This window comes from Crotalus tigris, unplaced genomic scaffold (genome assembly GCF_016545835.1).
Source record: "Crotalus tigris isolate CLP2741 ecotype Arizona unplaced genomic scaffold, ASM1654583v1 scf7180000024506.7606697, whole genome shotgun sequence".
NCBI classification, from domain to species: Eukaryota; Metazoa; Chordata; class Lepidosauria; order Squamata; family Viperidae; genus Crotalus; species Crotalus tigris.
This window is the reverse complement of record NW_024100678.1, coordinates 4,983,399-5,127,577: the sequence shown is the minus strand read 5'-3', so window position 1 is coordinate 5,127,577 and position 144,179 is coordinate 4,983,399. Positions and strand designations below refer to the sequence as shown.

The following is a 144,179-nucleotide window of genomic DNA, read 5'->3' as shown; positions in this document are numbered from 1 at the left end:
CAGATCACCCAGGCAGCCCAGCAGCATTATGACGGCCACACCCTCCGCCCACACCCTGCAGTATCAACTGCATGATGGGGCGTGAGGACAGAGTCTTGTCTACGCTGCCTGGCTGCCATGTCCTTGGCTGCGCTGCTCCATGTGGGCCACACTCAAAGGCGAGTCTCCTTCAGGGGGGCTTCTGGAGAGGAGGGGGTCACGGGGGGTAAGGCTGGGACAACGGCACATGTGCCCACAAAGAGGGCTCTGAGTGCCACCTCTGGCACCCCTGCCAAAGATTCACCACCACTGGTCTAGGAGAAGAACAGATTACCAATGTTTCTCAGAGGCAGAAACTTTCTCACAGGAAAGAGGAAATATTAATTATGGTGCTGATAATCTTTCTTGAGCTAAAAGTCTGGCCCCCAAAAAGGAGGGGCTAGCTAAAACTGAGGAAAGAATTTAGGGAAAGAAGAGGTGATAGCTGATCCTAGAGGCTGAAGTAATCCAGTGAAGAAGAGGCGCAGATATCTCAATAAAGCCTCAAGAAAGGCTTAACAAAGAAGACCATATCTTTTAGCTCAAGAAAGATTATCAGCACCATAATTAATATCCTTGCTCATCTCTAAGTAGAAACAGTATTGCAGGGAAAGCTATAAATAAGCACACACTTATAACTACATTGCATATACAGAAATAGTTAGGTTAGAGTCTCAGCACAAGAAGCATTTTGCAGGAGAGAAAAAATAAGTAACGAAAAATGGTTAACTAAAGAATTATTAGAGCAGGGACATGGAGAATATAAGATGAAATCAGAAGAGCAATTGGCTGCAGATAAATTTAGTTTTCAATGGTTTTAGTTTTCAGTAGACAGTTGAGATAAAGATCTGAGAAGATAACAGGACATTAGGAATTTAGCAGTAGAAGACAGAATTTGAAATTGAATTATGTACAAGTGATGAACATATAATTGCTAAAATGTATAAATTTATACTGAAATTTAAAATGGAAGGTGTAGTGAAAGAATATAAGATAAAATGGGCTAAAACTTTGGATGCGATGTACTGATAAGAACAGTAGAAAATATGGTTAAAAAGATCAAATATTATATTATATTATATTGTATTGTATTATATTATATTATATTATTACTTTACATTACATTACATTATAAAAGAGAATTTTTATAAGATGATGTACCGTTGATGTATGACTCTAGAAAAATTGTCTAGATTGTATAAGTTACTTCAAATTTATGCTGGAAATGTGGATGACACGAAGGATCATTTTATCATGCCTGGTGGACTTGTAAAAAAGTCACTAATTTCTGGATTCAAATACATACAGTGATAAAAGACTTTTGAAGATCAATATTCAACGGAAACCAGAACTTTTCTTACTGGTATTAATGAACAATCAATTAGAAAAGAATCAAGAATCATCAATTATTTTTGTATATAGTGTTGTGAGACTATTATATGACAAAAATGTAAATACTCTGAAATACCACAACAGAGGAATGATTGGTGAAAATGACAGAACTAGCAAAGATGTCAAATTAAATTGTTTAATTTAATTGTTTAATTAGAGAAAGATCAACAACTACAACAACAATCATAATAATCAAACTTGTGATTGATGGGATTGAAGATTAGAAAGGGTAGTTTATGGAAAAAAGAAAATTATAAAATATCAATATATTTATCAGAGAATAAAATATCAACATATTTATAACTGCTGTCAAAATATTTTTCTTTTTCTAATTTCTTTCTTATTTGCTATTCTTTTTCATTTTGTTTCTTTTCTAATATTTGTATTTTTTATCTGTTAGAATATTCTTCAATACAATTCTATTTTTAAAAAAGATAAAATAGTTTTTTTCATATATATATATGATGACTTAAATGGGTTTTGCCGGCATCTGCACCCGGCTCATGGACCGCGTCACCGGTCCCGGCCGGTTAATTAGTGTTCCAGGTGTTTCTTTATTACTCTCCTTACGCTTCCTTCTATGGTTCTTCCGGATCATTCCTTCCACTATCTCATTACTGGTATTCATCTCCTCCACCACCCCTTTATCCTTATTTCCTTCCATAGCACTGACCCTCCTCCCCTTTTTGTTTTCATTCTCCACCCTGGGGGCATCTGTTTCTCCTCTATCAGTGTTACAAGCTTCCCTGGGCTCACCGACGCTCCCTCACACACACGCTTTTCCCAAGTGCCTCAAAACTTGTGTGGGGGAGCGTCGGTGAGCCCAGGGAAGCTTGTTTCCAGCATATATATATATATATATATATATATATATATATATATATATATATATGAGCGAGATGAGCCTCATATAAATTTTATAAATAAATATTAGCACATAATTAGCAACAAATCATTGTCATAATCTTTCTCAGAAGGAAGAGGATGTGGAAGAAAAGCAAATATGGTTATCTGGCTTAACAATATACTACATAACTTGTTTTAATGCCTCTAACTAAGAAACTGGTTTATTTCTGTTAATAAACAAAGGAAGAAAGGGAGTTTGTGTGCTGTATTTTGGATCATTTCCTACAGAGCTAAAGTCCTAACAAGAGGATCAATATTTAGCCTCTCAATTAAATGAGCCTGGATCTTCACATACTACACTTCCTGTCCCATACTAAACTTTGTCCTTCTATTTTGGCCAAGAACCATTATGGTCCATGGCCTATGAAAATGGATTCTGTCTCTTTACTGCTCGTGAAATCAATTCAGATTATTTTGAATGCTATTGACCATGTCATCAAGTTCTAAGAAGCATTGATAGCTCAATAAAAATAGATTGTAATGCATACTATTCAAAATTTCCTACTGTGAAAATATATTATTCAAATACTGTACTTATATTTTACAATAAGACAACAAAAGTCAAATAGCGATTTACTTTTACTTTTAATTTCATATTGGAAACACTAACTGGCCACATCTGATGACAGGAAACATATTAATCTTGAATTAAAGTGTAAAGTAAACCTCACACAATTGATAATATTTAATTGTTAAAGTAGGTAATGATGTCACATTTGTTTTTGTTTTTAGCCTAGCTGAGATGCAAGGATTTGCTCTACCTTGAAGGCTTCAGCTGAAACTACACATCTGCTATTTTAACTGACCTAATTAACTGGAAAGTTTTTCTGGAAATACCTAAGTATGGAAATATGAAGTATAATGAATTCATCATATGACTTTTTATAATATTTTATTGTTACTGAGTTATAAGCTTATCATATGATGTCTTAAAATATGTTTAGGTCAGTGAGTTTGAGGGAAAGATGTATGTTTTGTTCTTCCAAAATCCAGCCAGGCTTCTTTCCCTTCCTGACTTGTTCACAATCTCATTTTTTTCCTAATTGTCAAAGGATTAGATTTCATTTCTGTTCATCATTTTTTTGTTTCTCTAGAATTTCCCTCTTCCATAAACACTGACTGCTATTTCAATACTGTAAAACAGTCCTAAAATCAACATGCTGTAAAACTACAAAAGAAAATTTCTCTATGGTTCTAACATGTTTTTAAAAGATATACAAATTCCAACAATTTGTCAGGATGGAATATCAGCAACTAGTCACTGATAACAAATTCATATACAGAATCAAATATAGACAAGAGAGATGAATAAAAACAGTTTATATTTAATATCCCCCAAAAAGCAGATATTAATTTGCTTTATCAAAATACAACATATATTTTCTGCTTTTATATTTCCCTGATTCACTTGTACTGTTACAAGGAATAGAAACAATACACAATGTTCACAGTTCAAAAATAGATGGACCAACTTTTTCCAAAGTTCCCAAAGTTCATTGAATTGTTTAAAATTAGAGATTTTTTAAAATGTTAATGGATACTTGGTTCTAGAAAACCATGCCTTGCTAGAACTGACCCAAAGAGTTAGAACTATTCACCGTTTCTGTGTTAGAAAAAGTAATCTACATAATCATCTGAATGCAGAAATATACAATTTTTGTTTCTTAAGAACCACATAAGCTTTGTATGGCAAATCAGGGCTGCACTACTGCACTTCAGGATCAGACACATCTGAGGAAATTGCAGAAGTTTTAAGCAATGAACTGAAAGTTGTAAGCATCCACAAGGCTTAAGACTCTCATTCTATCCTTTAATCTCCCAAGGTCCCCTAAACACAAAATATTCCAATATTCTGGCCCCACAAACATTGCAGACTTTGGATGCCACAAAATGATCATGGTAGGCTACCTGTAGCCCTGGACATCACAACTTTGTCTTAATATAACAAATGGAGTATCATCTATTTATCTATCTAAAATGCATACATACACTCACACACAGAGGGACCTTCTGATACAAAGACAATTATACACACACACACACACACACACACACACACACACCATTCTCCATGGAATACAAAAGCTAATATTCATTTTAGTATATCCTATTTCAATTGCATTGCAAACTGGAAGGTAATTAGTAATGCTATTGCTACATCATCCGTTCCAAATTCTTTTTTACTCACCAATAGATTTAAAAAAATTTGCAGCCAGATACGTCTATGAAAGATGTTGTTTTTATCCATCACTTCAGCTGGAAGTACCATTTTCAGCACTAAACAAGTCTTTCAAGTCTATTGAACTAGAGATCTGTCAAGCCCAGTGATGTTTCACTGGGAAGAGAGAGTGAAATGAAAAAGTCAACCAGTCTAATAAATGAACAGCAGGAAGCAACAGGTTTATTATATAGAAAGTGAATGAGACTGCTTTTTTTCCCTAATTCAAGCTTTGAGTATCTACCATAAGGTAAAGTACTAGTCATTAACTCAGTTTTCCAGCTAGATTTGAAGAGGGCTTGTCCTAAAAGAAACTTGTGGAACGTGCTCAGTTTCATTTCAGAGTTCTCATCCTGTTCTAAAATCCTGGAGGGAGGAAAAAATAGGGTGAATTGGGATCAGAAATTGCCCTTCCCTCCTCAACTGCTAGAAGGAAATTCTTCTTCATTTCATAGAATTCCATCAATCTAGTTATGAGAAAGAATGCTGGAATGAGCTTCCAGCTGAAACAGTTTTGCTTACCAATGAAATCCTCGGTCCCCTCCATGAATGCCATTTGCTTATTCTCTACTTATTGGTTGAATATAATATAACTCTACCCTGTAGAATAGACACAACAGCTTTCCTTCATATTCCGTCCTTTTTGTCTAAGGTTTTTGAATGTCCCTTATTAAACACTCGCCAGTTATTTTAAACATCTGCCTTATAATATTTCTTTATAAACATAAGCATAAACATAAAAATCTTGTTTCAGGTTTTTTTCAGAACTGCCATGGCTTGCCACTAATTTCAGTTAGCTAGGATGTTGCAAACAATATGAGGACATAATCTCTACTGCAGATTTCTTAACTGGGTATTCTCAGTTTGTCCTTGATTTCTATATCCAGTTCATTTTAGTTTGCAGGTAATTAATCATTTCATCAAATTTTCACAACTTTGTATATATTGCTCCTGTTCCCACTACTTTTTTGCTTGCTCTTCATTTTGTTCCTTTTTTGTTAGTTGCGAAGTCGTGTCCGACCCATCGCGACCCCATGGACAACGTTCCTTCTATCCTCTACCATCTCCTGGAGTCCATTTAAGTTCACGCCTACTGCTTCAGTGACTCCATCCAGCCACTTCATTCTCTGTCATCCCATTCTTCTATTGCCCTCAATCTTTCCCAGCATTAGGCTCTTCTCCAGTGAGTCCTTCCTTCTCATTAGGTGGCCAAAGTACTTGAATTTCAGCTTCAGGATCTGGCCTTCTAAAGAGCAGTCAGGGTTGATCTTCTCTAGGACTGACCAGTTTGATTGCCTTGCAGTCCAAAGGACTTGCAGGAGTCTTCTCCAGCATCATAGTTCAAAGGCTTCAATTCTTTTGCGCTCAGCCTTTGTTATGATCCAACTTTCACAGCCATACATTGCAACTGGGAAAACTATGGCGTTGACTATATGTACTTTTTTTGGCAGGGTGATGTCTCTGCTTTTTAGTATGCTGTCTAAATGTGCCACAGCTTTCCTCCCCAGGAGCAAGCGTCTTTTAATTTCTTGGCTGCAGTCCCCATCTGTGGTGATCTTCGAGCCCAGGAAGATAAAATCTGTCACTACCTCCATTTCTTCCCCATCTATTTGCCAGGAATTAAGAGGGCCAAATGCCATGATCTTGGTTTTCTTAATGTTGAGTTTCAAGCCAACTTTTGCACTCTCCTTCTTCACCCACATCAAGAGGCTCTTTAGTTCTTCTTTACTTTCTGCCATTAGAGTGGTATCATCTGCATATCTTAGGTTGTTGATATTTCTCCTGGCAATCTTAATTCCAACTTTTGAGTCATCTAGCCCTGCCTTTCTCATGATGTAGTCTGCATATAAGTTAAATAGGCAGGGCGACAGAATACAGCCTTGCCAGACTCCTTTTCCAATTTTGAACCAATCAGTGGTTCCATGTCCAGTTCTCACTGTTGCTTCTTGATCCGCATATAGGTTTCTCAAGGGACAAATAAGATGGTCTGGTACTCCCATCTCCTTTGTTTAGGTAAGGAAATATCTCTAAAACAATGATCCAATGGAAAATGGGTTGACTAGTTCATTATTATTGCCTTCATTTATTAACTTCATCTCATTTTGAGCTTTTACCTAACACCTAACTCTACAGTTTCAAGGTATATGTACTGTTTCTCTGTGATGTGGCTGTCTTTCCATTTCTTATATATGCCCTGTTGTTGTTATCCCTCTTTAACCCAAATGCTTTCATTGCATTGTCAAGTTTGTATACATTATCATCAATATATAAAATTAGGCATTTTATAGAATAACTAGGAAATCTATATAATGCCAAAAATGGGATATCAAAGTATGAAACACTTAATGTTTCACACATTTCCTAGGCATTCTATGCAATGCCAAAAGGCAAACTAGTAAAGTATAAAACACTCTCTCTAAAATGCCTGTAGCGTTCCTTGTTGCAACAAGTAGGTCAATACTACTAGTGTTGAGTCCGTGGCGGGAAACAGACACGAGAAGCAGCTGGAGTTCTCAGTTTCTTTTATTCAGCGTTCAGCTTACAGGAAGATGGCTTCAGCCTCGCCCAAACGCCTCGCAGCCTCTTATATAGGCAACTCCCGGGTAAATGGGTTACTTTTCCCGCGCCAGCACCCGCGCATGCGCACGGCGCTGGCGACAGCCTGTCTGGTCCCGGGCAGCTTTGCACCTGCCCGGGACTGCCTGCAAACGCCCGAGCCGTTTGCAAGGCTCGGGACATAACACCCCTTTCCCCCGGGCTAAAACTACTACCAACATACAACATTTATTTTATACGACAATTTGCTCCCCAGTGCTCCCACTGTTTACTGGCTTTTGCCTTGCCAGCAATGTTATGTAATCTTCTAGGTACTTAGGAGATTTCTTTGCTCTCTGTGACCTTCTTAGCTCTGGGTTACTGGCATAAGTCCCCTGACTGGAGGGAGGCGTGAGCCTGTTCTCTCTATTGTGCCCTGGTGTCTTCCAAGGACTGTGCCCTGATGCCTGGCCTGCTTGCTTGCCCACCGGTCTCGTCAGGCCAGGGCTTCTTTGCTTTGTGACCTGGTTGTCCTACCTAGCTGTAGACCCTCAGGCCCCTTGAAGTGATAGCCACTGCTGGGCATCTCTGTAGAACCTCCTAGGTCAGTCCAAGACCTGTCAGGAGGCTGTCCATTCCCTGAACCCCATTCTGTGCTCGGGCTCGTGTGAGTTTCTGTACTTTCCCAAAACTCAGGTGTTCCCTGATTTGTGCTAGGGGTGTTGTAGTCGGGACTTGGCTCCTCGACTATCTCTGTGTATGTTTGACCCCCTGTAGGATTTGGGGTAAGGTCAGGCCAACCTTGGGAATTGTGTGCCAGCTCTCTTGCGGGGAATGATTTGTTGGGATGCCCCCGGGTATCCTCCGTTGCTGGAGTGCTGTGTGATGTGTGTGGAAAGTGAGTATGCCCCCGGGGTGACTCCCTGGCTGGAGTAGGCGTGAGTGCCTGTTGTGTGGGTAAGCTCCATGACTTCTTTTCGGAGCAATTGCGGAATCTTGGGACGAGCCGTTTGTGGCTCCCTCAGTGGAGATGGGCAGTAGCTCTTGCCCTTCCCTTTGCTCCAAAGGGTCCCCCTCCCCCCTGGAAAAGACCCAGGAGTCTCATCAGAAAAGTCCCGCCTAGAGCGGAGTTGGTCGATGTGCCGACGCAGGACACGACCGTTGTCCAGGGCTACCTCGTAGGAGAGAGGACCTGTGACCCTGGAAACAGAAGCGGGGACCCATGTATGACCAGGCCCGTAATTGCGAGCCCAAACCGGGGCACCCACAAGTAGTTGTCTAGGTGCCCTAGGATGTGAGGTAGATGAAGGCAGTCTGTCCGGATGCAACCGGTCAAGTCTAGTAGTAAGTTGGCGCCCCCAACGAAGTTCAGCTGGACTTCTCCCTGTAGAAGTGGACGGTGTGGTGCGATAAGAAAGGAGAAAGTCAGCCCACCTGTGATGCCAGTCCCCGTAGGTGAGTCTCTTCAAGGCGTCCTTTGCGATGCGCACCATGCGTTCAGCCATACCGTTGGTGGACGGGTGAAAGGGCGCAGACGTGGCATGACGAATCAGGTTTGCCTGTAAGAAAGCTTGGAATTCGGAGGAGGTGAATTGAGGGCCGTTGTCGGACACAATGACATCTGGCAGCCCGTGTGCAGCAAAAATCCCCCTCAGTACCTGAATAGTCTTTGCAGTGGTGGTGGATGAGACAGGTACAACCTCAAGCCATTTTGAATGGCTGTCAACAAGGACCAAGAAGAACTGGCCCTGAAAGGGCCCAGCGTAGTCAATGTGCACCCTAGACCATGGGGACTGTGTTTCCTCCCATCTATGCACAGGAGCTTGGGGCATCTCTGGGCGAGATCGTTGGCACAGGTGGCATGCGTGTACCTTAGCCTCAATATCTTTATCTAAAGCAGGCCACCACAAGTGGCTTCGTGCAAGAGCCTTCATACGAACAATGCCAGGATGACCCTCGTGGAGGGATTCTAAGACCCTAGTCCTCATTGAGGTGGGAATGACAACTCTGTTTCCCCAAAGCAGACAACCCTGAGAAAGGGACAGTTTGTTCTTTTGGACCAGAAACTCTGAAACTCAGGACTAGGGCAGTGCTCAGGCCACCCGGACAGGACCCAGGAGTGGACACGTGAAAGTGTGTGATCTGTACCTGTTTCAGCGGTAACATCCCTGGCACTAAGAGGGAGCTCGGGCAAGGCTTGGATTGATAGAATGTTGACAGCTGGCACGGGGTCAGCTTCTACTACTGGCAGAGGCAACCTACTGAGGCCATCAGCATGGCCCATTTCTTTCCCAGGCTTGTGGAGTAATGAAAAATCATATGCAGACAAAAAAATAGACCACCTAAGCATTCTAGGGGAAATGATGTGGGGAGTCTGCTTACGTGTGGTAAACAGTCCCAGCAGAGGCTTATGGTCAGTGAAGACCGTGAAATGCCTGCCATATAGAAAATCGTGGAATTTTTTAATTCCAGCAACAACAGCCAGAGCCTCCCTGTCTATCTGAGCGTAGTTGCGCTCGGCAGAAGACAGTGTTCTGGAGTAGTATGCAATAGGAACCTGAGTTCCATCAGACCTGAGGTGACTCAGGACAGCTCCAACCCCGTAGGGGGATGCATCACAAGCGATGCACACAGGAAGAGACTCGTTGAAATGTGCAAGAACACTGTTAGAAGTGAGCAAGGCCTTGACTTCTTTAAAGCAAGCCTCATGTGCTTGTGACCACAGCCACACAGCTTGTTTGTCTAGTAGCCTGTGAAGAGGCTCAGCTACACTAGCTTTATGTGGAAGAAAAGAATTGTAGAAATTCAGGAGGCCTAAGAAGGCCTGAAGGGCCTGACTTCTAAAATAGCAGTTAGTTTGGATTCAGCAGGATGAATCACCAGCAGCATCAATTTTGAATCCCAGAAATTCAGTAGAAGGCACCCCAATCTTGCATTTGTCTTTTCTGAGCTTGAGGCCTGATTTCCTGAATCTTAACAGGACAGCCCTAAGCCTTTCAGCTAGAATGTGTGTGGAGTCTCCTGCAATCAAGACATCGTCAAAGTAGGGGCAGACCCCTGGTATACCTCGTAGTGTGTTTTCCATTACGCTTTGGAAAATCCCAGGAGCGACATTCACTCCAAACTGTAGCCTTTTTACCTTAAAGGCTCCCTGTGGGTCACAATGGTCTGAGCTATAGCAGCATCATCATCAACAGGCAGCTGTTGATATGCTTGAGCTAGGTCAAGCTTTGCAAAAACACGCCCCCCCTTGAGAGAGGCCAGGATGTGACTGACCACAGGAACAGGATAGGCATGTTGCTGCAATGCCTTATTGAGTGTGCATTTGTAATCAGCACAAATGCGAATGTCCCCATTTGCCTTTAGAGGCGTGACAATGGGGGTCTCCCACGGGCTGGAATCAACAGGTTCTAGGATTCCCTGTTGGATTAGTTTGTCTAGTTCAGTGTCAATCTTACTTTTAAAAGCAAAAGGGACCCTTCTTGCTTTAATCCTAATGGGAGTGACAGTGGGGTCTAGCTTTAAGGACACAGGTGGTCCTTTGAATGTGCCCAGCTGGGGGCTGAAAACATCTGCAAATTCTTTGCAGACTTCCTGTAGGTCGAGTGTTTGTAAGCTGTTGAGTCCTGTGACGTGTATCCCCAGGGCCTCAAACCAATCGAGTCCTATGAGACTCGTTCGTTCACCCCCTACTACTAATAAGTCTAGTGGACCTTCAAAACTCTTGTATTGCACGTTAAGGGTGGCCTCCCCCTTAACACACACTCTTGAGTTCTGAAAATCTGTTAATACAATATCAGAAGGCCTTAACTTGGCCTTAGACCCACTACTGGAACAAATCTTCCTAAATGTATGCAATGAAATGATGGACAGGGCAGACCCTGTGTCTAGTTCCATAGATAATGGAACCCCTTGTAGCTTCACGTTGAGTGACAGCTTTTTCTTCATGGGCTTGTGTGTGCCTGTCCTACAGATGCTTCTTCGCGAAGCGCAAAAACCTACCCTATTCTGGCTGGGGAGTCTGGTACCCTTCAGGCGTTCTTCTTGGGGTTGTGCCTTTCGTCGGGCCAGACACACAGCTGCAATGTGCCCTTGTTTGCCGCATGCCCGGCAGGTAGCGGAGCGGAACTTGCAGTCGGTTCTCCTGTGGCGACCTCCACAGCCGATGCACTTGAGCGGAGCCGAAGAGCTTCCCTTCTGGTTCTCTTCCTTCGCGGGGTGTAGACGGTCGACTCTTCGTCCGGATCCTCCTCGGAGTTTCGTCGGACGTCTTCCTGGTGCACGGACGCACCCTCTGCACTGCTTCTGATCGGCCGCATGTTCTTGACGGCGCTGCCTGCTGCTTCTTCTGCGGTGACTTCCCTTAAGGCGTCTTGGAAGGATAATTCTTCCTTAGCGAAAAGTCTCTGTTGTAGCTCTCGATGCCTTAACCCGCACACGAATCGGTCCCTCAGTCGTTCCTCGAGGTCCTTGAACTCGCAGGGCTTGGCGGCCTTCCGTAACGCGGCGATGTATTCCTTGGCTGACTCACCGGACCGTTGATCCCTCTGTTCGAAGGTGTGGCGCCATGAGATAACGGACACCTTGGGGTGGAAGTGCTCCTTCAGCAGCTTCTTCAGGTCTGCGTAGCTTACAGACTCTACTGGAACAGGTGCTGCAAGGTTTTCTGCGATTTCGAAGGCGTCTTGGCCGCAAACGCAAAGCAGGGTGGCGCCTTCAAGCTATCTTCCCTCACTTGGTTTGCCTTGAAGTAGTTCTCCATTCTGGATACGTAGGACTCCCACCGCTCTGGATGTGAGACGTCGAATTCCGAAAGCCTTCCGATTTTCGCCATCTTCGGATCTTCAGGAGACGGGTCTATCAGCCAGCCTACCCCCGAATGCGCACCGGATTGGCGGGCAGCTGCCGAGTCGACGCCGTTCCTTTTCCGCCGCTCAGGACTCCTTGGGTAAGCTTACACTTCTTCCTTTCCAGGTAGTGCAAGGCATCCCACCCTCGTCGCCAGTGTTGAGTCCGTGGCGGGAAACAGACACGAGAAGCAGCTGGAGTTCTCAGTTTCTTTTATTCAGCGTTCAGCTTACAGGAAGATGGCTTCAGCCTCGCCCAAACGCCTCGCAGCCTCTTATATAGGCAACTCCCGGGTAAATGGGTTACTTTTCCCGCGCCAGCACCCGCGCATGCGCACGGCGCTGGCGACAGCCTGTCTGGTCCCGGGCAGCTTTGCACCTGCCCGGGACTGCCTGCAAACGCCCGAGCCGTTTGCAAGGCTCGGGACATAACCACTAGTATTTCTTTTTTCATTTTCACATGTTTTTCAATAAAGTGTTAAAGTTACCCTAATCCTTTTCATGACTCTGTTTTCATACTTTGTCTAAATAGTTCTTATCATTCTGCATAATGGCTAGGTATTAAATAGAATGCCTAGGGAAGGCATGTAATATATTAAAATAACACAGACATTTCATATTTTGCCTAAAAATATCTCACATTCTATAGATTTCCTAAGCATTCTACACTATGCCAACATTTCATACATTGCCAGTAACATATATATGGATTTCAAAACAGGAATCAATGTTTTTAACATACAGTGCAACTCTTCGTCTCTTTCCATTGCTTCTGTTTCATTTGAATGAATTCAAAATAATCTTCCAATTATTCTGTTTCAGTCAGATCTGTATAAGAGCTTGAAGGCCATGAACCTCAAGAGTCAAGGTTCTTTCTGATTTTTCTTGGAATGGTTTAAGAAACCTCATTTCAGAAATATCCCTGATTTCTGCAAGGTGCCTGCCTTTATCTGTGTTCCTTACTTCTTGAGTTTTATCAAATGTTTTACCAGTCCTTCTGAAGTCTCATCATGCAGAGGATTCAGACAATGATCTGATAAGTCAAAATTGTCCTGCCAATGTTATTTGTGTAGACACTGATTCAGTGGTGGGATTCAGCCAGTTCGCACCACTTTGGCAGAATCAGTAGCTAATATTTTTGTTGCCCAGGCCCAGAATGGACTTCTGGAAGTAGCATCCACACCGAGAACCAGTTGTTCACTTATTTGAATCCCACCACTGCACTGATTCTAAGTATTTGGGGAGAGAGGCCCCTTTCCAGGCCTCTTCCATGAACTGGAAAGGTACTGAAACAGTAAAAGATATGATCTAAAGAGAAATCAACATTGCACAACTCCCTTGTAGTGTCCCCTCAGGTATTTGGTTACACCACTTCCAAGCCTTTTACTGTGACCCTTATGCTAACACTTATGTGATGGATGTACCATTATCTCACTAGCATAGTAGCCCCCAGTCACATGCAAAGAAGTAAAAAATATTAACCAGCTTAAGTGTGATAAAGCCCCTGGTAGTGACAGTATCCTCCCCTGAGCTAATGAAATGAAATCCAATTCAAATTGGTGGACCCTTGTATTGACCTTTTTATTCTCTTACATATGCCACACATCAAGATTCTAGAGGACTAGAATTGTTTTCTTATATAAAAAGAGGGACAGTAAAGATCCAGCTAACCATAGGGTAATTAATTTATTGAACATCATTAGTAAACTATATGCCAAGTATGCATTTACCACACTTCAAACCTAGGTAATAGAAGAGGGAATAATTGACCCAGAGCAATCAATTATTCAACTATGCAGGTCTACTACAGACTATTGCCCAGTGCTTCAACATTTGGCATATACATATACAAACCAATTTGATTTGAATTTATATGCAGTCTTTATTGATTTAAAGAAAGATTTTGATAATATCCCAGGGGTAAAACGTTGAGGCATTCTGAGCAGATCCTCTATAGATAAAAGACTTTTGCTTCTAATTCATAAACTATATGATAAAACTGGCCTTAGAATAAGATGTAACCAGGGAGGGAAGCGGTCCAAATTTATTTAAATGGGTGGAACAAGAATGCATCCAAGCACCATTGCTTTTTAATATATATCTCAACTCTCTGATTAAAACTCTCCAGAGTTCCTAATTTAATTGACAGGTATCTCCCAATTTTACTCTATTTTGATGATGCTGTTCTTCTCTGTTCATGTCTTCTGTAGACATGAAGCAGGCACTGAGAATCCCAACATTCTACTATAATAAGGAACAATTAATAATCTATTATGACAAACCTAAAGTTGTAGGGGGGGTTTCTAGCAAAAGAAAAAGCATCAATGGATGATTGATTCCCATGAACTGGAACAGATTAAATATTTTTAAATACTTGGTCATAGTATTTCAGGCTTCCAAGAAATTAATACACCAGGTAAATTATGCCACTTCTACTGCCCAAAAGAGCACACAAACAATAATTAAATTTCATAGCAATGGGACAAATTACATTCCAACAGCACTTAAATCATTTATTGATGAATTGTTGTTCAATTATTATATGGAATACAAGTTGGCCCATACACAAATCGGTAGTTTATGAAGCCATTCAATCAAATTATCATAGATTATTTGGTACCCCAAAGTGCATCCCTAATGCAGACTTGAAGCTTAAAGCTAATGTGCAACTATTAAGATCAGGCCTGGATTAGGATTCTAATCTCAGGATTTAGAATCATGTTTGACCCTGAAGGCCTGATGCCTTTGCTACTGTCAAACAATTATCAGTCTCATTAACACTGCATCTGTACAGCAGAAATTGCAGTCTTGGCCTCTCTCCTGAACAATTAAGCTAATTAACCCTAGAGAAGGCAAAATTAACTTTGGAGAAGGAAAAAAGAGAAAATTAGGGATATTTTCAGTGCTCCTGAATTCTATTGCCAAATGCTAGACAGTTGCAAGCTCTCTACTCTAAGGTAGCTATACAATTTAATCCTAAGGAAATATAGATGGCCCTCTTACAGAGCCCACTTTGATACACTTCCATCAGCTCTACTGGCAGGAAGATTTCATGGGACTGTTTATTTGCAGAGATTTTGCCCTTGTGGATCCAGGGAGGTAGAAACTCTTGGTTATGTTTTCATATATCACTCTTTCTATGATGTCCCCCAAAGGTCCTCAAACCCTAGCATTCTAAAAGGTTCATAACACTGGCATTTGCTAACTTTTTCCCTTCCAGGGAATGCTAATGTTTCTACTCCTCTGGAGGAGAAAAAGCTAGCAAACACTAACATACCCTTCCAGAGTGATAGGGTTCACTTACTTTGTACCAAATTTGAGACCTGTTCCTCCAATGCTCCATTGATTTCCCATCAATCAGACAGTGTGTTGGAGGAACAAACCTCAAATTTGGCCAAAATGCTAGCAAATGCCATCATTCTTACCATCATTTCCCCAGTGGAGCAAAGAGAAAGCAAAGGCCTTCCTCTATACTTGGCTGACCTAGGCACTTTTCACAGCACTCCATTTAGCAACTGCATGGCTGAGTAACAACCATAACTAGAAGAATTGGCATTGCAGTCACCTGGCATCTTGCTTAACTGCTTCACTCAGTGATCAAAATTCAAGGCCCAATTGTGGTGGTAAATGGAGGACTAACTATAGAACAAGTGAGGCACACAATGTTTGTCCATTCTAATTATATGTTTTGCTCACCCCATCTGAGCTCTGATCATCAGGGATCCAATACTGGTGGATTTCACATGATCCAAGACACCCCCATGTTGAAGACATGGTCTTACCAACAAATGTAACAAATGTCAAGGGTGGAGTGGAAGGTGCTCATATGAAATTTCTCCAGTCACTAATACAGAGTCCAGGACTCAAATACATTTAAGATATAAGGGATAACCACAGCTCTTTAAGCTTTCAATTTTATGGAGATGCAAATGTTGGGTTGATTGAGCATTCTAAGATGCAACCACCCCAGACTTTTGCTAACCCTGAGTTAATTTCTTTTTCAAAACACCCATCACTTGAGATTATTCTTCCCAAGTACTTGAAACTATTTAAATTTGTCAGCAGGATGCTATCAAAAATGAGTTTTGGTTCTATAGGCTTGGTATTTGGCACAGTCTGGTAAAGTACTTCACTGTAGTTTAAGTTGATATACTGAAGAGCATAGCAGCATCTGAGACTCTGTTCAGCATCAACTGATGGCCAAAGTGCAAAATCATCAGCAAAGAATGTTTCTTAAAGACTGTGTGGAGGCACTTCATCCAGTAGTTCAAGCAACAAAAGTCAAAGAGAGAACCGTCCAATCAATACCTGAAGTATACTCCCTCCTTCAATCCTTGGACATATCACCACTGCGAAGGACCTGTCCTATCATTCCATCATAGAGCAGCTGAATCAATTTCACAAATTTCCTTAGGTATCCATAACATCCTAAAATCCATGCATATATACAGAATATTTGGATAATATGTAATTTACAGAGAAGGAACTTATGCACAGTATGAATTGGTGTTAAGTACAATGTACTTTCTGAATCTCCTGGCTCTGATAGTTATTTTGATATGCGCTTAACTTTCCCTTATTTCAAATACTTTATGTCTTCACATATATTTTGCTTTATTGATCTGACATTCTTGATTTTTATAATTGCCAGTTAACTAGCAAAATGATTCATTAATATGACTAAATCATAATGTAATTGATTTTTTTCTCATTTTGTGTAATTATTCCTTTCTATAAATTGACATGCCATCCCCCATATTTGATTCTGAGCAGCTTACAGGATCCACCTTTTATGGTGAATGTTTTTATTCAGACTCATCCTTTATAAAGTTTTATGGAAACCAAGCCACCTAATCTTGTTAAATAAAATGCACACTAATTTTACACAGAGTATTTGGTCATTTTAAAGAAACTCTTAGAATTGCAGTATTGGAAGGAGGCAGTTCATTGAAGCTAACTTTCTGGTTAAGCTAGGAATACAAATCCAAATTAAAACATCCTATAGATGTCTCTCTAGCCCCCACTTGCATACCTACATGAAAGAAAACCCATAACTACTATGGGTAATTGGTTCCATTATTGAACTGCTCTTATTATTGAAAGGTTGTTGTAACATTTCAGTAAAATCTGCCTTTCTGTAACTTGAATCCATTATTCCAGGTCTTATACTCTGGAATGAGGGAGAGTATGTGGAAAATTAAATCCCACAAACCACAACAATATTCTTTAAAGATAGGAGTTATTTTAGCCCAACAGTGTGCATTAGCCATAAGATTTTGTTTAGATCTTGATTTAGTATTTTTAAAACTATATAATCATCCTGGATTGATTTGGAGGTTACCCTGTTTGATTCAGTGGTGAAAATCCAAATCACAGTATGTAAATCTGGACTGTCATACTAATATCATAAGGAACTATCAAATGGCAAAAGATCCTGTTTTCATTCCACTAATTTGATTAAATGTGTAGGCGTATTATAAAATAAGTTCCAAGTCAGCAGATGGAGGCTAGACAATTTTGAAGTTCAATATGTATTTCTTTCTTCTGTTTCAGTTGAATTTCACAAACCTTTCTGAATCAACATCATTCAGTTCTGAATTCAGAAGCTGCTGTGTACATTGCTAGAGTTTTCTCCCTCTTCTTTCTTCCAAATGTCTCTACAAAGCCATTCTTGAGAAGTGAGCAGATATCAAGACTTGCATATAATGCAGCCTAAGCACATGGTGGTGACAGGATATGTGATGTGATGCAGTTAGCAGGAATGGAAAAAACAGGTACATCTCTTTAGTTTCCATTTATGCAAGGAAAGCCAGTTTGGTCTAGAGGTTAAGACTCCAGGCTAGAAAGTAGGAGACCGTGAGTTCAAGTCCTGCCTCAGCCATGAAAGCCAACTGGGTGATTTTCAGCCAGTCATTCCCTCTCAGCCCAATCCATCTCATAGGGTTGTTGCTGTAGGAAAATAGGAGGAAGATATGTTGGATATGTTCATCGCCTTGAGTTATTTGTGTAAATATAGGCAGGCTAAAAAAAAAATAAAGAACTCTAGATTAAAGTTAGGACCAATTAAACAGTAGGATAATATGCTATATAAGCATAATATTTGTATTCTCTTTCTCTTACAGTAGCAGTTAGCTCACAGGCTTCTTAAGAAAGGATCACTATTATAAAACAAGGCAGAGTTCTTTGAAAGTGTAATTCAGTGAGAATAAAGTCCTTCTCCCAGAAAGGAGTGCAGGTTTTAAAGCTGTGCTTGGGCTTGTTCTAGTTCATGAATATGGTGCCAAGTCATCCCTAAGAATAAGAGGAAGCGGAATGTTAGATTAGCAAGAAACCCAACCAAAAAAGGAATATATTTCCACCTTTAGCAAAGACTAGAAGAGCAGGTTAGGCCTGCTCAGCATTATTGCTTTTTGTCCTAATCATGAGTTGTTTCTTATGTTGGGCATGTTTGGTATCTGAATGCTCAGCCCTTGAGTGTGCCTCATTTCATCCTATAGAAACATCTCTAATACGTTAAGCATCATCATTAGTAAGATCCAAAGGTGTGCTGTTCATTTTCAACTTCTTGTGATAAAGCTTAGAGAAAGCAAGCTTCATGAGTCAGAAAACTATGTCTAGAAAAGGACATTCACAGATTTTGGCTAGGTAACAAGAGAAAAATAAATATTTCTTTGAGATTTGCAGAGCTTTTACACACCCTGTGCTCTCTAGAGTCAAGTGGCGGCAGCTTCAGCTTAATGTGATCAAGGTTTTAATTGGATAGAAATTCACTCATCAAGTGATTTGTGAAATAATATAAGGTGTTTATGCATTTGGAACACGTGTTATCATGCAGAGATTGCAGAAATTCTACATTAGACAGAAACTATAAAAATAAGTGGCAGAGAAACCACTTACACTGACTTCTCTGTTTGGTAGATCTGTGTCATACAATATCTCCACCAACTATTATATATGGTGAAATAAAGAATCATGGATGCCATTTACTTCTGCCTGTTGCAACTCATTTCATGGTAAACTGAGATTCTTTGGGAAACAGCAGACAGATGCCAATTTTTTTACCACATCTCTAATAGATATGCTGACAAGCATGCTTATCTTCATAAAAGAAGATATTAGGGCAACTAATTAAGTTACATTACTAATGCATAGTCTAATGCAGGGGTGTTAAACTGCTGGCCCATGGGCCAGTTACATCATATGGAGACCACGCCCACCCCAGCTCCGGCAATACAAAAAATATTGTGATACATTGCGACATGTCATGTGACATGGTGAGTTTGACACCTATGGTCTAATGCATACAGAAGCTTCAATAGGTGCAACCCTCTAATTGAGATGAAGCCCTGTCAAGATCCAAAAAGAGAGAAATACAGTACAGATGTGCTAACATCAACCAAACTTAACTGTAAATATGTACTTACAGAACAGAGAAAACTGATCAAGGCCAGCAGGTAAAAAAATGTATAAAAATTGTAAACCACTCAGTTTGCAAACCACTCAGTTACTGGGATTCAGGCAAAATTTAAGAAATGGTTATTATTACTTATTGCTGCAAAATGTGCACATTCATTCACATATAGGACCAACATACAATTGTCTACCATTTGGATTAGACCAATTCATACAGAAGCCACTCAAGCAGTTAAAATGATAGGCAATTACAAATGAATGATTTCCATGTATCACCGAGCTCAGACTTCAGAGTGGTCAGAGAAAGGATATGTTAAAATGCCAAAGATACTGTGATTGATTTATGCTAAGCAAAGGCTCTGCTAGACCCAAACTCCATCTCTACCAAATTCCTATTCATAAAAATGATAATTGCTCCTTCACCTTAATCATGTTTAATTTCCTCTTTCCACAGGAGTGCTAGAGTCCTGAGAAAATGACAGGTGGACCTCATAGATAGATTTCTTGTTTATCATAATAAAGTCTAGTGAAGACTCTGAAGTATTACTGGATGTTATATGATTTTTGACTGATGGAGCAAAATAAAAACATTGCAAGCAACTCACAACAACAGTAGGCAAAGACAAGTTAACTTTGTTTCATTTTAATTTTTATCCTCAGATTTAACCATCTTAATGTATGTACAATATAGATGATCCCTCCTTTTTACATGAGGTCACATGGGTGAGCTCCTTAAACTTGTATCATTGAAGCATTCAGGCTTTCCAAACCCATACAGAAAAACAATCTATATACTTCATAGCCCAAGTTTCATCTCCTACAAATCTCAATTCCATAAGTATTCCCCTTCGCTGCCTTTCAACCAGCAGCATAAACAAGGAATGGGGTGAGGTGGGACAGGAATAGATTATGAAGATAAAACACACCCACTGGATTTTGAATGCTTACTGTTGGGAAGATTGGAATAAACTGAAAAAGGATAAAGACTAGAAATAGAATTGGAACCCTCCTTTCTTCAACATTTTGTTACAAGTACCACTTGTTTAATATGAACCAATGCAGCATTCTGTCCTTATTGGTGAAAAATGTTCCCTTCCTAGGGGGAAAAAATAGTGATTTGTTCAGAAACATTCCAACCTGTGAGCCAAGTCACCTCCTTTCAATGATCATACCAAAGAAGCAACATTCCTACCACTAGCTAAAAAAACATTGTTATCTAATAAGCCAGTGTTTCCCAAACTTGACAATTTTAAGGCATGAGGACTTCAACTCCCAGAATTCCACAGCCAGCAACGCTGGCTGTGGAATTCTGGGAGTTGAAGTCCAAATGCCTTAAAATTGTCAAGTTTGGGAAACACTGTAATAAGCAATTGTAAAACATTTGTTTTAATTGCTAGGGAATCCAAATAGGCTAACATACTAGTAAATGTGTTTATCTGAAAGAGAGTTTTGTGAATGATGGAATTCCATAAAGCTGAGTTGTGGCCACTGAACGTGAAAACTAAATCTCATCAACTCAGTATTTTTAATGTAAATTTTAAAATTTGCAGAACAAATGTATACAAACATGTTCTAGCCAAGATATTAGTAACAAATACAATTTGTTCTTACCACCATCTCCCAAAAAGATACCAGAACCAGCATAACTGCATCTAACAGTATTTCTTTTATAGGTGTGGTCCAGAACTCTATTTTCTCCTGTCCTAATTCTCCCTAAACAAGATTTAAAGAGATTCTACAGACACCAATGACAAGATATATTATCATAGGTTGTATAGTATGTAAAAATGTCAATCAATGTTCTGAGCTAATCCCAACCTTTCCAAGTTTTTTCTAAAAATTCTGAATCTGAGAGTAGTACAGAGGAAGACAGACCTATAGATACACAGCTTTGCAGTAAAGATAAAATGCCTCCCTTTCTTTCCTGAAAAGAGGAAGGTAGTCTCAGAGATTCCTTAAGTTTCATTGCTGTCTAAAGTAATAAAAATACTAAAGTACAATTTTAGGTGTGTTTTGTATTTGAACAGGCTGTGCTAAAATATTTCTCTGGTTAATAGTGTGAATTTGACCTGAATACTTGAAGGAAATACTTGCCAAACAAAAACTAAGCGAAAAACTTGTTTATTAATTGTTGCAGTTTTATTCTGTGTGTGTGTGTGTGTGTGTGTGTGTGTGTGTGTGTGTGTGTTTCTGCATATAACCTATTCTTTGTCACTGTTGCATTTGGCTGTAGAACTGAAGAGTCTAAGAAGCAAACGCCACTGGAAATCTGTTGTTTTGCAATGAAATAATGTTGATATTTTTCTCTCATTTCTCCTGGTCAACGTGGTAACCAATCCTTGGTTAAACAGTACTCAAATACCAAGCCCAAAGCTAAAACCTATAAACAGAAGAGGGATTGATCTCCAACAAAACTGTTTCAGATGACAGCATATTATAATTTTGGCGATTTCCATTTATCTGAATGCAGAGTACCGGAAATGGTAGAAAACAAAACAAGACCTACTGTGAAACTTTCTTGATTTATTTTTCTAGGGCAAAATAGGACCTCCCTCCTAGACTGATTTACAGAGATGGGAAATGGTGAATATGGGTTACATCTTCTCATCTTTCAACAGGATTATACAAATGTACCTTATTAGCCATCTGAGTGCTAAGTACCTGGAGAATAGAAAGGTCACAAAATGGAGCAAAATTCATTTAACAAACATCTTAGCAACAGAAATTTTGGGTTCAATGGTGGTCGTAAGTCAAGGACTATATTTATGAAGGGCTGCCACAAAGAAGGGGGAGAGATCAACTTATTTTCCAAAGCATCAGAAGGCAAGACGAGAAACAATGGAAACTAATCAAGGAGAGAAGCAACCTGGAATTAAGGAAAAACTTCTTAACAATGAAAACAATAAACCAGTGGAACAGCTTGCCACCAGAAGTTATGGGTATTTCATCATTGGAGGGTTTTAAGAAAAGACTGGACAGCCACATCTGAAAAGATATAGGATCTCCTGCTTGAGCAGGGGGTTGGACTAGAAGACGTCCAAGGTCCCTTCCAGCTCTGTTCTGATTGATTGATTGAATGAATGAATGAATATTTTGAGGTTTTTTTCAAAATAATTGTACCATTACTAGTATTCTACAGAAAAAGACACTGATATTGTTCACAGAATATGTGAAATTGCAACATCCTGAGCCAATATCTTCTTGATGTGTATTTCCAAGGGGATGTGTTATTCAAGCCATCAATGTCAGCTAAGAGTCCCTTGTTTTATGTAAAACTGTGTTCTTTCAGGAGAAGGAACAGTATCAGAAGCCAAGACATTTGTGGCTGAAATGCCTTTTCCTAATCTCCTGCGTCTGTCTTTTCCTGTGTAACCTCACATCATGGCAAAAGTCCTGCAACACAGCTGTATCTAACAGTAGCAGCTATATTTTTGGCTAGCAGCACACTGAGAGACCATCTGCACTTCTTGTTTTTTCTGGCCTGGAACACAGCAAGATTCAAAATACATGCATAGACATAATTGACAAAAGGATGTTCAAGAAATTATTTCAGTGGAACAGATGGTAAACCATTTTAATGTGGCTGAAAATATTATCTGATTTACCATAAACATAGATATAAAAATGTCCTTTTTTCCTTAATAAAGAGAAGAAAGTCCAGTTCACAGCAGGACTATTGGAATGACAATGGAAGCAAGATTTCCCATCACCCTGGACAAAAGTAATTTGCAAAATAGCTGTCACGGATGAAATTACTCTCCCTCACATACAAGTGCCTAAGTATGTTCTTTATCATCTCATTTCTCCCTTTTGCGGTAGATGGCACGTTCAAATAAAGCACTAACTTTTAATTTCCTAAGGATGCTTGCAAAACCTATGCATGCTTAGATCATTCTTGTAATGAAGAAAATGTTAGAGGCTACTACTTTGCTTTGCAATTTGCCATTATCCCATTTATTTATTTTTAATTAATGTAACATTTTTCAATAAAGCCATGGGTGCCAAATGAGATATTTCTAGGCACATTGATGCCTACGGGCATCTTGTCGCCTATGCCTGTCTTAAAAAGCACCAAAGCATATGTAAAGCTCTGGCACCAGTCCAATTCACTTTGAATGCGTCTTGCTAAAGTGCCAAATGCCAATAAACCCAATACTTTTGTTTAGCATTTACTGTCAATGTTTTCGCTTTACTGGTTTGGGTTTTAATGTAATTTTAATATTTAATTTAAATGTATTTTATGTTTTATATTGCTTCTAAAGAAAGGCTTATGAAATATAGGTTATATTTTTAATTGCTTAGCTTGAAAATTGGGCTACCAATATTTAAATGTATGACTAACTTCAAAATCTGTAATTTATAAGGCAAGTATTAAGCATGGGAATAAGTGAGTACAAGTAGTCCTTAACTTACGACTTAGTGTCGCTTAGTGTCTGTTCAAAGTTATGGGGGGATGATCATGGCAATTAGCTTGTAACTATGATATTTTATTTATTTATTTATTTATTTATTTATTGCTGGAACTGGATTTTATTTCTGGTTTCCAGCAAAAATGTTCATTGTGATCTGCTTAATTACCACTATGTTCACTTTATGACTGCCACATTCACTTTGTTTACTTAATGACCACTGCAAAAAAAGACATAAAATCAGGCATGGGCCTGTGATACTCCACTTAATGACTGACATGATCTACGCCCATAATTCTCCGGCTCAATTACAGTTGAAAGACAAGGACACCCTGTAAAAGAGAGAAAGTTGAAGCCACCTTAAATCTGAAGTGGAGTTTCTTGTCTCAGATCTATTGCTGCTGGGCTATTCCTAGCTGTCTTTAAAGATACTCAGCTTCATGTCTCCCTGCAGACTCCCACATTTTGTTATTTAGCAACAAGGATACTTCTGAGAAATCTTTCATACAGTGAGATTTGCAAGAAGCAGCCCTGAAGTGCTGAGTCATTTGGGTCTGTCTTGCTGAGAGAAAACTTTCAGTTACTTTCAATGAAACTTTTCCAAGATTTATTATTTACTTTCTGAAAGCTTACATTAAACAGTTATACAAATAAAATAAGCAACAGAGCTTAGTTTTTCACCCAATCCTAAGTATGTAGAGACATTATATTACTGAGATATGTTTTTTGTCCCATTCTCCACATGGCCCACCCACAAATATTTCTTTGTGACAGCCAGTATTTATGAAGAGAGCTCAGTCAGCATTTTCACACAGTTGCCCTGCCAATTAAAAAAGGGCTTGGTACTGAGTCTGCAAGTTAATATAAACACTCCTCCTTCGGGTAAAGAAATGCTTCTAGGGAGGGTGGGGCAGGTACTTATTTTGTACCAGATGTCACACCTGTTTGGCTAAGATTCCAGTGATTCATCCATTTGTTGGCCCTGGGACTAGAGTTTGGTTTCCGTCTATTCTATCCCAGGCTCATGATTAAACAATAAAGATACCAGACTTACATTGCATGAAAGAATGTCCTTGAAACAACTTTGCTACTAGTTTCTTCAATACCATTCATTCGTTGATTCGTTCATTCATTCATTCTATATGTATTTGTTTTTAAAAGCCTCATACTTTCTAGATCTCTCTAAACCTATTCCTGCATAAGAAGTGGAATGAATGAATGAGTAGGGGAACAGTTTGCGAGAATGTAGCCAAGGGATTTGGTACCTTAATTTTGAGCAATCATACATGAGTTATATTTATTGCTATAGGAAAAGCAATAGAATAGAGAAGGCATCTGAGAAAGAGCTTATCTAGTTTTCTTCTGTGAATTGTTGCTACTGTCCTGATTACAGTGCACGAATAATAAGATTCAGTTTCAACAATTTAACAATTGGGTTAATTCAACAAATGAGTCAACTATTGGATTAATAAGAAGCTGCTCAGTTCAATTTAGGGTAGAGTCAGAAGCAACTCATAAGATTCAGAAATCCAAAATGATGTGCCTCTTATTCACCAGTATTGAAAACCCACAGATTACTGTCATTACTGTCATTTCTCTAACAATTTAATTTAATTTATTCACATGGAAAGATATTTGTATCTGAATTGAATCTCTCTCTCTCTCTCTCTCTCTCTCTCTCTCTCTCTCTGTGTGTGTGTGTGTGTGTGTGTGTGTGTGTGTGTTAATATGTTGTCTTCTTGACATGTCCTTTTGGCTGGAAGAAATTATCATGGCTTAATTACTCTCACATACTAATCAGCCATATAATCTCCTTTAAGGTAATTAACATATAAAATGTATTTGGCATTAACTGCCAGTTTTACTTTTCCCTATAATAGCAAAAATAAAGTCTTTTTGACAGAGTAACAGTGCTATTATTTCAAATAATTATACTAATTACACTTGCTTGTTACTAATAATCTGACAGGATTTAGAAAAGCACCTGTTCCACCCAAATGACACAAAGAAACAGCAGAGAAAAGCCACTGTGTGTCAACACTTCCCACTAACTTTTCAAAAGTCTGAATCTCTATATAGAAAGAAGCATAACTTCTTTGCTCTGTTGCTCTTTGTGATATCAATGATGCAGCACCGATCCTCACAAAAAATCCTCTAGAAGAAATTCGATCCAAATCTAATCCATTTGGTTTTATTCGACTTGATTTTTCAGTTGCAAAATAAATGGTATTACTCAACCAACTTTCTCTACTCAGGGGGGAGGGGCTTCTTTTGGCTGGTTTGCATTGCTGCTTTAGTACAGTAATAATCTGAGATGAGTCTGTGTCTTAGAAGAAATTCCAACTGTTGTTCATTGGGATTTAATAATGAATAATAAGATTAAAATAAATGAATGTTCTTACTTTTTCATTGTACTGAAGAATTTCTCCTCTGTAGTGTTATGCCAATAGTTCTGAACTACACCAGATTGACCTGGGATACATACATAAAACAATATCATTATTTGATATATATTTTAGTATAGAATAAATCTCAGGAATAAATATGACAAGAGCCATAGGCCTGCCATATTTTTTCATAAATTAGCAGGAAGACAACATTTTACACAAGAAACATGATTTCTGCAGATACTGTAGGCTCATTTTGTATACCTGGAGCAGTTCTCTAATCATGTGAATATAGATCACATGGTTCATCAGCCACAGCATGGCAGCAAGTAGGTCTGGACTTCCTTTCCATTGACAACTCCACCGAGCCAGCAGTCTGACATAAGGATGCAGCAAATCAGATGGAAATAGCTACCTGTCACCTGCCAAATGTCCTTTCACTCAAATGTTACCAAGGGCTAGAATAAATCCAACTCCTTCCATATGTCACCATTCTATGGTGCATCTGAAGGTGATCATAAAATTATCTAAGTTTCTGTCTTGACTGAATTGTAAACACAGACAGGAAACACTATAAAATATCTGTGTCCTCTTCAACTAGAAAGATGCAAAAATTATCAATCACTGCCCCACCCTGCAGTGATTATCCCTGCAGGAACAAGGATAATAATAATCCCTGAAGTAACAAAACTCTTTCATACATGCTCAAAAAAAGAAAAGGAGAAAGTAACACATGCTTACATGCAGTTTATCTGACTGATCATTTCCTCAAATTTACAAGCTGATGATGTTAAGGCAAAATCTGGCTAGCCATTAAAACATATACATTCCCATTAAACAATGTTGGCATGAGTATTTTTTTTTTATGTTAAGCACTTTTCATAACAATTGGAATAAAGTTTGCAGAACCTCTGGTAGGAAGAGCCTGGAAGTTGAAGTAAAGCAAAAGATAAATGTAAATTGCTTAGGTAAGCAGATTCTAATCAACCTTTTTAGAGGGATTGTGAGATTGATTGGAATGACTAAGATGGAATCTCCTGTACATTGCAGTATTGTAATATTGTAGAGATCAGTCTTTTTCTTCTTGAACAGGCATGAGAAATCAAATCTTCTTTTATCTTATATGATCATCAGAGTGTGTACATGTCTAAAAAATAGCACTAAGTATGGACTTACTCTAGGTTTTAGGAAAGGGCTTGGATTGTTCCACTCTGGAATTTTTACAAGTGTAAAACAAAATTTAGTAATTATTCTTCACCAAATTCATTCTACTTCAGGATCTCTCTAACACTAAATAATAAATTGAGTTTCACGGTCAAATCATAAATACATTTATAAATAGAAATTTGAAGAAAATAGATTATGTCAGAGCTCCTGTACTGTCTAATTCTCTTTTGTCAAGATTATCTTCAATGCAAATGATGAAGTAGTGCATGATTCATGAAAGCTGACGCAGTAATAAATGTGTTAATCTTCAACCAATAAATGAATTAAAGCATGTGATTCTGTTGCTTCTTGTGCTAAAGAATAATGCAAGTACTTTTCTAGAAACCATCTCACATTTTCTGTAATGGCATTCCATTTTCAGTAGTACAATGGAATGCAGGTCATAATAATTTTTAATACAGGCAATTGTTTTAAAATATAGTTTGCTGATATCCTTTTTCATTCTTTCATTCTTTATCTTGAATGAACACTTTATGATTGCCAAAGACTCCTACCATCCATTAAAATATTTACATTCTATCTAAAAGATGAATGAATGATTACAGGCAACTGATATCAGAGGCTTAACACATTCCCTCCCCTTTTTCTTTTATGTCTGTCTTTGCACAAGTTCCCCAAAATAAATCTGCCCAGTTAAGAAATCTGGTTTCTACAGAGCCAGTAATCTCCAACATGATCACTGTTGATTTGAATTTAACTTGCTATAGATTCATGGACAAAAAAAAATGATCATTCCTGCCAATCTATTATTCAATAAACAATGTTATATTTTCAGAAAAATGCAAAACCAGGTTGCTTGCTTGTTTGCTTGCTTATTTATAAATAATTCAAGGTGTTAATATATATCCTTCATTGTCCTATTTTCCCTATGAAAACAATCCAATGAAGTGGTTGATCTGAGAGAGAGTGTGTTCAACAGGATTCTGGATTCTTTCTCATTGACTTTTATACATATTGTCCTTGATCAGATCAACTTCCTTCCACATTGGTCTTAAATGTGATACATAGAGAACCATTTTTGTATAGTGGTAAAAATGCTGGCCCAGAAACCAGGAGACTATGAGATCTAGGCCTCCCTTGGGCATGAAAGCCAGCTGGTTAACTTTGGACCAGTCACACTGTCTCAGTCCAATCCACCCCAGACTATGTTGTGGGTAAAAGGAGCCAGGAGTATTAAACTTGTTTGCCTCCTTGAATTATATATTAAAAAGGAATAAATTTCATTATCATCATCATCATTGCTACAATCTCATGTTAGTGATTTTGCATAATTTTTTTATAAACAATGCCATAACACAATTGTCAGAATGATTCACTGGAATATCTGTAAAGAATGCCATATGCCTGTAATAAAAAAATTGGTGGGAACACAAGAGTTGAAAAGGTAGTTGGAAATGAGCAAGTTAAAATACTGTGAGATTTCTGAACACATAATTTTAAAATCTTGACTCATACCATACCAAATTTAAATGTGGTTGAAAAGAAGTATGGATAATTGATATGACAATAGCAAAGGATAATAGAATAGAAGGTAAATCACATTATCAAGTATCAAATCCAGTCTAAACATCTGGATGACTGGGCAACCAATAAGTCTAATTATCATGTGTGTTGACAAATGTATTGACAAATACCTGTTGAACTCCAGGTTCTTTACTCTCTATACAGAGCATTTATATACTGTTGCATCAGAACCATACCAATCTTTGTAAGTTGTTTACCATGATACCGCTTGTCACATTAGCAATAGGTCATTGGTTAATGATACAGAAGGCCCTCTGTCAGCATCCCTATTTTTCAGAGTTGAATGCATCTTTCTGTTTATCTCAGATATTTTTTTTTTTTTGAGCTGGGATGAAAGACGGATATATGTTTTTTTAACATAGGTATTTTGTTCAGGCTTCTTTAGAAGTTAGTTCCTAATATCCCATGACTCCACAAATGAGTCCCATATATCCCTATTAATTTGCATTAGTCAATTATTTTATCAAGGACTTGTGACTTACCTTTTCCTTCTGAGTATACAATGTCTGGAGAATAGACCTTCTGCCATAACAACTGACCATTTTGCAAAAGTTAACACAAAATGAGTTCTTCAGTTAAGGTGAATAGAATTTTGCCTTTTATTTCAAGAAGTATAAAAATGGTGGGAGGTACCCTGATTAATATTTTGCCTATCCCTTCTCAGTAACAGATCTATGTACCTAATATATTGAATGCCAAGCTTTATTTAATTTCACCTAACATGAAATAAATGTACAAGAATTCTGCTCCAAAATCTTATAATTTTCTTCTACACATTCCAGTGACCATATATCTATCTAATAAATAACAAGTGATCAGTTCAGATCTCTGGGGAGGACTATCCCATAGCTGCAATCTTTGGATGGGAAAAAGAATATCACTAATTAGTTCATGAATTTGAAACTTTCAAGGAATTCCAATGTCTTTTTTTGAATAGTCAGGAAAAATATCCAGAAGAAACCACTGGCAGGTCCCAAGAAAGCTGCAAGGATGTATCAGTAAAATCACCAGGAAATGAACTCGATCCAAAGCAGATCTTATTTCAGCCCTTTGCTCTGCAGACCAAAACAGTTAGCTCTTCCTATCAAGACACACAGAGAGGGCAGGGGGCAATGTGCAACTAATGCTCTTTAATATAATCATCAACTGATTTCTAGAAAATAGGCAGACTAGGCTACTAATACCTCATTAGGCTTATTTAGGTATAAGAGCAGTAAAACTGATAAGATTTGTATTTTCATTTGCTTTGTTCCTAAAGGAAGTCCAGAGGCCATACCTGTGCACATCTGCGCATTTGTTCACTTAAGAGATAAGCTTCATAAAAAAACCTGATGATGATTTAGTGTCCCTAACCTAATATTATAACCAGACTGAAAGAATAAATAGGGACTATTGCAGCACTACACATGGAAAAACCAAGAGTCAAAGAACTATATCACCAGTTTCACTCATCTCCAGGAGACTTTGAACTTGAATTTCCCAAATAGCACACATGCCTGTGTTTTGGTTTTGGTTTTATCCCTAAGAGAAAATTCGAAGAGTGCAGCTTCCTTTTTAAAGTTTAATTTAGTACTTTTTTTCATGTATTCCCCATTTCAAAGCAATAGAAAATCGTACTCTGATTTTTAGTCATTGTTGGGACTGGAGGACAATGCAAAAGCCACACAAAGGAGCTTAGCTTGCCCACCCTTAACTGGAACAACCTAATCAAACTGCCAAAACTCTACAAAGGAAAATCCCCTCCCAAGGAAAATCCCCTCCCCCCCAAGTTTCCTTTTGCTGGCAAATTGAAGAGGCCCCTTTACAAAATTCACTCATCCTGTCAAGAAGTCACATGAAGACCAATGTATTAATTACTACTTCTCAGCATATCACAAACTAAAGTCAGTGGGGCTTACAAGTACGTAGTAACCAGCAGTGGAATGCTCTGTGGGAAAACAAACAAAAGTCAGAGTGAAAAGGCAGTCTTGCTAAATCTCAGACCTACTGGCTTGCTTTGGTCAGGGCAGAAGCTGAGAGGTAATTATTTACTGTGGCACCCCAGGAGGAAATACTGGGAGCTTTATATCCATATTATTGTGCTTCTCAATTATGCATTATAGAAAACCTCCAAGGCTTTCACCAGTAGGATTGTCAGTAAGGGCAGTTTTGTTCCTGTGGAATTTCTCAAATGGAGACAGCATCTGGTAGGGGTAGAGAACTCTTTACTGTTAGCAGATCAATTCTTTTTAGTGGGGAGGCTAACAGAGAAAGCACCTTCTCCTCCATCTCCATCCTTGCTTCCTCTATCAAGTCACCTCTGGATTTTCAGTCTCAGAACTCAATGGGCAGCATTTATCTCAAAGAATACAATGCTTGAAATGTCTTCATTCCAATATACATTTATCTCTGAATATCTTTGACATGGGGAGGGGGAAATCAGATGAAGAAAAATAAAGCAATGAGCTATCAACACTGGATTTTTGTACCAAGGGACACTCCCTTTTTAATGAACCCAAAGTAGATCTTAAGATTATTAATCAGAAGGTAGCTATTAAATGCAAGTATCAGTTTTGACATGTTCAGTGCCTCAGGGATTCAACTGTTTATATTTTGGAAATAAGAATGCCATTGTCATTTAGCCAAGGAAGTAATTATTTCTGCAGCTACTGATTTGTATAATGACTAGTTTAAAAGGAGTGTACCTGCTACAGAAGTTCATGAATTCATTGAAGTGCTTGGCTTTTATTTTGTGCTTTTTGCTAGTGACTTTTTCAATCAATCAGAATAAAGTTGGAAGGGACCTTGGAGGTCTTCTAGTCCAACCCCCTGCTCAAGCAGGAGACGCTATCATTTCAGATAGGTGGCTGACCAGTCTTTTTTAAAAAAAACCAGTGATGAAGGACCTATAACATCTGGAGGAAAGCTGTTCCACTGGTTAACTATTTTCACTGTTAGAAAGTTTCTCCTTAATTCCAGGTTGCTGCTCTCCTTGATTAGTTTCCATCCATTGTTTCTTTTCTTGGCTTCTGATGCTTTGGAAAATAAGTTGACCCCCTCTTCTTTGTGGTAGCCCCTCAAATACGGGAATACTGCTATTTTAGTAGGTTGAATTCTTCCAGCATGGATACTACAAAGAATGTTACTTTACAAATGTTTCTATATGAGGTATTTTTATTTATAAAGCAGACACCATCAATGGCATTTAATTTGTTGGAGAATACGAAAATGCAGACAGTAAGAGCAATCAGCTATGAAGCAAATATTACAAAATACTTTCTCAGTCCTCCTTTTCTTATTTTATATGATATTGCATGTTTCATAGTAGTATACTCTTTGTATTTTAGGAATGAATTACTTATTCATCTTAAAGGATGTCAGATTGGGGCTAATTTCCCAAACATTCCAAGCATAATCATATTATCCTCCACATCAATTGCATTCCTAAGCCTCAAAGGGAGTAGTATATTGGGAACCTATATCAACACCTTCTGCCATAGTTCAGTAGCAAAGGAATGTGGAAATAGCTTTGCACAACGCTTAAGAAGTAGGACATCAAAGAGTTCTTGTGACCTTTAAGTACTCCATGTGTAAGACATGAGGCATGATTCTTACTTGACATCCTTCGATTCATTCTTTTGTACTGGATACAACAATCCAAAATTCTCTAAGTGGGATGTCATCAAATGCCACAATCATATTCCTTTGCATTAACTTGACAAAATTAGATATTTTGGAATCAATAATTTAAAAAATTTCCAGGAAGAAAAAAGAGAGAGATTTAAGATGGGAGAGTTACTTCAGTCTAGAAGATTTCTGCCACATTTTGAGAGGGAAATTCTGATAAAATGCTAAAGTCAAATGCATTTTAAGGGTTTTGAAAATAAATTTACTGTATATTTAGTGAAAGAGATCCTTAACTAGTGGTTAAGGCTAGTAATTGGGAAACCATGAGTTTTAGGGTAATAGAATGTGGGAAAGACCTTGGGAGATTGGGCAAAGAGATGCTGCCAAGGGAATAGTCAGATAAGAGACAGTATAGCTCAGAGGGATAGTGGGTGAGACAGGGGCTCACTCAGGAGATACCCTCCCTAGTTTCTCAGGTAATAATGTAGATGGGGGGGAGGAGAATTGTACTTCCAGACTTGCAAGATTGATGTCAACCTTGCAGAGTAAACCAGATAGCATTTCAACCAAATGAGCTCATTCTTCTTTATTGTAATGCTATATTCACAGAATCTTGCAAGTCTGAAAGTACATTTCTCCCTTTGACTTCTTTACCACCTGAGAAACTAGGGATGATCTCTCCTGATCCTTTTGCCCTTTCCACTATCCCTTTGCAGGCTACGGTGCCTCTTATCTGACTATCCCCTTGACAACATCTCTTTGTCCAGCTCCCCTCCCCTCCAAGGTTTTTTTCCCCACATTCTATTACTTCTAGTCCTGCCTCAGGCACAAAGCCAACTGGATGGCCATGGGCCACTCACTCAGTCCAGGAAGTAAACAATGGCAAACCATTATCAAAATCTTGCCAAGAAAACTGCAATGACTTTTCTGGACAGTCTCTGACCCAAAGGAATACGTACACAAACATATTTAATGAGGAAAAATGAAGCCTAAACTACATAAAAGTATCATGGAGTTGCCTTGTAGGGCAATGCAAAATACTAGTAGTAATGTCTTTCCAAAACCCTTTTTTTAAAGGAAAAAAAATCACCAATACTTTCCCTTATAGGTGCCTGCACAGAGTTATGAATTTTAAAAAAGGATTACCCTCATGCAATAGCTTCAAAGCAGATCAGAGGTGGAGAATGGAGAAAGAAAAGCTACATTATGCATACATTGTGCCTTATAATTTAGCTGAGTTTTTTCCTAATAAAAGGCATCTTGTTTTATACTTGCCATGAGACTTGCCCATCCTCAAAAAGTGTGAAGATGATTTGTAGAGAGCAATCTGCTCTCAAAAATCATTTGGCTTGATTAGCATGCTTTCAAGGCTGTTGGCAAAGTTAAACCAGTCAAACAACTTTTCTTGGGTGGAGAATTTTGTGAATAATTAGCCTTCGGCTGTGAAACTATAGAGCCACACCTGACTTCTCTTCTTGTATCTGGAACCACATGAAGACTAGGATAGCCCAGTTCTGATCATTCTCATGATAAAATCTTTGCCATTTACTGCCCTACATTTCAGCTGAAAGTTTTAAACATTCTTCGGTAGAAGTACCATATGACTAGTAACAATACTACCTTACAGTATATTGAAAATGACACTTTTGGCATGGTTTTTTCTTTTTTTCAAATACTTCTTCATTGTTTTCAGACTATCTGAACAATTTAGACTTCTGTGACATATACTTCTGCGACAATCAAGAATGCTGATATACAAAATGTATTTATTTGAGAAACACCCTAGTTCTAAAACACTAGAAATAATAGAGAAATCTTGTAATGAGACATTATGCAATTCATAGTACTACTGTATGCTATTGTATGTCTTCAAGTCATTAATCTACTTGAAGAGGGAAACTGAAGAAGCGCTTATCTTCACCTATTTTAATTATGTTGCTAAATGTTCCCTGGGAAAAAAAATGAGCACAATATCGTGGTATTCTTATTTTGTGATAATCTCTGAGCTCATTGAGTTCATCTAAGCCAGTGTTTCTCAACCTTGACAATTTTAAGGCATGTTGGACTTCAACTCCCAGAATTCCACAGCCAGCCAGCTGTGGAATTCTCCAATGCTGGCTGTGGAATTCTGGGAGTTGAAGTCCACATGCCTTAAAATTGTCAAGGCTGAGAAACACTGATATTCTAAGCTGTCCCACTCACATTGGTGAATGGGGCAGCTTGGATCTTCTTCCTGATTTACAGTTGCCTTGTGATTATATTTCTAGCTTGGAGTCCATCTACAACACTGCTTGATTGTTAGGATATCCCAAAGATGCTTTTTAAAAGGCAGCTGGGCTTTCTTGGTTTTTTCCTTGAAAATGTTTCACTTCTCATCCAAGAACCTTCTTCAGTTCTGAACTGATGAAGCTTCTTGGATGAGAAGTGAAATGTTTTCATGGAAAAAAACCAAGAAAGTCCAGTTGCCTTTTGAAAAGCCCCTTTGGGACAACCATGATCTAGATCAGTGGTTCTCAACCTTTTTATATGGTGACCCCGGCCATAAGGACACGCCACGCATGCGCGGCGCCACCCCCATGCGCAGCACCACCCCATGCGTGGCACGCATGCACGGGGGCGGCCCCCGTGTGCGGCACGCATGCGCAGCACGGCCCCCATGCACCGCGCGCATGCGTGGCACGGCCCCCATGCACGGTGCGCATGCGTGGCCCCGCCCCTGAGGGAAAAAATGGCGGATCGCGTTGTTTGGAGACCCCCGTAAAATGGTCGTTCGACCCCAAATGGGCTCGCGACCCAAAGGTTGAGAACCGCTGATCTAGATGATTGAGGATCTCCATAGATAGATTATTAGGATAGAGCTTGGAAAGGTATCTGAAAGGGAAAGTTTCCTCTATTCATCTCCTAGATCAAGGGTAGGCAACCTCGGCTCTTTTATGACTCATGGACGTCAACTCCCAGAATTCCTGAGTTCTCCTAGATCATACTGTTTATTGGATGCCATCATGTGGCTTTTAGCCCCTTTTAACCTACATTCCACCTTCATTTTTTTACCACTGTATGGAAGTTAATTGTCAATTAGTAAACCAATGTTCATTTAGGGCAGGGCATTTACAGGAATAGAACTTTTCTTGAATATTGTTACCTGAATAGTTACTTGTATTGCAAGTTACTTCTTCATAGTTGAAGGATAGAAAGTACTGAACCAGATCTATAAGGGACAGGAGCTTTAGCCTGTTGCAGCCTAATTGCTGGTAGCCTTACGTGCCACACCTCCATGTTGCAAATGCTCATATTTTTGTAAGGTCAAAATTCCTGCCACTCCCAAATCTAAGTCAACATACAGGCTAACTCACCAGCAATTGGGCTGTCCAGTGACCTGATCTGTACTCTGCATCGTAGCAAAATCAGAAGTCAATTCTACATTAACTTCATGTTGCACTCTTATTTTAAACTCTGGCTCTGTTTTTATTGCATCTGAAAGAAATTGATTTGGTTCTCACCATATCCCTATCTATATAATCAGATGTGAAAATAGGAATAAAGATTTATCTCAGCAAGATTGTATTTCATCTCAAGATCTCATGGATGTTACAGTTTACCACAATCTAGAACTTTTAATTGACTAATTTGGAGACCAATCCTCGAATTTCCTAACATGATCACTGATCAAATATCTAAACTCAATTCAGATGTATGAAACATTGATGGCAGCATGAAAATGCTGGATTAGTCAGTCCGGTATATACAGTATAGTGCAAATTCAGCCTTCTTTCTCTCCTAATGAATATAATTAACTCCCATTGTTCTGGCCACTACCTCCAGGAATTTTTTAAAGAAACCTAGCTAAAAAAAATATAAATTTCCTGATTAAAATTCAAGCATATTTTGCTATACCTTGACAATATTCCCATAAGGTAACATAATCAAGAACAATTGTGCAGCATGACACTCTGCTAACTTTTATCCTGACTGTCTGTTAAATAATCAGGATAAATGTATTTCTCTAAAAGTAACAAAATTTTGCTATATTATGTGTGTAAGCTTCACTCACAAATGATTGCTAATAATTCTTGTTGTTAGGGGATAGTTTTATATTGCTCATTTTATTGATTTCATTTTTATTGGTCAATGATCATAATAAAGTTCTGTCTGTCTACTATCATTACTGTAGCTTTATTTATTTATCAAATCTGTACACCGCCCATCTCATTGTCTAAGTCAGGCATGTCAAACTCACGACGTCACGTGACGTTGCTCAACGTACTGGGCCGGTTTTGCCATTGCCGGCAATGGGGTGGGCGCGGCTTCCATGTGACATGTCCACCCATGGGCTGGCAGTTTGACACCCCTGGTCTAAGTGACTCTGAGTGATTTACAAGTAAAAATCCTTTAAGCGCAATAAAACATCACATATTGCATTTTAGCATGTTCTACATCAGTGGTTCTCAACCTTTTTAATGCCGTGACCCCCCAACCAGTCGTAAGTCGAGGACTACTCAACCGGTCGTAAGTTGAGGACTACTCAACTGGTGCAGCACCGTTTGCAGAATGGGACTTTTGGCGGGCTCAGCAGGGCAGAGACAGCCGGGACAATTCCTATGGGCTTTTGAAAGCCAATAGAATTAGACTCTATTCAAGAGAGTCTATTCTATTGGCTTTCAAAAGCCAATAGAATAAAAGGGAGTAGCACAGCTAAGGAAAAGGGGGAAAAATGGCGGACTGCGTTATTTGGCGACCCCCGTGAAATGGTCATTCGACCCCAAATGGGGTCCCGACCCACAGGTTGAGAACCACTGTTCTGCATCAAGTTGGGAAACCAAGATTTCATGCAACCTTTGGATATTTTTACAGCCCCCCAAATATTTAATTTAAATTCTTCCAAAATGAACTGCTTATGAGTCCATGGGACTCCATTCTCACACCATTTAAAATAATAATAAAAAAAACAGTGACCCATATTAATTATAGCATCTGGGAAGGACCAGTTGAGAAGTTTATTAATAAACCATTATTTTTAATAATCTTAGACATGAGTTGCCTTTTTTATTTTAGCCTTTATTTTTTTACAAATTTATTTGCCGCCCATATTGTGGTTAAGGTGAAGCATTTGTAACATCTAAAAGTAAATCTAAGTATTTTATTTGCTTGGCCTCTTTTTTGTAATGAATCTTGGATTGTGCCATGGTGGTGCAATGGTTAGAATGCAGCATGCTAACTCTGTCCACAGCCTGGAGTTCGATCTGATGGGGCTGAGCATTGACTCAGCCTTCCATTCTTCCAAGATTGGTAAAACAAGGGTCCAGATTGTTGGGGGCAATATGCTGACACTGTAAACTGTAAGTAAAGACACTGTAAAGTATTATGGAGCAGTATATAAGTCCAAGTGCTATTGCAGAGAAAGATATAAGTAAAATGCATACCTTAAATGGAACATGAAATACATAATTTAAGACATAAAAGCAGATGCTTCTCTTAATATGATTTTTGCATATCCATGGGATTTGGGGTAATTTTCAGTTCTCAAGAAATGTTTAAACCTATCAGATTTGTTCCAATCAGTGCCTCAAAATTCAGAAATACTTTTCAAATGGAGGACAGTTATGGAAACTTCCAGTAAACAAGCAGTAGCCTCTGTACAACCCTTTCGATTTTATCCCATTTCATCCAGTTTAAACTGACTTCACAGTGAATTCTTTCGACTGCTTTTTCTTTCCTTCCATTTTGTAGTCATAAAATCACCAAAATAACTTAGACATTTTTTTAAAAAAAAATCTCACTTCTGGACAGATCATAAATAGCATCTCTCTTAAGTATTTATCATCAGTTGTTGCTGTAGCTTCAAAAACAATTCCAGATTTTTGGGAAAAAAAATACTATTCTCTTAAATGCACAGATTTAATTTAAAGGGTAAAACACGCAACTATATGGGGACATAAGGATTTATATCTCAACATTATTGGTTATTTTTGGATATTATTTTCATTTGTTTACCTATGGTATAACAATAACCTATTCATATCTGGAATACCACTTTTCTTTCTTTTTATGATCCTGTAATCCCTTTTATCAGGGTGGAGTCAGAGCAATTGAATGGTGCTGAGCATTTACTAGCTAGATGCCCTTCCTGACACCTACATGGAGTTCACAACATATAGTTTCTCTTTGTGCCTTGATAGAGAAACATCTGTCGCTACCTAGGATTGAGTGTGAGGTGAATGTCTTCACCTCTAGGCCACCTCACTGCTTGGCAATTGGAATATTACATAAGCCTAATAAAATATCAAAGAATAAATGCCATTCCTTATTTCCAAGATTCGACAAAATCCTCAGTGAGAGTGATAAACAGATAAGAAGGAAATATTTTTTAATCATTTTGCATATGTTATTTCATATGCAATTTTTGTAGCAAATGTATATCCCATTAAAGCAGACTATTTATAGAATTATTTCTGGAAAATATTAAAAGAAACTTGAAAAAAAAGTCTAAGAGCTCAATCTTATTCCAATCCACAAAAATAAAGAATTGTTAATCCATTTTTTCATTATCATTTACAGGGTGTGTCAGGTTCCATTCTTTCTTTGATCCTTCTCAACATTTAGATGTAGCTGCTAGATGAGGTAATCTATCAACATGGGCTGAGGTATCATCAAAGTGCAGATCATACCTAATTGTACATTTCTGTCTGGGTGATACTGTCAGGATTGTTTCCCAAAGTCTGAAAGACATAAGGTGCAAAACAACATGTTTCATCTCAATACTGGCAAAATCAAGCATGTGTTGGTTTCAATGCTCCCAAATCCAGAGATTTTCCATCTTTAGCTCTGAATGAGATAAACCCAGACAGAGTTGGTGTGCAATTTGGGAGTCCTCTAGAACTTGTGGCTCCTTCTCAAAGAACAAGTCGCAGTCTAGGTCAAGAAGACTTTATACAAGCCCATCTGGTGCATCACTCACATCCATGCCTAGTCTGGGAGGCCCTATTCATGATCATTCATTAGTCACCTCTCATATTTTGAAATAAAAATATGAAATAAAAAACTTACTGAATTAAATCCCTGATACCTCCAAGGTCCCTTTCACAGTTACTGTTTTTAAGCTAGGTCTCACCCAATCTGTATTTGTACCTTTGGTTTTTCCTGCCTAAATATAAGACTTTGCTCTTCTCCACATTGAAACTCATTTTGTTGGATAGGGCCCATTGTTCCAGTTTGTCAAGATCTTTTTGAATCCTGAGTTTGTCTTCTGGGGTGTTGACTACTCCTGTCAGTTTGGTGTCATCTGCAAATTTGATGAGTTCCCTTTCAATTCCCTCATCTAAGTAATTTATGAAGATATTGAAGAGTACTGGGCCTAAGACCCCACTGCTTATTTCTCTCCATGTGGATGTAGTGCCATTGAGGACTACTTGTTAAGTATGGTTTGTCAGCCAGCTACAGATCCATCTGGTGGTGATGTCCCACCTTTTCCTAGTTTACCAAGGAGTAGGTTGTGGTCTACCTTGTCAAATGCCTTACTAAAATCTAAGTATACTACATCAACTGCGATTCGCTGGTCTACTAATTTAGTCACTTTACCGAAGAATGAGATAAGATTGGTTTGGTGTGATTTGTTTTTAACAAGCTCGTGCTGGCTACTAGTTATAACTTTGTTTGCTTCTAATTGTTCGCAGATCTGTTTTTTGATTATCTTTTTTTAGGATCTTCCCAGGTATTGATGTTAAACTGATTGGTCTGTAGTTTCCTGGGTCCGTTTTTTTTCCCTTTCTTGAAGATGGGGACCACATCAGCCCTTTTCTAATCCTCAGGTATTTCCCTGGTGCTCCAGGATTTATGAAAGATGTGGTGCAATGATTCTGAGATAACATCTGCTAGCTCCTTCAGAACTCTTGGGTGTAATCTGTCGGGTCCCAGTGACTTATATTCATCAAAGTTGAATAGGTATTCTCTTACCATATTCTTGCTTATTTTAATTTTTGTTTCTAGTTTAATTTAATTTTTTTTTTTGCTACGTTGGGCTATGGTTTCTTTTTGTGTGAAGACTGATGCAAAGTATGAGTTAAGCAGCTCTGCTTTCTCCCTGTTGCCTCTAATTTCCTTCCCATCTTCTCACTTTAGTGGGCCTACAGTTTCCTTGACTTTTTTCTTGTTGTTAATATGTTGGAAGAAACTTTTTTTATTGTCCTTGATTTCTGTTGTAAGTCTTTGTTTGTTCTGAGCCTTTGCTTTCCTGACTTCATATTTGCATGTTTTGGCTGTCTGCTGATAATTGGCCTTAGTTATGTGCCCCTCCTTCCATTTTTTGTGTTTGTCCTTTTTGTCTTTTAGTTTGTTAGAGAGATTTTTGTGCAGCCATGCTGGTTTCTTCTTGGATTTCTTGTTTTTCTTTCTCAATGGTATGGATGGTTTTGGATGGTATTGGTATTGGATGACTTACTCTTGAAACTACCGTACATGCCAAAAAAGAAAAGAAAAGCAGTTTATAATATCATTACAAGGAGAAATGATGGTTTATCTGTTACATATTTATATTACTCTTCAGGCAAAATACTAAAGTAGATATGGCTGTAAGGCTCCTCCAAGATTCAGTAGAAAATTCAGTGTAATATTCATGAGATCAACCAAACCTGTAGTGTAACTTCAAGGATTTACCTAGTTTAAAGAGGAAAAGCTCTCGTTTCTTCAAAAAAACTGGGCAAAGAACTAGAAAATCCCATATCCATTTTACATCATGACTACCTTTTGTGATGTTCACCTCCATGATAATGTTAAATGTGGGCATCTGATCTGTAAAGGTAGCCAATCATACTGCTATTCATGGCTAGAGAAACAGGCTGCAGGCTGCAAGCTTGAGGGTAAACTCTCAGGTCAGGTCTCTTACTCCTTGGGTGGTCCTTTCTGTTCAGCCACAGGCAGAAAATCTAGAAGGTTGACTAACTATAGGAGAGCCCACAGGAAATCAGCTGCAAGTATTTCCTTCCATTATTCATTATAATCTCTCTTAGCAGTTCAAGATTTCATTGACTTGGAAATCACCAAATTTAATTTGGACATCAAACTGACTTTACAAGTTACCTGGTTTGATGCTAATTAAATAAATCTAATGAGATTCAATTACCAATTTAGATGACGTAAATGAAGAAACATTTTAGTTTTTGAAAGTATCTCCTAGCTGTGTTTTCTCAAGTATCTTTGTCTTCATTTCTCTATTTCCCTTTCTGGGGAAGGGATGAGGAATTCTGAACTGTGGGACCGGAACCAGAGTTCTAAAATAATTATTTAATGCAGACCTACTAAGGTTGAATTGGTTTTTGTTATTAGTTGGTATTCAATCTATATATTCTCATTCTGTTTTTAGAAGTTCCATTTATCCTTCATAAAAAAGTTTAAAAATATGTAATATATGTAATGTTTTGCCTGGTTAAAATAAACATGTTTTTTGTGTTTTTAATAGTTTAGAGAAGTAAAAATATATACTTATATTTTTATAACAAAAGTTATAAAACTAAATGAAAGAGCAATGTTTTAAATCGTGTGATGGCTCTTCTTAGCCAAAGGTCTTCAAACAGAGCATAGATGATCATCTGTAAGAAATGCTATAGTAGATCCTGCAATGAGCAGAAGGTTTGACTACATAACCTCAACTGTTATTCCAGCTCTATGATTTCAGTACATTATAATTTAATATGAAAGGTAAACATAAAAATAGTGATGACAATTAAATAGTAAGTAGATTTATTCCTAAGAAAGTCAAAATTCATTCATTTATTCATTGGATACCTCTGTGTTTTCTTTTTCATGCAAATACAAATAAGATTTTCCAAAACGTTTCGAATAATATTTTATGATTGCAAACAATTTATAAGCAAGTTAATATTGTCAAAGAGAACAGTGGTTCATAACAAGAACTGGATTAGTAATGCAAAAATGTAAATTATTTATTTATTTATTTGCAAAACAGAGGAATAGAATCACTAAAAAACACAACCTACTATTCTTTTGTTAGATATGACAGCCCTGTGTTTAAATCCTACACCTTTTTCTTCTGCCTTTTGGAGCCAACAGACTTTTGACTGTTCTTTTCCCTTCCCTGAAAGGTAACTACTCACTATTTCCACAACAATTCTGTCTGAACTGAGCTTCATTGATTCCTGTCTTGCCAGCTTCCGCCCTTAATCTTATAAATCTACAAGGCATTTTAAAGTCTTTATAATCTCCATGCAACAAAAAGGCTATTGAGGTAAGCAGCTCCTATTGCCATAGGAGTTCCCTGCCATGCATTAATTATAGATTATTTCCACATGATTTCTCTAACTTTTTTGCTGTAGGATCTGCTGAGGTAGAGTTGGTTTTCAACCTACCAAAATCCTCCAGGCCTCATTCCTTGACCAATGAGGCTCCAGTTTCCCTGAAGATTAAGCTTTCTCAATTCCTGAAAGCAGATCCAGACTCTAAAGAGAAAGCATCCGTTCCTGGTCATAAGTACTGGCATAAGCACTGGCATATATTGTCTTTGATTCTTGCTGTATATATTTATGTGACTAATTGCCACTTGATTCAAGCAACTGACAGAACAGTCAAGCCCTCTTGAAAGAAGAGATTCACCAACCAAAGGAACTGAATGACTCAAGCAATAATTGATATAATCCCATTTCTGAATATAAATAAGTACTTGTCTAAAACTATTGACCAATGTTGGCAGTCCACGTACTATATAGTGCTTTAGTAGGCTGAATCAAACCATTTTAGTGGGTAAAAGCAACTCTGATAGCTATATGGAAAAGGCAATTACATTTGGAACATCTTGGGTAGCAACCTAGGATCAACAGAGTAGAGACTCTCGCTGTTGTTTATGTAAACAAAATAATGGAGCAGCAGCTATGAACAGAAATGAATTTATTTGTCTCAGGAATACATGAAAGCTTTGTGCCTGTTCCTCCACAGGGAGTACAATCCAATCCAGAGTCAAAGACCTATACATTTTCCAGTGCTGTAAGTTGCCAACAGACAATACTGTTGTCTCAGTGCATCATATCCCTTTGACTCTGTGCATCATATCCATTGCAGTGTCCAGCTGTTGTCTATGTCCCAAAAGTCCTTTTTTAAAAGAAAAAAGAAAGCACCTTTGTGACATGTCCACTAGTGACTGGACCACCGTATTTGACCTCGATTATAGAAAAATAGAGAGCAGTATATTGCTGCCCAAAGACCAAATCTATCTATAATGTTGTCGAGAGTTTTCATGTAGTTATTAAACAACAGAACAGGAGCCTCTTTGCCTAGCCATAAGAGAACTGAGTAGAGGTTGTTTGGTCATAATGTGGAGTATCCTTGGAAACAGGAATGAAATCACTAAAAAACACAACCTGCTATTCTGTTCCTAGATGTGATACAATGATCAATTATATAACAAGTAAAAAAGCTTCCAAACGAAGGGCTACTATCTTTAGAACATGCCTAGTTTAAGACATGGAACTACTATCTGTTGTATTGAGATGTTTGAAAAAATACAAAATCAGAGTTTAAGGATTTATCAGTCATTGCTATAAGGCTTGCATCAAATTCCACACAGAATTTTGAGTGGCATTGTTCTCAAAGGACTTAGTAAATACATCAGTCGATGGCTGAAGATAGAAGAACTATCATTTCTTAAGATGGGTGGAAGGGGGTTTCCTCACAGCAACACAATTGGCACAATGCCTAATGAGCTTATTGAAGGAGTTAGCTCTATTATAGCAAATTTTCTATTACTAAAGCTTTGTTTTTTGGTCAGGAGTTCTGGATTTTTTCTTAAACAAAAACTGTAACAGATTCCAGAGCCTAAAAAGTTTGAAAATCCCTGTTTTAGTCTTCCTACCACTCATTTTATTATTTGACATTGCTTCAAAAGCCAAAAGTCATTCCAAGTTCTAGGGTTTAGGGAAAACTGACTGAATGGTGCTTTTATATCCTCTTCTTTAATATGATAAGAATTTCCACAGATCCTTTATTCCTACAACAGGGAGGGACTGTCACTAGCAGGGTATATGAGAATTTCTTGACATGAGCTGAGAAGCGAAATTAGTCATTGTTGTAGCTTGTCCTGTGGAACAATCTATGAATTAGGCAGAGGTGTGGCTAAAAGACCAGAAAATTTGAAACATGATGGGGGGGGGGAATCAAATATTTACTTTTAAAGGAATGATGGAATAGCAAAATATTTCATTTATATTTTGCAAAATAGTGAAGATAACCATGGGCAAACAATCTACAGTATGTAACCTTATTCCTTTCTTTCTAAAACTCCCAGAGACATTGTAGCATCCACAAGAGGGGGGTGGAGAGAGAAAGATAAAATAGTAGAAGTCATATTGTGATCCAAGTCCCATCCTTTTTCCATGTGTCCTTAACAAAAGGCCTGGAATTTGCCTCACAAGGCCAATTCTGCCACCTTGGTTTTTTTATTTATATACACATCCCCCTTCTGAACATTATATTATATTTAAAAAATCAGTAACAAACTGCTAACTTGCTTATTATTTTTAATAGGTAGCATAATAAGCATATTAAGTTTCTAATAAGCATATCTTGCTTATTAAATTTATAATAAGCTTGGATTATTTTAGTCTATGTTCTCAAAAAAGGAAAAAAAAGACTGAAGATTCCATCTCACTTCTTCTAATGGTCATCTTTATATTGTTCTAGGAGGCTAACCAGCTAGCCTTCATCACCATCTGTCTGAGTTCCCCAGTTTGTGGAAACTACACCCTTCTTCCAGATGCTACCTTTAATGACAATAAATCATGTGGTTGCCAAAAAGAAAAGAGGACATCCCTCTAACTCCAGGATACAATAGTTAGCCTAGCTTTTATCCTTTCCTGCCCCCCTCCCACTTTATAGTTGTATAACATTAGTAAAAAAACCTTTGAACTACTGTTAAAGTGGCTTTTACTATATTTAATGTTCTTGATACTCTACAACTATCTCCCCCAAAATAGTGCACTCTGGTTATACTGCAATTCCAAAAGATGCTAGCAAGGGATGGTGGAATTTGTGATCCATCATATTTCAAGGAAAAAGTTTACAAAGTCTAACAAAATAGACTCTACCTCAATGGTTGATAACTTGATATACAAAGAGTGCTGTTTATGAGGCAGTGAGGTCAATGACATTAAAATAGCAGGCATGACCTAGTACCTGTAATCAAGATCACAAGTATCACATGCCTGATAAAAAGAAGCAGAGCTTTGATCATTCATTTGCATTTAGTATTCTGATGTCACTGAATCTCTGGAAGATACCCTGGGCTCAGAGTCTCATGCTGTCTTGAAGAACTTCCAAACCTTTTGCCAAATTGTAAAATGAAAGTGACGTTAAGAAAAAGTTATTGAATACATGACTGGAGAGTAATCATATTCATTATATTTAATTTTAATTAAAGTTAAATGTAAAGAAAATTAAATAAATTGAATTTTGATTGTTGCCCCAATGACTAGTTTTTGCAGGACCGTTGCCAACATATCTCTGAAAAGCCAGGTGGTGTACTCATTGCCTATGTAAAAACTTTTAAAATGTTGTGGTTTAGTAGCTAGTAAGGCTGTGTAATACTTCGGAGTCAGTTCTAAAAATGTTTCAGAGCATAAAGGAACAGAAATTTAGGGCTTGTCTGCAGCTCTTTAAAGCAGTCACATCTTTTCTTGAGATCATCTGGTTGCTTTAATATCTGTCATATAATTCTGAAAAAAAAAGTGATTGTTTTAGAATGTTGCAAACAGTTTCATGTGGTCTATATCTTTTTGGAACTGGATCTGAAGCATTATACAATCCACATGAAAACTATTCAGTAACAATTTTTTAGAATTCTTGCCTCTCATCTTAGTTATAACTGATTTGATTCTTTCATTAATTGAAAAGTGAGGTACAAGTGCTAGACAGATATTTTTTAAAAAAATGTAGTAGCAGCTTATTTCAACAAATTAATTATATCTTTCTTTCCAATGAGGAAGTTCAAAGAGAGATATTGCAAAGATCATGATGGACCTTTAATGGATCTGTATCTAACACACACATGACGGAATGATATTGAAGTTCACTCATCATCAACTCAAAATGCTGTGTCTTGCTGGCAGATGCACAAATGATTCTTGCTGTCTCACCAAGGAAGTTCCAATAAAGTTTTGAGTCAGGTGGGTCACACCTCTATTTAAGCCTTAAGACGTCCCATTGCAAGTTGACTCATGGGACATCTAAAGACTGCTTCTCACATGAACTGTATGATGGCATGGGGGTGCTCCCCCAAATGACTCTCACCTCTAAAAATTCACATGGGAGAAGGTGACAAAGTATGCAATGTATTCTTCAAACAAGAGTCAGTAGTTCAAAGGAAGACATAGAACTTGAGACTGGCTTTCCTTCCTTTTAAGAGCATCATGTATTATGAATGATAAAAATACCATGCAAAGTAATCTTAAATTAAATCATACATGTAGATATTTCAGATTGAACTTAAAATAAATCATCTAAAAGGATTGTTTATTACCTGTAAGTTCACAAAAGAAACATTTTGCTCAAAACCATCCACAAATTTGAAGAAACAAGATTGTAATTTTCAGCTAATATCTCATTACCAAATGTTGTCTTCATCCAACCCCAATCATATTAATTTGTGTTCATTTTTATTATATTTGCATTAAAATATTTTCATATCAATAAAATGACATTATAATTTATATGATTAAAATAAAAAACGGATACATTAGAGTAGCAATATTTATTATAACAACAAGCAGTACTATAAAAATAAAATCCAGTAGAAGTATAAATAATTTAGTAGTAGTAGTAAAGTAAAGTTGGAAGGGACCTTGGAGGTCATCTAGTCCAACCCCCTGCTCGGGCAGGAAACCCTACACCATTTCGGACAAATGGCTGTCCAGTCTTCTTAAAAACTTCCAGTGTTGGAGCATTTACTGCTTCTGGAGGCAAGCTTTCCACTAATTAATTGTTCTCACTGTCAGTCTCCTTAGTTCTAGTTCTAAATTTGTTCTCAGGTGCTTTGGAAAATAGCTTAATTCCCTCTTCTTTATGGCAGCCCCTGAGATATTGGAATACTGCTATCATGTCATCCAAATCGTTGAGCCTGAGAGATGTCTGACCAAAACTGGATGCAGTATTCCAAGTGTGGCCTTACCAAGGCATTGAAGAGTGGTATTAATACTTCACGTGATCTTGATTCTATCCCTCTGTTAATGCAGCCTAGCACTGTGTTGGCCCAGCTGCAGCACACTGCTGGCTCATATTTAAGTGATTGTCTACTAGGACTCCGAGGTCCCTCTCACAGTTACTACTATTGAGCATGGTGCCACCTATGCTGTACTTGTGCATTTGGTTTTTCTTGCCTAAATGTAGAACCTTGCTTTTTTCACCATCATTTTGTTAGTTAGTGCCCAGTGTTCAAGTCTGTCCAGATCCTTCTGTATCTGCCTGTCTTCTGGAGTGTTGGCTATTCCTGCCAGCTTGGTGTCATCGTTGATCCCCATCTGATGCAGTGAGTGCTGAGTACTCAGCCAGCTGTCCATACCCCACATTTTTCTATCTTGTCAAGTAGTAGGTTGTGATCTACTTTATCAAATGCCTTACTGAAGTCCAAGTAAATTATGTCCACAGCATTCCTCTGATCCACTAATTTTGTCACTTGGTCAAAGAATGCAATAAGATTTGTCTGGCATGATCTATTTTTGACAAACCCATGTTGGCTTTTAGTAATGACTTTGTTTGCCTCTAGGTGTTCGTTGATTCGTTGTTTGATTATCTTTTCCAGGATCTTCCCAGGTATTGAGGTCAGGCTGATAGGTCTGTAATTTCCTGGATCCATTTTTTTTCCTTTTTTGAGGATGGGAACTACATCAGCTCTTTTCCAGTCCTCTGGTAGTTCCCCTGTGTTCCAGGATCTTTGAAAAATATAGTTCAGTGGCTCCGATATCACATCTGCCAGTTCCTTGAGAACTCTGGGGTGTAATCCGTCTGGTCCTGGCGATTTGAACTCATCTAGGCTGGACAGGTGCTCACTAACGATTTTCTTGCCTATCTTAACTTGTGTTTCTGTTTTGTTTTTTGTGGCACTATTTTTGATAGGTTGGTCTGTTTTTTCCCTTTGTGTAAAGACAGATGCAAAAAATGAGTTAAATAGTTCTGCTTTCTCCCTGTTGCTTGTCACCTTCTTGCCACTTCCACCCACTAATGGACCAATCATTTCCTTCACTTTTTTCTTGTTTTTTACATGTTGAAAGAAGCTTTTTTTGTTATTTTTGACTTTGGTCGCAAGCCTCAGTTCATTTTGAGCCTTGGCTTTCTTCACTTCATCTTTGCAGGCTCGGGCTATTTGCTGATATTCTGACTTAGTTATGTTCCCCTCTTTCCACTTTCTATACTTGTCCTTTTTATCTTTCAATTTGTCAGAGAGTTCTTTATGCAGCCATGCTGGTTTCTTTTGAGAGCTGTTATTTTTCCTCTTTGTTGGTATTGTGCTAGACTGTGCTTTTATTATCTCATTTTTCAAAATTTCCCAAGCTTCTTGAGTTGTTTTCCCCTTGAGGATTCTCATCCATGGAATCCTTCCCAAGCCCTCTCTAAGTTTATTGAAATTAGCTCTCTTGAAGTCCAAGACTCTAGTTTGACTGTGTTCTATTGGTTGTGCTTCTATAATGTTGAATTCTAATATTGCATGATCACTTCCTCCCAGGGTTCCTATGGCTCCAACACCGTCTATCATTTCATCTCTGTTAGTGAGAATTAGATCCAAAATGGCTAATCCCCTAGTTCCATTCTCTACTTTTTGGGAGACAAAGTTGTCTGCTAGGTTTGCCAGGAACCTGTTTGATCTTCCACTTGGTGCGGAGTTTGTCTCCCAGTTGATGTCAGGGTAGTTAAAGTCCCCCATTACTATTGTGATGTGCTTCCTACATACCTTAGTTAGCTGACTAGCAAAAAGTTCATCTATTTCCTCTGTTTGGTTGGGTGGTCTGTAGTATACACCTATGGCAATGTCATTTCCCCCCCCTTTTATATTGACCCAAATGCATTCAAGACAGTTTTTATCATTGTTGTACTCTATTTCTGTGAAGATGTAGTTATTTCTTATATAGAGAGCAACTCCACCTCCTCTTTTATTTGGTCTGTTTCTTTTAAATAATTTAAATCCCTCTAGCTGTGTGTTCCATGTGTGAGTTTCATCCCACCATGTTTCCGTAATGGCAACAATATCGTATCTGCCCTCATTAACCTGAATTTCTAGTTCACCCTGTTTGCTGTTCATACTTTGTGCATTGGTGTATAAACATTTGAGTCCTTTGTGGGTGGCCCTGTGTTTCCTTTCTACATAACCTGTGTGGTGCCTGAGTTCCCCTATTGTCTTACCACCTATTTGGTTAGTGCACTTTATATGGCACTCGCTATTAGAGGCTTCATTTTGATTGGTAGCAAGGTTGGTATTCTTGTCCACACACACATCTGTGCTACATGCACTGATAGCCCTATAGTTTTTAAATTGCCGGGGACAGGGTTGTTCCGTATCAATTAACTCCCTGTCCCCGCTGTTTAGTTTAAATTTCCCTCCAGAAAATCTGTGAATTTATAGCCGAGTAACTCAGTCCCTTTTTTTGATGGATGCAAACCATCTCTTTTGTACATCTTTTGATTGGACCAGCTACTGACATCGTGACTAATATATCCAAAGCCTTCCCCTTTACACCATTCCTTTAGCCACATATTGAATTGTGCTATGCGCTGGCCTTTTCCGTTTTGCTCCTTATACACTGGTAAAACCTCTGAGAAAGTAAGCCTACAGCCTATTCTGCTAAGTTCCTTCCCCAAGCTCTGGAAATCATTCTGCACAGAGAGTACATCTTTTTGGGACAGATCATTAGTGCCAAGGTGTACAATAGCCTCCACATCACAGTCCTTGCTGCCATTCTTGATTATTTTAGAAATACGCTTCTTGTCCCTACTGGCAGTAGCACCTGGAAGACACCTGACCTCTTTCAAAGCCTCTGTGTCCTTTCCTAAATTTACATCCCTTATAATTGAATCACCTACCAGAAGGTAGCTTCTCTTTTTGGGAGCCTTTCTATTCTTGCATGACTGATGTGCAATACCTGATTCACACTTCTCCCTATCAAAATCTAGTTCTTCATCTCGGACCACAATCCCCTGCTTATTTGAGTTATCTTCACAAATACCTTTACCAGTCTCCTTAATGTCCCTATTAAGGTCAGCAAGAGCACTGTAGCTGTTGTGCAGGGACACAGCGAAAGCTTTGTGTTTATGGTTCACAGCTCTCACCCTGCCAGATCCCACGGTTGTCCACACTGCCCTTTTCCTGCAGGATCTTTGTGGTAAAGGGGGCTGATAGCAGGGAGGCTTACTAGAGTAGAGGGGCTGAACTGGACACCTAATTTCTGCCCGAAGAGCACGGATTACAGACCCTAGGTAAATGATCTGTCCTTGTAGGCTAGTGATTTGTTTACAGATAGGACAGTTTCCAAGTTTGAAAAGGGTACTGCGAAGGACGGCTGCAAAGCAGGTGTTGCACTGAACTAAGCCGGACATCTTAGATACAGGGGATGTCAGACACACTTGCCCTGAATGTACTGCTACTGTTTGTGATTTTTAGTTATATAGAGGTTTCATTTGCCTGATTTCAGAAAGCCAGGAAGTAGAAAATGATGGATTTTTTTTCCTTTTCTGTATCACTCCCACCCTTTCTTTTTTTGAAGCATCCACAGAAAAAGCATTTTACTTAGAGAATCATACATTGAATTGGATTACTTTAAAAAAATGTGTCCAATTGTGTTAAAAATAAGTTAAAAAGACAGCAGTAGTTAGATCAGAGTCCCCCAAATTAGTGCCCTCCATTCCAGGAGCTGTTATCCAAAATAGATAAGGGATTGCACTAAGTAAGTGTAAATTCAGTACATAACTTACTATGCCTTCAGAAAATATTCAGACCCTCTTCATTTTTTGTCAATTTGGTTATGCTGCACCTGATTCTAGAGTTATTGAAATTCATTTTCCCTCGTTAATCTACACTTGGTATCCCATAATCACAAAGTGAAAACAGAATTTTAGAAATGTCTGTAAATTTATTTAAAAAAAACTAAAATATCATATTGGCATAAGTATTCAGATCCTTCACTCAGTACTTTGTTGAACCATCTTTGGCAACAATTACAGCCTCAAGTCTTTTGGGGTATGATGTGACAAGCTTTGCACACCTGGATTGGGAGATTTTCTGCCATTCTTCCTCGCAAATCCTCTCAAGTTTAGGCAGGTTGGATGGCGACCGTCAATGGACAGCCCTTTTCAGGTCCCTCCAGAGATATTCAATAGGGTTCAAGTCAGGACTCTGCTGGGTCACTCTAGGACATTTACAGACCTGTCCCTAAGCCATTCCTGTGTTGTCTTGGCTGTGTGCTTAGGATCGTTGTCATGTTGGAAAGTGAACTTTAGGACCAGTTTGAGGTCCTGAGTTCTATGGAAATGGAACATGTTTTCATTGAAGATAGTCCTGTACTTTACTGCATTCAGCTTTCCCTCAATCCTGACCAGTCTTCCATTCTCTGCTGCTGAAAAACACCCCACAGCATGATACCATCCTGCTTCACTGTTGGGGTAGTACTGGGCAGGTGATGAGCAATGCCTGGATTCCTCCAGACATAACATTTAGAATTGAGGCCAAACAGTTCAATCTTGGTTTCATCAGACCAGAGAATCTTGTTCCTCACAGTCTGAGAGTCCTTCAGGTGCTTTTTTGCAAACCCCAAGCAAGATTTCATGTGTTTTGCACTGAGGAGAGGCTTTCTTCTAGCCACTCTGCCATAAAGCTCAGATTGATGGAGGGCTGTCGCAATGGTGGTCTTTCTGGAACTCTATCCCATCTTCACACAGGATCCCTGGAGCTCAGTCGGAGTAACCATTGGGTTCTTGGTCACCTTTCTTATTAAGGCCCTTCTCCCCTGATTGCTCAGTTTGACTGGGCCACCAGTTCTTGGAAAATTCCTGGCTGTGCCAAACTTCTTATTTTCATTCATAAGCCCTTTTGATTATTAAGGAAACATATACAGATAATCCTCATCTTACAACCGCAATTGGGACCAGAATTTCTGTGGTAAGCAAGCTTATTATTAAGTGAATCATGCACAATTTTACAACTTTTGCCATGGTTGTTAAGTGAATCACTGTAGTAATTGAGTGAATCGTGTGGTTGTTAACCAAATCTAGCTTCCCTCATTGACTTTGCTAATCAGAAACCTGCTAGGAAGATTGCAAATAACCCCCTAGACCAGTGGTTCTCAACCTGTGGGTCGGGACCCCATTTGGGGTCGAACGACTATTTCATGGGGGACGCCGAACAAGGCTGTCTGCCATTTTTTCCCCTTTTTCTTTGGTCACGCCCCTGGGACCCAGTGATGTATAAATGGTTGGGGGTCACCACAACATGGGGAACTGTATTATGAGGTCGCGGCATTAGAAAGGTTGAGAACCACTGCCCTAGACACTGGAAGGGTTATAAATGCATGCCAGTTGCCAAATGACCAAATGGGACTATGATGATGCTGTAACAGTCCTAATGTCAGCACTGCTAACATCAGATGTTCTTGCTTTGACAACAGATGGAAATGAAGCCATTTTCTCTATTGCTTTTAGAGTTAGTTGATGTTGGGAGGGGGAATGGGGATATAAGTCCAACTAGTTATAACAATAATAGCTCAGCCATGGGAACCCAAGGTCATTGGGCCCAGAGTTGATAGAGTTTTGGCGGGCTGGTGAGCTGGGGAGAAAGCCCATGCTTCAAGCTAATTGAGGAATGTGATTTATGACTGTTTATTGGAGGAGGGAATTATGCTTTGTTACTTTGTATCCAGGGGAGGGGAATTTAGTTTTTGGTTTCAATTATGTAATGCCAATACTTTGTTTCTCAAATAAAAGATTCTTTAAGGTAAACAAGGCCTCGAAGTTCTTTTGAAGAGTTTCATCTGTCGGAACCATGACACCTAAGTGGGAGGATTGGTCTTAAATCACTTTTTCCAGTGTCATTGTAACTTCAAATGGCTACTAAATGAATGGTTGTAAATTGAGATGTTGTTTGTTGATCATGTGTAATAGTTTCTAAATAATCTGTTGCTATGATAGTGTTATTTTATGTATAAGGATAGAATTCTCCAGCAAAAAAACCCCAAATGGCTCCAAATAAAATCTTGATTTAATAACCATCGATCAAGGATATCCAGATCAATACAAGTTCATTTCATATGCTTTAACAAGGCACAGGGCCAATTTATTTGTCTGATGTGTGTGCATTGTTTTAATCCAGCACAAGAATTAAAATCATTTGCATTTGCAAATCTTCTAAGCCTTTGTATGCAAATTACTTAATGACGCACTATCATACATATATATTAATTATTCTGTCAGGAAATTCCTCCTTACTTTGAGGTTGGATCTCCCTCTGACAAGCTTCCACCCATTGCTTCTTGTACTGCCCTCAGGTGCTATGAAGAGTGAATTTTCCCTGTGACACTCTTCAAGTATAATAAAACTGCTATCATGTCTTCCCTAAGTCTTCTCTTTCTTATGCTAAACGTACCTAGTTCCTTTAGCCATTCATCATATGATTTAACCTCCAGACCTGTTATCATCTTTGTTGTTCTTCTCTGCACTTTTATTAGGGCCCAATCATCTTTTTTGTGTTGTAGTAACCAGAAATGGACATAGTATTCTAAACTGACCTCATTGATAGAGCAGTACTATCACCTCCCATGATCTTGATGCTATCCTTCTATTGATATAGCCTAGATTGGTCTTTTTGGCAGCTGCAGCACACTGCTGACTCTTACTCAAAGAGGCTTACAGTTTAGCCACCAGTCAATATAAACTATAACCATTGCCATATAATCATTAATACCAATTTAAAAGCTTCAGGAAATGTGTACTCATCCTCAAAGTTCTGTAAAAGAAACATCAATTTCCAGGTAGGACTAAAACAATAATTGAAGCTTCCACATGTTTAATAAAAAATCAGAAAGAACCTGGTAACACTTTTTCTAAGGCATAAGCTTATTAATCTGAAATGGAGCTATTAGACTCCTTTATACCTTTTCTTTGGAGAAATTGTAGGTGATTTCAAAATTTCTGGGCAGGATATGCTCACGTTAATTTTTGTGCAAGTGCAATGAATGAAGCCACTAACATTACTGTTATGGGGATTCCATCCACAAATACTGACCATTCAATCTGTTCAAGCAGTAGGGATACATTCCCTCAGAAAAGTTACTTCCAGATGAATATGACATATCTATGAACCTTCTGATGATCCCATTAATATCCTTGGTGATTCTATAGTCTTTGTGCATCCCTTCATGCATCTTCATTCAGTTAGGCACAAATAAATCTTCTAGGATTAAACAGATTTAACATAGATCATTTTTCATTATTCCACCATTCAAGTAGGAACATTGTGTATGATTGCTTTGAAGGAATTAAATTTATTTTATAAGTGGGAAAAATATTGATTTTTTCTGTATAGACAATTTTTATTTTTATATTATTTTTAATATTTTAATATATTTTATACATTTTTATATTAAACAAGTATATTGTTTCATATACTATGAAAATAACCTCTTCTTTGTAATTCAGATGATCAAAGCAGAAAACATGAGTTGGCTTACCGCCAGAGAAAGGAGATCCAGCTGAATTTTGCCTCACCCAGAACATTCCATTTCAACACATAATATGGGCATGAACAGCATTCTTATTAAATTCACATCCAGTCCTATCGATTGGCATAATAGTTACACATATTGCATTTGTTATTTCATTGAACCTTTACTCTGTAATGTGGGGACTGCACTGGAAAGTAACCCCACTTTTTCCAAATAGAATTCTTCAGTTCCTTTCAGTTTCTATTTCAAGATTACTTGAAAACTAAAGAAAAGAAAAATTATATGTTGTGTAAATGGTTTTCGAAGCAATAAAATGTGTTAATAATTTGGGAATGGATAACTTTAACACTAAACCCCTCCACATTTCTTTAGATATTGGGAATAGTTGAATGAGTTTCTCTTCTTTTTGGAGCAAATACAGGATCTCTTAGGTAGGGTTTAGAAACTAAAACGGGAGGAAACCAACTCAATAAATCTAGCAAACTACCAAGCTGTAACAAGCTTCAATACTAGTTAAGAGAGAATAGATTTAGCATTAAACAAAATGCAATAATTTCTTAATTGTAATTAAGGAAGAAACTTAAAAGGCCCTTTGTAGAGTGAAAAATGCATATTTACATAATAAAGTCCCACTGTAGTTAATGTGACAACTGAGAATACTTGGTCATCATTGGGTTATTCAGTGGTGAAGGGTCTCTCTCTCTCTCTCTCTCTCTCTCTCACACACACACACACACACACACACACACACACACACACACACACTTATTCTGCTTCTGCAAAATTGGCTTCAACTTCCTTTTTCATGTTTTCACTAGATAGCCATCATTGTTCTGCATTCAAGTTTACAATGAATGTAATGAATCTGTAATGTTGACAGAAATCCAGGACAAAAAATTATTTCAAAAGACAGAAAATATTTTCTTTGGAACAAATTCATTAGATGCTTTTACAGCTTTTCATTTTTCAAACTTCATTTCATAAAGGTAAACATTAATTATTGCTTTGACTACTGAACTTGCAGCAGGAACTCCACCCAGCGTCAGTACACAGCCAAGGATTGCTCCTGGTACCTGTTCACCATATCATCATGAACTCCACCCATGTAAATTAAGAGAAAAAAGTCCTGCAGTCACTGTAGTTACGCTGGCAAATGAACTCAGCTACAACTCACAAGGTGCAACAAATGCAGGAGAAAGCACTGAGTAAGAGGAGGAAGTCAATATTTAATCTAATTATCATTCTCAGATGACCACAGAAACGGTCCTGCCTCTTTATGGCAGTCCTAGCTTGATTTAACATTTCAAATCAAATTCAGTGTATACCATAGAAAATAGAAAAGACTACTTTAAAAAAAAAAAAAAAAAAAGGTTCACTTGATGCTAAAAGGCTTTCTGGGACAGCATTTCACAATTAAGATGCCATCATTAAGGGGGGGAAACACCTTTTTAGATGCCTGTTACCAGGGATATCCACAGGGTGTGGTCAAGCAGCTAGGACATTGCAAACAAAGCTCCACCCATCTTTTATATGAGTCATATTTGTGACACACATAATAAACAGAGCTTTGATCATGTCTTGATCTTTTTTTTTAACCTGCAGATACAGTACTCTTGCCTGTTATTAAACTTTTCAGGGACACACCTGGAGGAGGGACTCTGGTTATAACGTTAAGGGCAGCTTTACATGAATATAAGTTGTTTGTTGTTATTGCTCTCTTCCTGAATTCTTTGTCTTCCTCCACAAAAACTGAAAGGGCACCTTAGGTTTATCAGTACTTTCTACAATGCATAAACATTCACTGAAAATATGCACCATTGTCTTTTTACTTCTGTGAGAAAAATAAGCCCTTTGTCTACATTCTAAGTTACAAAGTACTGCCAGAGGTTTCTATGGAAATATTCAATACACATACCACTCCCTTATTCTAAATCAAGTTAAGCAAGGTTTCTCTGAGATGGGCTTATCAACAAGTTTGCCCTGCAGTTGTTTACTTGGCTCAAGCTGGCTAACATTGAGACAATGATGGACCCCCTGTAATTTGCAGGAGCTAGTTCAAAACATATTTCTTGCATGGTTTGCCAGTAGCCTCAGTACTCTGTCTGAACATACCTTGGAGCAGCTGGTTTAAACCAGAATCATGTAAAATGAAAGCAGTTGCAATCATCCATGTTGCTATAGAAGAAGATGGGAAGTCCTAAAAAACATACAATGTTTTTGTTTGTAAAAGAGTAACAGAGAACTGGCCATTTCCCATTTTTTGCTAGGTTTCCAAAGTTGTAGTCTGCATGATCAGAAATCTCAAAACTGGTTTTCAGCAATAGCCGCAGGATCTGAGTTTGCCCATGCAAGTACTTGATCGGAAAGACCAAGCTATTCTTATTGAATATACTTTTATTTATAATTTCAGAAGACCTCCTTGAAAAAGAAACTGTAGAGCCAATTTAAATGTTTATGTTAATGTAGATATCTGATTTTGTATTTTTAACAAGTGTGCATTACAGAAAAACGTGTAGCAAAATGCATATATTAGTGAAATCATATACAAAAGTCATAAGGGAAAAGTAGGTTAATTAGATAGTTTGGGAATGATTATAGTATGATCTGAACATAGTGAATCACTTTTCAAAATTTGGTGTTTTGGGGATATCTTGAACTATAAATTCAACCATTCCCAGCCAGTGTGATAATTGACTACATTATTTGGGTACTCTATAATACTCTATGATCCAACCAGGTGGTTGAATCTATATCAAATTGTATGGCAGTACTTGTTAGATAGCAATATTTACAGCCAATTTATAAGTCTTTGGCTTATAACCACTATTTAGTGATGATTCCAAGTTAAAACGCCAATGAACAATGGTGATTTACGACTGGTCCCCAAAGTAATGTCATTTGCAGGATCCCTGTGATCACAACCAGCTTGCACTTACAATGGTTACAGTGTCCACAGTCACGTGATCATCATTTTTAACCTTCCCTGCCAAATTAGCACAAGCAAAGACAGTGGGGAAGCCAGCAGGAGGTTGTAAATCACTCCTGGAAGTCATTCCCACTCCCATCACTTCTTCACCATCCTGTACTCTGTAGTGCCTACCTGCAGCAATTGGCCACCCACACACCTCCCCCTTCCATAGAGCCACCTGCAACACCTGCTCATGTTCCACCAGCACACCTATCCATAGTCTGTAGCACCCACTCGCAACCCCTGCCTAGTCATAGCTCTCGCCTGCATATATATATATATATATATATATATATATATATATATATATATATATATATATATATATATATATATGTTAAATAAATAAATATGTATACTGTATGTTTCTGAGACCATTCAAACAAATACAATTATAAGAAGTCCATCAGGATCCAATCTGAATTGGTAACTGGAACCAGAATTTAGTCTTCTGAGCTTTCAAATTTGTGATGGAGACAAAAGCTTGGAAAATTAAACCTATGGTCCCAGTGATGGACCCAGATTGGATCCTGCAATATCATCCTGAGATACATTTATTTGCCTTCATTTGTGAGAAGTACAACAGCTAATAAAAGATAGTATTTTCCACTTATACTCTTATATTTCCACAGCAATGTAAAAATGAATAAAAATGTTATATTAATCATTAAATTAATTAAAACCAGATGATAAATGGCACCAAGAAGTAAAATCCTACTTTGGCAAACAGTTCAGCTTCAAAGCCAAAATAAATGTGAATAAAAATATTTTGGAGCTTTGGCATTGGTTTGCCTTATCTTCCCTGGAGAAAATTTTCTGGAAGCAGCCAACACCAATATTCCTTAAAGTTTCAGCCAGAGGCTCCCTGACAGATATAAAAAAAGGCTTCTGCTAGGAATTAAAGAAGGGGTTTTTAATAGGAGAATGTGATCTCGAAGTAGCTACACAGCAACACATATTCATCTCCTTCAAGGCAAACTATGTTGTACAAAGAAGAGAAAGTGAATAAAAATAATAATCGAAATAAATTAAAGGTATGAACTAAGAAAAAGAAAAGAATCTAGTTAATTCTACATATTACTGTAATTAATTATATTGTTCCATACTCTTCTATCTCATCTTTGCTTCCATCATGTCAATACATTTCATGCATTTCTGTTTATTCTTTAAATTTCTCATCCTACTTTTTAAAGATCTCATCAATTCCTTCAAATCAAGATTTCCTCCATAGTCCCCTTCGTTTTGAACCATTTATTCTTCCAACATATATGAGTTTTGTGATTTGATCCTCATTTATTCACTCTATGTGACTAAAGTATCTCAATGTACTTACTTTATATTGGTTATTGACTTTGTTTTCAATTTACACTCATTCAGCAGATAGTCCATAGAGAGTGAGCTCTGCCACTCATCATGGCTCTGGCTAATCATGGGTGCAACATAGCATTTTTAGTAAGCAAAAAAAAATAGATATCAGCCTTACTCACATCCATGCCACATGAAACATTCATTGAAAATGTAGGAATAAAGGCAGTTAGGGCATGTGTTAATCAATTTTCCACAAATCTTGTAGTCAATTACTGTTGCTTACATTCAACTATCTCACAATTACATGCAACGTACTGACATATATTCAAAACTTGTAAAGCTTAATAGATCTTATATTATGCATCATATTCTATACAGAGAAATAATATATAATATATGACATAGTCCATAACCTTCATTAAAGAGATAGATAATCTTTATTGTCATTTTTTTACTGTGGGCACACTGGCATTCTGTTGCCTGCTCTCAAAAGTGTACACATACATAACAGACATATAAACATGCTATATACATACATATGTATATATCTACACCCTTACATATAAATACATATAAATATTAATCACTGTCCATCTTAAATACATAGCAGAAAGAGGAAACTTTAAACTTCACAAGGTTGATACTATATGGAATAAAACTGTGACTGAATCTGGATGTTCTGCTTTGGATACCACAAAGCCTTCTCCCCGAAGGAAAACAGATTGCAAAGAGGATGTGTAGTGTCCCAGACAATATTGCAGACCTTGCTCAAGCAGTGCTTATATGCTGTGTCCTGGATAGAATGGAGTGAACTGCCAATAATCTTTTCTGTCATCTTCTCCACTCTCTGCACCGCCTTCCTGACTGAAGCAGTGATACTTCCAAACCAGACCATAATGTAATATGACAGGATGCTTTCAATCGTCCCTCTATAGAAAGTGGTAAGGACAGGGGAAGAAAGATGTACTTTTCTCATGTGATGCAGAAAATGCAGGTGCTGCTGTGCCCGCTTCACCAGTGTCTTGCTGTTGAGTGACCTTCATCATGCAGTGAACTGATTTTGGATGATGATGATGATAATGATGATGTGAGGATAATGGTGATGATGACCTGCACAGTACGATAGGAAGAAAAATGCAGTATTTTTGCTAGATTTGAATCTAATTGTAAGATAAAAGTATTTGCATGTAAAAAATTAACAAAATTAACAAACTCATGGTACTATTTTAGTGCTTTCCCTTTTTTCTATTTAATGTTTGCACATAATTATAGTCTAAAGTTTACAAGTCAAGTCAAAAGTTTATCTAATGTTTAAATGGATGCTTTGAAGATTTACAACACTATAGACACAACTTTGTTGCTATTTACAATTGCTGATAAAGTTTCTAGCTAAGTGCTGGGGATTTCTATCCAGAGGCATTTCAGTGTATATAGGAAGATAGGGGATCCTGTTTGCTCATCTGGTTTATTTCTCGTAAGCTTTGCATTTAAACATGACATATTCCAGACTCATGTCAAATCCTTTACTGATGCTTAGGTCCAGGCACAATGCTTTTTTAAAGTTAAGTGGAAGGATTTCTTTTTCCTGTCAGCCTATGCTTTAAAAATGTTTTTGTTATCATAATGGGCATCTTTGCAAATCTGAAGGTTCATTTAATCCACTCCTAGTAGCCATATTGCAGTTATCCTGTTTTTCACAAGCAGTAGATTTGAGGGGGTCACGGAGAAATTTAAAATGATTTTGTCCATCAATATAAATTTATAAAATTTACTATCAGAGCATATAAAAATGGCAGAAACTAGAAGCTATTTTCTGAGCACCATTCCCACGATAATCAAATGAATCACCATTCGGAAGCAGTTAGCCATGGAATATAGTGCTTGCTGGAAAACAACAGCGGGAAAGAAAACTGACTTCAAAGCCAACTGATCTTATCTGGGTCATTCCTCAGGCACATATCGCACACCCATCTTTTCTCCCAGCACTCTGTCCTCACACACCCCATGGCTTTTGCAGTCATTTCAAGGACTGCCAACTCCTGAGCATTACCCAGTGAAGTGTACTTCAGTCTTGAGAATCCATACTTTCACTGGTGGAAATAGTATTTATTTATCATCACAAAAGAGTCAAAGTGCCTTCTTTGGATAAACAGAGGGACAGAGATTGCTTGTATATATCGGGATGAAGGTCAGTTAAGGAAAAAAATACAGGAAAAGCAAATAAGTTATTTCATCCACTGGGCTCAGAACCAGAGAAACAGAGAGTTATATTCTAAAAGAAGAACTGAAACCAAGTCAAACATTAACTTTGTTGGGATGTTATCAGTTTCCTTACAGAAAATTCTTTTTTTAGGCTGTTTTCTACTGTTGATATATTAAAGTATGAAAGTGTGGGTTGAACTGAACAACCTGGCGTCTCTGGAAGAATGTAATGAATTGCCTTAAAAAAAAAACAAGTTGAAACAATAGCAGTTCAAGGTGCACTATTATGAACAGTGAAATATATATTACATTTTTTCCAATTAATGGCCCTATGCAAATATTTCACAATTGTCATTGAAACAGTAAGTATGAAACAACTGCCCTGAAACAATAAGCATGTTCATAAAAGCATGTACTGTATATGAATACAGATACTCTCCTAGAAGGATCTAGCTGCCTTTATGGAAAGGGAATTCTATGGAATCTAATTTGCTCATGCAGGAGCTTTTATTTTATGACTTTTGTTGTTGTTAATTGTAAAGTCGTGTCCGACCCATCCCGACCCCATGGACAACGTTCCTCCAGGTCTTCCTGTTCTCTACCATCTTCTGGAGTCCATTTAAGTTCACACCTACTGCTTCAGTGACTCCATCCAGCCATCTCATTCTCTGTCGTCCCCTTCTTCTATTGCCCTCAATCTCTCCCAGCATTAGGCCCTTCTCCAGTGAGTCCTTCCTTCTCATTAGGTGGCCAAAGTATTTGAGTTTCAACTTCAGAATCTGGCCTTCTAAAGAGCAGTCGGGTTGATCTCTTCTAGGACTGACCGGTTTGAACGCCTTGCAGTCCAAGGGACTTGCAGGAGTGTTCTCCAGCACCATAGTTCAAAGGTTTCAATTCTTTGGCGCTCAGCCATTCTTATGGTCCAACTTTCACAGCCATACATTGCAACGGGGAAACCATGGCCTGGACTATACGCACTTTTGTTGGCAGGGTGATGTCCCTGCTTTTTAGTATGCTGTCTAGATTTGCCATAGCTTTCCTCTCCAGGAGCAAGCGTCTTTTAATTTCTTGGCTGCAGTCCCCATATGAGGTGATCTTGGAGCCCAGAAAAATAAAATCTGTGTGGGACAATTGGAGATGAAAAACCCATCCCAGAATCAGTATATTTTTTTAAAAAATGTATTTAATAAAGCAGAATAATGAAAAAATAATGAAAGGGAAAGGAAAGAGGAAAGGAAAAGGAAGTAATACAATATGTAATTAACATGTAATATATTATTATTATTATCAGCCTAAACCAATCAATTGCAGGATAAATGACTTTTTCCTAAAGTTTATGGACTGACATCCATCACCCTGGTCAAGTGCAGGTTGATAAAGAGATGTTTTTCAGCTTCCCAGTCTAGGGCTCAGCTTGGTCTGTTGGTGTTGTTGCTTTCAACATGTTGTTTTTGTTTGATTATTACTTAGAACTATAGAGTCATAGAGTTGGGAAAATGTCCTAAAGGTCATCTCATTCAATCATCTGCCTATACAGGAAATCCTCATTTGTTAATTGTATGTGTATTTGAATATCTCTCTGCATGTGTAACTTTTGTTTTGCAAATGGTCTTGAGAGCAAATTTTGGGAAGGCAGAATAAGGAATAAGTCAGTGCTTTGCAACAGAAGATTCAATGATGGATATCTCCACCAGTGGAATAAAATCTCAGCTGATGCAAGTGGGGGGAAAAAATCTCTATTTTTATAATTTGAATTCCCTCAAAGTACGCATAGTAATCTTGTCATAGGTTCTCAACATAAACTTTTCTTATGGCTTCTTATACCCAGATTCTGAGATGCTGGTCCTCACATTTTTCACTATTTTTTATTGATGTCTTGCAAGTCTGAATGCACTTCTCCCTCCCTTCCTTTATCATTGTGTGGAAAGGGGAGAGGCTTGCTTCATACATAAGAAGAAAAGTAACATTTTCTCATGTTAGGTTTTTTGGCCTGGGCTTCTGCCCCTTTTATCTTACTATTGACTTGGTAGCAGCTCTTCCTCTTGTCCTTCAAGGCTATTCCCTTTTCCCTCTATCCATCCAGATAACTTTCAATTATCTGTTAAGGATAGTAGTACGGTAGCTGCATTACTCCTTATGGAAGACACCAACAGATAGGCATCCCCTGATAGCTGTATCTGTGAATTTTATTTTATTTACATTTCCAGGACCTATATGGCTGTCTAACTCTAATCAGCTCACAAAAATCCATTAAAACATGGTTAAAAATAAATGTATCCTTCCCCCCAGGTGCCAAACCAAATATGCTCCCAGTTCAACCCCCATCCTACCTCAATGCTTTGGAGAAGAGGCAGGTCTTCACAGCTCTCCAAATTGTTTGTGCGAGAGAAATCAATTAGATATAAATTTTTAACAACATTTAAACAGTCTTGTTTTTTTAAAAAAAAAAATCCTGGACATTTCTAATGTAAGAAACTTTGAACTCTTAGAAATTAAAAAGCTTAACTCAGTTAGTTATTATATACTGCAAGATTCAGAAGCTTCACAAGCAGCCCCATTCACTCTAACACAGCATATATTTGGCATTTCACCTAGCATATATACTGAGCTCTCAACCATCCTAGTAAATGGAGTATTCTCCATGAAGAGGCTCTTTTTTGATGGACGAAGTCAAGTTTTTAAACTCCTTTCAGAAGTATAGTCTTTTAATTTTTTTTTTTTAAAGCAATGGGAGAACTGGGCCAAGTCTTTCACATGGAGACAATCCTTCTCAAATTATCTGAAAGGAGCAGATGTACCAAATCACACCAGATTCAGTCTGTAAAGCTAATAATCCATTGTAATAGAATCCCAAGAGTTATCCTACTGTTTCAGGACTCCCACACACTCCTGTTCATTGAGCTATTGGTTTTGATGGGTGCACACAAAGAAGAAGCAAAAAAAATTATGATGGGTAGTTTGGATAGTTTCTGATCTTTCTGTTCTCTTGGATGCCAAGAAAATATTTTATTTCAACAACTATCAAGGTGTGTCAGAATCTTTTTTCGCTTGGAGCAATAATGATGTTGTCAAGCATTTCAAGTCAGACCTGCCCAGAAGTTTGGGTGGAGAGATATTCTGTGTTATACAGCATCTTCAGTGCTCCCTTGTGAGGAAGCCAGAGGTTGCTCCAAAGCCTGGGCAGAAGAACATCTGTGCAGTGTCTTTTTCCAGGCATTGCCACTGGGGGGGAGGGAAAGGTACAGTCACCTGGAGCATTATTGCCCCTTCCTTGGATTTAAGAAACTACAGATGAAATGGACTGGCTTCCTTACAGAGCAGCTGCTGTGCTGTTTATTTTAATGGTAAGATGGATTTTTTTTTTTATAAAAATCCAAATATTGATTTTTAGTAAAGGATCTTTTGTGTGGAGGTGATTTCTGTGGTTCCATTTTGCTTAAGTTAATGCTGATGGTGCAGGAATTTCTTAACTTAATTAATGGATATTCTTAAAAAGTGTATTTTTATTTTATTTAAGATGAAGTTGGAGATAGAAAAGCTTTTGGGTGCAATCCTCTTTCTTACCAAAGTGTAAATCCTTCACATTCAGGACATATTTCTTTATGTATAAGCATAATAACACAGTGTTGCAGTTAGTCTAAATGGAATAAAGATGTGGGTTTTAATTTGAATTAAAAGATTAAAATTTAATGATATACAAATATCAGTACATTGTTAACTCTAGCTTGACTGTTGATTTCAAAAACATGTGCATGTGGAATTAGCATGGTCCTCCATCATATTAGTGCTTCTGGCTTTTATACTTCTTTTTCCTAACTAAGGGAAATAGAGTTGATGCTAAGACCTCACAGGTGTAGAATTCATCTTAATTCTCAAGAATTCAATTCTGAGAACCATAGAGAGGCTGAGGATGTATACAGTATTCATCACCGATATTCTCCCATTCATAATTTCATAGCTTTTCTGGTATTCACAATTTTAACAATTAATTCTAAGTTTTAAGTAAACAGTACGTCTATACTGCATGTGTGTGTGTGTGTGTGTGTGTGTGTGTGTGTGTGTATTCTTTTGATGTGAAATTCTGTAACTCATTTCTACAACAAATGAAGCCAGCTCTGCTGTTTTTATTTCAGTAAAATCAAGCTCATCTGGAGAGACAGCTGTTCAAAAACTAACAAAAATATTTGGTACAACAAACAGGCTTCTTTAAATCTGGAGTGTTGCTTACAATGTGGAAATGGAATGGAATGGGATTAGGCTGTTCACCTAACAATCCACACTTCTCTGATCATCTAGCATACCAACTGCAGCCTCAGTTTTACTTGCAGCATCATGTCTTTTAGCATAAAATCCAGGTCCATTTAAAAAACTTTCTTAAAAAGGTAGACCTACAGGACTCAATCTAAGCTACTTACAACTCATGTCATGAATCCCACTAGTTTTGGGTCCTATGTATTTGTCAATAAATTTTCTTTTGGGACCTTCTTTGGGAGGATTTTTAGTATGCTTCTAATATTGTATTGAGAGGGAAGCTAGTCCTCATTTTTGAAAGAGAAAATGGATAAATTTATTAGGCATGTTGAATCTCTTTAACATACCTCACTGGTGAAGTGATGTGATTATCAAAAGCAGAACCAACAAGTATTTCAGAAGAACTTTGGAGGTTTTATATGAAGAAGTAGAATATAGGTCTTTGCAATAACATAGATAATTGCATAGGTCACAATATAAAATACATTGAAACCTATTTACGATTGATCGTCCTTGGAAGGAAGGAATATACACTGCTGAACATGTGAAATCCAAACAGTTATATGCATGGAAGATTCAACTATTAGTCTTATTCATAACACTTATTATTACTTAAACAATATTTAAGAGGGAGATGATACAATATTTCCCATCTCCAAATGTTTATTTCAAGAGACCAAATTACAGTATATAGTTGGGTTGTGTTTAGAGTATATGTATGGACTTGTTTTAAGAAGGCAAAGTAGCATAATATTTTTGCCACCTGCCTAATAAAAACCGGTTTATTACTACCATTTGTACTTCACTCAAAATGATTTGTAGTTCGTAGCAGCTAAACACTCTCTTTTTCTTAATTAAAAATGAGTTTGGATTGCTTCAATATGTAAAGTTAAGTTTTAGCCAATTTTAGAGATCTAAATAATTTTTCTCCAAGTTTTTTGTCTTTCTGCAATCATCATTTGTATACAATTCATATAAAGATTTGGAATACAAATCTTGACAAATTTGGTATCCTCCAACCTATTGCCTTATATTGCTAGATGGCATGATGGGAGTTGTAGTCCAAGACATCTGGAGGGCATCAGATGACAGAAGTTTCATTTACTGCAAGTTACAGTCCACCTGCAAGAGCATGTGAACTGTGGGTGGATTATTTTTTTCAGTAAAGATTAACAATCTTAAGAAAAATGAACTGTTTTCATATAAACCTAAATACAAAACAGGTAATAGCTTGTTATCAAAACTCTTGTAGCAAAATCACTGGTTTGTCTCCAGATTCTTAAAAGTTTTAGTAATGCTTACCTTTTTTTCAACAACACCCCCCCCCCAAAAAAATTAGTATCATTAATAATAATAAGCTGCTGGCCCAAAGGGAAAACATCATTGATTTCCAAAAGTGAACACTGGTTGTATCCATTCACTTAAAAAAATGTAGGGTTTACATCAGAGAAATATCAAATTCTAGAGGGCACTCACATGAAAGTTTGGCTAGGGTTAGGGTCCTGGAAAATGTTCCAGAATCAAAGAATGCTAAACTGCTTCTAGATCTTTTCCCCAAAACTAACCTCAATAGCTGATGGGTAGATTAAGATCATCAATTTTGTTCTTGTATTACAAGCAGTGGAAGACAACAATTTAGGAGGGAAAGGGCCTGGTAAAAAGAGATGCATTTCTCTATCTTCCTTTAAAAAGTATTTCTGATGAGTTGCAACCTGCAAAGTATTAAAACAAGAAACAGTTTGCCAGCATCTGAGTCTAAAGCACAGAATTACTTTATCTACCATGCTGCTAAGAATTTGGGGAATTCATAGTCACCAGAAGAGATATTTGAAAATTATTGATACTATGATTTTAATGCACAGCCCACACCTGATTCATGCATATTTGTTATGTAAAATAAAGAACCCAAGTTTTCTCACCAGCAAAGAACAAGCCAATGTCTATGCAACAGAGCTAAACTGCCTCTGTATTCTTTATGGTCTCTAACATAAAGAAAAGGCAAAGGTCCTCCCAAGTACTGTCACTTGTATGAAACTCATAAATGCTCATAAGAATGAGCATCCCCACCCATTGTAAAATACATGTTTAACCAGTCCAATGGGTCTCAGGGGAATAATTACAAGGGAGATGGAAATACATCTCCAGGTATGCATCTAAATTAGGATACAGGTATGCACAAAGCCCTGCATTCATTCAGAGAGCTCCTAACTTGGATCACATTCAATCAGTTTATGATCAAATTAACAATATAGTACATTATCAAAATGTACTATACTATCAAAATTCTCTCTCTCTCTCTTTCTCTCTCTCTCACACACACACACACTGATGTTGTAATCCTACTCAAAGATAAATTTAAAAATTAAAGATAAAGGAACTGAAGGCAACCTTAATTCCTGGTGATTTTACAGAGACATTCCCATTGAGATTTGGTCACAATATTAGAAGTGTTTTAACACTGCCATTTTTTCAATGTAACCAACTGCCCTATTTTGATTAGCTTTTGATACAATCCTACTTATCTGGGAATAAACTTTAAGGGCCTTATTTCTAAGTAAATAAGTCAAAGACAGTGATGCAAGCTGAGATTCTTTTTGGTGGGAATTTGAATATTTAATATTATTTATGTTTGAAGACATTACTGCCTGGTAGTTGATGGCAGAATTATAGAACTCTGGAGATAATTTAATAAAAGAAAGAAAGATCTAATCATGTACAGTTGGAGTGTTGGCTCAGGAATCAAATACCCAGTCCAAACTGCTGATACAACTGCATACTACAATGACACAATGATGACTAATAGCATAATGTGCTCAAATATCCAGCTTTGTTCACAGCAGTATTCTGCTTATCTTCAAAGGGAGCAGACTCAACTCCTAGAATGAACAGCACTGGGAAAGGGAACAGATCAGGAATTAAGGGCATGTTCAGTCATTTGGTTGCAAGTAGGTGGAGTAGGGAGTATTTCATAATTGCATATAATATTGCTTTGGCAAGAACCACAGTGAATTAATTCCTGTTTGCAGTTGGCTTTGAAGCTGAAGTTGCAAAGCAGCATGCTAAAGTTAGGGAACTGAGGCTACTCTCATTTACAATATTTTCATCTTGAACAAATGCTCATGATTTGGTCCTGATATTTATAAACAAATATGCCCATACTTACAGCACAAAGTGGTCAAAGCTGAAGGCCACTTCTTATTTGTTTTTACACATGTAGCTAACATAAGAACAGATAAAGAATAGAATTTTAAACCTCAATAACTTCAGACGCCTACTGTTAGCATTAAGGAATGTGATACAATTTAGCTTCAGTTTTTTTTTTTCTTGGTGTATAATGGATAATTAATCTTTGGTTTTGCTAATGTAAAATGGTTTATGTACATCTTTTCCGATTACCCAAACACAAACATGTTCTGTCTAGCACCAGAGTAAAAACTGAATTACAGTCAGATTTTCTGTTTTAAAAAAGGATCAAGGAGATTAACCATTCCTTCTTGATTCCAGGAGAGGCCATGCAGCTCTCAAAAAAGGTAAGGCAGGAATCAAAGCACCTCCCTTTCTCTTTATGTGTTGCCACATGTAAAGAAATGATGGGGCTTTGAAGGCATAGTCACCCTGCCAGCTTGAGTTTTTGGGGGCTCCTGGAGACATAGCAGCTAGTCCTACAATTAAAAGTGATATTTGATAGCTGCAATATTCCTTTCTAAGGCTGGATTCATTTGTCCCAAACTATCTGTTTCAGTTGGCAAAAGTTATTAACATTTGCTACTAATAAGGCTACTAACTGGGATTCCAACCTTAATTTCATATATTGAATTAGATCAATCATTTAATTACTCTTGAGAATTGTCGACCGACTTATCATTTTGATTGTGTATTCTTCTTAACCCTATGCTATACAAAATCTTAAGGAAATCACTAATTATACTCAGGGGAGCAGTCCAAATAAATGTCTGTGTTAATTGGCTTTCCATTTTTTAACTATAAGAAACAAAAGTCTGCATGCTTGGACTTTGGGAGAGGACCTTGGACCTCTCACTGCAAACAGCAGTTGGTTTCCAGATAATTTCTTTCCCAGTTATTTTATGCTGCATTCCCATCTATCTTTTAAGATATTTGCTTGAATGAATTATACTGTTGTTGACAAAAGCATGAGCAATTGATTGTGCCTCATCAGAACTATGATAAAGGTATACATAGCTCTTAGTTTTGTTGGATATAAAATGCATACTTTAAACCATTACTGAAACAAAATATCAAATATTACGATCAGAGTATAATTTCTTCCATGCAATTATTAGAAAAATCAGTTACAGATTGCATCATATATGTTTTTAGTCAGTGCTCAGAAATTATGCTTTTTTGGTTTCAGACTGCTTAATTAAGAATCAACTCTTCAATAAACAACTTATCCAATACAACAAAGGGTCAATTATACAAGCTTCCATACAATATGTGGAATGTGTAGATATATATTACATACAGAAAGACAGAAAGACAAAAATACACATACATTCACTTCACAGTTTTCTAATGGCAAGAAGCAATATTAACATCTTTTAATTTGGGAATGACACATCTTCTCTTTTCTTTAACAACAAATTATAGCTGAGAGGGACCAATGTATCTGCTTGTCTCTTCTTAAGAAATGAAGGGGGGGGTTCTTATATTTTTCTCCTTCAGGTAAATAATTTCTTAACAGGTATCACATAATAAACATAAAACACATCTATTGTACTTAGTGCTTCTCTTCTAATGAAGAGCAGAAGGCATCATTAAGTTCTTTTGTGCAAACCTTATTTAAACCTACCTGAAGAGCCTTCATGAACACTCTTGTATTTTGATGCAGTTGTTATTTATTCTAGTAAATAATAATAGTAAGTAAATATTCTAGTAAAAAATTACTCAATACAAAAATTTATATAATTACTGTGACCTAAAATATTTCAATTCAAAAGTTATTCTCAACAGGCTTACTAGGAATGTTCCATTCCCAATGATAAATATTATACTGAAGTTATTAATACCTACTACCAAAGAATGTTTTGTCACTCTATTTTTATATGAAAGGACATGATAGAATCTTTTTAGCAAGTATTAAGAGAATTAGAGAATTATCTGAGGATTTGCAATTCTAATTCTCTAATTCAGCCAATTCTGCTATTCTCTTAAACCATCAATGAATAACCTACAAACTATTTATTATGGCAGAGATTGAGAATATTGTTTGGTGTATACCAAACACAAAAGATATCCCCATATGGCATCATTGCATTTGAAGCCCATGTCTCTTAATGAAGTATAGCAAGATCTTGATTCCATAACAATTGCAGGGCAGAAAAGTCAGACATATCTTATTATGAGTCATGCAATAGGGTATCTAGGATTGGTTCTTTTTTTCCCTGCAGCTGATATAGAATGAAAGTCAGGATGTATACCTGTCATTAGGAGGTATGTAAGCAAGTCCTACATAAACATTCACCACCCACCACACCCTGAATTAAGCTCTGACGAATTCCCAGAGGAGCAGGCTTTGGGAAATCCACTGTAGCCTTAGCAATTGAGGTCAAACTGGTATGAAATGGTCAGTAACAATAGCCTTACCTATCAAAGGAGAAGTCAGAATAATGCAACTGGGATAGGCCCATGTGCAGTGATGGGATTCAAATGTGTGAGAACAACCGGTTCTCTGTGTGGATGCCACTTCTGGAAGTCCATTCTGGGCCTAGCCAACAAAAAATTAGCTACTGGTTCTGCCGAAGTGATGCAAACTGGCTGAATCCCACCACTGCCCAGATGGTTTTCTTCTCCCCCAAATGTTTAGCAGAGAAATTGGTTGAACATATATTCTCTGAATTTCTTCTGAAGGAGAAATTCATCAGTGATTTCTCAAAATCAAGATTTCCCTGTAAAAATTGAATAAGGCCTTCTATTTATCCTGTGGTGAGATGGGCAGCCAATAAATTGGATAAATAAATAAAATTTAAAAGTCCAGTGGAAGAAGTTCTCTTGTGAAATCTTCTGGATTTAATTGAAATATAGGAAATCAGAAAGACTGCAGAGTAGACAGAGGAAGAACTATCCAGAGAAAGACACAATATAGACACACACCTGCTTTTGACTATCATGGAACTAAACAAGTACATCAACACTTCCTATTTGGATTTGTCCCAAATTGTCTTCTGCTTTGAAATAATTTATAAAGCAAATTGACTTTCATTGAATTGAAAATTGCTATTGGGAAGTGAGGGATAGACTTTTCCTATCTGCAACTGAATGCAGTAAGCAGACTGGAACTTGCTGTTTGCCCTGTCCAGGGGCAATGTCATGCATCCACTATTTCATCTCCCCAAACCTTTAGCAACAATATAAAGACTACCCATAATTGCTTTTCCTGCTGCCCACTTGATATACAGACAACAAGGAGAGACCATAACTACTTCACCCTGAGTTTCTACAACAATAAAAATCCCACTATTCCTGCAGAAAGCCAAAAGAAAGAAAAGAACAGAAAACAGCCCAAAATTTTATCTCCTAAATTCTGCAGGTAAGGGGAAAACCAACAAAACTCTTGTCGTGAGTTGGGAAAACCATCAAAGGAAGAGTTTCCTTACAGGACTTGAACATTAAAGGTGGGAAAAGGAGTAAGGCAACAGTTCCTTCCACTAGGCAAAGGAAGGCAGAGCATTAAAAAAAATCTTAGCTCAGCAGTAAGTTTAATTACATAGCTGTTGAACCAGAAATAAATAATCTCAGCTCTCCAATACTGCTGATCTCATGGGAAAACAATTGCCAAAAGTGGTTTCAAACTGGTTCGGAACTCTTGAGCAGCAGGATCCCTTTCTACCTGTAAAGAAGTAAAAAAAAAAAAAACCTACTCAGTATGCACCTATCTAAGTTTGCAGTTCTAGGAACCACCCATATCATTGGACCTAAAAAAGTGCTATGGAATTATAATGAATAACTTTATCATGGGGAGGTGAGGCAAAGCCATAATAAGCACATTGAAAAAACAATTGCTTCTTTAGCGTTAGTTACACTCTTCTATACAAGAACAGCTCTTCCTTTCTTCTTTCTTGTCTCATAAAACATGCCTGAGTGTGAAAAACTTTCTTCAGTGCTGCTTTTTTTTGAAAACTATTATCTTTAGCACTTGCAAGCTGCCAGGCCTTTCCATCATTTCGGATAGTACGGGAGGGACTTTATAATCTTTTCTTTGCTATTAGCTGAAAAAAAATATTAATAACTAATAATTAAATAATTTTTGCAAAAGGACCTGAAAGATTTAAATAGCAAGTAGAGATTAATCCTAATCCTATCTCGTTCTATTACATTACATCTGCTGATGGATCAATTTTCTATAATCCCCCCCCCCAGTATAACCAAATTATGTAGCCACTCTTTATGTGTGTGTGTGTGTGTGTGTGTGTGTGTGTGTGTATGTTTGTTTATGTTTAGGTGTGTGTCATGTATGTGTTTCACTAAATTTCATTTTTGATGTGTGCCATTGTGCCCACAGTATAAAAATGATAATAAAGGTTATCTTATCTTATCTTATCTTATCTATATTGACAAAATTATTTCTGAGAGAGTTTGGGAGATTTTTTTGGCTATTTCATTTTATGGTCATCACATTCCCAAAAGACTTAAACTGTTCTGGGGCTATCAAATACGTGGCTTTTGAAATAACAAGTTCAAGATGCAAGACAGGTTTCTGTCCTGGAAAACATACAATCTAAAATTTATTATAGGAGAAACTACAGCATAACATCAAAAGAAATTGTAATATACCATTTTTTGTTCCTGCTATTTAAATTTGAATATTTAAATATTACTTCACAGCTGCCAATTTAATTTAATTGGACAAAGTATTCCAATTATTTAAAAAAAAAATCATTAGCACAACCAGATGCATGAATATAAGTTTTGTTTGCCATTGCAATTCAAGCACACTTTGGATTGTGTACAAATTTAAGATTTAAAATGGTTAAAACCATCTCATGTGCTCTAGCCTCTCTGTTCACATCAATGCTCAAATAACTATGCTGTCATTACGCTAAAATAAATATTATGTAACTGATAGAAAATAATTTTGCTTGATTCTCATGTGCAATTCCTCTTTCTTTTTCTTTTTTAAGTCCCTTATGGTCCCTTGGAGAACCAGTATTGTTTAGTACTTAAAGTGTTAGATTAAGAATAGAGAGATACAAGTTCTAATGCTCCCTAGCACAGAGATAGTCCCCACCCCAACTATTCCCTCTTAACATCAGGCTCTGTGACAAGACTGTCAGTAAGCTTCACTGTATGAACTTGATGTTGTGTTGTAGAGTAATATAATTGTCCTATATTATATTATGTATTGTATAATCGTGTGTGTGTGTTTATAATCTGAATGCATGGGGAAGATGTAGCTCTAGAAAGTCCCCATACATATATACCCAAACTGCTTTGTCTTTTATTTCATTTTAAAACATATCTAGATCATTTGACAAGCTGTCCATCTACAGACAATGTTCAACCTATATATATTCTATAATTTAAAATAAAACAAATAAGTAATACAAACATTAAAATATATAAAACAAGCCAGAAGCCAGAAATATTGGGATAGTGCATCATGAATCAAAATTTCAGTCTTCACCTAAACCCAAATGAAGTTCACACATATCTTATGCTTCTACAGACACACCCAGATTTTTGGTGCTATGGGAAGAATCATCTCAAAAATCTTCATAGCCTGGGAGTGGCTTGTCATTCCAGAAGCCTTAAGACATAGAAAGTGCCCATGTTCTCCTTTACATATGGAGCAAAATTACAACTTGAATATTTATTGCAAAGGCATGATTGCAGTATTTGTTGAAAATAGAGTAGTATAAACCATGTAGCTTAATATTCCAAGAATCATAGATTCCCATTTTTAAAGCAAATGTCTAAACCTTAGTGTCAACAATCATTTGGTGAAAGAGCAACATTTATACCAAAATTTATAGAACTTGTACTATTGCTTTTTTTCTTCTTCTTTGTCTTTAAATTGCTCGACTTTATCCTACAAAGTAGGGATTTTTATCAGACATTTTAATTATACGTGTAATTGAAGCCATCTATTTTAAGAGGCATAACTTCTTTGTGTTCTATCTAAAATTATTGACGTACTGTCACATTTGAGATTTAGGAGGTTTAAAGGGCTTGATATTATATTTTAAAATAAAATCAAACTTTGTTTTACCAATTTGGGGTTTTTTTCAATCAAATTTGTTAAAACTAAGAGTGGGATACTCATGATGCTCTGAATGTTATGGAACCAGCCTCAACCAACATTGCCAATAGTCAGAGATGAGTGGAAGTAAACTTAAAAGTGAGATGTGTGCTAATTTAAACTGAAGGAACTTCTAATTCAAAGAAAAAACAGAGTTGTGTTGCAAAGAAAGAAATATACACGAAACTAGTTTCTACATTATGATCTTGTGCAATAGGATTCTTTTTTTTTCTTCTCCATGTATTTCAACTATCTAAAGAGTCAGAGTTATTGAGACCATTGTGTTTACTTTGTCCTTGTTTCTTTTCCAGGTGTCCCTGGATTTCAGCATTGGTACTTTTCATGTTGAGGTAACAATCATTTCAGTTCATTTGCTAGTAATGTGTACAATACAAATCTAATTGAGATTTGCTAGAAAAACACTATTTATTGTAAATCAGTATGCAAGACTCAGCCCTCCTTATTGCTTGAGCCTTTGATAACCATAGGAAAAGCATTCCCAGCATATATTCTTATTTTCACACATGTTCTTCCTCTGCATCCTTCAGGATACTGGCCTGGAGTTATCAGTCTTCCCAGTGACCCACTGCTCTGTGTCTTGAGATAATATGGCCCTCTGAATCAAATTCTCACATTAACAGAGAACCAATTCTGGTGGTATTTCTTTCCCAGTTTACAGCTTCCTAGGATTAGACCATTCTACTTAAAACATCTGGATATCTGGAAATATTCTGTGAAGTTAGAAAACTAGTGAAGGGCTTCTTTTTAAGCAAAAAGCAACAGACAATGCGCAGCTAATCTATTCTATTTCGGATTTTAAATGTACTATTACATACCTGTGATGCCATTTAGTTGGTCTAATAATATTGGTGTGTCCTTTATTCAAGGTAAAAGAATGGAACGAAAAAGGAATGGAGAGATGGAAAACCCATCGGAGGCAGAAACGAGAATGGATTAAATTTGCTGCTGCCTGTAGGGAAGGAGAAGATAATTCAAAAAGAAACCCAATTGCAAGAGTAAGTTCCAAGCATTTTACATAGGTAAAATTCAAACAGTTGCAAAAAGGTAAGCAAACAAAAGCAACAACTTGGCTAAGGGAATTTCCAGACCAGGTTTTTATTATGCAATTATTCTGCCTCATCAATGGAGTTTTATGTAGAGTTCAAATATTTCCCATAGGTAAACTTGCTGTTCTCCCTACCAATTTTACTGTACTGTCTTCTTTTTCTGTGTTTCCCCCCACAAACATGAGGGAACAGATGAAATACACAATCATTTTGGAGTACTAGGAATATGTGTATCAAAAGATTCTGCATATTTCCCTAGCTAAAAATTGAGCTACATTTTTCACTTGCATGCTGTCAAACTAAAGTTACAGGTTTTTCAAATATTTGGTCTGATTTTATATGTTATGTTAAGCAGGGGAGACATACTTGTTTTTTTCCAGATGAATATATTATTGTATGGGAGGAATATAAAGGAATTATTAATATCTGGTTTTATGAATAGTTTTTCTTGTTTTCCTTTCCTTTCAGTGTATGCACTGAATTTTATTGCAGTATTTATAGTTACTGTAATTTTTTAGAAATAAAAATATTATGTAAAAAAAGATTCATCCATAGATCCTGCTGGGCACAAAATTTCTTTTCTTTACTCATCAATATTTTTTCCTTACAGTCAATACCAAATTGGTAATGCTAGCTAGACTCAGCACTGGAATATGTATTATTATATTAATTAAGTTATGCTAAAGCATACCATTCCCCTGATTTTTATTTACTAAGTTTTCACATAAAAACTGAAATCTGAAAAATCTCTAAATCAGTGAGAAACAACCATTTAAAGCTACCTTAACAAAAGTTTTCTCCCAAGACTTCCACAATATGAAATAATTACAATAAGTTGCCACTAAACTTTTCTAACACATATATCCCACCTCAGTCTATGCAGCTGATGAGTTCTTAGTCTTTATACTTGAGGCTTCTCTCAAGTCTAAAAAATGGAAAAGATGCTTTGGATTTTCCTGCCCAAAGGCCAGGGATATAGAACAAAATTTGCTACAATCCTAAGCATAAGGGCTAAATATAGAACCATGTAGTTTTGCATATTGGGAAGGTTTTCATTTCTATTTAGAACTAAGGGAGACAAATGCATAATTATAAAAAGGAGTTGAGGAAAGGGACTTGTTACAAAAACAAATGGACCAATAATCACACACAAGAATTTCAGATAAAATCAATATACTCAATCTAATTACTCTAGCTACTTTGTGGCTTAATTAAAGAGGACTTCAGCACATGTTCATCCCTGAAAAGAAAGTGGGAGAGAAATGTCTATATCCAAGTTTAAAAAGTTTTTACAAAGTTTTTTTTAAAGTGCTCTTTAAGTTATTTCCCCTGAAAATTGAATCTAAAAAGATTTTCCACTTCCTGGGGGTTAAACAGTTTTTCTTTAAGTCAGTCTGAGTTCCATTTTTAGGTATTATTTTATATTCCTTAAATTCCTTCCCCCCTTGTAGTTTCTCGCTGCTTTTAACTCCCTTCTCCCCTAGTCTTTCTGGGGTTTTTACTTCGAAAATTTTTTCCAATCAGGGAATCACTCTTTCCAAGTCCATAAGGAAGAGGAATAAAAACAGTCTCACCCAGTTTCAGCACGTTGTTGACAATCAGCTGTTTTGTGGTGGACCACGGCACCTCACTTTTTTTCTGGTTGATGATGATTTGGACTGCCTGTGCTTACAGGCAGTTTTTTCTCCGTCCTTTTGAAAAGGTTCTTCAGTTCGTTTGGACTGACTGCCTTCTGGTTGAAACTCCCAAAGTTTCCCTTCTTCTTCGTTGTCTGGGCAACTTTCCAACCCCTTGGGGTCACTGGACCAAAAGAAATTGGGCTAAGAAGCCGGAGCCCTAGTTTTTTCCACCCATCTCATCATGGCATCAGACCGGCAGCCTCAGAAAGTGGGAGAGAAATGATCTGGGCTTCCAGCTTGTAGTTTCATAGGCAGGGCCTTATTCTTATGCTTCTTTCTTTCCACTGTTATCTTTCTTTAACTCTACAGAACTGATGAGTAAAAAACAGTTTTCTTGGGAAAACTGTTACTTTGCCCTATCAAGGACAACATTCATTTTTTGATGATCTGGGTCAACCAAACAAATCAGAAGTTATTTAAATTAAATTAAAGCTACCTCCTAATGAATTGCACCTATCCAGTCGTCTCAGATGGTGTCAGTTATCAGATGTCTTAAGTATGGTTCCCACTGAGCCATACCAGACCTAGTTTATCACGTTATTTAAGGTAAAAATAATGATAAAAGACTGCAATATTTTTGGTTTGTTTTCAAAAACAGATCCGATCAGACTGTGAAAACACGCAGCCAATTATATATAAAATAAGTGGAGTAGGCATTGATCAACATCCTGTGGGAGTATTTGTCATCAACCAGAAGACTGGTGAAATTAATATAACAAAAATAGTAGATCGAGAGGAGACTCCAATGTTTGTGGTAAGTAATAGTGGCAAAACAGATCTTTACCTGTTATGGTTTATGATTACAGTATCTAAATGATGGTCACTCACCTCCCATAGAGAAGGTGATCTCCTGAGACCCCCTTGATGTTTTAAGCATGTTTGTTAAGACTCCAAAAATATGCCTTTACAGTAACTGCTGACAACTTCTAAAAATTAGTCTTTTTAATGAGGTTCCACTTTCAGTTTTAGAATTAGAATTAAAATTATATATCTTTCTAGAAAGTTGATGGTTTTTAATATAAGATTGGCGTGCTTTTCTTGGATGATTGGTATAATTTTTTTTAAAAATTATTCACTTGCTTCTATTTTTATATGAGTTACTATATGAGTTATATTTATCACTCTTAGCTGTGAGAAAAGTCAGAAATCATTTTGTAATTAGGTCAAAGATGACCTGAATTCTTGCAATGTGGGATGAAGTTTCTTTAGCTCACTATTGAAAGATTTTGACTACTTTATTGTCCTTTTGAATAAAGCTGTTTACCTTTTTTTAATACCTTAATTCAGATTCACTGTCATGCTATAAATGTTATGACTGGAAAATCAGTAGAAACACCTCTTGATCTTCGTGTTCGCGTTCTGGATATAAATGACAATCCACCAATGTTTACACAACACATGTTCTCAGGGTCAATAATAGAAAGCAGCATGGAGAGTAAGTACTTTCTAAATAAATGTGCCCTACCCAGAATAGTAGCCAATATATATGGTTACATGTATCATTTGACACCTGCATAATTCCTAATTTCTGAAAAACATGTAAATGAATGCAGCAGTATCTTTCTTGGGAGTAGAGTATTCATTAATTTAATGGCACTTAGGAAGATGCACCGGATTGTGCCATGGGTCCCATTTTTGTCAACAGAGAAATTAATTGGGGTTTAATTCTCCCATATTGAACGCACTGGCATTTGTGTCACTACTCACAAATGTTTCACTTTGAAAACTGGAAAATGGAGACTTTCTTTTTTCTGCTAAGGATATATCTTGAAGATAAATAAATAATAAAGCACGATATCAAGATATGCTATCTTGGTCAGTGAATACATAACAATTGATTTTGTAACAGTAAGTCACATTTTTCCTCTGTTATGAATACACACATTAGTGTGGCCTGTTTATGGTTCCCTGGCTTATTCTTGATCACATTTGATATATTTCTCAATTCTTTGATTAATCCACAGTGGAATATACAGATAGTCTTCAACGTATGACCATAATTGAACCCAAAATTTATGTTGCTAAGAGAGACATTTGTTAAGTGAGTTTTGCTCCATTTTACAACTTTTCTTGACACAGTTGTTAAATGAATCATTGCAATCGTTGTTAATAAACTGGTTGTTAAGTGAATCTGGCTTCCCCATTGGCTTTAGTTGTCAAAAGGTCTCAAAAGGCTTGGAGACACTGCAACTGTCATAAATATAAACCAATTGCCAAGCATCCAAATTTTGGTCACATGATCATGAGGATACTACAATGGTCATAAGGGTGAAAAATGGTCACTTTTTCAGTGATGTTGTAACTTTAAAGGATCACTAAATGAACTATTATAAGTTTGTGGTGGACAGGTGGAGCACTGACTATACAACTAATATAGTCAGTGCTCCATCTATCCACCAAAAACATTTAGGGCCTAAGAGGGCCTAACCTGCTATGGCATCTGTCAACAGCAAATTGAGATTATGTCAAAATAATCATATGTAACGAGGTGTTGCACCCAATGTCTAACATTGGTGTGTAATTCACAGGTTTTGTATATTTATACCATTTATTATGGTTTTGGTAATTAAATGTCTGCAAGAAAACAAGCAAGCTCAGAGAGCACCAAGGTCCCCTCATTTCAATCCTGAGCTACAGATATTCTCTTTTATTGGTATCTGTTTCCTTATTTAACTACCCACCCACCCCCCCACCTATGATCACTATCACTTAATATTGCTGAATAGGCAAACACTGGGCAAACAAAAAAATGGCTCATCAGCAACATTTGTTCTGAGATAATTGAAATAATAGCTAGGTAAAAGACAAGTATAACCTAAAAACAGAATTAAAGCAAAGCATTACATTACAATTAACTCAAGCTGTTTGTTTAAATAATTTGAAAAACTCTTTGCAGATCAGTAGAAACTGATCCCTGACCTTCCATGAATGTGCCTTCCTAGTATGAAAAAAATGCACTCCATTTTCTTCTTTATAAGCATCTTAAATTAGAGATTTCACAAATGATGGAGCTCTAAGGTTTTAATATCTTAGCATCTGAAGCTTTTGCCCCCTTTTGTCTTTTCCTTCCTTCCAGGTACATTTGTAATGAAAATAACTGCTACAGATGCTGATGAGCCAAATAATTTAAATTCCAAAATTGCCTACAAGATTGAAAGCCAGACTCCTTCAGGCCCATTACTGTTTATCTTGAACACAGAGAATGGAGAACTTCACATAGCAAAAGCTCTTGACAGAGAGGTAAAAACAAAACAGAAATGCCTTTTACAGAGAACTATTGTTGGGAAAACAGAATATCCTGTGGCCGGGATATTGATGGAACTGGCATGGGGTGGTGGTGGATCAATGACTATGAGTTTCATCAGGGCCTCAGTAGTATTTATTGTTTTCTTTAGGGTCCTGTATTTTTGTTCTATTCACTACCCAGAGTTTCTTCTGATGGCTAGGCAGCTATATAAGTTTGTTAAATAAATGAATACTTTCAAACATACTTAAACAAATACTTTCAAAATATGTTAAAAATAAAATCATTCATAAAATCAATACAGTAAGTATTCATTCGAAATAAACACTTGTGTTGAAAAGAAGTGAGATTTCTGGAAACCCAGTAACAGCTGCAAGCAACATGTATGCCATGAAAATGACTAAGAAAATGACATGGTATAGGTATGGGTCCTGTGTACTAAGGAACATCATCTGACAGCACCCTGGAGGATGGCCTTTTCTGCCACAGCATCCCTCCTTTGGAACATTGTTCCCCTTAAAATTACATCAGTCCCAGTCCTGCTGGCCTTTCAGAATGCTTTAAAATACATTTTTATCATTATGCCTGGGAAATCTGATGGTGGCATAGATCCTATATTATACCACTAGTAATTGTATGCATTATATCTTCCAGATTATGGTTTATGGTTTTAATTTGTTTTTATTTATTTATTTATTTATTTATTTAATTAATTGTGTGAGCTACCCAGAGTCATGTATGTGAGATGGGCAACCACATAAACTGAATAAACAAATAAAGTGGGGGAGATACTGATTATTTCTAACTCAGTAATCCAGTGCTTGCTAATTTTAGTAGTAAATCTTATTAATGCACTGCATTTATTCCAAACAATTATTTCAGTGAAAGAGCAAAGAAGATATATATGTACAGTATATATGAAATATATATATGTTCCAAAATATAACATCCATATTTCATAAAATTAAGAAGCTCTGGATCAGACCAATGTTCTTTATTATTTAAATGATTTTAAAGCATTTGTCATATTATTCCCTCTTCTGTTTCTTCTCCATATTTTCTTTAGGAACAAAGTCAATATACTCTTGTTGTCAAAGCCTCAGATAGAAATGGAGGGCCAGATGGAATATCATCAGAATGTTTGTGTCAGGTTAAAGTTCAGGATGTGAATGATAATTTTCCTACTCTTTCACAGAGCTCGGTAAGCTTACTTGATAGCTAATATGATCCATCATTAGTTTCGTTTCAGTCTGGTAATTCTTGATTTTACAATTATTCTTCCTCACTCACTAATTCATTGCAGTAGACAATTAGTGGAAATCAACAGATCTATTCCAGAAAAGGAGTACCGTATTTTCCGGCATATAAGATGATTTTCTAAGGCATGGAAATCGGCGCCAAAGTCGGGGGTCATCTTATACACCGAGTCGTCTTATACGCCGGAAATAATGGTAGTTTCTGGCATATAAGATGACTTTCTAGGCATGGAAATTGGCGCCGAAGTTGGGGGTCGTCTTATACGCCCAGTCACCTTATACGCCAGAAAATACGGTAGTTTTAGATTCATTGGAACCAAAAGCCAGTTCCTCCACATCCTTCTTATGCAATATTATGTTTCAGTCTTTCAATTTTTCTCCCAGCTACCAATTGGCAACATGCATTAAAGATAGGGTTTTTTAAAAAAAAAATTAAGCTAACATAACTCAGTGTTAATGGCATGAAAATAATTTTAAAAGAATCATAAATTATATAAAATATGATCTGACCTCTAAAACAAATGGGATTGACTACATATCATTGGTGAATTAACACTCAGTGAAAATCTATCTTCATTGTTGTGTAACCATGTATAAAATGATGTTCTGATGAAAAAATACATAGGACAAGTAATATGGTCCTGAGTATACCTAGGCCAGCAGTGCTACTTCCACATCACCATATAATGAATGAACTTTTTCTCTAAAATAAATTCTTCAGAGAACACAAAACATACAATTGAAGGCTAGATTCCTCTTCCTGACATTGAAGTTGCTTGTTCATAATAACATGTTGTCATCATGAGTGATAATATAGCTACTGCCCAATAAAAGCAAAGAGAAAAATGAAGAGAGGAAATTACTATGCTCTAGCAGATATGATGGAAATAGAAAAGTGAGCAGGTAGGATTGTTATAGTAAACTAAGGATGATCTTTGAGTTCATTGCACTTATTCACTCTATTCTCTCGAATACACATGCCATGAATGAGGTCATACTGCTAACTCTGTTTTGAGTCTACAGTATAGACTTCTATAGTGAGTAGCCCTTCATGTATGAAGTTGTATGATCTTGGTGGCTCATTTCATCCAATTTAGGCAGCACGAGCAAACATCTAAAATAAATTATATATAATTTTTGCAGTAGCAAGGTGACACTCTGTAGTCTGAGAGCATTAAGCTCCTATGTTTAAGTATATGTTCGAATAGGGTCAAGCTATTCTCAGGATTAAAAAACATTTAAAAAGTTTTCACTTCTCCAGATTAAAAACACTCTTTCCATGTTTATCCACAATTTTTGTATATTACCCAATAAGTAAGCCTGAGGTACAACTACCTTTAATATCATAAACTTATAATAAAAGAACAGAAGTGGATGCTATTTGTTGCATTTGAAATCACTGTGTAGTATGCCAAATTTCTTTCAAACTGACGGGAATCTAATACATGTCTTCATTGCCAACTGGGATGTTCTTTCTCTTTTAGTTTTCAGTATCAATTCTAGAAAATTCTCTGAGTCGGGAGCTGCTGAGGATACAGGTATTTGATGCAGATCAAGAATTTACAGATAACTGGTTTGCAGAATTTTTCTTTATCTCTGGAAATGAAAACCACAACTTTGAGATCACAATAGACAGAACGACTAATGAAGGTATCATGAGTGTTGTAAAGGTATGAATTTCAAATTTTCTTTTATTATTTTTTAAACTTACTTTTTGATTTTGAGTGTGTGATAATCAGTCATCTTCCCTGGCATTTTGTTTATGATAGTAGCGCCCAGAACAATGTCTCTGTAGAGATTTTTTGTTATTAAATGGAAATTATCTAGCCTACTTCTGCAGTCTTTCCTGAACTATATCATTGTATGCCTTGGCTATGAGCCAAAAGCAGCTAAATTGATTGTTAAATCTTATTTATGTGATACAAGTATATATAACTTACCAAGGGCAGGATGAGGCAGAGGTAGTGGAGGTCTGCCCTAGATGCAGTCAATTGAGGGGGGGAGAGACTATTGAAGATAAGACTAGCAGCAGTTATAGAGTTGGGTCACTGCAACCAGCACAACAATCAGCTGTTTGGAAGTTGGCAACAAAGCATAGGCATCACAATGGAAAAGGAAGGTGTTGAAAATGATCAAGATCTCTACTGACTTTATTTACATATTAAATTCTGTAAATATATACATTTATAATACTTATCATTTAAGCTACTATTGTTCTATACTCACACTGATTCATTTTTTAAAAGGCTTAAGGCAATTCTGCTCAGAATGAGGAAATAAATAAATAAATAAATAAATAAATAAATAAACAATACATATATATTTATTTAGCTTCATATTCCTAATGGAGTTAATTTGTTTCTTGGTGGTATTTGATTTCATTAGCATCATTTTTTTAAATATTCAGAAGAATCTCCAATCTTCCTCTTTATTTGTACTTAGAAGTTTTTGAATGGCTGGCTCTATTTCAGAAATTATTTCTTCCTATTCTTGGATGATCTGTCATTCTACATGATTAAAGACTATGTTATATATATATGGATATATTATTAAGATTATATATATATATCTGGATATACTATTAAGAGACATGTTTTATGTGTGCATACAACAGATACAATATACACCTGAATGGTGACAATATTTTCTCTCTCTCTCTCTCTCTCTCTCTCTCTCTCTCTCTCTCTGTTTGTGTGTGTGTGTGTGTGTGTGTGTGTATACACACAGAAAGACAGAGAGAGAGACAGACACACACACATAATTCAAATGAAAAGTTGATGTATGCCATTTCTTTATTTTAGGAATTTGATTATGAACAATTTTCAACCATAAACATTAATATTGGTGTGCGAAATATCGCCCCTTTCCACTCTTCAGTGGCTTCTCTTTATCAACCTATTGGAACCCCAATTGTGGTACAGATAACTAATGTAATTGAAGGACCAGCTTTTCGTCCATCTACACTGACCATCACTGCATCTGAGAGCTTAACAAGTGAAACTATACTCACTTACACGGTTGGGACATTCCAAGCCATTGATCAGGATACTGGAAAAGTTGCCACAAATATTCGGTAAGATAGCTTTTGGCCTGAAACTTATGTGTTCAGCTAAATCAAATTGAAAGGGATAACTAATTGCTTAGAATACCGAAAGTCATGCCCTTAAGCAGACTTTTCTCTACTTCAATGTTGTCTTCCCTCAATGAATTACGCTTTCATATGGTTTTGGTTTAAATATATTGTATATATTTAGAACTTTTATTTCTCAAATCCCCAAAACAGGATATTCACCATAAATCAACCTCAAGTATTATATTTCATTCACGATTCTAAGCTAAATCATACTGACTAGTATGGGGCTCAATGTCTCATGGCAAAATTCAGCCAGTGAATCCAGAATTGATATTCAGCCTTGGCAAGGGTTGCAAACCTTTTGAGACTTTTTGACAAAAAACATAGTGTACGTTAGAATATTCCATATTTCTGAAAATTGCTTACCATAGTCGAGTATGAAATGCTTCAGTGTGATTATTAGCTGGTATTTTGACAGAGAGAAAAAGGGAATACATGTTATTCCTGTGCTATTTCAAGAAAAAAATTGGCTAGCACCCTCAGAAATTATTAGGACTGCAAATGTCAGAATTCTTTGTTTTTATGTACAAATGAACGAGTCAATCAAATTGGACAGCATGCATTAGCAAAAGTTTAGTATCTGCCACTATTTTACCATTCATAATTCATTCTAAGCATTTCCATTGTTCAAAACACAGGTATGAGATAGGCCGTGATCCTGCTGCCTGGTTTCAAATCAATCCTCAAACAGCTGTGATCACCTTTAAGAAAACTATTGATCGAGAATCAATTTATGTAGTCAAAGGAGTATACACAGCAGAGGTGCTTGCTATTACCAGAGGTAAGATCATAGATTTTGTTTTAATATTCATTATTGCTCATAAGCAGTACACACTTAGAAATATGGAATTACTATTCTAAATATTTATAATCCTAGCTGTTTTGACTAAGTGCAAAAGTGTTCTATGTAACTTTTAAATAAAAGAAAGTAAACACTTCCCTAAACATCATGAACAAACATTTTGCTGATTGTTTTAAATCTCTATAGCAATGTTGATCAAACTTGGCAACTTTAAGATGTGTGGACGTCAACTTGCAGAATTCCCCAGCCAGCCATGAAACTGCATTGCTAACAATTTGCTGTTCAGCTGCACAGGGATGCAAACAAAATTTGTACTAAGAACCACCACTTCCTCCCACACTTTTTAATCTTGTCTTTGGTAGTCTTTATTATGTACTTAGAGATCTGACAAACTCTGGATACTACTCTTACATGCTTTTAGTGTTGTCCACAGATGTTATAATTGAATTGGGAATCTTTTAAATTAGCCTTCATTTTGGAAGATGCATTTAAAATTATATATGCCATTCAGCTATTAAAAAACTGTCCTTTTTTTCCCATCATTTCCTCATCTGCTCGAATTAACTTTTCCAGATGATCCTTGGGATCTTATTTATGCATTGAGTTAATTGTACTTGTGCAACATAAATTGTTGTGACATTTATTTGATTTTGTTTTCCTTCGTGGGTATTATTTATTGCAGACAGCCCTTACACAACAGCCACTGGCACTATTATGCTTACTATTCAAGATGTCAATGATAATTGTCCCATTGTGACTGAGGAGATCAGGAGAGTGTGTATGGACAATCCAAACGTGGTGATCACAGCTAAAGATCCAGATGATTCTCCATATGGACCACCCTTTAAATTTAGTATTGTCACTCAGCCTCAAGACAGCTCATGGGATATAAAACCAATAAATGGTGAGTGAAATTACATGTTCAGGGTTTTTTCATCTTAATAAATATGCTTTTCTTCCCCATTCAACCCTCCCTTTATATCTGTTCTTGCTGGGGAGTGTCCAACATTGTTCTCACATATGGAATACTATATATGCAACTGATGGTTGCACATAAGAATCTGTTGATGGCGGCTTGGGTTTTTTTAAAGAAGTCTTGAGGTCAAATGTTCATTTCAGACAGCTGCACTACAGTCCCCCTCCCCTTTCTTTTTTCCGAATTTTTTGTCAAACTATATTTTCTCCAATATGCAATATGCAAATAAATACAAGGAAACCCAAAGAAAGAAATAGCTCTGGGGATATTTTAACTGATGCATTTTATTGCCTTGAATTATTGATCTATCTGAATTTCAAAGATTAATCCATCAGTCATATACAAATCCCAGCACTACGGGGCAGTGGCATCCATTTCTCTTAGTGTCAGTTATTTTTAGAGAAGGAGGGGGGAAAGTCAGCAGTATGGAAATAAGGAGGAGGAGGAGAAACAAAATAAGTTTTATCGAATAGCAATGTCATTCAGACTTATATACCATTTCACAGTGCTTTACAGCCTTCTCTAAGCGGTTTACAAAGTCAGCATATTGCCCCCAAGAATCTAGGTCCTCATTTTACTGACATTGGAAAGAGGGAAGGCTGAGCCAACCTTGAGCTTGTGAGCCTGTCTTTACCCACCTTCCAGGGCTGAAAAGGGGAGAAAAAAAAAAAGAAGAGAAAAATGTATAAAGGTGAAGGCCATCACTGTGATCAGACCAGATACAAACTGATAACACAGAAAGTCCTTGATGTATGGCTCTTGGTTTAATGATGGTTCAAGGTTATGACAGCCTTGGGAAAATGATTTGTGATCTGTACTCACACTTATAACTGTTGCACCACCCTTGCAGTCACATGATTGCAATTCAGGCACTTGACAACTGGTTTGTATTTACAATCAGCTGCAGCTTCCTGCAGTTACATAATAGTGATTTGTGACCTTTTTTCCTAATTTCCGTCAAAAATTTCCATTGGAGAATTTGGATTTGCTTAATAACCATGTAAACTGTTATAAAACTAAGTTTGACTCAACTTATCATCATAATGATTTACAACAGAAATTCTGGTCTCAATTTTGATTATAAATCAAGAATTACTTGTATATGTGTGTGCATGTATACATACATGAATACACACACACAAATATACATATATGTTATGCTTATCCTGTTAGAGACTTTTTGTTCATTGAATTTTCATAGTCAAATTCACAATAATTATTTAAGAGAATGAACTTTGATTATAGAGATTTCAAAGCAGAGTTCTTAATGTAGTCCTTTCCCTTATTTCTCCCTCCAGTTACTTCAGCAGCTCTGTTCACTAACAACATAGAGTTCATAATTTATGAGGTCCAAGTCAAAGTGATCGACAACAGTGGCAAAAGCTGCCAAAGGCCACTGGTAATTCCTCTGCAGGCCTGTCACTGTGATCAAAATGGAATGTGTGTCAAAATGGCTACCAAGAGAGTCAAAATTATAATTATTGGTGGTGGTGGAGCCGGTGGAGGAGCGGGTGGCGGAGGAGCAGGTGGTGGTGGAGCAGGTGGTGGAGGAGCAGGTGGAGGAGGAGCAGGTGGAGGAGGAGCAGGTGGTGGAGGAGCAGGTGGAGGAGGAGCAGGTGGAGGAGGAGCAGGTGGTGGAGGAGCAGGTGGTGGAGGAGCAGGTGGAGGAGGAATAGGTGGCACTGACTGGGGAACAGGTGGCACTGACTGGGGAACAGGTGGAGGTAGTACTGGAGGTGGTGGTGGTACAGGTGGCATTGATGACACACATGGGCATGGTGGCACTAGTGGGCATGCTATTGACGTAGGAGGAGCAAGGCAAAATGGTGGAGAAACCTCTCTTAGTGCTGCTGCCATTGGCCTGATGTTTCTTGGAGGATTAATATTTGTGTGTAAGTATTCTATAAGGATAGATTTATTCCTTTTTAAAAATGTGTTTTCTATATAATATGATTTTTGACTTCTATAAAACTTTTTGCTCAGTATATAATGGTTCTGTAAAATAGGCCTTTTGATTCCCATTAATTGGGAAGGAATAATTGAAAACAATTCTTTTTTGCATCCTCAAACTTTGCTTTAAAGATTGACTAGTAAAGTACATTGACAACACTAGAATGTTGCTATGAACTTAGTCTCAATTTCTCCATGCAAAAAAAAAAACAAACGCTCAGTTAAAAAGTGTTCTACTCATAATGTCCATCTTGAGATGCATCATCTGCTGAATGGAAATACACATGCTGATAATGTTAAAAAGTGTTCGCTATTATCCTGAAAAATGTTTGTTCATTTATTTAAGAATGTGATTTTGATTTTCAAAGCAAAATTTTCCCAAGAATATGTCTGTTAAGCTACCAAAATACCACATTAAATAATGACAATGATCACCAAAAAGGATTTTAAAAGCTTTAGATAACAGCTATACAATGATTAATACATGGCACTGAAGCAATTAAAATTTAAGAATTGTGTGTCTAGCACAAAAAAGCAGTAATGAAGATGCCAGGTGTGCCTGTCCAGGAAAAGGTTTCCAATGTCAGGGGGACAGCTGAGATAACTGTGCCCCCAGCACAGTTCAACCTGTAAAGGAACCTGGGGCAAAAAATCTCCAGAAATGATTATATGGCTTTAGTAGACATTGTAGACTAGAAATAGACTGGTCCCACATTATTTTGTGCCTCTATTTATATACAAATCAAATATTTAGTCTACTGATGAAAAGTACATAACTTTTTGGTTTTTTTTGGTTTATCAGTGGTACCAATTCTGATGTCACAGAGTGATTGTTTGGGTTATCTGGGATCCAGACAGGCTGGTGGAGTGGGAGCTGGATTTGAGCCTGTGCCTGAATGCACAGAAGGAGCTATCCATTCCTGGGGAATTGAAGGAGCACAGCCTGAAGACCGGGTTAGTTCTTCACTGAAACACACAGAGACATGTGCATATTCCCAAATATCTACATGCAGATACATATTATTTCAGCATCAATCAACTAGTTCCTTCCAGATGCATTAGCCCGAGTTCCCACCAGATCCCCAACCACCAAGACCAAAGGCTAGGAGTTGACTACAGAAAATCTTTACCCCATCTTAGACTAGGGAGCCTCTTTGCCACTGTCCATCAGTAGTTCTCCATTTTTTTCATGACTTAGGAGGCCAATCTGTACCTTGTTAAGAAAGAAAAGCACAGGCTGCCTTTGCTTTCCATTGCTTAATCACTGACATACTCTCAGAAAGGACAGATGAATAGGCAGAATCAGCAACAAAGAAGCCTAGAAGACATTATTAGTGATGAACCTCAGCAGGTACCCAACTTTTCCAGCCAAAGGAAAAGTTGCCATTGAGTTCAACTAGGAAGTTCAGAACAGGAAATCAACCCCACAAGAAGGCTGATATTACTTTTATTGAGATTAGTATAAATAACAGAATTTTGCAAGTCCGATTCTGCTGTACTTCCTTCTTATAGTCCAGTGAATTAGGGAAGCATCTGACTAATTTTCTTCTGAATGTTATCTCATTCTGCACCTGAAAAATATTTAGCCCCCTTTGCCTTAGGTAACAGATTCCATATATTTCTGTCAATGTCACCTATTTTATTTTCTACATGCCCAATGTGACTCTGTGAACACAACCATCTGGGGGGGGGGAGGGGGATGTTGGTAACTCTACAATAATGGTTTGCTGCTACCTTATTCCAGGATGTTTTGCCACAATGGCCTCCCATCCCAGTAACTAATCAGGTCCAAACACTGATTGCTTCCAAACCAAGCCAAGATCACTTATGTGCTGATACCAAACCAGATGGATCCATTGACAGTACTGTCACAAGGAACTATAATAGATTCTATAATCAAACTAAGACATACTTCCACACAAATCTAAAGTCTTGTTTCTACCAATCTTATGTTACTTTAAAAAGTATATTTTAATAACTTAGCTTGGGCTTTCTTTCCAGGATGTGTCAAATATCTGTGCACCAGTAACTGCTGCAACTAAAGGGGAGTTTGCAGATTCTTCAGGTAAATAAAGTGACATTTAACTAACAAATTCTGATAGTTGATGGGGATAGAAATAGCAGTAAAGGAGTGAATGTGTTCTTATTATTCTACATCTAATTCTTATAATTTATGAAAATGGAATCTCTGTGGGCCCGTGAAAAATCCACAGTTACAAAAATTGTTATACAAAGAGTGTCTGCATAGGAGCATAGGAGTGACCGTAATATTCACAGCATATCAATAGAAATTGGGCCTCAGTTGTTTTACATTCAGCTTTGCACTGTTTAATTGATCAGCGAATTGAAACTGTTCTTTGAAACTATTAGGTGTCATCATCAACACTATAATTATCATCATAGCCACTGTTTTATGATGGTTCTCCTCTATTTTCTGTGGCTGATTTCAACCGGTGTTGACAGGTAGAAAGAAAACTTGCTTACAGGCCCTTACATGTTGGATGCCACAGAGCTTGACATGTCCCCTTCTGTTCACATGAAAATGCTGGATGAGATCATCTTCCAGTTTGGTGTCACATATCATCAATATGTAACATGCATGCGGATGATGTTGTACATCTTGACCCCTGATTGGTTGAGTTAGTGACCCCATTTTTGGAGACTTTAGACCTGGATGGGGAAGAACAGCCTCAGGCTGAATCCTACCAAGACTGAGTTTTTATGTCTATTTGTCCCCCGACTGCTGACTCTCCATTTCTGGTGTTCCATTGTGTTGAAATTACCCATTTAAGATGTGTGCAATCCTCTTGAACTCTCAGTTCTCAAAGAACAGGTGAAAGCTGTGATTAATAAGACCTTTTGGGGTTGTTATTGAAGACCATCCAGAAGCTACAACCAGTCTAGAATGCGACGACACAGACAATGAGGCAGTATTATATGTGCATCACTTTGCTGCTTTGCAAGTTGCACTAGTTACTACTAGGCTTCAGAGAACAATTCAAACTGTTGGTTATAACCTTTACAGCTTTTCAAGGCATATGGCCAGGCTACCTGAGAAACTGTGTATCTCTATCATCTTTTCCCATGTGACTGGGTCCAGCAGAGCGGGCATGCTGCAAGTCCCCTCAATTAAACAATATCATCTTGCAAGACCCAGGAATTGTACCTTCTCTGTTTCAATTCCTGTCCTTTAGAATGATCTCCCCTTAGTGAGTTGTTTGGCTACCACCTTTACATTATTCAATAAGCTGCTGAAGAGCTAGTTATTTTCCCAGGCCTTGAGGACAGGTGATTGTATTGTCCTTTTATTTTGTTTTGAATAAATAAATAATCATCATTATCAGATATCTACACAACTAAATATGGTGATGGAAGAATGGTGAGTTCAAGAGTTGAAGAAACAACAGGACTTGGAGCAGCAAAAGGCTATGGAACTACACTTGGTTATGGGACAACCACTGGCTATGGGACAATGGGACGGAAAGATACATTTGGAGGAATAAAAGAGTACCGAGAAAGTGGTGTGAATATGGCTTTCCTAGACAGCTACTTCTCTGAGGTAAACCATTATACTATACCTAACAAAATATGGAGAATGGTAATAAGTCATTATTAGGTATATTTGCTTAGAGTTATGTTCATATTTATGAATACAAACCTAAACTATATTATGCCAAGTAATGGTGCAAAGTGTTCATAACTTAGAGTATTTGATATTCCTTGATGCAAAATTTGGACTGCCTCTCCACAGTATGAAATAAATTTTATGTATGGAATAAATATAAATTATCCATGTTGTGGAATGGGAATATACATCAGTTTGGATTCAATTTGAAGCAGTTGGTATAACTGAAATTCAAATTAATCACCCAGCTTTTAAGTACTTACCTTTTTGGAGAATATTTTGATATTCTTTCTCATGTTAATGATAAACAATGCTAATTCTCTCTTGCCTATTCATTTTTAGAAAGCATTTGCCTACGCTGATGAAGATGAAGGCAGACCTGCAAATGATTGTCTCCTAATATATGATCATGAGGGCATAGGCACTCCTGCTGGTTCCATTGGCTGTTGCAGTTTTATTGGGGATGATCTGGACGATTCCTATTTGGATACACTGGGTCCTAAGTTTAAGACCTTGGCAGAGATCTGCTTGGGAAGAGAGATTGAGCCCTTCCCAGATCCCAGTATGCCTCTGCCCAATCCTGATATTGAGGTAAATCTGCCACCACCTGGAAGCACAATTGTTGTTAACACATCTTCATCTATGCCTCAACCTACTGCTGTTGGTGGTACCACCGTTGTTAGAGAAAATACTTACACAACCACTTCCAATGTACAACCTCCAAGGCCAATACCTGATCCTATGCTCCATGGTAACGTAGTTGTAACAGAAACATATACTTCAGGCTCAACAAAGAAACCCCCCACATTTAATGTTGATTCTCTGAGTGGATCAAATGTTGTGGTCAGAGAAAGAATGCTGGCTTCTGCCCCAGTCACCGATATCCATGGCATGATAGATATTCCTGACCTACCAGGTGGTTCAAATGTTGTGGTCACAGAAAGAGTAATTGCTCCTAATTCAAGGTTACCAGCTTCTTTGAGCATTCCCAATCTGACCGAAGGGTCAAATGTAGTTGTGACCGAAAGAGTAATTCGACCTGCTGCTAGCGTACATGGCAACATGACCCTCCCTTCTGATATATCAAATGCCCATAATGTGGTTGTAACTGAAAGAGTTGTGTCTGGAACAGGAGCAAGTGGTGGCCCTGGAAATCTAAGTGGTGGTCCTAATCCATTGTTGGCTTCTGATAATCTTCTTAGTCAAACAATTGGAACAGCTTCTCCTGGTACAACTCGAAGAAGGGTAACAAAATACAGCACTATACAGTATTCTAATTAATAAAGATCACTTGTGACTAGATGTTTCCCCTACCCCTTTTTGTTTTTTAGATTTGCTGCTAAATAATGTTTTTATTATTTATAGGTAGCAAATCAAAAAAATCAGAGAAAAATTATTCTTGTCTGAAACAGAATCTCCTAACGTTATTTAGTCATAAGCCAAAATATAGGAGCACTGCCAATTTAAGAAAATGCTGATATATTGCCTTTGGAAACATGATAGTTTACATAATGGAGGAATCACTAACAGGGCCTTTTGTAAGTGACCAACTTTTTTACAATAAAAAGGAGGACACAAATAAATTGAAGAAAAAAATATCGTAAAAGCTGGCCCGGCCCATGGAAGGTCAACTGCCCGCCATCGACACACCCTGCCTGCAGCCACCCTGCCAGCACCACTGCCCATCCTGCGCAGCCCCGTGTAGAGCCAGTCCCGTGACTCCCAAAGTACCAGACGCACCAGCTCCAGCTCCGGGGGGCAGCCCACCGTCGACACACCCCGCCTGCAGGCACCCCATCACCACCACCCACCCTGCGCAGCCCCATGTAGAGAGGGCCCCGTGGCTCCCACAGCATGGGGGGCAGCCAGCTCCTGCCGCCCCTCACACCCCCACTCACAGCACCCCCGCTGTCCCTGTCTCTTGTGCCTGCAACCATTATTGTCCTAGCAGAGCCGAAGTTCAAGAGAAACTTACCGCTCCAGTGTCCTCCAGGTATCTTCGAAACTAACTAGGAGATGGTGTAGTTGGGTAGCAGGAAGGGGTAAAGTTCCTGCCAATTCACTTTCGCTGCAGACAACTTGCATGTGCAAAGTTTGCCGGCCGGGTGTTTTGGCGTGCTCAACAGCAATTCCTATTGGCTTTTGAAAGCCAATAGGGGGAGTAGCACAGCTCATGCAAAAGTTGAAAAAAAAATCAAAAAAGGTGCCGGAATGCCGTTCTGAGCGTTCTATGAGAAAAACAAAGGCCCTGAAGATTAGTCTTCAAATATCAAAAAGAAGGACATGTAGGAGGACACTTTTCAAGGGAGGACAGAATTTACAAAAGGAGGACTGTCCTCCCTAAAGGAGGACGGTTGGTCACCTTACCTTTTGTATATATCTGCTGTTGAGTAATATTTGGACTGACATATCACTTCGTCTTTGTACTTATTAACACCATGGTAAGGGAATGCAATTGTGCACAAAGTGATTTATAGGAACTGTAAAATTCTGGAATTCCTTACTGTATTTTAAAGCAGTTGCACAGTAACTGTTCCAAATTCAGCATAGTTTAATTTCATCTTAAAACAGTTAGTCAACATAAGCAACCAGACAAAAAAGTATCATTAGAAAAAAATGGCATATATTAATTCTGTATCTCTGAATAAGACCCTGTGTGAATTACAATCAGTATAGCAGTCCTTAAGAATGACAACATTCTGCTGTAACAATAGAAATATACAGGTTGTTAACAGATTTAGGCAGCATATCATGTATTGTAAAAGTATTTGTGAAATTTCATTTAAATTTCCATTTTAATCATAAAGCAAAAAACAGCAACAACCACCTTTCTCTGATTATACAGAGATAAAGATGCTATATGTGATTTAAACAGAAATTTGAATACCAAAATATTTTTCTCCCAAGAAAATAAAGACACAAGGTCTCTACATGTTTAAATCCCAAATGCTGAGCTATTAACATAAAACATTGCTTCATTATTCAGAATCCAAAAAGCTATTTTAGCCTTAGAATTGACAGAAAAGTGGTAGAAATTTAGATCTATTCATTTTTTAATAAAAAATCACAATGCACTATTGCTAGTAATTCCCTATTGATACATGATTATGAAAATTTTAAATGTTGATTCCATTCTCAAATAAAAGATTTCAGATGACTTCCCATCAGTTTTTAATAATTTAATTCTAATAAAACCCTGCTGTTTCAGAGCAACAGCTCATAACCATGTTTGGCATGAAAAAATAACACAGTTCTTTAGAACCTGACCTTTACATTTTAGTTATGTATCATATGTAAACTAAAAGTAGCTCCAATATACAGAATACACTCCAATGTAAATACAGTTGTTAAACACAGGGAATTTTTCCCTATCAGATTATGGTAAACTATCCCTTTTACCTTTTATGTACACTATTAGTGTTGGTATAGAATTCTATAGAAAAGTAAGGATATGGGTTTTTGTCTCTACTCCTGGTGTTTAATTTTCTTCCCAATTTAACATGCATGTTGATCATCCCAAAGATACTAAATAAGATGTAAATATAATAGCAATTTCTGGTATATCTAGCAACTTTATCTAGTATCCACACTTGATTTTTCTTTTGCAGAAAACTTCCCCTTCAACTCTTTTTCCTACATACAAAAATATGACAATGGATCTGTACCTTTAATTTGTCTTTATATCTTTTTTAAAAAAAATCTGCCCAAAGCAACTTGAAACCTTGCAAAATATTCAAATTGTGCATATTTATATTGTAATTCTTTCCCAAATAATCCTGGAAATCATAGTTTCAAATATGAGATATCTTTCACTTACTTCCCCTAATTACTAATCTGATTATGTCTTGTAATCATTTAATGAAACACTGCCCATTATGTAATTATTTAATGCCACACCTATTTTGTTATATGCAGAAATCACCCCAGTCACCACCGTAATTGTGCATAGGTCAAGTATGAAAAGTTTTATGCCTGTAGAAAATTAACACCCATTTTTTAATTAAAATCTCTGTTTCATTCTTGAGCTCAAGTAGCCAGCATGACACTTCCATGTGTGTAGAAAAGGGACAGAGCTGGTGTTTCAATGCTATAACACTGTTTATGTTGTCTAACCCACCCCCTTGCTCCCCTTATGAACTTTGCTGCCCAAGTTTGATTCGGTTATAGTAATACAGGCAGTGGTGGGATTCAAATATGTGAACAACTGTTCTCTGTGTGCATGCCGCCTCCAGAAGTCCATTCTGGGCCTAGGCAACAAAAAATTGGCTACCGGTTCTGCCGAAGTAGTGCAAACCGGCTGAATCCCACCACTGAATACAGGGTAAAGCCAATGCTATTAAGTAGTCATTTGAATTCCTCCGTTAAAGGGAATATTATTTAACTGTACCCATGACAATATGTTGAACAATATAAAGAACTGCTGCAAAGCTGAGGGCTGAAAAAAGAAAATTGTATTATTTGACCTTGTAAGCTAAAATCCATGGCAAATGTTTCTCCACAGGAGGAATCACAAAGTCTATTGATAAATGGCCTTTTACAAATATGTTTCATGTTTCTATTTTATAAAAGGCATCAACACACGCCTTATAGGTGTACTTCTTACAACATATCTAATGAGTTAAAATATTATGACATTATAATATTACAAGGCTGCATTTGCAGTCATTTTTTAAATTATTTTTATTCTTCTGAAAGCAAATTTTATGTTTGAATTCATGTTGGATGCAAGTAAGTCCAATTAAAACATTTTTAATGAGCATCCTTCTAGGAAATAATTGTCTTTAACTGCCCTGACTCTCTTTACAAATTTAATATTGAAAAAATGTAGGCTTTTTTGTTTTCCAAAACAAACAAGTCTGACATTCAAGTCAAGATGTCTAAATCCTTTCTAACCATAACCTCCCGTCGCTGGTTTTGGGTGTGATTGCTTTTAAGAAAGAATGTTTTTTCAGGGAATGAAATGTCACAGCTATGGGATTACAATAAATTTGCACACAAGCTTAAATTTGAAGATGTAACATAATATGAATAAAATGTCTGGGCAAATTTCTCTTTACTCTTTAAATGTTTACTTACTACTGAACATGATGTAGGCTGAAATCTGAAGGGCATAAGAGACAACAAAGTTGCTTTCAGAGTTCTCACTCTTCATACCAACCACTTGATAGTCAGTCTGGTCTAGTTAAATGGCATTTTTAAAAAAAATATGCCGTTGAATCATACGACCTTCTTGATTTTCTATTAACAATTAAGCAAAAGATCCTAATTCCTTTGTGTGTTTTTTCAAAATAGTGTTGCATAAATATTTCTTAAACGAAACTAACAATACAATCCATTGGAAAATCCTCTAAACTAGGTTACAATTGCAAGCGTGTTCCCTCTGAAGGAACATAGGTCATCTAAAAGGAAGCATCTGCCATTAGTCTTTAGCAGCAATGAACAAGGAAAACTGGTAAAGATTTCAGTGTGAAATGTCAAGCTTTTATTTCACATGCCTGTTACAAAAAGCTAAGTGATTCAATCCTAAATTTCGGATAATGGTCTCTCTCTTTTTAAAATATAACTCTCAATCCTTGCTTCAATGACACCGCACTGCAGCTAGGTAAGGTGTGGCTACTTATGTGACTCAAAACTGAGCTGAGCTAACAACATTTCAGAATCATTCTTATACAGTAAAAAGCCAGATGAAACCCTCCATAAATATTATGTGTGTCCAGCATTGGTCCAGTCACTCAGCAAAATAAAAGCAGATATCTCAGATATTCAAATACATGCAACAGGATCTAACTGCCAATCTGTTCAGCTTCCATAGATGGAATGGGATGGGTGGCCTTCTTGCTTCCTCTTGCACAGCAATCTTATTTATGTATTCTGTATGTGAAGGAAGTTGGGATTCCGTCCCACTTTAATTTCACTACTTGACTGCCACAGTTGCCAATGAATATGGATATACACAACCCAATATATATGATGCAATCCATAATTTTCCAGAGTATTTTAAAATGCTGTGTATACTGTTTGGAGCACATTAGAGGAAGGGCAGGATATAAATATGACAATAATTTCATGGATTTGGAAATTACGTATTATGACATTCATTCCTATGAAACTGAAGAGATGATCTTCACAGAGAACCAGGATCTCCTGGGGTAAGAATAGCCAAGCTTTATTGTACTTCATTGCACATACTTTTAGTAGGGATCCTCTGGGCATAAGAAAATATACTAAAATCGTGGTTTTTTGCAGATGTTTTGTCCCTATTCCAGGGATGCTTCCTCAGAAATGAGGATTTATTTGCATTTATAGATTGTGTGGAATTTGAATACAGCTTCTAGGAAAGAATCAACTGACTAGTGGATGGAAATGATGCCAGCCTTATTATGCAACACCAAGAAACCTTTGCTCTTTCTAAGATCTAATCCCAAGCACAAATCAGTTAATTACTATTTTTCATCCTAAAAAGAAAACCAAAAAGAAAGTGTATTTCAAATATTCAATATCTGCTCGGGAATCGTATTTACCATAGAGACGTAGAAAGGGAACAAACATTTGTTTCTAGATATGTTCATCATTAAATTAAATGATGGTAAGTTGCAAACTCAAGTTTACAGAAGTCACCCACCCAGACTGAATCTTAAACTTCTACAGCAACTAATATACAAATACAAGAGATCAGCTGTGTAAGAACCATCATCAACAGAGCAAAAACACTTTGCAGCTCACCAGCTCTATAAAAGCAGAACTCAACTACCATCACAGCACATCCAGTAAGAACAAATCCATCTCCACCTCAGCAATTCATCAAAAAATACACCAGGAAACAAAACAACACTAAAAAACTTTCCAAGCCACCAGGCATCACACACCCTGAAAAACTCTAGAAAGAATCATGTATAAGCCAGAGACTATAATCTCATCATAAATTGCCACCATCACACAGAGGTTCAACTGTCTGGGTTGCAGGCAGTGCTAGATATGACAGGGCACCATTTATACTGAAGAATCACAGAATACACATCTGCAACAATGATCCAAAATCACAAGGGCCTAAAGTCACTCACCTCCACAGAATGAATCACACATTTGACTGAGAAAATATAGAAAGTGTAGACCAGAGAAACATCAGAAGAGCCAGAGAATTCCTGGAATTCTGGCACTCAAATAAAGGAGTCATCAAGAAATCAATGCAAATGATTCAATCTACCATCCAGTCAAGCACCCAATTTAAAACATACACAAAAGATTTACATGAAGGATTAGTCAAAATAGTGCTAGCACCGTAACATATCACCAAGCAACTGATACCCCCCAGGAAATCTCCAAACAATGACCAATCCTACCAAAAAAAAGTTAATTCAAGATTGAACTTTTCTAGTTCAGTATTGATCTCTTTAAAGTGGGAGAAGACTAACTAAAAGAATGGATAAAGAAGACTCCTACTCTTTATTACTTACATTCGGGACTTGCATAGGGCTCATATGGAAGTGTAGCTACAGAGATAGACATTTTTCTTGAGTAAATTTTAGCTGTAATTTCCAGTAAGGAAAAGTAATGAGTTCACTGATTACACACAGAGGAATTAGAAAATAATATGATGAAATAAATTTGCATATTTAGTGATTTCATCTGACCTAGGATTCTGATGGAATAGTATTTGCTAATCCTTATAAACCTATCCTTTCAAAATGTAATGACAGCTTTTCCCTGGGGCTCTCCAAATTTACTGAACTCTCTTCCAACTTCAGATAGTAACTAGGACCAACCCAACTGAAAGACACTGAATTGGAATAGTTTGGCTGGTAATTCATCCTAGCAGTAGTAATACCACTTATATACCACCCCATAGCACTTTACAGCACTCTCTGGGTGGTTGACAATGTCAGAATATTGCCCCAAACAATCTGGGTCCTCATTTTACCAACTTCAGAAGGTGGAAGGCTGAGTCAACTTTGAACCTCATCAGGATTGAACTCCAGGCTGCAGACAGAATTTGCCTGCAATATTACATTCTAACCACTACGCCACCAGGGCTCTTCATTGTAATTCATCATGCACATGTAGCATTCACAAATTATATATTTTCATAACTTTATAGAAATAATGAAGCATCACCAGTCCAAATATTGTCAATATTTTATGCATGCTTTATAGCTGCATTATTTTCATTAAGGAATTCATATATAGTAGTAGCAAGCTTTCAAGCTTCACTTTTATACAGGAGCAGGCAATCTGCAGGCCTCCTATAAGGCCTGACTCGTATTACTGTGGCATCCCAAACCTATCCCACCACTCAAGAAGACTGTGCCACCAAAATTCAAGGGCCATTAACTTAATTTTGGTGTCTGTTCAGTATAAGAACTGAGCAGAGGAATGGATTATATATCATTTTGTTAATAGTTTTATTTTAGGGTGCTTTTCAACTTTGTTTTGTTATTGATTAGATATCTTTGCTATGTACTATTTAAAAGACAACACTATTTTTACCTTTGAAACTGCCTTTCAATGTTTTCTCCAGTGAATCCATATGAGTCAAAAACTTTAGATCTTCCCTCTTGAGTAACATTATTGTATATGGCCTTTAATGGCAAATATCTGTGGCCTCCCCACCTCCCAAAATGTTGTTTCTCCATGCTTTATTGTTATACTACTGTCAGTCAATCATGCTACGAATACTGTCATTGTTTTGCAGAGCAAATAAAGACATGTGCATGTGTTTTCAGGACTCAAAGTAACCTTAAAAACAATGCAAGCAGAATTAAATGCATTTTTGTTGTTGTTAATTGCGAAGTCGTGTCCAACCCATCGCGACCCCATGGACAACGTTCCTCCAGGTCTTCCTGTCCTCTACCATCTTCTGGAGTCCATTTAAGTTCACACCTACTGCTTCAGTGACTCCATCCAGCCATCTCATTCTCTGTCGTCCCCTTCTTCTATTGCCCTCAATCTTTCCCAGCATTAGGCCCTTCTCCAGTGAGTCCTTCCTTCTCATTAGGTGGCCAAAGTATTTGAGTTTCAACTTCAGGATCTGGCCTTCTAAAGAGCAGTCGGGGTTGATCTTCTCTAGGACTGACCAGTTTGATTGCCTTGCAGTCCAAAGGACTTGCAGGAGTCTTCTCCAGCACCATAGTTCAAAGGCCTCAATTCTTTGGCGCTCAGCCTTTCTTATGGTCCAGCTTTCACAGCCATACATTGCAACTGGGAAAACCATGGCCTGGACTATACGCACTTTTGTTGGCAGGGTGATGTCTCTGCTCTTTAGTATGCTGTCTAGATTTGACATAGCTTTCCTCCCCAGGAGCAAGCGTCTTTTAATTTCTTGGCTGCAATCCCCAACTGAGGTGATCTTTGAGCCCAGAAAAATAAAATCTGTCACTACCTCCATTTCTTCCCCATCTATTTGCATTTAAGTGTGGTTAAAAGAGGAACAATATAAAACAACCAAAATTCTTTAATCAGCTAGGAAGGCAGAACTTTCAAAATATATTAGGTTAGAACTTTATCCCAAAGTAATCCCTGATTTCAAACTGAGCAGAATCAAATAATAAATGACTCAGTCAAGGTAGAGTCTTCCCAAACTTGTAAACCAGTTAATTGTATATAGAGGCCTGTGCATGATTAATGTGTTTTCTTTGGCTTAGTCAGCTCAACCTGGGAATGGAATTTGTGAATGAAGTCTAAGAAAGTTTCACAAGTAAGAATTGCTTTTTCAATATTCAACTGCATGACATCACCATCAAGCCTTTAGTTGAGACACAATAGATACTGGAAAATAAGGCTTAATCATTGTGCAAATGATTCTTATCATTGAATCATTAAAGTGCAAGGGCATAGATATATTTACACTTATTTTTAAATACATTTTAGAATTCATTTTTTAAAAATTATCAACAAACATTTGAAAAGAACAAAAACAAGCACACAAATGAAATGCAGAAGCAATCCTGGTGTTACATGTCCTCATTTGGCACAAGATGAGATTCAGGCAAGGAGTAAAATGAAATGTATAGATCAAGGCAGGGAACACCTCCCTCTTCAGTGGCCTATGAATCTAATACAACTTCTGGAGTTGACAGATCAGTGAATTAGACTTACCGTAGTTCTGGGATGATTTGGATTGGTTTCCAGCAATAAAACTAGACATCCCTGAAACCTATATATCGGAGCAATTTTTTTCACATAGGGAAATTTACAGGATTGGATGATGTTTCCTTAAATTCCCTTGAACTTCTACCAATCCAAGAAGTGGGCTGGAATATTGGCATCAATCACATCTAACAAGATTTTGACTAAAATTGGGAAAATCAGATTTGAGTCTACTTTCAGCCCTGAAAGCCCACTGATGACTTTGGAGCAATCGGTTTTTTTCAGCTCAATATATCTGGCAAAGGTGTTATACGAGAAAAAATAGAGGGCAGTTCCATATACACTGCCATGAGCCCATAGCCATTATCAAATAAATCTTAATTATTAGGAACTAAGCTTGACTTTAAAGACATATGTCCTTGATATAGGTAAGTATGTACATTGATATAACATTATATCTACAAAGAGCAGGCCAGTAGCTGTTTGTATTTCTCTTGTCTAGCGGTTCTGTCTAGACTACCAGGATGATATTGCAATTTGTCATCCAGAGATAACAAATGGAGCCCCACCAAAGGCCTGTCAGTCAAATATGACTCCCACGTCAAAATAATATTTCATTCCATCTCTCCAAGAACATTGAGCAACCTGTTCTACAGTAAATGACATTGTAATTTTGCCACAATGACTTCAATATATATTCATTCATGGTCATGTTAGTAAGCAGTGTTCCCTAGTGGAAGACAGTGTTCCCCAAAAGGCATTTGATCAGCTCTCCACTTCACACTTACAACCATTGGTCCCAATTCTCTGCAAGATTCTACCCTCTTCATTAAATTGCAACACCACGTGGTTCTCTTTCTAAATCTTTTTCTTCATCCATAATCTGAGTCATAGTGAGGAAGACAGTAGGGACAGAAGCTGGATACTGATTTGGGAGCAGGAATGTAGAAGCATAGTATCCATAATAAACCAAACTGATCCAAACCTTTCCATTCATAAGAACAAATTTATGTTTTCATATGTTTCCAGTTGGAAGAACTAGCACCACTGTTTTTTCTTTCTCTCTCCTTTAAAATCTCTTGTCCAAGAACCAGGGTACTGCTACACCCTTAAAAAGAATCCACATTAGAAACATCGTAACAAGTCTAAGCAAGTCCTGTTAACAGAAATAATTGCTTGGCAGGTTACAGCTTGTTTCTGATTTTTCATCCAATAAATATATTGTTTCTAAGTTTTAAGGATGGATGCTGCAAAGAAAAACTTTGTACAGTTGTTCAAAGTGTGTGTGTGTGTGTGTGTGTGTGTGTGTGTGTAGCACAATTTGTAACAAAATATAAAAAATTTAGCACCACTACTGAAAAGCAGTGTCTCACTTCAGGGTTCTAACCAGCCAAACACAGTTTACATAATTATAGTTAATCACAAATGGCTAGATTTGCACAAAATTCCCAGTTTAAAACCCACCCACAAAACCCAAGTTTATAAAATAATTATGTGGTTTACAAATGGGTTCAAAAATTCCATTACACCATTGTGATTTGCATGGTTTTGGCTTAATGTAATATATGTTCTAAATCTAGGGTTAACTAGGATTACTATTATCTAGGTTATATAATCCCAAATAATTTCTAGATGGCAAAAGACTTCACATGATCCATCAATTGAATTTTTGCACCTCAGATACTCTAGCCCTTTATGACTTCAAGTTTTTTGCCCAACAATTTTTAATTTTATTCAACAATCTCAATATATCTTGTTCTTTTTGGCCTGCAAAAAAGTTCTGCACACCAATTGTACCAACTGTGTATGTATCAGTGCCATAATCACAACAAAGATATCTTCAAATGCATTCTACAGAAATGCCTTCACATAACTGAGTTGTTGATTAATAAAAGTTTGCAAAACCTGCATGTACAAATTTATTTGCCATCAATATAATGGTCATCAATATATATTTTTGAATGTACTGTTTGGTTTGTATGATGGGCAAAACCTTTTTGGACCTGAGATTTTATCACCAGTGTCAGGTAAAGAAGGAACAAAAGCCATAGTCTATTCTGCATTTTTTTAATAAAAAAAACTATCTTTGTAAACCTCTCCCTTTTTTTAGATCTACTTTGGTCATGATCACTTGATCAACTAATCAAGGAGAGAAGCAACCTAGAACTAAAGAGAAATTTCCCAACAATGAGAACCAGTGGAATAGCTTGCCTTCAGAAGTTGTGGGTGCTCCATCACTGGGAGATTTTAAGAAGAAACTGGACAGCAACTTGTCTGGAATGGTATACAGTCTCCTGTTGAGCAGTGGGTTGGACTAGAAGACCACCAATGTCCCTTCCAATTCTATTATTCTGTTATGTTCTCACTTCTGTTCATCCTTACAACAGTATTAGTATCAAAACACGCCTTACTGGATGAACTTAAGGAATACATGATTGTGTTGAAATTAGGCAGGAATTAACCTTGGTCAATAAGCTGAAGCAGCTTTCCTACAGAAATTGGTCTGAATTATACCTTGGGGAAAAACCATTAACACAACAGAGAAAACACCATTTAGCAAAGGAAGTGTTACTATCAAAAGATAAAAAGGCAATTACGGAAAGAAAACTTTAATATTCAAAGTGGCAGGCAGAGAATGAAAAGAGAAGCATTTTCCACTCACAATTCATTCAAAGGAATTTATTAACAGCAAATCCAAAGCAGCGACGGGGTCCTTACACTTTGCAGTTAAAAGAAATTACTTTAACAAGCATCTACCGTTCTCCTATCACTGTCGAAAGTGCATCTCTTTTGACCCGCAGAAGTATTTTAATCCGGCCCTGAGTTTATGACAACCACAAGCTTAAATGGAATTTTTAAAGGATTGTAGGTAAACTAATCATTCCTGCTCTTATGAAGTATCAACCCACTAAGGGAAAGTAAACAATTTGGCCACTGCCTACAAGTGTTAATCTTTGCAAGCCGCAACCGATACTACAAACTATAGTTTACCAAGACGTCTAATAATCTGAAAAAGAAGCGGCCGAGTTGTAAAACATCTTTTATAATTCCCTTTTCTCTCTCCGTTTTCCCGGAGACTGTTTGGGTTCGCGACAGAAGGGAGAGGAGCGAGCTGCGTGTCTGGGTCAGAATCCTCTGGGCACATTGTTTTCAGTGGGATCGACCGACAACAGAATCAGAATCAGGATAGAGCTGGAAGGGATCTTGGAGGTCTTCTAGTCCAGCCCCCTGCTCAAGCAGGCGATCCTATACCATTTCAGATAAATGACTGTCCAGTCCCTACTTTAAAAACCCCAGTGATGAAGAGAGAGTCGAGTTAGGAGAGTATCTTCATGGCAAGCGGATAAAAGCTACGTAAAGCAATAAGACGGTTCCAAACTCCCTATCGAGCTGGAAGTAAAGGCGATTGCAGACAGGAAAGCGATCAGGAATTCCGCCGGGACAAGAGTAGAGCAGGATCAAGCGAGGAAGAGGAAAAGGGTTGAGTTGGACGCCGCCAGGCAGCAAAGAGGCCGTGCTGGAGGCAACAGGAACTCAGGTTGCATTGAAGCTCGTAGGAGCAGCCTCGCACTTTGCCTCCAGAAAAGGGGCGCCTTCTGCAAATGCAGCCCTTCATCCTAAAAGGCAAATGTCAACAGCTACTCCCTCCCCTCCTTTTCTCTCCGTCCTTCCCCCAGTCCCGCAGAAACCCGAGTCATAGGGCGGGCGGGGCTCCCGCACCCACCTGGTGTGCCTTTCCAGACCGGTATTCTCCGCCCCTAGGCTGTTCCTCTTCCTCCGTTCCCCCCCCCCCCGCCGCCGCTGATAGCCAGCTCTGTTTTCATTACTCCCCACCAGCAGGAAAGGGGTTGGGTTAAGTCGCCACCAAGAGTCCAGGCGCTCCAAGCAGAGTCCCTATTTCCCTTCCGGAGAGGTGAGCGGAAAGGGCTGCTGCTGCTGTCGACCCGGAGTTCAGGACGAGCGAAAGTTCAGGACGGGGGGGCTGGACCATGGCTGGATACCTCGGCATGGCAGGGCCCGGCCTGTGGATACTCTTGGTGAGTTTGGAAGTCACCTGTTGCTCCCGACGGTTCAACTCGTTGGGGCTCTCGGGAAGGGGCGATGCCCGAGATGCCCGCCAAGGAAAGAAAAAGGGGTTGGTAAGGAGAGCCTGTTTTGGGGAAAAGAACCGCCGGAACGAGGGCGCTCTCCGCTGCGGGCAAATCGTAGGCTGAATGGGGCGCCGGCCGGAACAGAGGCTCCTCTTTCAGCCGAACAGCCGCGCCACGCCCTGCGAACCCAGCGCCGGAACCTCAGGAGGTTCACTCGAGATGCTAATCGCGCTTATGGCATTGTTGAAAGAGGAATATTTTTAAAAAGTGCCTTTCGGGGCAGAAAGAAACTCTGGCGAAGTTCTGGAGGTGTTTGGTATTGCGAGAAACTTGTTTAGGCTGCCATTTTATATATGGTATGAGCTTTCTTGGAAGCAACCTGACCTTCAATCTCGACTGGCTTATTCAGTGGTTGGTTTGCAGGGGAAATCTGGAAGCTTTTGCTTATATTTTCACGCTCTGCTGACATTTTAATAGTTTTGCTCTAGCAGATGAACTTACGTTTTAATAAGAAGGCAGGTCTTAACCTAGGAAGTTCTAGAGCTCTGTTTCTCGACCTCAACAACTTTAAGATATGTAGACTTTAATCCCAAAATTCCCCAGCTAACATATTGGTTGGAGAATTCTGGGAGTTGAAGTTCTCAGAACTTAAAAAGTTTCTGAGATTGAAAAATACTGCTCCAGAGAAATGCTGCTCCTTGCTCTGGGGATGGCAAGAGAGATTAGCCACCAGATTTGCAGCCCTTGAATTGCCTGCTAGAATTCCCCCTTCTACAAACACTATCGGGTTGCCCACTAGGCTAGATGGCTGGGAAAGAGAATTCCCAGAATCCTCTGAGGCATGGTTATTGGAGGAGTAGTTCCAATACACCCCAATAGTCCTAGACTGAGCTGTGATAAGTAATCTCTTGCTTGGTCCTATTGATTGTGGTCATCTTCAAGCAAGTAATCAGTCACATTGGGGGTGGGACATTACATTTGAAGGGAAAAAATATGCAAAGTGTGCCAAAGAGTAATATTGGAAGGGGGATAGGTAGAATGTGACAACTGGAATGAAATATTGATAAACTGATTAAGGGTCGCCCGCACATATACACACACACATGGAATAGCTGTTTTTGCTTCCTCTTGTCAGCTTTTGAAGATTTCTATTCACCCACTGGAGGTGGGGGGGAAGCAAGATGCTGGTCTAGCAGGGATGCTGTTACAATGAAGAGAGTTCTGCATGGGATGGCAGCCAATAAAACCTGTTAAAGTAATAATTTTTGCTAAATTGCTAGACAGTTGTAAAGGTAATTGGTGACAAAACTTTCCGTGATAATAAGGTACAGGCAGACATAACAGTTCATTTATACGATTGACTTGAAATTGACAAGTAGCATTTTCCCATCTTTCAAACAGCAGGCATTTTTGAAGAAATATTATGGTTCCTTCAGCTTTGTTTTGATCAACCTTCCCCCATTGAGTGCCATTCAGATTATGGACTTCAGCTTCTAGAACCTTGGCCTTCATGCCCAGCAAATCTGGATGAGGCTGTCCCAGAAAGATTAGTTTAGATCAGTGTTTCTCAACTTGGGCAATTTTAAAAATATGTGGACTTTCTCTTCCGGATCTCCCGCACTGGCTTAGATTAACATTCTTTGACCTCTTCCACACACACACACAAACACATACACATTTGTCATTTTAAGGGTCTAATTTGATAAGTTGGTGCATATCAAAGCTGCACCCAGATTTCTCCTGAAATCTTTAAAATGATTGTAGGAATTACAAGATTTGTTGTGAACAATATTATATTGCAAGCACTATTAAGTTATCCTCTGGCATATATTAGCTGAAATTAATTTGAGTGTGGCCTCTTTTACCGAAATCCTTTCAAGAGTGATAGTAAAATATTTTCCACATTTCTGTGGCCGTGTTAAATTTTATAAAGTGTCCAGGGCACTAAAAATGACTGTTAGGAAAGACAAAGATATATGGCAAATCACCAATTATTGATTCCTCCTTCCTTTTTTCTCTCTCTCTGACCCTTTCTGCCTGTCCTTCTAGCCAAAAATTATCTTTTTTTTTTAACTGAAAATTTTTTAAAATTTTACAAAAACAAAACAACCCTTCCCCAAACCTCCCCAACCCTCCCATTCCCTCCCCCGACCTTCCCAGAGCTGAATACAGGCTTAATTGAAATTTCTTCAAAAAATCTTTAAAAAGATATAAACCATAAATAAATCTAAATACATCAATTGAACAAATTATAAAATAATTAACAATAATATATATGTAGAAAAAGATAAATACCAAAAGAAAAATGCTTTAAAGAAAAAAAAATAAAAAAAGAAAAAAGAAAAAGATAAAAGAAAATATAATAAAAATTAAAAATAAAAATAAAAAAGAATAAAGTCTATAAAATATTTTAAATTTTAAATATAAGTTATTGAAAAACTAAATAATATTTTTATATCCAACTTATATTGTATAAAATCTATCCATTTTTTCCATACCACAAAATACTTCTCTTGCGATTGATCCTTCAAAAAAGCCGAAATCTTTGCCATTTCCGCCAAATAAGAAACTTTAAAAAACCACTCTTGCAAAGTAGGCAAAGATTCCTTCTTCCAACATTGCCCTACTAACAACCTTGCGGCTGTAATTAAATTTAACTTCAATATGGTCTCTTTAATATCACAATCAATAACAATACCTAACAAGAACAATTGTGGGGTAAATTTTACCCTCCTTCTAAAAATTCTTTGAATATTCCACCATATCTTAATCCAAAAAGCTTTTATATTTTTACACGACCACCAGATATGATAATAAGTAGCATCCAAACATCCGCATCTCCAACATTTAGGCTGTAAGTCAGGATACAAAAAATTATCTTTCTTTAAAAAAAAAGTTGGGAATGATCAAAGAAAGCTATTGAGGGCTTACTGTTACTAATGGGCACTGCAGAGGAGATCCTTGAAGAGGAATTTTATCAACCGTCATTTTCCTTCCTTCTTATATTTTAATGCCACCATGAAGATCTGCAATTACAACAGTTTATGAAACTCACAGCATTGAAAAAAGAATAATTCTATGTTAAATTCTACTGCAGAAATTTAATTTCTAAAATATAAAGTTGCCGAGCTGAAAAGTGAACATTTAAATTTTATAAAATATAAAGACCAAAATTTGACTAAAGGAGTGTTATTGTTCATTGTTTCAGACTCTGAAAGGAGTCAAGTAAACTTTTAGTTAGCTCACTGAAAGCAAACAATTTTATATCCACTTAACTTATGAGCATTTCCCACTAAGATTTCATTGTGAATACTTGCAGATACCTTGATTGCTAGTTATGGGGCTTTTTTCCCCCATTGTTCTGTTTTTAACTTTTAAAATACCCAAAGTCATAATCATGAATTAGGCAGCCGTATAACTTAAATAAATACATAGAATTACATTGTTTGTGAGCAAAATAAGCAAATTTAATGCAGAAGTTAAGAGGATTACAAATAAAATTCAAAAAATTGTTTTCAGAGAGTCCCAAAAGAACAGGAACAACAAAAGATTTAGAAAAAAGCAGTTGGATACCTCCTTTGTGAGGAGAGATTCAATGTATTAATAAAAAAGTCTGAGAAGAATCTCATAGTGCTTGCCTAATTCTGATATCCTTCAAGACAGTCTACAAAATGCTTAGCATGCTAGCAGAGGTATACCGAAAATAATGGAATGTAATCCAATACAGTGAATCAAGCAGATCAAGGAAGCTAATAATTGATTTAATTTGCATGCCACCCAACTCTCAGTAACTCTGGGAGGAGTATATAAAATCATGTACAATATGGAGAAATATGTCTTCTTACCATTACTATGGCTCATCGTCACATTACTAGAATTTTCACTCTTTCCATGAAACTGACTGGTAGTAAATTCAGGAGCAACAGAAAGGAATGTTTCTCTACACAACATAGAATTTTTGGAATTTACTACTATGGGGTATGATGTCAACTTTTCCCTTAAAAGGAATTTAAAGTGAATCAGTTGAATTAATGGAGAATCAGTTCTGTCAGGGATTTTGGTCATGGCAGCTAAATAAATGCATTTGCAATATTTCTGAAGGGTACGTGAGGGGCAACAAAAGCATTAATGGACTAACTCAAAGCATCTAACTAGCCACTGTCATAAAATAGATATTAGACCAAATGGATGCTAAGTTTCAGAAGGCCTTTGAAAATCCTGAAATGCAACTGACTTGAGTCCTATTCAGATATTTTCAGTCTAACTTCAGCATTAATGAGTGAAAAGGTAGAGGGATCATCCTGCACATACACTCCCATCTTGGTTTCCTTATTCTTTTTAATTTAGAGTAATATCTGAAATGAGGAACCAGTTGTGAAAGTATTTTGGATAATGTTGAAATCTAGACTGAGCATTACACAGGGAGCCTTCTACATAAAGAAAAGGCTTCTTTCTTCATCTTGAAATGCAAAAGCCGTGGAAATGGTGATAGGAAGATAGAACCATCTTGCTAATTCTTGTTTTCCTTGCATGTTTTTATAAGCAAATGTAATATCATCTATGGAGGGCTTTTACTTCAAAGTTAAACTATGTATTTCTCGATTGTAACTTTTTGTTATTGAAAATCCCTCCTCCTTATAAACTGCTTTTAATCTTGTTGAAAAAAATATAGAGCTAACTTTATTTTTTCTAAAAAGGTAAAAAATAGGAGAAAAAAGAGAATGAGTAGGATTTTAATGGGAAAATGGCATAAGTGTTAAGCCCATTATTTCTCTGGTACAAAATTCATTTGCCTCAATTGCCTTTATCAAGCATTTTTTTCATTCCTGAATATGTAGAGAGGCTAGTAGAAAACTTATTTTAGATTCACCAATTCTTCATACATTGATTGCTGATCAACATCTTTCATTTCTAGAATATCTCAGGATTTGAGGCCCTGCTTGGTTGCTACTTTTCAACACCCAGTATAATAAAGGAACTCTTGGTTGGGAATTTTGAAACGTTTTAACTTCTTTTCTGCATGTTAGAAATTGGAAAACAAAAAACAGAAGTCTAGATTTTTCTTCTCTGAGTTCAAAAGGTTGCCAGTTTCATTATGTTGTCCTGCCAGCCTTGTTAGATCTGAGGATGATTAATTTTGTCTTGGATAAAGAACACTTTTTCATAATACTCTTGAAGGAATGGGACTCCACCTTAAATTAAATATACATCTTCCTCTCATGCTTGAGCCCCAGATTTTTCTTGTAAAATCCACACTAAAGCTTATCACTGCATATAAATAAGCAAAGCATGTTTTTTCCCTTTTATTACAAACTTTGTCTTCAGAATCAACTGAAATAGAAAAAACAAATGGTGTGAGTGGGGAATTTTAAACTGAGGTGCAAATATCTCAGTTTTAGTCTCGGTTCCCCTATTTTAACTTATTTTGTTTTGCTTTCTTTGGTATTCTGTTTTCCATTCATGCCATCTTTTCACTGCTATTAAATAATGTATATAGTTGCCATAGGCAGTTTACAAACTGATCTACATGCTTATTTTCTTTGACTTAAATAGGACTTCTTTCCAAAACAAGTATAGGGAGGAATGCAGCTTAAGCAATTTTTTCAAATTCAGAACTACAGTACAGGAGTAATTATCTAGAATTACAGAGATATTCCTATCTCTTGGAATGCTTGGAGATATTTTGAATCTTTTAATGGTAATGAGTGCCCATTGTAAAGATGTGCCACCATGTATTCAGACTTAAATGAAAATACCTGCAAATATGAATTAATTTCCTGAAATGCTGTTCACTTAGGAACTATGGTCAAACAAGTTCTACCAGTCTCAGAAGCTTACCAGTCTATTTTTATTTTGCCTGCTTTTTGTCGCAGAGAATAATATAGAAGGAGTATCTGCACTAAACAGCTTCCACTGTTCATTGGAGGCTGTTCATGGAAATGCACACTCTGGTAGAGACATAAAAACAGTCTTTATGCAGGCACATATAGAGAGATTATAAACAAGATGACTGCAGAGTAAAAATGATTGCACCTTTCAGCATGCTTCCTTGCTTCAAACTGAAGAGGAAGTTACTGAGGATAACAAGGACTTCAGGTATCCCACCTTACATAAAGGAAATTGGGCTAAACAGATCTGAACACTATTTCAGCAGTATAAGCATGCTACTTCAAAGTAAGAACAATTGAATTCAAGGGCCTTGCCACAGAGAAACCATGCATAGGTTTATGGATCATTAGCCTGGATTTCTGGATTATTGTTTTCTCTATGTAAGTGTGTTTGAGACACATATAAGTAAATATTTTGTGAAAAGAAAATGGTTTGTGTCTATAAGTAGATGTGGCATCAGTTTTCAGAATAGGCTATTTCAGGAAATTAATTTTAGTCATTAATTGAATCAAATTTTCATCCTATTTTTGAACATAACTTCTAGCCAATGAATGTATTCACATAGATACACCAATACAATTTGATGTTGTTCTGCTTACCTTTCTTTTGAAAAAGGCTGTCTTACATACATGATCACTTTCCTTATTTTTAATTATGGTAATATATGTTATCATCTTGGCGAAGGATTAGAATTCTCCCTAAGCTCCAAAGGAGTGATGGGTATTTCTGCTTGTTATATTTTTTAAATAATGTTCATAATCGTGCTGTAAAGCATACTGTATTTGGTTATGGAGCTCCTTATATTTGTTCATCTATGCAATTTGATTTTTTTACAGTCATCCCATGTTTTTTAAATGTACCTCCATAAAGTATTTATTTTATTTGTAAGCCACTAAACGCAGGTGGTCTGTAAATTGTTCCCAGAACTCTGAATGACAACTAGGTAACAGCAGCAGATACAGAAACCCAAATTTTTCCCACTATTCTTTGATAAAGTGGAGTTTTTCAGGTCTACATTCTAGACCAGTGTTTCCCAAACTTGACAATTTTAAGGCATGTGGACTTCAACTCCCAGAATTCCACAGCCAGTAATGCTGGTTGTGGAATTCTGGGAGTTGAAATCCACATGCCTTAAAATTGTCAAGTTTGGGAAACACTGTTCTAGACAAACTTACTCAACCTGATGGCTTCTAACCAATGAAAACTGAGTTCTCACACACTGTGTTTGAAGAAAACCACACTGAAGAAAGTTAGTTTAAAAGGAATTTGTGATGAGTCAGTTGACCGAGTTCAGTAAGGTCTATGACTTTCATGCATTGCAGAAGTAATGATATCACCCTTTTCCAACCTGGTGCCTTATAGAAATATTGAGTGTTCAGTCCCAATGTAATAATAGTCTGCATGCCCAAAGGAATTTTAGTTGCAACATATAGGGAGTTCATTGGGTTCAGTGATGGATTGCTACATGATTCATTGCAAATACATACTTAAGGTTCAGAATTGAATATAACTAGGATGTATTAACAAGGGAAAAGTGCATTCTTATCTCTACTTTCCCTTAAATGGGAGTATCACATCTTCAAATAGGACAATGCTATTCTCATAGAGCAGTGGTTCTCAACCTGTGGGTCGGGACCCCATTTGGGGTCGAACGACCATTTCACGGGGGTCGCCAAACAACGCAGTCCGCCATTTTTTTCTCCCTTTTCCTTAGCTGTGCTACTCCCTTTTATTCTATTGGCTTTTGAAAGCCAATAGAATAGACTCTCTTGAATAGAGTCTAATTCTATTGGCTTTCAAAAGCCAATAGGAATTGTCCAGGCTGTCTCTGCCCTGCCGAGCCCGCCAAAAGTCCCATTCTGAAAACGGTGCTGCACCAGTTGAGTAGTCCTCGACTTACGACTGGTTGAGTAGTCCTCGACTTACGATCGGTTGGGGGTCACGGCATTAAAAAGGTTGAGAACCACTGTCATAGAGGATTAGAATTATATTTACAACACAAAGTTATTTCTGCTCTTTCTTCCAATATCAAATCTGGATTGGTGTAATCAACACAGAGCTCAAAATAAATCCATAGTTTTATAATTGGCATGCTAATAACCTCCAAAGCATGACATTGGTCAGAAAAATCCTGCATGGAAACCCTGGAAATAGTGGACAAAATCGGACTTCTATACTGTAAGTCCAAAAGGCACAAACTCGGTGAATGCTTAGCTGAATGCACATCAAACCCTAAGTAGAAGGACCTGGAGTATTAGGAGAATGAGTTCTTATATACATTGCTGTTTTTTATTTGATTGGAAAGCCTAAATAATGTGTTCATTTTCGAGAGCATCTTTTCTGCAGTATCTACTTAGCCAATTTATTTGGCAGGGTGTGCTCCAGGTTCCTTCATTTAAGCAATGCCATCTATCAGGACCTCAGAAGGAAGCCTTCTCTATCATGCAGCTGGAATGAAGTATCCCCAGTTCAAAATGGCCTCCACCTTGCTGGTTGTTTCGAAGGGGCCTGAAGCGTGGTTCTTGGTTGGCATGACTGAAACTATATTGACCCTTGTATCTTTCTAAGCGAATAATACCAGCTGAAGGCATGCAGAATATTAATACATTTGGATGTGAGGAAATTTAGCTTTTTTTTCCTGCAACAATCTTTATATTGCTGTTAAATGGGGGGGGTCTATCTTCTGAAAGCCAATAACAGTTTAAGTCAGGGGTCCCCAACCCCCAGTCCGTGGCCCAGCACCAGTCTGTGATCCGTTGGGAACCAGACCACAAAAGCTGCAGGTGAGCGCATGAGCGCGCAAAGCCCCATTTGCACAATCAACATATGCACACATGAAACCATCTCCCCCACTGCCCCTGCCACTGCAGTCCATGGAGCCAGAAAGGTTAGGGACTGCTGGTTTAAGAGAGAGGACAAAACAAATGACAGTTTCTTGTTGGCATGAAGTTGTTCACTTTAATACTCACAAAGAAATACATGTCCACTATGTCTATTTAAGTATTTTTCCCTTGTACAAAACTTGACTGTAAAAACAAAGAGGATTTGGGTATCGCTCTGAACTCTCTAGAGCAGTGGTTCTCAACCTTTTTAATGCCGCGACCCCCAACCGGTCGTAAGTCGAGGACTACTCAACCAGTCATAAGTCGAGGACTACTCAACTGGTGCAGCACCGTTTGCAGAATGGGACTCTCTATTCAAGAGAGTCTATTCTATTGGCTTTCAAAAGCCAATAGAATAAAAGGGAGTAGCACAGCTAAGGAAAAGGGGGGGAAATGGCGGACTGTGTTGTTTGGCGACTCCCGTGAAATGGTCGTTCAACCCCCAAATGGGATCCCGACCCACAGGTTGAGAATCACTGCTCTAGAGAGAGGGAGCTGTGATGGCTGAAGGAGAATTTGATATTTAACAGCTGGCCTTGTTCCAATATATTTTAAACAGTGGACATTATCAAGGAAAATTGATTCAGGTGATAAATACTGATTTTAATACAGAGTCTCATGTTTGATAGCATGAGATAACTTGCTTGCTCTAGAGCAGGGGTTCTCAACCTTGGCAAGTCTTAAAGTTGCCAAGGTTGAGAACCCCTGCTCTAGAGTTTCTCAAACTTAGCAACTTCAGGATGGGCAGCTTCAACTCCCAGAATTCTCCAGATAGCAATTTGGGGGAATTGAAGTCACTATATCTTAAAGCCACTGAGATTGAGAAAAACAGCTGTAGATTTAGATCCTAAGTCTAGTTCATGTGTTTCAATATCAGAGAGATTGTAAAGGAGTTCATAATGTTCTATTTATGTATAACAACTGTGCCACACATACAGAGCAGTTCCATGTCACTATGAAGTTTCTTGAGGAAACTTTGGTTTATAACTTCGCCCTTCTGACAGAGATATGAATCATATCAGGGTAGGACAGGTTTTGACATGGGAAAAGAAAATGTATTTATCACTAAAACCAAAGAAATCCACCCTAAAATAGAAACCTTCCCTAGACTAGAAAGCTTTTTGAGAATTTCCCAAGACTTGAAAGACAATAATTAACTTTACATTACAATAATTACATTTCATATTAATGGCAGGCAATTTTCCGGATAATTATTGTGCACACTTTTAGTTTCCCTAGCACAATACTGTTCTCTGTTCACAATTTATAAAACCATGTGGTTTCTCAAATTGAAACTCCAAATGCATTCTTGTTTGCCAATATCTGAAATATTAAGTCTATATAAGGTGGGCATATCGGAGGGAGAAAACCACAGTATTTTTTTAATAAAAAGCTTAGCTAAACTAAAGATCTTAATTTAAAAGCAAATTAAACCAAATTGTTTTTTTAAAGGTATGCTGAGTATATACCAAACTGACATTTCTGGATCATCTTCTGTTAATGATAGCTTAATTATGGTTAGTTGACTTATAAGACTACCATGGGAAATTCAAGGCTGCATGGTCCTTGACTACATGTGGTAAGCCACTATTTAAATAATAGAGGTGTCGAAATTTTCTTAGGTATTGTAATTAATCAATTTCAAGGTTTCAAGAGGAAAGGGGCATTACTACATCCCTGGAACATGTTTGAAAAGTTGTATTTGCTTTCTCTCTTCTGTTAGCGCTTATCTAAAATGCAAAACTATCCTAACCTATTAATGCTGATTTAACTGTTTTCAGGGTTCACTTGTATTCACATCTATGAAATTTCACAGTTTACTTCCATTTTCTGACCATATTAAATGTGAAAACCTACTGTTGATTTGGTTTTAAATATGCATCTATTTTATTATTTTAAAAAATAGTTTAAATATGCTTAATATTATCTGGGTGGAGTAATGTGTACTATTTTAACTGAATTTCACTGATGCCAAAATATTTGTTCAGTGTTAATTTTCCTAGTGGTTTATATTGGGAGATTAGTTATATTTTTAATTGCTATATCTGTTTATTGCAGAGTTATGTAATCTTTGGGAATGGACTTCATTTAGAGGTAAGTGACTATCAATTTTAAGGGGTTTTCTGCACATGCTTAAGTATATTACTAAGAAGATTTTTAAAGGTTTAGAGAAACTTTTATAAATAATTTATTTCCAACACTTGTAAAATGCATATATGATATATAGAAAGTAATGTAAAATATTGTAGAAAACATAGAATAGAACAAAAAATTTTACAATTTCCTTGTTGAAAGATGAACAGTACATAGGATCAATAATATTTTTTTCCTTCCTGTAAGTGCTTATGGTTTTTCAGAATATACATACTTTATTAGAAACAATGTCAATTCTTATAATGCAAATATTGTGTTGTTGCTTATATTGAAGTATGCCATGTATTTTCTGTTATGAATCCCATTATTTATATGAAAAATAAGAATGTGCATTTAAAATAGCAGGCTTCATGATTTGGTTTGACAGTATGGCAATAAGAAAATTTGCAATGCTGCAAATAAAACTGGATTTCCTCATAGATTCTTGGCGGAAGGCATGAGCAAGTATTCCATCAGAAAAGCCTAATCAGGCAAAAGCGAGAATGGATTGTTCCACCTTCCATGATCTGGGAAGAACGTGACAATTCCCACAAGAATCCAATTGCTAAGGTAAGTCAGGCTTGGAAACAAATACGTCTTTTATTTTGTCCTTAGTAGCTTTCCTCAACTTGAGCTGGAGTTGCAATCCTATCAAGGATAGAAGGTGTCAGATTGAGTAAAACAATCATATTATCAGTTATATAATTCTGATTTATTACTAAAAAAATGAAATGGCCGCAATTATTATTTAGTATAGCTAAATTATAATACAGTGATCTTATTAAAAGGATTTAATATATTTGCCTTACTCTCACCTACTAGACAAAATTGAGGATTAACTAAAAAGACTTTTGCCTGCCCCAATGAGAATCAGAAATGTAATTATAATTAGCTAGATCCTGGACAGTGGACAGAAGAGAACATCAGTACATAGACAAATTTATACTATTTTGTTTCATTTGCAATTATCTGTTCTGCACATGCATGAAGAAGTTTCCATAAGATTCTTTCCTTTCTCCATTTAGTTTTGTGGGCAGCCTTTTCTACATAGAATAATCTATCTGTTGGAGGATGAGTTGCAATTTTGCTGATTAGATCTTTTTAATATGGTTTAAAATTTCTGCCTACCTCTTAAAGTATTGTCTACTTTTAAGTTTATAAAGGCTGGTTTATACAAACACTTGACTTGGTTATGGAATTAAGTCATTTTTGTGATTTCTATGATTCATTGATTCAGTAAGTAAGCAGGCTGCATTCAGAGACCACTTCTTCCAGGAGATTTACATTCAGGAAATTGCTGGGCCAACCTTGAAGCAGATAGATTGGAATGGTCCAGAGAAAAAAACAGAGTTTTTCTAGAGTTTCTCAGAATGTTATATTCCCAGAATAAAAAGTTTTGCACATCTTTACTTAAATCTTCATCTTTTTTAAACATTAAAACATATTTGTTTTAAGTTTCACGGACAAACAAAAATATTGTTTCTTTTCTCCTATTCCATATAGATTCGGTCTGACAAAGATGTTGAACCTGGAGTAATTATTACTTACACCATCTCTGGCCAAGGAGTCACAGAACCACCATATCATTTGTTTGTGATTAATGGGAAAACTGGAGAATTGAACATAACTGGAATAGTCGACCGGGAACAAACACCAATGATACATGTAAGCAGATGAAACTCTTGTCTCTTTTTGGTATATAGATTCATACCAGTTATCGACTCTTGATTTTTACTGTATTTATAGGAATTTATTTTTCTTAATGTGCCAATAGAAAAAAGTGAGCAGTATAATTCAGTGATAATTGTTATTTTTATTTTCCTGCTAATTGAATCAATTGAATTGGATGAAATTAATCATGTGGACTTCACGTTACTATTATTTCAGCTGAGGGGCTATGCACTGAATCAAAGAGGTGAAAATCTGGAAAGGCCACTGGATCTGCGGATTAAAGTTCTGGATGTAAATGACAATAGCCCAGTGTTTTCACAAACAGTTTTCATGGGTTCTGTTGAAGAATTATGTGAAGTGGGTACGTTCTAGACTTTTATTTACATTTTCAATCACTCAGCATTCATACTCTTTTCCCTATACAATTATTTTGAATCCCTTCCCTCCTATTGCCTCTTGTGCCCTTGTCACAAACAAGTATTTTATTGATTACAGTATTCAATAGAGTAGAAATATCACAGACTTTTATTTTATAGTATTGTTCGGGTGAGACATTAGAAAACATAATTAAATAGTTGAGAATCAGTGCTTTATTGACAAGCCAAAATATAAGATCTAGGAGCCAAAAAACCCTTGTTTTTAGTGTCATGATAATTTCAAAATAGTACAGAATAGAGACTACGTGTATTTTACCCCCTAACCTTATTCTCCTTACTACGTAGTAATTAAAAAGGCAAAATCTTGTAGTGCATTTGGGTAGAACCGTAACAGACTGAATATAGGGGGTGAGATAAATTGCTGCTTAGGATAAATTTTTATGGTGCTGCTATTAGCAGCACCTCCTCTGTTATTGGGATGACATAAGTATACCTTCCCTTTCCATGTATTTAGTGTGCCTATTCTGCACTGATTATTTGTTTGGATTTATATAATCTGCTTTTCATTTAGGAACTTGCGATGGCATGCATCACACGAATACAGGAGTCCCCAACTTACAATAGTTCATTTAGTGACCATACAACAGCATGAAAAAAGTGACTTATGATCATTTTTCACACTTATGACCGTTGCAGCAGCCCTATGGTCACATGATCAAAATTCAGATGCTTGGCAACTGACTCATATTTATGATGGTTGCAATATCCTGGGTTCATATGATCCCTTTTGTTGCCTTCGACAAGCAAAGTCAATGCAGTTATTCACATAAAATCTATGGCAAGAAAAGTTGTAAAATGGGGGGGGGGAATCACTTAACAAGTGTCTCACTTAGCAACAGAAATGTTTGGCTCAATTGTGGTTGTAAGTCAAGGATTGCATCAGTCTTCACACAAAAAGAAATTATAGCACATCATACCAAAAAATACTGCAAAAGAAAAACTAGAAACAAAAATTAAAATAAGCAAGAAAATCCAACTTTGACAAATATAAATCACAGATTACATCCTAGAGTTCTGAAGGAACTGGCAGATGTTATCTCAGAATCATTGCACTGTATCTTTCAAAAATCCTGGAGCACCGGGGAATTATCTGAGGATTGGAAAAGGGCTGATGTGGTTCCCATCTTCAAGAAAGGGGAAAAAACGGACCCAGAAAACTACAGACCAATCAGTCTAACATTAATACCTGGGAAGATCCTGGAAAAGATAATCAAAAAACAAATTTGTGAACAACTAGAAGCAAACAAAGTTATAACTGGTAGCCAGCACAGGTTTGTTAAAAACAGATCATGCCAAACCAATCTTATTTCATTCTTTTAGTAGACCAGCGAAATGCTGTGGACATAGTATACTTAGATTTCTGTAGGGCATTTGACAAAGTAGACCACAATCTACTGCTTGGTAAACTAGAAAAGGTGGAATAGACAACATCACCATCAGATAGATTTGTAGCTGGCTGACAAACCGTATTCAACGAGTAGTCCTCAATGATACTACAACTACATGGAGAGAAGTAAGCAGTGGGGTACCACAAGGCTCCATCTTAGGCCCAGTATTCTTCAATATCTCCATCAATGACTTAGATGAGGGAATAGAAGGCGAACTCATCAAATTTGCCGATGACACTAAACTGGCAGGAATAGCCAACACCCCAGAAGACAAGCTCAGGATTCAAAAAGATCTTGACAAACTTGAACAATGGGCTCTATCCAACAAAATGAGTTTTAATGTGGAGAAAAGCAAAGTTTTACATTTAGGCAAGAAAAATCAAAAATATAAGTACAGATTAGGTGAGACCTGGCTCAAAAACAGTAACTTCAAGAGGGACTTTGGAGTCCTAATGGACAATCACTTGACTATGAGCCAGCAGTGTGCAGCAGAAGCCAAAAAAGCTAATACAATTCTGGGTTGCATAAACAGAGGTATAGAATCAAGATCACATGAAGTATTAGTACCGCTTTATAAAACCCTGCAACCAGTTTGGTCACCATACTACAAAAAAGATATTGAGACCTTGGAAAAAGTTCAGAGAAGAGCAATTAAGATTATCGAAGGCCTGGAGACTAAAACACATGAAGAACAGCTGCAGGTCTTGGTTTTGGTTAGTCTAAAGAAAAGAAGAAATATTGGTGACATGATAGCAGTATTCCAATATTTGAGAGGCTGGCACAAAGAAGAGGGAGTCACATTATTCTCCAAAGCACCAGAGGGCAGGACAAGAAACAATGGTTGGAAACTGATCAAAGAGAGAAGCAACCTGGAATTAAGGAGAAAGTTCCTAACAGTGAGAACAATTAACCAATGGAAGCTTGTTTTTAAGAAGAGACTAGACAGTCACTTGTCTGAGGTGGTATAGGTTCTCCTGCTTGAGCAGGGGACTGGACTAGAAGATCTCCAAGGCCCCTTCCAGCTTTATTCTATTCTATTACCTGTACATTTCCAGTATTCAGAAGCTGAGATTACATTGGATTAGTTTGCTCCCCTGTGCCTTCAAGAATGGTGTGTGGCCATGGTGTTAAAAGCAGGACAGTTATAGTGGTAGGAAGAAAATGTGCACTTTTGGTCATTGCCATTTGATATACCCTTGTAAAATGCTTACTCTTTTTTAGGTACTCTTGTGCTGAAAATAAGTGCAACTGACGCAGATGAACCCAATACACCCAACTCCCAAATTGCTTTTAAGATTATTTCACAAGAACCTGATGATCCTAATGCATTTGTCATTAACAAAGCAACAGGTGAAGTTCGGACAGCATCTTTCCAGCTTGACAGAGAGGTATTTTCTCTCTCTCTCTCTCTTAATATTCTTGTAATGGTTTCTTATTTATCTAGTTTCTTATTGATTTAGTAGAAGTATGGAAGATACTAAGATTCCATGAAAATTCCTTTATGAAACAAGAGAGGAGCAACCAATCTCTGTCAATCCTCTTTTTCTCTTGCTGGCCCAGATGACCTTCCAGTTCCAAGGAACAGCTTTTCAGGAGGTTGAGTATGCTGCATGTAAAAGGAGAAATTGCAGCTGCCTTCTTGGTCATTTCCAGTAAGCTAAATGTCACTCACTATCTTACCTTCAGTTTACAAATAGATAATTAAAAGATATAGAAACTGTTAATAAGCCAATTCATCATATTAATACTGGTAGTCCTCAACTTACAACCATTTGTTAAGTGACCGTTCCAAGTTACAACAGTGCTTTAAAAAGTGATAGTGACAGTTGTGTTGGTGTGGGGTCATGTGATTACCATTTGCAACCTTCCCAGCCAACCTCTGTCAATGGGAGAAACCAGATTCACTTAACAACTGCAGTGACTTGCTTAACAATTGTGGCAAAAATGGGGCACCACTCAATAACTGTCTTGCTTAGTAACAGAAATTTTGGGCTCAACTATGGCCGTAAGTTGAGGATTGCCTGTATTTCAAAGTAATAACAGCTCATAAAAGACTGGCAAGTAGTTAACTTAGTAAAACATAATCATTAATAAAAGCCAAGTTGGATAGGATTCACTTAGTCAAATTTTAAGAGGATTTCTTTGATATTTCTGTAGTGATCCAGATTCAACTGATCTTTGAATGTCAACTTTGAAACTCAGCATAAGTATCTGAAATGGGATTCTTTCCCATGAGACCTGCAGAAGATTTTAGCTAAATATCTAGGCTATGAGTTGGCTGAAAGTCATTGGTGTGTAAACCAAATAAATAAAATATATATTTATGGTATATATGCATAAACACACATGCAAAATCTAATATATATTTTTCCAAAACCTTGTTTCATTTTGGCTAGACCTTATGAGTATACTGAATGTTTATGAAATATATATACATAGTGGAGTTGCAGTAGGGCTTATACTGTGACTCTCCTGCAAAGTCTGAATATCGTTGTGAGCCTTTTTTTATTATTATTTCAGCGTGTTAGAAAAAGAAAATGTCCTTATCTTTTGATGAGGATCACAATGTGTAAATGGCTTACACCTTTGCTTCTTTGTTTCTCTGACCTTCTGCTTTTCAGTAGTCCAGAATATTTTGCTTACCTCCACTCGCAGGCACATGATTTTCTTTGTGTCTTCTGGCAGCAAGAATCTGTTAAGTTTCTGCACTTCCTACCATGAGCTTTCAGAAAAAGAGTGACAAATCTGTGGCTTGCAAATGTAGCCAGAAGTTAGAGATAGTGGTAGTTGTAGTTCAGCAATCTCTGGGGTGGTATTAGGTCCCCACTCTCTCTTTAAAGTTCCCCAGATTGGGGCACAATTTTTTTTCAGTTATTGGTGTTGTCATTCAACCTTCACTTAGACACTGTTTTTCTATATCCTAACTTTCGTGCTGTTTGACTGCTCCACAGCTGCATAGTAGTTATTCCTTGGTTGTGGAAGCAAAAGACCTTGATGGAAAAGAACATGGGAATGGTCAAGTGACCAGCCTACAGATCAAGATTCTGGATGTTAATGACAATATCCCTAAACTTAACAAGTCTGTGGTGAGTAAAAAGTGTGCTCGCTATTATTTGGGTGGGTTTTTTCAGTTATGATCAGAAAGATGTATTATTATAAAAAGGCTTGTTTACTTACAGTTTGAAGGAAGTATAAAGGAAAATATAGCTAATGTGGAAATCATGCGCTTGGACGTCTTTGATGGAGATGAACAATTTACTGATAACTGGCTGGCAAACTTTGTGATTGTGTCTGGCAATGATGGAGGCTACTTCCGTATAGAAACAGATTCACAAACCAACCAAGGAATTCTTACTCTGATTAAGGTTAGTGGATGGGGAGAGGCAGTATGCTTGCCACATTGACCTCAATCCAGTGATGATACCCAGCAAAAGAAGAGGACAATGGGAACACATAGCATAATGGGCAAACTGATGTGTTCTGTATGAGTATTCTGCATAGATTGCTATAATCTCATTTTAACCACATCTCTGCCCCTTTTTCCATTATGATGAGATTTTATAGTATGGTAGGAATGTATTGCCCATAAAATAGTTATATTTTGTATGCCCACCTACAACACATACCAACAAAGAGCATTTATTAGTTCAGATTCTCATATTTCATAATAATTTAAATAGTTCATTTTCTGTTCCACAAATTACATTACAATTCTTGTTTTACTTTAAAACTGTGGGATAATATAGCATCAGTTTTTTTATAACCATTGTCAAGCTGAGCCGTTTAACAAGTGGTTGGGAACTATTTCATCCCCTGCTTTCATAGTTTATTTATGCCCATGAATAAGGGTAAATAGAGGTTCCTAACTCAATTGCTTGATTTGTTTGTTTTTTAACATAAGGTCTAGTTATGCTTTGTTCTCTTCTGTATCTTGATCTCCATTTGATACAGTGACATGAAAACTCAAGAATCTTTTCTGTTCTTTTTATATTGAACGGACTCTTAACTTTGAATGAATTTTCAAGGGTGTTTCATATCAAATAATATTGAAGTTGCAATAGTAAACTTCCACCAAAAGTCCAGAAGGATATGCAAGTGGGTTAATTGCATTCTAAATTATGACTTTTTTATTCTCTCTGCAGGAAATAAATTATGAAGAATTGCAGACAATGGACCTGAAGATAACAGTTTCTAACAAAGCAGCATATCACAAATCAATTATTAGTCAAGTTTCCCAAGTAAAACCAGTTTCTGTCAAAATTAATGTGGAAAATGTGAGGGAAGGCCCCGTATTTAAGCCCCAAACTTTAGTGATTAAGACAAGTGGAACAATGAAAATAAACCAGATTATTGGCAGTTTTCAAGCTTATGATGAAGACACTCAAAAAATAGCAGAACGCATCACGTAAGACTTATTTATTTATTTATAAGTATACTTATATGCCTCTCAACTTCCAATACTCTGAGTGGCCCACAACAATCAAGAGTTACTGTAGAAGGAGAACATTCTGTGTCTATGTGCTTTCAATATGCCATATATAGTTTCACTACTGTCGTATTCCAAGATTGCTCATCCTTTTATTTATGCTGAAAAGAGAGATGCAATTTATACCTTATGTTTCCCAATGTGTTTTGTTTTAAATTTCTTTTTGTGAGATAGGCAGCCATATAAATATGATTAATAAATAAATACTGAAAAAGTTAATGTTCACATGTCATCTTAAAGGATGATTTTGCACATTGTTTGTTGAATAAACTAGAGTTAATGCAAAAGAACAACTCAGAAATTATTTCTTGGGCCAACTTCTGATTGGTTTTCCCATTAAACTGTCCTCACTATGTCCCTTTGTTGATTGGCTAAGAGATTTGAACAGGGCACAACTAGAAATACAAAAAAATAAATGTATTGAGATTTGACTGCTATTTGTTAACAATTATTTGGGTGTTATTTATTAACTATGAATAGAAATATGGTAAGTAGATGTTTAAGAAGTTTGTATGTCTCCTAAGAAGTATATATTTCCATATGTATGCGTAATCTCAGGTTTGTATGCTTATTTTCCATATGTTTAAAATTTACACAGGTATGCCAAAGGAAGTGATTTTGCAAACTGGTTGACAATAAATGCTAAAACAGCTGAAATCAAACTACTTAAAGTCCCAGACTATGAATCACCCTATGTCATCAATGGTACTTACACTGCAACAATTTTGGCCATAACTACTGGTACGTAGTGAATATTTTTGTTAATTACCAAGAGTTGTAAGATCTGGTGGAGACTATACTTTTTAATGATCTATAGTACCCGTGCCTTACTCTTTTTCTTTTCTCTTTTTTATTTTTATTTTTTTGGGAGGGTGTAAAAGAGCTTTATCAAAATGACAGCAAATGGAATAGAGAAAGTGGGGGGGGGAACCAATAATCCTACTCTGAAGACATTTGTGCTTGTCTTAATTTCATCAAACCACAGCCAAATTAATGGTCTAGTATCCTGTTTAGATGAATAAATAAGATTAAGGTTGTACAACATCGAAACATCTTATCATGCTAAGGCAGAAGACTGATCATTTCTGCATCAAGATTAGGTTCCAGTAACTCAGAACAACTACAAATTGGTTTTGAGTCATTTACTTTAATCTGCTTACCTTAAACGCAAAACCAGAGAAGAGATTTAATGTAAGGTAATTTTCTTTTCCAGCTACCGGCAGAGAAATCAGTGCCTGGAGTGATTTTCAGTATGAGATTTCTTTAAGCTTTCCATTTCTTTTAAGAGCTTTCTTTCTTTCCATTCTTGGTGAATGTTCAGATTTTAAATAGGTACAGATAATGGTTTAGAAAAGTATAAATCTCATTTTCCATATATGCTGCATCTGACTCTATTTTTCTTAAATTGCCACCCCATGATAGCCGTCCAATTTCCACAAAAGAGGCAAGGATGCTGGAGGAATAACTAGGGCCTTATAACTAAGGCAGATTTGGAGTCCATTGGTCATCTGCCACTGCATTACCATCTGAATCCCTTCCTTGAAAACAACAGCAGACTAGTCCATCACATCATGCACAATCAGAATTACAACATTCTGCTTATTAGAGCACAAGTTATTTTTCCCTTTGAATAAATTCATAATGCAATCATACACCTTTTATATCATGTGGAATATCTGGTGCGTTCTTAGTACTAAGTGGATGCAGGAGCAGAGGCTGTAGTAAAGCTGGTGCATTGTTACAGTGAGAGCTACGAATCTAACATTGACCACAATCCAATCTGAGGCTCTGGGTTTTTGAATAACTGCCTGATTAACTAACAAAGACCTCAAGAGTGAAATAATACTGCAGGTAATCCTTGAAATATAACCAGCCACTTAATGGCCATTCAAAGTTACAAACCCCACCCTCATCAAAGCTCATTACAACCCTGTTTCAAACTTACAGTGGCTGAAGCAGCCCAGCAGTCATTCACCCTTATGAATGTTAAGCAAAGGTCATTAAGGACGGCTGTCTCACTTAATAGTTGTTATCGTGTGTAGGCTCCATTAAAGTCATAGGTCAATGACTACCTATATATCAGTGACCCCCAAAATTTTCATGGGTATGAATTGTTTTTTACTTTCAGTTTATGTAATCTAGTGAATTATAAACTCCTCATAATTCAAACATTGGGTTCACATTTAAAAACTTGTATATGCTTAAAAAAGCAAACAAGTTTCTAATTAATCAACATTTTGTATAACAATAGATGTTTGTTCCTTCTGTGCTTTACAGACTACCCTCCAAAAACAGCTACTGGTACCATCGTTATTCAGATTGAAGATAAGAATGATCACTGCCCAATTCTTGTGACTCCAAAAACAACTGTCTGTACTGATGCAAAGTATATTAATATCACTGTTGAAGATCGAGATAGACATCCAAATGCTGGTCCTTTCACTTTCGTGGTCATTGATGAACCTGAAAGAATGTCAGACAAATGGAAAATTGGTCAGATAGATGGTAAGTGTGAGTTCTGCCACATCAAGTTTGGAGCAGCTCTGAAGCTACAGAGTTTATGAGAGCAGAGCTTGTGGTTTGGTTTCATATCATGCTGAGCAGTCATGTGGTTAGATTGGTTTTAGCTTAGCTGACATACATGAACCCAATTATTATAATTTGTAAATCTCATGAAGGATGCTAATTTAGCATTGCATGAACGTAATCCATGGCAAACATTCCATTAGTAGATGGTAGTTTGCTGCCTCACCTGGAGGTGAGAGAAAGAGAGAGAGAGAGCAGTATTAGAATTCTAGCTCAGTAAAGAACTATATGAACAGTTGTGACCCATTTAGTATCATATGAGCTGCCATAACCAATGCGGTTGTAAGTAACTTTAGCCTTGAACTTCATCTTGCTGAGCCTAAAACATCTTATATTGAACAATTGAGACAGAGATTTGTCCAGTGATAAACTGCTGCCTCTTTTTATCCTGATGAATGCATTGTACTAATCCTAAATAAGGTTGGTTTGGTTTTGATTTAAGACATTATATAAAAAAAATTAGCAACTGTGATTTATAAACCACCATTTTTGATTTAGCATATTGTTTGAATATAGCTGTCTATGGTTTGTTCAGCAAAGCATAGCTAAATACAATGTGTGAATCCATCTTTTGTTTTGATTTGGATAACCAGATCTCACGCCAAAGAGCAGCAGATCTGTACCTCTGCAGTATAACTTTTCTTCTACAAAAGTAGACCAAGAAATGTTCCTGTTTTCCTTTCTGCTCCAAAGAATTGGCAGTCAAAGTCAGGGGAGAAATATTAATGGTGCTGCTTCATTGCAGATTAGACCAGATTCAATGCATCCAAGTGGAGGGATTGTTTCTGGTAAATATGAATGAAAGTGGATAACATGTTTAGCACCAGTTGCAAAGTAAAATGGAAGTAGGTTTAGGAGGGTGGCTCAACAGCTAGAAAATGTTTTCATGATTAACTGAATTGCCTTGAATGGATTGAATATATTGTAGAGGTGGAATTACCAAGTAACGTGTCGATGACCCAGAAAATTGTTGCTTTGCACAGAATGTGCAGTTTCCCAAAACACTGTGCAGTAGTTACAGAATCTAGAAATGTATTGTTGTCTCCTAATAAGAATGCTTTCTTTTAGAGTAGCTGCTCCTAACTTGGGTGTGCTTTAGAAGCACAGATCAGCTCCCAGAGTTCCTGTTAATGACCAGGAAACCTGAGGGTTAAAGTATGAAAGGTTGGGGAAGACTGCTTTAGCTATCAGAATGGTAACCCCAAAAGTAGCAAGATTTCTGATTTCATTCCTTTCTCTACTACACTGCTGAACACTGTTATTTTTGTTTTTCTCCTTCCCTACAAAGGGTCCAGAGCTCAGCTTATGCTTCAGGATGTGACACCTGGCATATACAAAATTCCTATTTTAGTGAAAGATAACCAAGGCCTCAGCTGCCCTGACCAACAAGTTCTGGAGGTGGAAGTTTGTAATTGCAAGGATGGCGCTGGTTGCCAAGAAAGAATTATCAGCTCCTCTATCTTTCTGGGACCTGCTGCAGTTGCACTGATGATCTTGGCATTTTTGCTACTACTCCGTAAGTTTTTAATGTTATTTCATAATGTCTAGAACAGGGTTGTGCAACCTTGGCACCTTTAAGACCTGGGACTTTAACTCCCAGAATTTCCCCGCCAATATGGCTGGCTGGGGAATTCTGGGAATTAAAGTCCACAGGTCTTAAAGTTGGCAAGATTGGACACCCTTCATCTAGAGCAGGGGTCCCTAACCAATGGTCTGCGGCCCACTGCTGTGGGCTACTGACCACTGGGCTGTGGGACAAGTTGGCCAACGTGCACACACGTGTGTGCGTGCTCACCCCCACTCACACTAGAGCCCCAGACCCATTTGCACATGTGCACGGGGCTAGCAGCAGCAGTGGCTAGCGCCTGTACTCATGTACAAATGGAGCCGCTAGTGGGCACGGGCTGCATGGCCTGTTTGCACATGCAGAGGCAGTGGCTAGCTCATGCATGCATATGCAAATGGGTTGCTAGCATCATACAGAGTGCATGGCCCATTTGTGCATGAGTGCGGTACTAGCAGAGGCAGCAGCTAGCACCAGCATTCATGCGCAAATGGGGCTGCTAATAACATGCAGGTTGCATGGCCCATTTGCACATGCGTGCAGGGCTAGCAGTGGCTAGCACCTGCACGCATGCACAAACGGGACTGCTAGTGCCGTGCGTGTGCACACAGCCCCGTTTGTACGTGGCCCTGTTTGTGTGCGCATGTTCGTGCGTGGACGCACAAATTTCCCACCTGCTCCCTTTCCCTCCAGGCTGCCAGCATGAAAAGGTTGGTGACCTCTGATCAACATAAGCAGGACTCTTGACACAAAGACTCCTTCATATGAGAGCTTGCAAACATTTCACTTTGCTTGAAAAAAAAGACTGTAAAGTTATCCAATCATAATTAATTCCTACTGAAATAGATTTTAAGAAATCCATCTTTTTATTTGTTGCATATAATATGAAATGGAACATTTAAAAAGGCATTAAAATGTTAGAGTGTTTTTTTTTTCTTGTTATTCCTGTCTATTTAGGAGCTGGTGTTCCTCTTTCACTTTGATTGTTGCTCAAATTCTCCTTAGCTTTCTTTTTAAGAAAACCTTACTGGCAGCCAAGAAGCTTCCAAACATGGAGTAAGAAGGTCAAACTAGAGCAGAATGTTTGTATGTATACATGTATATACACACTCAGACCTGACCTTATCTTGCTACTACCAAATATAGATATATTTGCTTACTTTTTGAAAAAGTTAGGGCTTTGAGATGCTTGTTTTTACATCTAGCAACACGGTCTGTGTCAGTATCTTGCCAGTCTGGAATGTGCACAAACCTGAATATATAAAACTCACTAAAAAAACAAGCAAGATAAAAAGAGAGACGATAGTGGTGAATGCTCTGTCCTTATTAGATTGTTAAAAACTGTTGAACTGGTAAAAAAGAAAGATCAGAGCTGAGCTGGAAAGGTGCCTGTTTATCATTATGTAAGTAACTCATCTCTCCTGGAAATTTTTAAAAATTTTGTTCTGATTGTGAAATGTTTGAGATGGATCATATTGCACATGCAGATATACTCAATATTTTTTTCCCCTAGCGTTTGATCTTTGTTGCTCACTGTTGTGTTGTGTCCCTTTGCAGTCGTGCCTCTCTTACTGCTGGCCTGTGGCTTTGGATCAGGCTTTGGATCAGGCGGTGGAAAAGGATTTGCAGCTATACCTGACAACAGTGAAGAAATATTGCGTAACTGGAACAGTGAAGGAGCAGCACCTGAAAATAAGGTATATTGTATTTTGCCTTTTCTTTCTCTTACTTCAGTTTTCCATTCCTTGGGAACATGAAGAGGAAATTAAAGGATTAATTCATCCAGGGCAGTGTTTTTCAAACCTGGTATCTTGAAGATGTGTGGACTTCAACTCCCAGAATTCCCCAGCCAGCATCTTAAGGTTGCCAAGATTGAAAAACGTACTGATTTAGAGCAATGTGAATTTCCCAGGCCCGCAGTCATAAATGTGATGACTTAGTAAGTGCCATTTAAATCACTGGATTTAGACTGCAGCCATAATCACACTTACTAGGAACTCAAGTCAAATCAACTGCTGAATCATGATGTATAAAAATGTCCTATTGGTTTCAGGTCAACATAAGCAGCATGCGAGAAAGTGATTCCCCCTTTTTTTTTCTGGTGTAACTTCAAAAAACTGTGCTTCTCCAAATTTGTTTCTACCTGCTATTCTCCAAACCATGTGCTTTTAGGATAGGCTTGAGTGGAACACACAACATAGAATATTCTTTATTGGCCAAGTGTGATTGGACACATAAGGAATTTGTCTCCGGTGCATAAACTCTCAGTATACATACAAGCAACGAAGTGATAAATCATAAATCATAAGATACAATCATAAATCATAAGATACAACCAACAAAGTGATAGTCATAAGATACCAATAGGAGTAGCTAATAGGAAATATCAGAAAGATACTGGTAATATAGTCCTACTACATATTAGTAATACAATAATAAAATACTAATACAGTCCTACATGGCAGCCATAGTTTAGAACCCTGGATTGCCTGCTGGTGTATTATAAACCTTTCCTTTTTCTCTGAGCAACAAGTACCAAACCATGCCAATAGCAAATTCACTTGGCAATCTAGAAAAGCCATTCTTGTCAGGATTTCAGTGCTATTCCTTCCAGGCCCATCTTTGATTTTTAATTGTCGCCTTTGATGTTAGGCAATGCTAAACCTCCTTACTTCCTCTGGATCGGAAAAGTATGTGGGCAGTGGAGCAGCAGCCGTGGGAGCAGGAGCAGCAGCAGCAGCAGCAGGGAGTGGCTTCTCCTCTACGATCAAGGAGCAGAACATGAGCAGCAACACAATCACAAGATGGCAGAGAGAAGAGCGAGAAGCTCTTCTTTCTGGGGCAGAATTTGCAGGTGCCTCAGCCGCAGGGGCAGGCTTGACAGCAGGTGGGACAATGCTGCTAGGAGCTCGCAGAACTTTAGCCATGGATACTGGCATGATCATGAATGAAGAATTCTTACGGGGTTACTTCAGTGAGGTAAGAGTCTACTTTCTTAATTCACTTTATTGATCAACATGTTCTACTCTTTGATGATATATATATATTCACATGGGACTTAATCAAATTTCCAATTTTTTTCCCTTTGTGCTTGATACAACCATAATTCCTTATCATTTAAATCCTAAAGCTTTGGTCCAGTAATTAATTTTCTGTAACAGTAGTTCTGAGAGGGCTTAAGGTGGGTATGAAGTTTTTGCTATTCTTCATTGTTGAATCTGGACCTCTCCTCTTCCTCCATGACTTACTCCAGTTTCCTTAAACGTTTTTTTTATATACACATTTTATTGTTTTTTTTTTTTAATTTTAACATCAAAGTGGTCAGGAAAACACCGTGACGAAAGGGTAATCAATCATAGCAAAACAAGTCATATATATATATATATATATATATATATATATATATATATATATATATATATATATATATATATATATATATATAACTAAAATTAATACCTTAAAAATTCCCCCCTCTATTTCCTCACATGATATAACAAATTTAGTTTAATCTATTTCTTCTTAAAATTCAATCAATCCACAGAATCATCCCTACTATTACATCTACATAAATCACTCCTGCTTTTAAGCTCCACTAATTTCAATTAAAATATTCCAATTAATCTTAAACATATTAATAAAATTTTGGGTATCCCTTCTACAACACACATAATATTCCAAGAATAACATTCTAATATTTTCACATATATTCCATCTCTTAATTTAATACATCATTAATTAATACCCTTTCTTCTCTTATCATAGATCTCTCTAATTCTTCTGCTATTACAAAATAGTTTTCTATATAAACAGAGTAAAAAAACAAAAAAAGAATCATTTCAACCTGTTAAGTAAAATTTAACTCTCAACCAAATTAACTATCATTATTACACCAATTATTATTTTACTGCTTTCATTTACTCAATTAGATTGTCAAATTAGTCCAAATCTCTAAAGCCTTTTTGACCCAATAATTAAGATTTTAAATCACATTTTTAAATCTAACTCTGGCTTTTTTCTATACCAAGCTGGTTTCCGTAATATCACATCTATGTCATCAAATCTCAGTATTTGAGTACTAATGTTTATCAACAGATCGATCTGATCAAAATTCTCTTCCCCTTCTTCCAGTATCATGTAAGCAATATAGTTCATTTTATTCCATATTATGATTTCAGCTTGATTATCCAGGTTGTCATAACTTTCAATCGATCGCATCTGGCTGTCAATTCCTGTTAATTTTAGCATTGGGAGTACTTCACTTATAGTCATTTTTTGATCTTCAAAGTTCTCCGTTTGTACATAGACTTGTGAAATATCCTCCTCTGTAGTAGTTAGTTGATTTATAGAGTAGCCATTTAAGGTCTCAATCTGGGATTTTGGGTCCAGAATTTTTCTAAAGTTCAATTGATCAGTGAGTTCTTCCATCTCAAATTGTGTACACTGTTGCATATAAGCTTCTTCTTGGCCTGTAGATTGGTCTTTTGAAATTTGGGGCTCAGCTTGTGATTCTAGATGATGGTCTTTAGTTTTTCTCCATGACTTCATCTCCTCTGTCATTTCCAATATTTTTTCCAATATCAGCTCATAATCCAGTCCAGAATTCAATTGATCAGTAAATTCTTCTTCCAGCTCAAATGTGTATACTGTTGCATATAGGCTTCTTCTTGGCCTATAGGTTGATCTTTTAAAGTTTGAGGCTCAGCTTGTGGTTCTGCAAAATAATCTTTAGTTTTTCTCCATAACTTCATCTCCTCTGTCATTTCCAATATTTTTTCCAATATCAGCTCATAGTCAAGCTGTGGGTAAAAGTCTTCTATTTCCATAGTAAAAGAGTATTTTAATCTTTTTGTGGAAACTATATTTATTAAGAGTCCATATACATCCGCCTCCACAATTTTTAAATCACAAACACAACCCACAGCTGTTTCCAAGGCTTTATCTTTTCTTCTTGTTAATTCCTGAAGGTCAAAAACATCTCCAAACACCGAAGCAAAGACATTAGAATTGCAGTTAATATTTTCACCACAAGATGTCCTCAGTTAGCTATAGAAAGTTTTTTCTTTGCAGGTTAAAAGCCTTTATCTCATTAAGAATGACAAAGAAAGAGACAGAAAAAAGCAAATATTTTCAGTATAGTAAGTAAAATAATGCTCTAAATTACAAATCTTTCCAGGAATGCCCAATATTCAAAAGGTTCAAAATATAATAAGTGCTATTCTGTAGTTTTGTTTAAAATATTTTTTTCCCCAAACAGACAGACGCCGCTTTCTTAGAACAGGGAAGTCATCCAAAAAGCAAGCTCTTTGCAGGAAAAATAGTTCAAGGAAATAGTCAGGACGGAGAGAGGGAGGAAAGATCTCACCCGGATTCACCACGGTGGTTCTTTATGTTTAGATGATTTTCTGACTTCAGCTGGCACAGCGAAGTGATCGGCCATTTTACTGGCCAATCTTCTTCTCCATCGGCCCTACAGAGTTAGCTCGGACTGTAGGGGGAGCCACCGCTCCACCACAACTGAGCAAAAGCCTCCTCGACGGTGGTCGCCCCTCCAGGGCAATTTAAGACTCGCTTAAGGGTCTACCAGTAGAGAGAAAACAGCCAACGAAGAGCGACAGCTCTTCGTACTGTATGGCTGAGCCTGCCGTGATCCGGAAGCAGAAGCCTCCTTAAATGGTTTTTGGTTGCCCACGGTTTTGATAATTTTGAGTTCAGTTAGAAAATCAATATAAACATGCCCAGATTCATGGTTTTCTTAGTCTTCTTACACTGTCCAGCATTGGATAGAGGCCAAGGTAAATGTTTGATTTCTGTAGGCATGGAAATCCCATTCTTCTTGTTTCTATTTTCTCCTAAACTCTTCTAGTTGTCAGTTCTTCAGGTTTCTACAACAACCATTCCAGGGTCTTTTCAACCACTTTTTCCTGTTTATCCTACACACCCTGTACTTAGTGCTCTCCCATTGACCTTTCTATCCGGGTCAGGTCAGAGTAGTAGCCCAAACCATTTGAAGAAAATCCAGTTTAAGGAGCCTCTCAAAGCATTATCTCCCCCCCCCCTCCAAATAATATTATTCACTGATTATCATGATTACCAGCAATATTTTAGTCATATATAAATAAAGGTGACTTACTAATTAATGTTTGGTTGGTTATATTTTAATTCATCAAATTTTGATATTACATAGATGAATAAACTTTCAAAACAGCTGGTCCTCAACTTACAACAGTTCATTTAGTGACCATTCAAAGTTACAACGGCACTGAGAAAAGTGACTTATAGCCATTTTTCACAGTTACGACCTTTGAAGCATCCCCATGACCATGTGATCAAAATTCAGAATGCTTGCCAATTGGTTCATACTTATGACCGTTGCTGTGTCCCAGGGTCACGTGACCACCTTTTGCGACCTTCTGACAAGCAAAGTCAATGGGGAAGCCAGATTCACTTAACAACCAGGTTACTAACATATCAACTGCAATGATTCACTTAACAACTATGTCAAGAAAGATTGTAAATTGGGGCAAGACTCACTTAACAAATATCTCACTTAACAACAGAAAGTTTGGGCTCAATTGTGGTTGTAAATTAGGACTATCTGTATAATTCAATCCTAAAGTTGCCACTATCACCAGCCGAATATACGTCTTACCATTAACACATCTAAAAAGATTGTTTGAGGGGAAAAAGAGGGGAAGCTTATGAGGTAACTATGCAAGGGACTAAAGCTGACCTTTTTAAATCTACTGTCCTGGAATTCTGCTGCCAAAATATGAATGTGGGGATCCTTGTTCTTTTTGTCTGCATAGAATAGCTCTGGGTTGAAGTGTTCAACTTTGTAATATGAAAATATTATGTAACTCTAATCTGATCTGATCTAGGCATTTTAGGTAACGAAAATGGTAACTTCTGAAATGTGTGTGTCTTTATTCTTTTCCTTCCACATTTTAGAAAGCTGATGCTTTTGCTGATGAGGATGAAGTGCTGCTTGCCAAAGATTGCCTACTCATTTACTCCCAGGAGGAAGAACACGATTCCCCTCATGGTTCAATTGGCTGCTGTAGCTTTATTGATGGTGACTTTGATGAACATTTCTTGGATGACTTGGGAGACAAATTTAAGACTCTGGCTGAGATCTGCATGGGCAAACACACAGGCCTAAAAGCAGAGCAGTTCAGCTCTCATACTCAGAAAGATACAACCAATCCTGCAGTGAATGAATCTGGTCTACAGTACTCCCAACAGCAGAATACAGTGAATGCTGAACACACCCACTCATCAGGGGCTGCCTACAACTTATCTGAACCTGTGAAAGGCTTTGGTTCAAAAACGATGACTGAGGAAACAATGACTGAGTCAACTGTTACAACTAAGTCTAATCTGCAGCCAGTGAAGCGAATCCCAGACTCTGCGATTAGCAGTAGCACCAATGTTGTAGTGACAGAAACATCATATGGGACGGTACCATCAACAGTCATCCTTGACCCTCAGTTTAAGGAGAACGTGGTAGTGACAGAAAGGGTCCTTGCACCTGCTTCCAATTTGCAGGACATGTTAGAAATGCCTGCTGGCGTCTTCCCAGACCTCCCAGATTCAAAATACGTTGTTGTGAGGGAAAGGGAGAGAGTCCTGGTGCCTAGTTCTGACTTAAAGGCTTCTGTAAGCATCCCCAATCTGTCAGAAGGACAGAATATATTAATAACAGAGAGAGTAGTGACACCAACTCCTGTTAGGCGGGCCACAGCTGAAACTGGCACTTTTCCTAACAATGAAAGGCAGGAAAAGATTTTAATCTCTGACTCCTTCTTTAACCAAAGTAGCCCACAGGAAGTGCTTCCCACAGGTTCAACCTTAAGCAAGTCCTCAACGGTCAAAAAAAATTATAGCTCTGTCCAATATACACGTTCATAAGTGGTGGATTTCCACCCATCAATTCATATGTACTATTAGGATTGATTGATTGTCTTCTCAAGAGCTTGAATATGTTGTTTCACTTTCCTAATGATGCTTTTTAACAATCCATAAGGATACAACCTTAAAATCATTTACTAGGTGCAATGCCTCACTGTGTAATATAGGATTTATTTCTGAGAAGTTACTCATAAAATGGCTCTATTAAAGAGTTCCTGCAAGAAACTCCCCAAGCTTACACAGCTAGAAAAGAATATTGTTTATCAAAAGAGTAATATAAATTTCTATATGACTCCAAAATCAATATCTTTTGTCTAGTTTGATAGTCCACTTGAAGTTAGTTCAGTATTCATTGTGCAGCAAATTCTACTGGCCTGCACCATGAACTTAGATTTTTTTTTCTAATGAATTCACTGAATTTATTGTTTCAACAATATAGTTAATATTAAAATGCATATATCTACAAATTTGAACATGTTTCAGTTTAGTAAAACTGATTTCAGAAATGTATTTTAAAGAGTGCGGTATTCACAATCAGTTTCCATTGAGTTTAGTGGGATTTATTCTTCAGTCAGTACAATCAGGATGCAGCCTTAAAACTACAATTTTAACTGATATTTTATTCATTATATACTTAGGGAACATTCCTATTCTTTAAAAGAATGGATCTCATTTCATTTTTAAAAAACTGAACTTTATAGATTTGTATAAATTCTTTACCAATAGAAATTGAGTGAAACTGAGTTTTGTTTCTTGTATTGATATATTCTTTTCAAGATGAATTAGTTTGTCTGTGTGGTTGGTTCAGATACTGTATTTGAACAAGGTAATACATTTCTGAATGCAGAATTCCATTCAGTGTGTTTTTTCCTCAGATGCCAGATATCACACAACCATAATATCAAAAAAATTAACATTTGTCAATCTCAAAATTTCTGCCATTTAAAAAAATAAAAGTTTATTTTTTAAAAAAAAAGGTTTTGCACTGAGTTGCTTTTTCCGCCCAACAGTTTGTTGGGGTTCCACAACCCATTAGACAGGCACAGTCTGTTTTATGAAAGGATTCCCTAAAGATGATTCCCAAGGGTTTTCTTCCAGTCTGCTGATCGCTCCCTCTTGGGAAGTGCGTTTTTTTTATTAGATAAGAATCAGCCTGTGGAATGCACTTGTAAGATATGGAAATCATCTTTTGCTTTCTTTGCATGTGAAATGGCTTCCTATGTTGCGGCAATAAGAGATAAGCCACTGGAGACTGGTTAAATTAAAAAAAATGTATCCAATGTAGGATGGTCTTATAGGTCTTAGAGAAGGAGAAAATTCAACCTTGAGGTCTGTTTGATACTTTTGTACCATGGATATATTTTTTGGGGTTTGTTTGTAAAGGCTTAATCTAAATAATGACCATAGCATATTTCAGTTGGCTTTTCTTGTACATATGTATGTTGAATAATATGAGAAGAAGTATAATACATATGTTTATGTTTTGGGAATGAATAATGCATACATGGAAAGGGAATTAGACATCTGCTTATTTTACCTTTTCTCTTTCCTTTTTAAATCCATAGTTTTGTCTATGGCTGTTGTATATGATCCCATGTTATCGTGAATTTAAGCCACTTCAGTAGTCCACAGTGGACTTACAGTTATTGCCATATTTTTCTCATCTGGTATGGGAATGCAGCCTGTTTGATTTCAAAATGTAGTACTGATTTTAGGATTCTTAGCTTTCATTTTATATAATGACTTTGCTGTTCAAATACTAGTTTTGTAGTCAAGGAATGGGCTGGATATGCTGGCAATTTTTTAATGGAATTCGAAATAAAATTAAAAAAAAACCTATGTGCTTTGCAATTCTTTTAACTCATAGGGTTAGTATACACATTAAATTCAACCTGCTGTCAAAATTACTGCCAATTATTAGTAAGTTTTGTAAGTTGGTAAGCTGCCAATGAAAGTTTTGTAATGAGATATAAACCTACATGCTAGATTGTGATGATTCAAACATCGCTAGCATAAAGCAGGGGTCCCCAGCCCCCCCCAGGCCATGGCCCACTACCAGGCTCTGGCCTATTTGGAATTGGGCCACGCGTGGCTGTCCAGAGCATGCATGTGTGCAACTCAATGGCAACCTAGAATGAGAGTTCTGCTTTATTCGTCTCTGTCAAAACCATGACGCTCAACTTGCACGGGTGGTGGGCCAATGGACACTCGCCCATATGCACACTGGCCCACCACTCACAGAAGTCAAGCCGTGCACATTTGCCCTGGCCTGCCACTTGTGCAAGGGCTGCATTTGCACATGTGTGTGTACGGGCTCACATAGCCCACGTCCCCTCTTTCCCCCCCCCCCCGCAGCCAGGCCTCCAAGCTGCATAGGTTGGGGACCACTGGCATGCAGTAAATGCAATGCAAACGTGCTTCAGATAAATGAATTTAGGACAGTAGCCTTAACCAGATTTTGCCTTTGTCACATAGATTTGTGTTCTGTTATTGAAAGAAGACTTTTTTTTTCATAAGAGACAAACTATATTGAACACCTGGTTAATGAATAATGAAAGGGTTGAGACGTGGAGTTAAGTTCACAGTGATAAACTTATGATGACAAAGTGGGTGCTGGGACAGGAGAATCTCACATGAATAGTATGATGTGATGCTTATTTACTTGAACCTAAACCCTACTGGGGGTACACAGTGAGGAGTAAATACAATGAACTTAGTTACAGTATGTGAAAAGGAATAGAAGACTTCCAAGGTCCCTTCCAGGCCTACAATTCTCTGGTTCTATCACACTCAAAAATATTATCTACAACAGGGGTAGGGGTAGGCAACCTCGGCTCTTTTATGACTCATGGACTTCAACTCTGGGAGTTGAAGTCCATAAGTCATAAAAGAGCCGAGGTTGCCTACCCCTGATCTAGATAAAAATGCAGAGGGGTACATAGTTATGAATATAATTAAATAGAAATGGTTACACACAACTCTGTGGTTACAAATACGCTGTATCATTGGCATAGTCACTTTGTAGGTGGCTACAAACAGTCTTTCAATTGGAGCTCATCTTCGTTTTCTGAAATCAGTGGGTGTGCTGTAAGCATGAAGTTTGTATTGTGCTTACTGATTTACAATTGTTTTCAACCCTGGGGATCATAAATTGACAGGTTCCTTGAGTTAGTTAAATCATCAAAATCAGGATTTACTGGAAATACCAACTCCAGAGCCTTTTATATCAGTCACAGTTGTTAATGCTCACACATCAAAAGCCAACAAAACAGTAAAATGAGATGCAAATGAAAGTACAAATTATTTTTATTTACTTAATTATTTCTATTCCACTTTTATTATTTTTAACAAACACTCAAGGTTGTGAACATATCCCACACACCTTCCTATTTTTCCCACAATAACAACCCTTTGAGGTGAGTTGGTTAAGAGAGAATGATTAGCCCAAAGTCACCCAGCTGGCATTCATGGCTAAAGCGGGACTTGAATTCAAGGTTTCTTGCTTTGTAGCCTGGTGCCTTTAACCACTAGATCAGGGGTGTCAAACTGCCGGCTAGTGGGCCAGACCCGTTACGAAACTGCCTGCGTCCATCCTATTGCCGGCAATGGGGGAAAAGTTCCAATACGTCGCGCGACATCACGTGATGTCACAAGTTTGACATGTCTGCACTAGATCAATTATAACACATAATTCTATCGAAAACTGTCTATATAGTCTCAATTCTAATCGTAATCTCTATACTGATCACATTGGTGTTTCTTATTTTATACCACTAGATGGAGCCATTATCACACTTGTGAAAATATTGTTACTGCATGCTGACTTGAAAGCCTCTTGTATTTCAGCTCTCGGTGTACAGCTGTAAGAAATGTGAAAAGAAACTAAAGGACTAAACTAACACCTTGTTTTGTTTCACCAACCTTTGTCAGGGAGAGAGAACAACAGTTCCTTGAAAAAACAGAAGACTCCAAGCTTTTAACTGGCATCCAAAACCAGCAAGTAGTCCTCAACTTACAATCATTCATTTAGTGACTGTTCAAAGCTACAACAGCACTGAAAAAGTGACTTATGACCATTTTTCACTCTTGCAACTGTTGCAACCTTCCCGTGGTCACATGATCAAAATTTGGATGCTTGGCTGCTGGTTCATATTTATTACGGTTGCATTTTCCTGGGGTCATGTGACCCCTTTTGTGACCATCTGACAAGCAAAATCAATGGGAAAGCCAGATTAGCAATCACGTTATTAACAACTGCAGTAATTCACTTAACAATTGTGGCAAGAAATGTCATAAAATGGGGCAAAACAACTGTCTTGCTTAACAACAGAAATTTTGGACTCAGTTGTGGTCATAAGTTGAGGACTACCTGTATCTACATATTGAAGCCAGGCTATTTTAAACTGTTGCGTATACATTTTAAAACACTATCACAGTGGTCTAACACAGAGTTCCCCAACCTTTCCAGCTTGGCAGCCCAGAAGGAAAGGGAGCAGCAGGAAAATGTGCATTCATGCGGCCGGCATGCACATGCACAAATGGTGCATGCCCACTAGTGGCGCTTGGAGGCATGTGCATGTGCAGGTGGGCCGTGCGTTCCTAAGGCACACATTGATGCCCTCTCACATGCACAAATGGGCTGCATGCACCCATGGCATACTACTGGCAGGCACACACATGCGCAAACGAGCCATTGGCACCAATGTGACGCTGGCAGCGGTGCTAGTGTCCCCATGCATGTGCACATGGGGCCGCTAGTGCCTGTGCAACGGTGCTACCGCAAGTGGGCTGGGCTCGCCAGCTATTCCCGGGGGCCCAGTGGCCAATAATCACAGCCCAGTACCAGGCCGTGGACCATAGGTTGGGGTCCCCTGCTCTAATATATTGGAAGAGAGACAGTTCAGTGCAATGGTTAAAGCATCAGGCTCAAACTACAGTATGAGCTCTAGTTGTGCAATATTGCAAAGTAAACTGAAAGGACTTGTCCAAGCAGAAATCAATACTCACTCAATACTCTCTCTCTCTCTCTCACACACACACACACACACACACACAAATAGCCTATCAAGGATGATGTTTCACTAAGTTTTGGAAGTTAGTTTGGTGTAGAAGTATCAGTTAAAGCATTAGATTAGAAGCAAAGAAACTCTGGACTCTAATCCCATTTTAGGACCAGGCCAGCTGGGTGACCTTGGGCCAGTCATTCTCTCAGCATACTTAGTTTTAAGGAGGGCTGGAGAAATTCATGGAGCATAGAACTATCAGTGACTGCTGGTCCTGATAATTGTTTAACATTTCCTGAATCAGAGGCAGGATACCTTAAATGCCAGATGCTGGGAAGTAATCAGCAACTAAGGATAGACTGTCCTTATCTGTGTTTATGAATTCTCTGAATGCAGCTATGAGGCTACTTGTTGACACAAACAGAAATAGATGTGTGCTTTGTCTGACCCAGCACACTGCTTTTACCTTTGCTCCTTTCTTATTGTCCACAACAAGCGAAAGATGTTATTTTCTTACTTCTAAGAAATCTGCATACATAGCTCAGCACTACATGTGGTCTTTATCCTGCAGAATTTTCACAGTCAGTGACTGCTAAATATTGATTGCAAGATTCCCTAAAATCATCATCTGGGCCTAAAAAAATAAAAATGAACCTAAAAGCAACCCTCCATAACCAAAGAGAAAAAAATTGAACGTGGCTCTGTATATTTCCTTCATCTACTGCAGCCCATGGACCTCCAGGAAATGTGAAATGTGCACAGTTGGCAAATAAATGAAACTGATAGTTCAACCATTTGGAACATATTATATCAAACAGCACAAAGAAGTCCAAAATAACCATCAAAAAAGCTATCAGGACATTTGAGATTTTGGGGAAAAAATAATGGAGGGTGAGTTGATGAGTTCCAAAAGAAAGATGCTTTATACATTAATGAGATATGTTATATCCTCCTCAAGTCCCCAACTTCCATTCCCTATTTTGTCCATATAAATCCTTAAGAATTGACCATTATTTTCTATTGTATGTTAGCTTCAGACTATCTTATGACAATGTTTAAGATTTGCAAATTACTTAATCATAACAATAATAAAGTTGAAAGGGACCTTGGAAGTCATCTAGTCCAACCCCTTGCTCAGGCAGGAAACCCTATACCATTTTGG

The 144,179-nt window shown here is 37.4% G+C and overlaps 2 protein-coding genes and 1 long non-coding RNA gene across 3 annotated transcripts; 2 read left to right on the top strand and 1 right to left on the bottom strand.

Moving 5' to 3' along the window:
* Window positions 1–64,767: 64,767 nt before the first annotated feature.
* LOC120303839 (desmoglein-1-alpha-like) lies at window positions 64,768–94,981 on the top strand. Its single transcript, XM_039333704.1, has 16 exons — window positions 64,768–64,998; window positions 75,473–75,511; window positions 76,049–76,177; window positions 78,506–78,661; window positions 79,195–79,342; window positions 80,984–81,147; window positions 82,218–82,352; window positions 83,892–84,077; window positions 85,209–85,480; window positions 86,179–86,321; window positions 87,025–87,246; window positions 88,617–89,210; window positions 90,071–90,222; window positions 91,270–91,333; window positions 92,613–92,827; window positions 93,236–94,981. The coding sequence occupies exons 1-16, from the start codon at window positions 64,951–64,953 to the stop codon at window positions 94,172–94,174; spliced, it is 3,606 nt and encodes a 1,201-aa protein (XP_039189638.1). The 5' UTR covers window positions 64,768–64,950; the 3' UTR covers window positions 94,175–94,981.
* A 10,659-nt stretch (window positions 94,982–105,640) lies between these two features.
* Window positions 105,641–106,746, bottom strand: LOC120303815. The gene is made up of 2 exons (XR_005555543.1): window positions 106,701–106,746; window positions 105,641–106,593 (listed from the first exon to the last, which is right to left on the bottom strand). It is a non-coding gene; the product is annotated as an uncharacterized LOC120303815 (long non-coding RNA).
* A 46-nt stretch (window positions 106,747–106,792) lies between these two features.
* DSG2 (desmoglein 2) lies at window positions 106,793–139,853 on the top strand. The gene is made up of 15 exons (XM_039333545.1): window positions 106,793–107,013; window positions 117,897–117,932; window positions 118,413–118,541; window positions 119,475–119,636; window positions 119,859–120,003; window positions 122,689–122,855; window positions 124,419–124,553; window positions 124,647–124,832; window positions 125,610–125,872; window positions 126,552–126,694; window positions 128,231–128,458; window positions 129,828–130,055; window positions 131,661–131,800; window positions 132,756–133,082; window positions 137,055–139,853. The coding sequence occupies exons 1-15, from the start codon at window positions 106,966–106,968 to the stop codon at window positions 138,012–138,014; spliced, it is 3,297 nt and encodes a 1,098-aa protein (XP_039189479.1). The 5' UTR covers window positions 106,793–106,965; the 3' UTR covers window positions 138,015–139,853.
* Window positions 139,854–144,179: the final 4,326 nt, after the last annotated feature.

Bases quoted from the DNA above. Each gene is read 5' to 3' on its own strand.
- DSG2 (XM_039333545.1), top strand. From the start codon at position 106,966: ATGGCTGGATACCTCGGCATGGCAGGGCCCGGCCTGTGGATACTCTTG. The intron at 126,695-128,230 runs GTACGTAGTGAA...TGTGCTTTACAG, and splicing joins AATTTTGGCCATAACTACTG to ACTACCCTCCAAAAACAGCT. The intron at 133,083-137,054 runs GTAAGAGTCTAC...TCCACATTTTAG, and splicing joins TACGGGGTTACTTCAGTGAG to AAAGCTGATGCTTTTGCTGA.
- LOC120303839 (XM_039333704.1), top strand. From the start codon at position 64,951: ATGGACTGGCTTCCTTACAGAGCAGCTGCTGTGCTGTTTATTTTAATG. The intron at 76,178-78,505 runs GTAAGTTCCAAG...TTTCAAAAACAG, and splicing joins AAAGAAACCCAATTGCAAGA to ATCCGATCAGACTGTGAAAA. The intron at 85,481-86,178 runs GTAAGATAGCTT...TTCAAAACACAG, and splicing joins AAAGTTGCCACAAATATTCG to GTATGAGATAGGCCGTGATC.